Raw genomic sequence first — 101161 nt, 5'->3', positions numbered from 1 at the left:
CCACCCACCCCTTTTTTTAAAAGACCGAGTTTCGCTGTGTATTGTCCTAGAACTCACTATGTAGACTAGGATGGCCTCGAACTCACAGAAATCTACCTACCTCTGTTTCCAGAGTCCTGGAATTAAAGGCATGTGCCACCATGCCCATTGAGCAGCAGCCTTTTAACTGCTGAGCTATCTAGCTCTGTATAATTTTTCCTTTTATATGAATCTAACCCCAGGCTCTTAAAAAAAATACTGTATCTAAATATTGTAAACCTATAGAATTAGGTTCACTGTCTTATTTTATTTATTATTGTTTTGTTGGTACTGTTTTGAGACACAGTCTCACTGTGTAGACTTAGCAGGCCTGGAACTTACATTGTAGACCAGGCTGGCCTTGAACTTACGGAGCTCTGTCTAAGTGCTAGGAGTGCTGGGATCAAAGACGTATGACATTATGCCTGGCTTTTTTGTTGTTGTTTTTATGTTTGAAACAGAGGTCCCTCCCACCTCTGTAGCCCAGGCTGGACTGAAATCCATCACATTTCTGCCTCAGCCTCCCAAGTTCTAGAATTACAGGTGTGAGCCACTGTGACAACTTATTTTATATGTGTATTTTAGACAAGGTCTTTCAAGCCGTCCTTCCATCTCTGCCTCTCAAGCAGTTGGGATGACAGGTTATGTTGTGTTTTAAGTAAGTCAGCTGGCATTGCCATAATGATGTACCACAGATTTAGTGTCTTAATACACAAGGCTGTTATCTCAGGATTCTGGAGGAGAGACGTCTGGCATTCAGCATCACAGGGTAGTCTTTCCTGTCTCCTCACAGCTTTACATGGCTTGCTGGCGGACTGTTCCCCCGTGGCTTGCAGCTGCATGACTCTCTGCCGTTCCTATCACAGGGTGAGGACCTGGCAGGTTGACCACTAATGAGCACCACTCCCCCATGCTCCGGCTATGGAGGGAGGGAGGGTTCATTTCTCATTTGTCTCCTCTTCAGTGAGCTGCATCTGCCATCCCTAGTTTCCAGACAAGGCTCTGGACTGGGAGTTGGCATTTCAACCCGGCCATTTGAAGGGACCAACCCCTTTTTTTGGACTCTTCTGAGATGCTGCAGCGAACTTTGCTGCCCTGTCTTCCTGAGGCTCTAGCTGCAGCGTTCTCAGAAAGCGGAGTGTAGAGTCACCAGAAGCTTCAAGGCAATTTCTTACTTCTACTAGACTGGGTTCTATGACATTGTGGCCGCTCGCTACATAATTCGTCTCCGGGCATCAACCTTCTTGCCACTCAAGCTCCAAATACAAGCTACAGGTCTGGTCAGAGCTCTCCTGCATTTCCTGGATTGCAAGCCAGGACATTGTTTACTTCTGCTCCCACTGTACCCTATATATTTGCTCTGTTGTCCTCTGAATATACTAGCCCCAGCAGGTAGGACTGCTCTCAAGTTTCCTCTAGAGATCACTTTAGAATTTGACACCCGTGAACCACTAAGCCTATTAAGGTTTTGTTCACCTAAGGCCAGAACTCCTCCACCAGTCACACCTCCACCCAGGGCTCTTTCTGTCTGGTGGGTAGGACTTGAACCTCCATTTGATCCCAGCATTGCTAAGCCTTTCCCTTTGTTGCTTGGGGGATTCTGTACTATTTTGTGTGTTTGCTTTTTTCAAGTCAGGGTCTCACTGTATAGCTCTGTCTGGCCTGGAACATGATGTATAAACCAGGCTGTTCTTGGGCCCATAGAAACCAAACCCACTGGCCTCTGCTTCCCGAGTGTTGGGGGATTTTGTGCTGGTGACTCGCCCACTTCTAAGTAGCCTGCCTCTTTCCTTGCCAGCATACTTTAGAGCATTCCTTGTGCTTTTATAGAAGCCAATGAGATTGTCCTAATTTCTGGGGTAATCCATGTCTTTCATTTCTTCTTCCTATCCACAAGGTCTCACTGTGTATGTTCAAGTGTACTATATTTGGGGGGGGATAATTATTTTCAGATTATTTCCCTGATTTTTAATTTTTCATTCATTTAATTATTTTTTAGTGTGTGTGTGTGTGTGTGTGTGTGTGTAGTTGTGTGTGTAGTTGTGTGTGCATGAGTATGCCTTAGCACACCTACATAGGTCAGAGAACGACCTGTTGGAGTCAGTCTTCTTCCACCAAGTGTGTTCTGAGAATCCAACCCAGGCTCAGCAGCATGCGCCTTTATTTACTGAGCCATTTCATTGGCCCTCATTTCTTTTTTGCTTGTTTGTTTGTTTGTTTGTTTGTTTGTTTGTTTGTTTGAGACAGGGTCTTACAATGAGTCTACGTGGCCTGGCATTCTATATGTAGTCAGATTGGCTTTTTTTGTTTGTTTGTTTGGTTTGGTTTGGTTTGGTTTTCGAGACAGGGTTTCTCTGTGTAGCTTTGGTGCCTGTCCTGGATCTCACTCTGTAGACCAGGCTGGCCTCAAACTCACAGAGATCTGCCTGGCTCTGCCTCCCAAGTGTTGGGATTAAAGGTGTGCGCCACTGCCACCCAGCACCAGATTGGCTCTGAACTCATGGTGATCTTCCTGTTTCAGCCTCCAGGGTGGCATTACCTGTAATCCCCGAACCTGGAAGACAGAAGTAGGAGGATTATTTGAATTTCACCGTCATCTTGCTTTATATGCTGAATTCTAGGGCAGCTAGGGCCACATCAAAACTGTATTGATACCTCCCCCTCCCCCCTACCACCAAAAAAAACCTACAAACAGAAAACCTTGTGGTGTTTAGCTCTGTCTAATCAGCTGCTTTTATTTTTTCTGTTGACTCAGCTCCAGACAGTACTGACTGAGGGGATCAGGCTAGGAAAGAGGATACAGTTCCTCGATTCTGGCCTTCACAGCAGCAAGTGTGTTCTGGAGAGGGAAAGAGAAGAAAGAAGTAAGAGGAAGCTTAGATTTGGCTTAAAATGGTTAATCTCAGGCTGGAGAGATGGCTCTGTGGTTACGAGCACTGCTGCTCTTCTGGAGGACCAGGGTTCAATTCCCAGCATGTATATCATCACCATCTGTAACCCCAGTTCCCAGAGATCCCACACCCTTCCCAGGTGAATGTGGTACACAGACATACATGCAAGCAAAACACTCATACACATAAAATAATAACAGTTTTTAAAAAGTGGTTACTTGGGGGCTGGAGAGATGGCTCAGAGGTTAAGAGCTCTTCCAGAAGTCCTGAGTTCAATTCCCAGCAACCACATGGTGGCTCACAACCATCTATAACGAGAGCTGGTGCCCTCTTCTGGCCTGCAGTCATACATGCTGTATACATAATAAATAAATCTTTAAAAAAAAAAAAGTGGTTACTTTTGCCAGCCTGTACAATATTCATTCCTTGACACCGTTCAGCTAGGTTCCAAAAAGAGAAGGAGGTACTCTGTGGGGCATGGAAAGGGACCTGAGTCCTCATGAGCCAGTGGAGTGCAGTTCACACTGTGACACCCTGGAGTTTAGAATTTCTGCACTGATGGGGAGGCCACTTAAGAAAACTCAAGTCTCACTGGGCTTTAGAGCTGGATTTTAAAGAAGGACATGCCTGCTTCCCACTCCCCCAACTTGTAAAGGCGGGGTTAACCTCACTCACATTGCTGCTCATCCCTCTCCACCTCATAACTTCCAGGTGTAGGTGGGGTCCTTCTTGTTTGAGAGTGAAAACATAAAAGAAGCTAAAATTCTGGATTCTCAGGAATCCAGACAAATATGGAAATGGTTTATATCAATATTTTGTTGGGTTTTTGGGTTTTTTGTTTGTTTTGAGACAGGGTTTTCCTATGTAGCCATGGCTATCCTGGAACTCACTATGTAGACCACTGGCCTGGAACTCAAAGGGATTTACCTGTCTCTGCCTCCTGGGTGCTGGGATTAAAGGCATGCCCAATATGTCTAGGCCAAACATGAAAATTTTCTAAGAGAGGAAAAAAAAGAAAAAGAAAAAGAAAAAGAAAGAGAGAAGAGAGAGAGAGAGAGAGAGAGAGAGAGAGAGAGAGAGAGAGAGAGAGAGAGAGAGAGAGAGAGAGAGAGAGAGAGAGAGAAACTCCAGCCAGCCGCCACCTGCTTGATTTTGGGTTTTTTTCTGTATCTGTCTGAACTCAGGTGACCTGGTGATGTGAAGGGAATGCTCTATCAGCTGAGCTGTATCATCTCCCCCACTCCCTAGTTTAATAAGTGACGTTTCCAGGGTTGGGATTGGGGTAAAAAGAGGAAGAATCCTGCAAATTCAGAGACAGGTTCTGCGTTTGAAAGTCTGATGTTGTGTTCCTTAAGGTCTTTCTCCGCCCCCGCTTTCGTGTTGGTTTTTAGGACTATTGAACTACAGTACTTATTTTAAGGTTGTTTTGTGAACCCATCTTTAAAATTTTTATTATCTTTTTTTTCTATGAGACAAGGTCTCAATATGTCCCTCGGGCTGTCCTGCAACTCACTGTATAGACCAGACTGTCCTCGAACTCATAGATCCGCCTGCTTATGCCTCCCAAGTGCTGGGAATAAAGGCGTGCGCCACTACGTCCGGCTGAACTCATACATTTTTAACCAATGGCGAGTGCCTCTCTCTTGCATTTCGTTCTGGTCCAGCACACTCTCCCCTTTCCTCACCCCGAGCCTCCATACGGTTCCCACCCCCACCCCCGCCGCTCTCCTTAAGACCACTGCAGGCGAGGCCACTTTTGCTCTCTGGGCCTCTACGCGGTGCAGCTCCGGAGTCCCGGCCTCTGCGGAACCTCCTACATTGCTCAGTCCTCCAAGGTGTGGAGACTTCACTGTCCACCAACCGCACCACAGCGGCCCAAGAACTGAGCCACTAGGTACCATCCTGCACCCAATGGTCTCAGCCTTGGTCTGTAGTCAGCGACCTGAGCACCGCGCGTGCGCACTCCGCCTGTCTCCGGCGAGAGAAAGGGCTCGGACGCTCCGGGGTTCGCAAACGAAGGGCTCTAGAGCGCGAAAAATCTTCCGCGTGCAGCTCGCGGGCGCAGGCGCTTGCTACTGCCGCTTAGACAAGGCATTGCTCTGGAGCCACCAGCTGGCTGGTCGCCGCCCAGGGGTGGTCCCTGCGCGGCGGAAGGCGCGGCCCGGGCGCCCGCCCGATGGGGCGGGAGGGGCGGGTCGCTGCTGCGTCCCCGCCCTGCGCTAGGGCCGGGCCGGGAGGGTCCCGGGGCGTGCGGCCGGGCCGGCGGGTGAGGTTCTCCAGGCAGACGCAGCGCCATGCGCAGCCCCCCTGCCAGGGCGCTGCTGCTGATTACGCGCCGGGGCCCTGCCGTGCGTGCGTGGGCCCCGGCCGTCTCCTCTAGGACATGGCTGGCTTCTGAGTGGAACCCGCTCGTGCGCGCTTGGACGTCCCTAATCCATGAGCCGACCCCGGGCCTCCGCTTTCCCGCGCCCCTCTCCCGACTGCCCGGTGGCGTGGGGCGGTGGGCCACGTCCTCAGGGGCCCGCAGGTGCTGGATACTGGCAGGACCCCGCGGCTCACATCCCCTGTTCGCCAGGTTCCAGGGAGTCCCGGCAGCCGCCGCCAATGTGCGAGACCTTGGGAACGACTCGCGGCAGCGGCCCGCGGCGACCCGGGGCTCAGAAGTATGGAAGCTCCTGGGGCTGGTGCGCCCTGAGCGCGGGAGGCTGTCAGGTAGGAACCCTGGGGGACCAGTGGGCTGCGGTGGGCCCCGGCCTGACCTCGGCCTCGACAAGGGCGTTCAGATCTGCAGACACCTGTTGGAAGGCTATGGGTGCCTTTTCTTAACTGGCGGGCGCTCACCGAGTGAGGTCAGTAGAGCCGGTTACCAGAATTTTTAGATCGGCCCCCACCAGCTTGTTGGCAGCGTCTGCTTTGGGGCATTGTCTAAATAAACTGGAGTTTACTCCTTTAAGAAAAAAGTTTTTGCCAGAACCATGTCTACTTTGTATTATACGTTTATAATGTTTTTAAAAACATCACTAGGGCTACACAGTATCAAGCAACCAGCAATATTTCACATGAAGCCGAGCACTGTGAACCTCATGCTAGCTGTCACCTCCCTAATTGGTCAGTACCAGGCATTGGCCACAGCATAAAGAAACTAGACAGTAACTCCAACGAATCAATGAATGACTTTTTTAAAAGAAATCAGAATTGGCTGAGTCTAAATGAAAATATCCTGTAACTCCCCATTTTTAGCAGTCACTGGAGGGATGTTTGGAGCAAAGATCTACTGAGATCTAGAGAGTCCTGAGGGTTTTCTAGATCTACATTCCTTCTGTGACTATGGATTATGCCCTCCTTCTGTGGGATTGCCTTGGGAACAGACACATGGAGTCCTGCTCCTGCTGGGATTCCCTGCTTAGTGGGCAGGAAAATATTTGAATTAGGGATGAAATGGAGCTAGGCATGGGGGGTTTGCAAAGGGAAGGACCTTGTCCTACAACTCTTGAAACAGGCAGGACCCCAAGTTGTTTGCTGAGTCCCTTGCTGTACAAATTACTCTCTTTGGGAGAGATTGGGCTTGGAGAAGGGTGTTTATGGAGCAGGGGCACATGGATCTGCCATCTACAGAAGTTAGGAGGGTGTGGAGTCCTTAGGTATAAGAAGACACACTTTACTATGGTTGTTGTGGGTTTTAATGGAAAAAGTCCCTTTCTTCTTGGCTATTTTGTAAGCCTTTTTACCCCTGTGTTTTATTTATTTTTTAATGAACTGTTTATTTTTATTTTATGTGCCTTGGTGTTTTGCCTACATGTATGCCTCTGTGAGGATGTCGGATCCCCTGGAACTGGAGTTACAGACAGTTGTGAGCTGCCATGTGGGTGCTAGGAATTCAACCCAGGTCCTCTCAAAGAGCAGTTGGTACTCTTCTTAATCATCAAGCCATCTCTCCAGCCCCCTCCTCTGTGTTTTATTGAGGCAGGTTTAATGTAGTCCAGGCTGACCTCAAACTCACTATGTAGCTGAGGATGACCTTGAACTCCTGATCCTTTTGTCCATCTTCTGAGTGTGGGATTACAGGTGTGAGCCACCAAACTCAGGTTTAAAATATATTCTTGAGTGGGGGGTACAGAGCAGAGTGTGCATGGAGGAGCTTGGAGACCTGGGCAGCTGGGTGTGCCCAGACTATGAGGGGCTGGGGTAAGAACCTAGGTTTCTGCTTCTGAAACTTCAGATTTCAAAGTTTAGGGGAGTCAGGCTCTGCTGGTGCCACCTTCCCTATCTGCCCTTGTCTGTCATCTCTGACCTGTGACCTGACAGCATGCTGTGAAGTCTGCCTTAAAATAAGTCAGAAACTCGACCAACTTCCATCATCAGAGCAGTCAGTCTGCCTTACTGAAACATCAAACTATGATTTGGGAGTTAACCTTACTGCAGTTGGCATGGTAGTGGGCTTGTTTTTGAGTCAGGGGCCTGCTCTGTAGTCCAGGCAGGCCTCTAACTTGAGATCTCTTGCCTCAACTTCCCAAGTGCTAGGAATTCTTAAGGCTTCTAAGTAGATAGTAAACCTATTCTGTCTTCAGGGCTTCTGAAGAAGAACTCTTTATGTAGCCTGTGTTCTCTTGAGAAGTCATTATAGGTAAAGCCAGTCTGGTTGTCGGTGCTGGTGAATGTAAAAGGAAGTCGTGGTCACCGTTAATTTGTAATAGATCATGCTAAGCAAGAGTTGGCACATCTCTGAAATGCTGGGGGAACAGAGCTGTTGTGTAGGTTTGTGTCTGTCTGTCTGTCTGTCTGGTTTTTGAGACAGATATCACTTTGTAGCCAAAACTGACCACAAATACACAGCAATCTTCCTGCCTCAACTTCCCCAATGCTAAAATTATAAGCATGAGCTATCATACCTGTCATTATTTCATTAAAGAGTCCCGAAAGTGTGGGGGGAGGGGCTTAACGGTTAAGAGCACTGACTGATCTTCCAGAGGACCCAGGTTCAACTCCCAGCATCCTCATGGCAGCTAACAACTGTTGTCTGTAGTTCCAGGATCTGACACCCTCACACATGCATGCAGGCAAAACACCAACGCAAATAAAATGAAAATAAATAAATTTTAAAAAGCCTTAAAAAGCAGGTAATAAGAGAAGAAATTCTGATGTTAGATTCTCCACCCCCCTCCCTCTTGCTCTGTAGCCCTGGCTGCCTTGGAACTCACTCTGTAGACCAGGCTGGCCTTGAACTCAGAGATCTACCTGCCTCCGCCTCCTGGGTGCTGGAATTAAATGTGTGCACTACCACTGCCTGGCTTCTGATGTTAGTTTTCTCATTTTAGAGAAAGTTAACATCCCCTAAACTGCAGGGTGTGTTTCAGTAATAGCCCTTCCTTCCCCACTCTTCAGCAGTTTGTTCCCCAGAAGATTTTGATGTTGGAAAACAGGACCTCCTGTTTGAAATGTCTGCAGATGCTTGCCCAGAGCAGAAGTAGCATGATGACTCTTCCTCCAGGCAGCCAGCCCGCTCCTACAGGATTTTGGCTGTCTTGGTATCACTATGTCTGCAGTGCTACCCAGAGCCATTTTGCATTGATAAGTCTTTTTCTTATCACTTTGGCCACAAGGACCCTCAGAAGGTGCTGAGCCCGGCATCATCTGAATGTGCACAAAGCAGACAAGAGGTGCTTGTTCAGGCTTCCTGTGTGCTTAGCAGATAGGAGGCCAGGGCTCAGCTGTCCCAGTGAGCAGTGGACCCCAAGATGAGAAGATGCTTAGAGTGCCGGATCTTCTGACTCACAGAGCAGGCTCCCAGCTAGACTGTAGTTAGACTGTTGGATGGTACATTCTACTCTTTTCCCTTCGTGTTTCAGACAGTGCAGGGATGTAGGGTTAAGGCCTGCTGCTCTCTTGAATTACTGGTAAGGGCTGCGTTTCCCTGTGTAACAACCCTGTCCTGGCTGTCTTGAAACTCTCTTGGTACACCAGGCTGGCCTTGAACTCACAGAGATCCACCTGCCTCTGCCTCTCAAGTGCTGGGATGAAAGGTGTGTGTCACCACTGCCCGGCTTGATAATGACTGTTCTTGAAAGCTGATGCCTGCCTGGAACTGTGGCTGAGTTTGTGGCTGACTTCTGTAGATATGCCTGAGGGGTGACCGTAGTGAAATGCAGAGAGGAAAGGATGGAGACTGCCTACAGCTGCTGTTTCCTGAAGCCTAGGCAGAGCAGTGGTCCAGCAGGACCGGGCTGAGGGACAAGAGGAACGGCCTGAGATGTGGGGGCTACTCCGGGGATCCGAGTATCTCCTGAACCCCTGTTTCTTGCTCAACTTCATTCTAGGTTTTCAGCCCCCAATCTTCACTTCCTTCCCTCAGCTTACGGGAAGAAACTGCCCTCCACCCTGTTCCCTGTCACACCATCCCTGAAAATGTCTCCCTGACCCCCGCCAGATCCCAGCATGTCTGCAAACAGCTACCACTCCCCTGAGGAAGCTGCCTTTTTGCCTTTTTCCTTCCAGTCCCTGGTCTCTGGGACAGAACAGCTGAATTATCTCTGGACTGAACCACAGCAGAGGTCATTTCTGAACTGACAGCTGGATTGATAAAGGATGTAGCTGTGTGCTTGTTTACTAGCCGCTGGGCCCCATGCCAGATGCTTTCTCTCTGTGTGTAATCTCCTCAGGGCAGCTCGGTGAGAGGGTGTCGTTGTTGTTTTGCTGTTTATAGTAGGAAAAATTGAGGCAAAGAGGATTTGAATGGCTTGTGTTGGGTCAGACATGTTGGCGGCAGAGCCAGGGTTTTTTGCTGTTAGGCTCCCCTTTAGAACCAGCTTTCCTGACCCCCCTGAGCCTCTGACCTCCCACACCTATGTCGCAGACCTGAGACCATCTGCATTTACTGTCTCCGAGCCCTCTGAACGCCAGGACTCAGTAGAATGAGGATAAGGTCACATGTTGGAGAGCGTCAGTCAGGAAACAGCAGTAGAAGCCACTGGGGCTCATCAGGCCAGATGAGAGCAGTAGAAGCCGCACCGTGGTGGAGAGGGAATCCCAAGTCACAGAGTGAGGACCGGGATTTAGGGTGGAACATGATATTCCACAGCCCCATATGGAATCCACAGCCCCATATCCCAAGAATCAAGATGACCAAAATCCATTTTATTTATATTCAGATTCTTAGTTAGGGTTTTATTGCTGTGAAGAGACACTATGACCACAGCAACTCTTATAAAGGAAAACATTTAATTGGGGCTGGCGTACAGTTCAGAGGTGTAGTGCAGTATCATGGCGGGAAGCATGGTGCACATGAAGACATGGTGCTGGAGAGGCAGCTGAGAGTTCTACATCTGGATCTGCAGATATCAGGAAGAGAATATGAGCCGCTAGCCTGGCTTGAGCATCTGAGACCTCAAAGCCTGTTCCCAGAGACACATTTCCTCCAACAGGGCCACATGTGCTCCAGCAAGGCCACACCTCTTAATAGTGCCACTCCTTGTGAGCCTATGGGGGCCATTTTCTTTCAAACCACTACAGATTTTAATACAAAGGGGTACACAATAGTGAAATAAACCTGGGGTTGAGATATAATGTCTCAGTTGGCAGAGTGCTTGGCTGAGTACACACAAAGCCCTGGGTTTGATCCCAGCACTGCATAAAACCTGGCATGTTGGCACACACCTCTAATCCCAGCATTCTAGAGCAGGAGGCAGAACTATCGTCCTTGCCTGCATAGTTAGTTTGAGGATATCCTGGTCTACATGAGGCCCTGCATCAAAAATAAACCAGTAAATTTGGGACTGGAGAGAAGACTCAGTGGTTGAGAGTGTGTATCACCCTTCCAGAGGACCAAGGTTTATTTCCCAGCACCCATATAGGGCAGCTCACAACCACGTAAAACTCCAGCTCCTGGGGATCTGACAGCTCTGACCTCTGTAGGCACCCATACACACATGTATACACAGAATTAAAAATAAATACATTGGGCCCAGAGAGATGGCTCAGCACTGGTTGCTCTTACAGAGAACTAGGGTTTGATTCCTAGCATCCATATGTGGCTCTCAACCAGGGGATCTAACATACATGCATACAGGTAAAGCCTTCATACATATAAAGTAAAATGAATCAACCTTAAAAATGTTTTTAATAATAGAATAAATTGGAGCTGGAGAGATGGCTCAGTGGTTAAGAACATTGGCAGCTCTTTCAGAGGTCCTGAGTTCAATTCCCAGCAACCACATGGTGGCTCACAGCCATCTATAATGGGATCTGATGCCCTCTTCTGGCATGCAGGTGTACATGCAGATAGATCCCCATATACATAAAATTAATTTTAAAATCATTTTAGCCGGGCGGTGGTGGCGCACGCCTTCAATCCCAGCACTCGGGAGGCAGAGCCAGGCGGATCTCTGTGAGTTCGAGGCCAGCCTGGGCTACCAAGTGAGTTCCAGGAAAGGCGCAAAGCTACACAGAGAAACCCTGTCTCGAAAAACAAAAAAAAAAAAAAAAAAAAAGTTTTTAAAATCATTTTAAAAATAATAGTAGAATAAATTAATAAGTAGATGGAATATACTGGGATGATTTTGGATTTAGCTAAATAGCCCCACCCACCCACCCTTTTTTTTTTTTCGGACTCTATCTCACTGTGTAGCCCTGGCTGGCCTGGTTCTGGCTAGGGAGACCATGCTAGCCTTGAACTTGCAGATGTGCTTCAGCAAATCAGGTTATCCCCTCATCTTTGTATGGATGCCTCTACTGTGTAGGAACTCAGTTGGAACCAAAGATATCTCATCCACAAAGTGCAGATTCTTCGTGTCATTTAGAAAACTAGAGAAGCCTGGCATTCAGGAGTCAGAGGCAGGAAGATGACTGCAAGTTTGAGGCCAGCCTGCTCTGCATGTGTTCAGGAACGCCTGTAATCCTAGCACTCAGAGGCAGAGGCAGTAGGATCACTGCAAGTTCAAGCCTAACCTGATTTATATGAAGTTCCAGGCTAGCAAGACCTTGTCTCAAAACGACAAAGAAAAAAAAAATTTTAATTAAAAAAAAAAAAAAAAAAAAAAAAAAAAAAAAGGAAGGAAGGAAGGGCGAAAGGAAAGAAAAGAAAAACTAGAGGAGGAGAGTCTTTGGGAAGGGTTTTGCCCTGATCTTCAGTCATCAGGATGGCATCTCCCAGTTCATTAATTAGGGTTGAGCTATGTGGAACAGAGTCAGCCACTCTCCCTGCCCTGTCCATCCCTGGGAGCATGCTGCTTTACATCAAAAGGGAATTGCTTCTGGCCTGGTTCACATTATCCAGTTGGATTGAGATTATGAGTTGTGTTGGTTTGTTTTTGTTCTTAATATATGTAGCCTGAGATAGCCTCAAACTCTATAGGTAGCCGAGGATGACCTTACACTCCTCCCTCTCTCCTGGGTATGGGATGGGACTGCAGGTTTGCCAACACACCCAGCTCGTGATTGTGGGTTTTGTTGTTGTTTTTCTATTTTCTTTGAGATTTTTGTTTTTTGCGTTTGTTTTTCGAGACAGGATTTCTCTGTGAAACAGCCCTGGCTGTCCTAGAACTTGCTCTGTAGACCAGGCTGACCTCAACTCACAGAGATCCACCTTGTTATTCATTAAGCAGCGCTGTTTACTGTGTGGAAAAAAGCCAGGAGGTACAAGAAAGCCCACTATAAGAGTTTATTAAGGGAAAGGAACAGAAGAGGTGTGCAGAGGCCTATGGAATGACTGTGCACAAAGAGAGGGGAGGGGTAAGTGGATCCTGCTTTTAAAGATACATACACACACACACACACACACACACGAGTATATGGGTTTATGTAGCTATGCCACGCATGCGCATAGATTACATGATCACTCAGCGCACGGATTATGTAGGACGTAAGGCCCTAGGATGACTAAGCATCTTGCCTGGCTATTGGACAGGGCATGTGTGGTCATGTAGCTGGGAGAGTGGCAAGGAATTCTAACACGCCTCTGCCTCCCAGGTGCTGGGATTAACAGCATGGGAAACCACTGCCCAGCTTAAAAAATATTTTTTAAAAATTATTTATTTTTATTTTATGCATGTGCACATGTATGTATGTGCACCACATGCATGCCTGGTTTCTGCAGAGGTCAGAAGAGGGCATTAGATCTTCTGGAACTGGAGTTATGGATGGGTGTGAGTCACCATGTGGGTGCTAGGAAGTGGACAAGGATCCTCTGCAAGAGCAACAAGTGCTCCTGACTGCTGGGTCATCTCTCCAGCCCCTGATGCTTTCACTCTTGAGTATGAGTTTTGAAAGCTGGTGTGTGAACTCCCTGAGTGGCCAGGCCTGACCTTCCCTGTTGAGCTGGCACAGGACTTTGCTCTGGTAAGATACTTTCCTGCTTCCCTTGCCAAAGGCACCCTGCCCCTTCATTCATTCAGTAGGTATTGACTGAGTTCCTGCTGTGTGCTGTAGGTGAGGCTGGTGGACTGACTTACAGCAGCAAGCAAAGCAGACATAAACAGTAAGCCTGTGATAACATTTAGAATTCCAGAAGGGAAAGTGGGAGACAAAGGAAGGGCAGGAAGGCAGGAAGCAGTGTCGGATGTCTTCATTTTAAGTGAGGCTCCAGAGCTGGTGCGTTGAAAAGGCAATGCTAGGATGAAGATAACAAGGCCTCTTGCCTGCTGAAAAGCCCACTGCCCCCACACATATGCTGAGAGCTCTGCTTACTCCCTGGTTGTCTCAGTTAGGGTTTCTATTGCTGCAAAGAAAGACCGTGGCCAAGGCAACTCTTATAAAGGAAAACATTTAATTGGGGCTGGCTTACAGTTTCGGAGGTTTAGTCCTTTATTGTCCTGGTGGGGAGCATGGTGGCACATAGGCAGATGTGGTGCTGGAGAAGGAGCTGAGAATTCTACATCTGGATCTGCAGGCAGCAGGAAGAAGATGCCACACTGGGCGTGACTTGAACTTCCGAGACCTCAAAGCCCACCCACTAGTGACATACCACCTCCAACAAAGCCACATCTACTCCAACGAGGATGTACCTCCTAATAGTGCCACTCTCTATGGCCAAGCATTCAAATACATGAGTCTGTGTGAGCTATTCCTATTCACCACATTCCATTCCCTATGGCTTGTAGCCATAACATAATGCAGAAATGCAATCAGTCCTATTTCAAAAGTCCAAAGTTCAAAGTCTCTTCTGAGACTCATAGAGTCTCTTAACTGTGATCCCCTGTAAAATCAGAATGAAAAGCAAATCACATACTTCCAACATAAAATGGCACAGGATATACATTACCTTTCAAAAAGGGAGGGAAAGGAACATAGTAAAGAAATACTGGACCAAAGCAAGACTGAAAACCATCTGGGCAAACTCCAAAGTCTGTATCTCCACGTCTGATGTCAACATGCTCTTTAGATCTCCAACTCCTTTCAGCTTTGTTGACTGCAACAGTTCTCTTGGGCTGGTTCCACTCCCTGTTAGCAGCTTTCCTCAGCAGGTATTCTATGACTCTGGCATCTTCAACATCTTGAGGTCTCCGAGGCAATTCAGATTTCACCTTTATAGCTTCACACAATGGTCTCTCAGGGCCTCCATGAAGGGACGCCTCTGCCAGACACCTGGCCTCAGCAGCTTTCCTTAGTCAGGGAGGGAGATTCCATAATCCCTCTCTTCTGTCTTTGACTCTAAAGCCAGGACCACGTGGCCAAAGCTGCCAGGCTCTGCTGCTTGCTGGGGCTAGAATGTGCCCCCCTCGTTCAAATACATCTTCACCAGCTTTCTGTTTTCAATGGTTTTCTTCACTGCCTAAGCTTGACTGTCTTGGAACTTGCTCTGTAGACCTGACTGGCCTTGAATTTAGAGATCTGCCTACCTCTACCTCCTGCCTCCAGAGTGCTGGGATCAAAGAAAGCATGCACCACCACATCCGGCCCTACACTTTAATTCCTTTTCACAAGTTGGAAGCTTAGCTGGGTGGGATCTTTCCTTTATTCCATCTAACACCAGGCTTTTCTTTAATCTGTTTATCTCCTTGAACACAGGATTTAGCTCCACTCCACTTCCTGGTGCCCCCTTTCTCCTCAAATTGTCCATTTTGTAACTTCCTCAGCTTGTTCCTTTTCATCACAGATCTTCACAAGAGTGACCACTAATAACCAGACAATGGAGTCAGTACTCGGCTGTTTTGAAATGTCCTCTGCCAGTGCAATTAATCCAAAACTCTTCAATTTAGCCTCAGGCAGACTTTTTTGGCAAGGGTAAAAGGCAGCCACATTCTTCACCATAACATCACAAGAATAGTCTCTAGGCTGCATACTAACATTCTCCTCTGAAACCTTGTGCCAGACCTCCAGAGTTCAAATCACACCACTTGTCTTTCATGTTCCTACTAGGGTGGGCCATTAAGTTCCACTTGAAGCAATTAACTGAGCTAGGCATGGTGGCGCACGCCTTTAATCCCAGCACTCAGGAGGCAGAGGCAGGTGGATCTCTGTGAGTTTGAGGCCAACTTGGTCTACAAAGTGAGTTCCAGGACAGCCAGAGCTATTTCACAGAAAAACCCTGTCTCAAAAAACAAAAACAATCAAACAAACAAAAATATCAATCAACCAATTAAAAAAATCAATAAATAAAGCAATCAACTGCTTTTCTAATCCAAAGTACCAAAGTCCACATTCCTCCAAACAAATACATGATCAGGCCTATCACAGCAATACCCCAGTCCCTGGTACTAATGTCTGTCTTAATTAGTGTTTCTATTACTGTGAAGAGTCACCATGGCCATGGCAACTCTTATAAAAGAAAACATTTAATTGGGGCTGACTTATAATTTCAGAGGTTCAGTTTATTTATTATCATGGAAGGAAGTATGACATGCTGGCAGACATGGTGCTGGAGAAGAAGCTGAGAATTCTACATCTGGATCTGCAGGCAGCAAGCATGGCTTGAACTTCTGAGACCTCAGAACCTTCCCACCTAGTGATACACCACCTCCAACAAAGCCACATCTGCTCCAGTGAGGCCACACCTCCTAATAGTGCCACTCTCTGTGGCCAAGCATTCAAACACATGAGTCTATGGGGCCTTTCCTATTCAGACCACCACACTGGCCCATGCTCTCTCAAGCTTGTGTTAGAATGATCTCTTTATCTGAAGTGTGAACATTAGACCAAGGAGAAAGAAGTACCCATCCTCTGCAGATGGGGCTAGGGAACTCTTCATCAGTAGTCCTGCCATAAACCAGCAAGGCTCCAAAGAGGTGTGTTGTCCCAAACCAGGGAAGCCTGGAGGAACAGATCTACCCTACACCCAGGCACAGCACTGCTCTTAAAAGGAGCCTGGGATGCTCTTTCTTTTTTTCTTTTCTATTTTTAAAGATTTATTTATTTATTATGTTTACAGTGTTTTGTTTGCATGTATTCCTGCAAGCCAGAAGAGGGTACCAGATCTCATTACAGATGGTTGTGAGCCACCATGTGGTTGCTGGGAATTGAACTCAGGACCTCTGGAAGAACAGTCAGTGCTCTTAACCTTTGAGCCATCTCTCCAGCCCATGGGCTGCTGTTTCTTAATATTCTTCCAAAAATGTTCTGTACGGCCAGGTGGTGGTGGTGCATGCTTTCAATCCCAGCACTTGGGAGGCAGAGGCAGGTGGATCACTGAGTTTAAGGACAGACTGTTTTACAGAATGAGATCCAGGACAGACAAGGCTACACAGAGAAACCCTGTCTCAAACAAACAAAAAGTTCTGTACTCATATAAACTCTGAGGAGAGAGAAAATAGGAAAACACCCAAAAGATGCTAGTATTGTTTTTTAGATTGCTAGACTTGTTTTTTAACCAATTACTTGTCTTTGTCTGTGTGTCTGTCTGTCTTTCTCTGTGTTAACAGTACTGGGAATTGAACCTAGGGTTTCACACATGCTAGGCAAGTGCTCTAGCACTTAGCTACATCCAAAGTTCTCTTTATTTTGAGATAGTGTCTCACTAAGTTACCTAGACTGCTCTTAAACGCACTCTGTAGCTGAGGTTAGACTTGAACCTGTGATCCTCCTGGATATCAGCTCTGTGTCACCAGGCCCAGTTCCCACGGCACATCTTGCTGAACTGTAGGTACCCAAAGAGTTACCTCATTCCTTATACTAATGGATTAATATTTATAAATTCTTCATAGTAGGTTCAACTTACCCTGTTTAGGTGGGTGTTTAAGATACTGATTCTTTTGCTGATATAGTTAATGCTATAATTGCACATCCTTGGATTTATTTCTCCACACTTGATGTGGAAGTTTGTAAGTAAAATTCTCAGAAGTCCATTACAATTCAAAGGGATTATTCACCTAGGATCTCACTTGTAGCTGGTGTAAACTTGCTCCTCCATCAGTCAGTGTCTGTTCCCACCAATGAGAGTCTCCTTCCCACATCTTCACCAACATTGTGAGCATGTAATCTTTGCCAGGCTCATGAGTAAAAACTTGGCTGTCCTATACTTTTATATTCCTTTTTATATGAATGTGGTTGTCTGTGATGTGTGTTCTTTCCAACTGGATTTTCTTAGATTTTTGTTTGTTTGTTTGTTTGTACCAACTATGTAGTCCTGGCTGGCCTGAAACTTACTGTGTAGAATAGGCTGGCCTTGAACTCAGAGATCTGCCTCTGCCTCCCAAGTGCTGGGATTTCAGGCATTCATCACCACACCTGGCTAGAACTTCTTAATAAGCCTCTGTCCCTTTTATCTATTGTTTAGTTACATAGACAATTAATTTCCTGATTACTGTCATTTCATGTATTCCCCAGAGAAATAACACTAAGAAGGGACATACTACATTCAGAGTGGATCCCAGGAACTGTTCTCCAAAGCTTATGTAGAGAGCTTTCAAATACGAAGCACAGTCAAGAACATTAAGCCAGGCACAATGGTGTATACCTATAATCTCATCACTCAAGAAGCTAAGATATGTCACAAAAAGTTCAAAGCTAACCTGGGCTACATTGTGAGTTTGAAGTTAGCCTGGACTACAGAGTTAGACCTTATCTCAAAAAAGCATCCCCTCCCTCATACATAACAAAAGATAAAGTTTCCCTGGATAGTTTGACCATCCAGCTAAGGTGTAGTTAGATACCAAGGAGTAACAGCATGTAGCAGAAATGCACGAGAAGCAGGATCTGAAATGAGTACCGAGACCAGCAGACAGGAGGGGGCCAGTCAGATGTCCATGGTTAGCCTCAGGTTCTCCTAGCAAGGAAGGAATGCACAAACCATAACATCCTCTTGTCTAGCTGGGCACACACACACATCCCCTCACAGCCATGCTTCTTGTTCTTAACCTGAAGCCATCTGGTCCTTCCTTGAGTCAGGCCCATTGATGAAGGAGGAGAAAGCCCAGCCACTGAGGCTGCTGTAGGTCTGAGGCCCTTTGTGCTGGGCACCTGCCCTGTGCTGGGCACCTGCCCTGTGCTGGGCACCTGCCCTGTGCTGCGGCGTGAGTTCGGAGTGTTGCTCCTGTCTTCCAGCTGCTGTTGGGTTTCTCGCTGTGTCCAGTGTCATCACCATGTCTGCTCCTTTCTTCCTGGGGAAGATCATTGATGTTATTTACACCAACCCAAGCGGGGACTATGTCGACAGCCTGACTCACCTCTGTGCTGGCCTCACTTGTGTGTTCCTGTGTGGTGCTGCTGCGAACGCCGTTCGTGTCTACCTCATGCAGTCTTCAGGTCAGTGTCATTTGGTGGGGGTCATCTCAAAGATGACGAAGGACCTGGGGTAATATCAGGGCTTCGAGTGCCACTGCTCCAGGCCCCAGTCTCTGCCTGATGTTGCATTCCTTGGGGATAGATCCCACATCCCATCGAGATGACATTATGATCATCCAGTATATTAATTCTCTACTTTTGTGTGGTCAGGGTTGAACAGGTAGTAAAAGCAAGACCTGTCTGCTCATGCTGTGTAGCTACTGGGATGGGAACCTGAGTGCCATGTCTTTAGAAATGTCTCGTTAGCAGGCAGGGAACCGCCCCAGTGCTGGCAGCCCGGGACTGCATTCCATGACTGCGTTCTAGTAAGATGGGCTCTAGGCCTGGGTATGTGATGCTCCTCACACATCAAGGAACATTTTACCTTTTTTTAAAATTAAAATGTATTTTTATTGCTGTTATGGTGTATTTACATACATGTGCGGGCATGCATGCACATATGGTGAGGTCAGAGGAAAACGTTCTGGAGTCACTTCTCTCCTACCTCTGTGTGTGTTTGAGGGTTCCAGCTGATGACTCAGGTCGTCACGAGTGCATGGCAAGCACCTTTATCTGCTGAGTCATCTTGCCAACCCATGTTACCTTATCACGATCTCGACTCTCCTTGTATCCTCAGTCTGTAGTTACTAACAGGAAGTGAACATGCTGGCCTGTGTGAGTCCATGCCATGCCAGGACCCACTGAGCTGATGTGCTTACTCTACAAACTGGCTTTGACAACGGGCTGTAGACACGGGTTGTTTTTATATGGCTGCCCCGTGAGTGGCAGGTGGCTGCATTCACTGTTCGCTGCTCTGTTTGCTTTGCAGGTCAGAGCATCGTGAACAGGCTGCGCACCTCACTGTTCTCCTCTATCCTAAGGCAAGAGGTTGCTTTCTTTGATAAGACGCGCACAGGAGAATTGATTAACCGCCTCTCCTCAGATACTGCACTCCTGGGGCGCTCAGTGACGGAAAACCTCTCTGATGGACTGAGGGCTGGGGCCCAGGCTTCAGTTGGTGTTGGCATGATGGTACGTCAGCCTGTTCCTCTTGGTGCTTTCTGTCAGGGCTCTCGGGGCCAGGGCTTTTGAGCATGAGGGGCTTGAGATGTCCCTGTCATTTTGTAAGCATGTAGAAGCAAGAACATTGCCCCAGATTGGGGACATAGGGATTATCTCCCCTGGCCTGGCCTGTATCTCTCTTGAGTGAGTGTTAATCTGAGAATTTTTTTTTTTTCTGGAGATGTGTAAGACCAGGGTGTGAAGACAGCCAAGAAAGTCAGGCCAACGAGCCCCTTTGGGAACCAAGTATCAGGTTTAAGGGGTGTAGACCTCATTTTCTGTGCCCCTGCAGGGTGGCCCATGTTCCACAGCTGTCTTGCTCATCTCTGGTGGTTCAGACTCACTCTCCGGGTAGGGTTTGTGTTCCAACCAGCCCTGCTGGCCTAAGTAACTTTCCCAGTTCTGCAATGTGATAAGAGTTTTGGTGACTTCTCTAACTGGTTGATCTAGGTGGGAACAATTCTGGGCAGTCATGGCCTTAGGGTGATTACGGCCAAGTTTAGAACTCATGATGTGGTTTGACCGGTGTAGAGCAGAATAGGCCTCTCTGCGGAACCCTCATTCCATCCTGCCCCTCTGTCTGCTGTTGAAGATGTGGGCTGGCATATTAGAGCATGTTAGGATTGTCCAGAGGATATGCTGTTTCCATCTTTCCTACAGCTGTGGCAGCCACCGTTCTCCTTGGTAGTATGCACAACTTGAGTTTTTGCGCTTGTTTTGATTTTGAGGCAGGGTCTCACTGTGTAGACCTGGTTGGCCTGAAACTCACTATGTAGACAAGGTAGCCTCCAATCATAGAGATCACGTGCCTCTGCCTCCTCATGAGTGCTGGGATTTAAAGGCCTGTGCCAGCTTTGACGTTGGGTTTTGTAAGAATTAAAGATGCCAGGAAAATCCAACCCAATCAGGAGGCATGGCTTGGAGACAGTGTCTTCCCACCTACACACTGTAGGTCTGAGGATGCCTTGCCACTTCAAGGAGTACATGCTCTTGACTTTCGTTCTTGACAGTTTTTTGTGTCACCCAGTCTGGCCACCTTTGTTCTGAGTGTGGTACCTCCGATCTCCATCCTCGCCGTGATTTATGGACGATATCTACGGAAACTGTCCAAAGCCACACAGGACTCTTTGGCACAAGCCACACAGGTACTGACCTCCCATGTGTGCATTATCTGGGTGTGGGGCTCAGAGCCACAGGCAGAATGGATGGTGTGCAAGGTGTGTTCCGCACCAGCAACGGCACCAGGGAAAGAAAGTGCCTTCCTTTTCTCCCAGTAGACCTCAGTGAAATACAGATGTGGAATGCTCTCCTCCTGGCTCTCCTCCTGGCTTACTACCTACCCCAGAGTATGTCCAATTTGCTGTGTAGCCCAGGCTGGCCTGGAACTCGTTGTGTAGCCAAGGCTGGCCTCAGATTCATGGCAATCCTCCTGCCTCAGTTTTCCAAGTGCTAGGATTACAGTTGTGAGCCTCCATACCTTGCTTATATCAACTTCTCACAGTTTTCTATCACTGCTCCTGATAGGACAAAAAAAGGCTAAAATGACCAGCTGTGGTGGGACATAGCTGTAAGCCCAGCATTATGGAGCCTGAGGCAGGAGGATCATGAGTTTGAGACTAACCTAGGCTCCCTCTCTCTAGACCTTTTCTTAAAAAACAAAAATAAAAATAGAAACTAATATACTTTGGGAAAAATACCTAACTGGCACTATGTCCTTCATTAATTAGTAAAGTAGACTGTGTAGTACTGTTTTTTTTTTTCAAAAAAAGATTAATTTTATTTTTAGTTTTATATGTATGTATGTATGTATGTATGTATGTATGTATGTATGTATGTAAGTATGTATATATGTATACATAAATGCAGTTACTCTCAGAGGCCAGAAGAGGGCATTAGATCCCCTGGAGCTGGAGTTACAGACCATTGTATGGTACCTGATGTGGGTGCTAAATCAAACTTAGGTCTTCTAGAATAACATTACATGCTTTCAACAACCGAGCTATCTCTCCAGCCCAGCACTATCTTTTAAAGCCCCAAAATACTTGTATTTTCATGTTTCAAAAAGCGTGCTTTTTTATCATTGGAAATATGAAAATATTAAACAACATAAACATAGATAATACTGTTATCCACAATTCCAGATAATCCAAAACTCTTTGATAATTCGGAGTTAGTGTCATTAATGTTTTGTAGTTTAGTCTTTCCACTTGTCTTTCCTTCTGCTGCCCTATTACCTGTCTGTCTGTCTTTCTAAAGTGTGTGGGCACTGTGTGTGTATCTGTGTCTGTGGTGTGTGTGTGTGTGTGTGTGTGTGTGTGTGTGCACATGCATACACGCACATACACTCTGGCGCCAGAAGAGAGCATTTGACTCTCTGAAGCTGGGGTTGCAGGCCTTGTAAGCTACTCACTGAGGTTAATGTGCCCAGGCTCAGTTCCTCAGCAGGAACAGTAAGGACTCGTAATCACCTGCGGCATCTCTCCCGCCCTGCAATTTATATTTTCTGTCAGCAAGAGGGATTCTTGCACTTCGCCATGTGACCTTGCTTGGCTGTGCTCCACATGCAACTTCCTTTTTAATTTTGCTGTCGATTGCCATGTGACACTCTTCCCTTCGCCGTGAGTGTGTGTGTGTGTGTGTGTGTGTGTGTGTGTGTGTATGTGTGTGTGTGTGTGTGTGTGTGTGTGCATTTTGCCTGCATGTATGTCTGTGCACCACATGTGTGCTTGGTGTCTGTGGAAGTAAGAAGGCATCAGGTCTTCTAGAACTGGAGTTACAGATGGTTGTGAACTACCATGTGGGTGCTGGGAATCAAACCTAGGTCCTCTGCAAGAGCACCAAGTATTCTTGACTGTGAAGCCCTCTCTCCAGCCCCGTGCTATGTGTTTGAATCCTCTTAGCTCGCTGAGGAGCACATTGGAAACATAAGAACCATCCGAGCTTTCGGGAAGGAGACGATGGAAGTGGAGAAGTACACCAGCCACGTGGACCAGTTGCTGCTGCTAGCACGGAAGGAGGCCCTGGCCCGGGCGGGCTTCTTCGGAGCAGTAAGTAGATCGTTGTGGGCAGTGAGAGTGCAAGAGAGTTTCATTCTGTGGCTCTTGACAGTAGAAGTGATTTTTTTCTTTTTTCTGTTTTAAAGAAACATTTATAGTCATTATTTTATATAGATATAGATATGTAAATACAACATTGAGTTCAGCATTTTCCACTTAAATGTTTTTTTTTTAACATAAAAACAGGTTATAATTCCAAAGTCCAGAGTTACTTGAAACTGGAAAATACTTTCTCTGTAGAAAATAGTAAAAATGATAACATTTCCCAATAAGCCCTTTTAAGCCAAATATTAGCTGAATTATACATATAAATATTGATTAGATTCTGGGATATGGAAGGAACTTGTCTTCATCTGTTCAGAGAGCTATGTTTTACTTAAATTGTGTAAGTGAGATTCCTATTCATCTTCCCCTTCACTGTTTGATTTATAGTAGAAGTGATTTTATTTCAACCCTAAGAACAACTTGGACTTTAAGCTATTTTAAGGGAAGAAGAGGAGAACAAAAAAGTGGGATCAGAGAAAAGTAGTGGCCGGTTGTGGTGGCGCACACCAGTAGGATTTGCTGAAGTAGGCGGAAGCAGGAGGATCATGAGTTTGAGGCCAGCCTGGACTACACTTTTAAAAGAAAAAAGGGAGGAAGGAAGGGAGGGAGGGAGAGAGATAGAGAGAGAGAAAAGAAAGAAAGAAAGAAAGAAAGAAAGAAAGAAAGAAAGAAAGAAAGAAAGAAAGAAAGGAAGAAAGAAAGAAAGAAAGAAAAGTAGTGTGTATATGATCTGTTGCTCATCCCCAGTGTGTGGCTAGGCAGCTTTGAGAACCACTGGCACTGAGTAACTGTGCCGTGTGGACCTTAGGACTGTACCACAACATGTTTTCACAGGCTTCTGGGTCCTTCAGGTGTAATCTCACTTGGCTACTCCTGTTGAGGATTATATATCTCCAGTACATTCTAGAAGAAAGTATAAGAAACTGATCACAAAGTACCAAGACGCCCTGAATAGAAAACCAGCATATGTGCTGGGCATACTCAGGAGGCTGAGACAGGCAGATTGTTGTAAGTTTGAGGCCAGCCTGGTCTACACAGTGAGTTCTGGGTCAGCCAGGGCTGCATAGCGAGACTGTCAAACACAAACAAAGACCAGAAAAAAAGATAATTGAAACATGTCCATCTAAACTGGAAAGAACCTCTCCGAGGCTGTTTAATGGACTGAGAGGCAGAAGCTCCAAGAAGGCCTCTGTAGGGACCCAAAGCTCCCAGAGTGGAGAGCAGAGCTCAGAGGCAGGGCGACAGGTCCATGTGGAGGTCCATGTGGAGGCCATCTCCTCCGAGCTGTGAACACAGCACACTGATTCATCTTCAGGTAGGGAGGCCTGGTTGTTATTCTCACCTTTTACAAGCTGAGTAGGTTGGGGAAACAGCCTGAGGGGCAATAGCGTCTAAGCTTTTGAGGTGGGGACGCAAGTATTTTCTTCACTGTTGTATTTCAAACCTTTTTTGTGAGAAACGTTATATATTAAAGGGCTTAGTTTATACTTTTGTGTCCCAAGAGGCCTTGGGTCGTACTGACCTTTGTTTTCTCCCCCCTGTAGGCTGGGCTCTCAGGAAACCTGATTGTGCTGTCTGTCCTGTACAAGGGTGGCCTGCTGATGGGCAGCGCCCATATGACAGTGGGCGAACTCTCTTCCTTCCTCATGTACGCTTTCTGGGTTGGATTGAGCATCGGAGGTATATCACATGAACAGGCTTTGAGCGTACACACTGAAAACCAGGCCCCGCTGGACGGCCGTTCTCAGTGTGCCATTCCCTTAGCAAAAATGAAGTTCTGGGGGTGGGTGAGCGGGTTCCCGCTTGGGTCGGGGCTCTTGGTGTCCTTCCAGAGCTCAGGACCATGGGGAAGCTGTGTTTTCCAGCCTTTCCACGTTATGGAATGTGTCTCCCAGAACCCAGGGGAGAGGAGAGTGGCTGGCGGGAGCGGATGGAGACCCTGGGCCTGCTTAGTGAGAACTGCACCTCACACATTTTGCTGCCCCGAGTCTTAAACTCTCCATAGTTAGTCTCTCCTTCCTCTCCCTTCCTCAGAATTAGTAATACATTTTTGTCATTTTACTTTGTTCTCTGACAGTTTCAGACATGCCATGTACCTGGCCCACTGTGCCTCCCCAGCTCCCGATTTCTCCTCCTCCCATCGTCTCTCCAACTCTCTTCCCCACACTCAAGAATTTGTGTTCTGTTTTGTGTCCCATTGGGTTTAACCTGGACCGACAGCGGGACTCTGAATTGAGAACTGGGTTTGGGCTTGGTCGGTTCCCCGGTGGGTAACAGCTGGAGACAGTGACGCCCTCTTTCCCAGAGTCTGTGGGTAGCCAGAAGTTCAGCAGTGGGTGGTGGGACCCTGTAGGACCCTTTCTTGTCCATTGCAGGGCCAGACTCATTCAGGCCTAGCGTCTGATCAGCCACAGCTGCTGTGAGTTCACGATTGCTGTGACATGTCGTGCCTGGAAGGTGGCATTTCAGAGCCCTTCTTCCTCTCTCCTTGCTGTCCCGTGCTTTTGGCCCATTCTTTGGCAGATGTTCCTAAGCCTTAGAGGGGGTGATGTAAATGCCCTGTGTAGGCCCAGGCTCTCAACTGAATCTCTTGCTGATTTTTAGCATCCTGGCTGAATCTCTATTCACGGCTGTTCCCTACAAGGAAAGGGTTCTCTGAGAAAAGCTGACATTTGTATATTGGCATACATAAATATTTAAATAAATATTTAGTTTTTTTTTTTTAATTGAGAGTCTTACTGTATAGCACAAGCTGGCTTTGAAATCTGTCTTCCTGCCTCAGTCTTCCGAGTACTTGGATTATAAATGTTGGCCACCTTACTGAGCTTTGGATTTTTTTATTTTATTTTTTTGAGACAAAGTCTCTATGTAGTCTTTGCTATCCTGGAATTTGCTATGTAGACCAGACTGGCAGGGAACTCACAGAGGCCTTAGAATTCTTTTTAAAAAGCAACACTGTTGCAGTTACAGAGATTCCCCCCCCACCCCCACCCCCAGTTTCAGGATAGTCATTCTCTTCATCAGAGTGGTCCATTTGATACACAGTTGCTGAGTCTACATTGACACATTGTTGTTATCAAAGGTAACATTGGGCTTAGTTCTTGGTGATATATATATATACATTTATATGTATACATATACATACACACACATATATACAAACACACACACATATACACACACACACACACACACATATATATACAAACACACACACACATATATATATTTAAACACACACACATGCACATATTGTGTATTGTCCTGGATTTACCATTGGAAAATCACAAAGGAGTTGCCATTGCTGCCCTGTGTATTTCCACTTCTCCCTGTTAATTTTCTGCCCCTGGCATCCAGAGATCATTTTTTACTCTCTGTACAGCTTTGAAGTTTTCAAGCATCATGGGGTTGGAATCAGTAAAGCATTCAGCCTTTCCTGGCTGGTGCCTTTCACTTATTAATGCACAGTTCAGATTCTTCTGTCTCTCCTGGCCTAATAGCCCTTGTAGAGTCTTTGTTCTAGGAATTTCAGTTCACGGGGGAGTGGATTCCCCTGAGGCTCTTGCTGTGCTGTCTGAAGGTTGCGTTTCTTGCAGTACTATGACTTCTCACTGGTGATCAGTGTGGTCACATAAAGTTCCCCTTTTTTACTAGCAATCTGTGAAACCTGAGAAAGAGGAAATGTAGGAGGGCAAGGGTAAGAGGTGGGTGGGTGGAGCAGCTAGCGGCCTCAGCTCCTGTAGTGAAGGTAGCAGATTTCATGTGGAGAGCTGCAACTGCCAGGACTCCCCAGGACAGGAGGAGCCTGTGGCCTTTCTTGTCAGCTAATGATAGACTCTTCTTGTCCTCAGGTCTAAGTTCCTTCTACTCCGAGCTGATGAAAGGCCTAGGTGCTGGTGGGCGACTCTGGGAGCTGCTGGAGAGACAGCCACAACTGCCTTTTAATGGTGGGTCTGGGTGAGGGGGAATGGTCTTTGCTGGGGTTTTAAAAAGCATGCTTTGGACAGTTAGACCAGTATTCTGCCGTCCTCAGAGAATGGGCCACTGCCAGGAGGTGACCTCTGCCTCAGAGCAGGGAGAAGGTCAGGATCCCCATGGGACACTGGTGGGTACACTTCAGGGCATGTTCTGGAAATGGGCTGATGCCATGACATGCTTCTCATGCTCCTGCAGCCAGTCATTACCACCAAGATCAAGACAGCAGCAAGCAGGCATGGTGTGAATAGGAACACCCAGGTGGCTTTCTAGAATCTTCCTTAGTGATTCTGACATTTGCAAGAGGTTACAGGAAGAGGGAGGAGGAAGATGAACGAAAGGCCTTACATTTCTTGGCATTTGGGAATGCTGGTACTAAGTGTCAAGGACCGCCTTCTCCTTCCTTGTCATCAACTTCCTTTGAGCCGTGGGCCTAGACCACCTGGAGGAGATGTGGGAGGAGAGTGGCCATAAGTAGCAACACTCAGCCATCCGGGACACCTGCAGTTGCTAGGTGTTTGCCGTGCAGCGAGTTGGATGTTGGTATCGTCCAGTATGATAAGAGCTAGGGCATGAAGTCGTGATAAGTGAGATGTGTACTCACTCCTTATCAGGCCAATCCAGTGATAAGTGAGATGTGGCCTCCATATCAGGCCAGGGTCACACTGGGGCTAAGTAAACCTTTGACCCTCCTTAACCTCATGGCTATCATGCAAACCCTGTCATTGTGCTTTCCAAATGCTTGTTCAGGGTAGATGAAGAGCTCTACAGAGGAGCTACTTGAGTGCAGTGGCACTGAGAAAAGCCCCCGAGTGGAAACCAGACTGCCCCAAGGGCGGGTCTTCACATGGCACTTAACTTGAGCAGGCTATTGTGTACAGCCCTAAAATCCTCCTAAGAAAAGGTGGCACACAAGACTGTATGCATGTTGTCCTGTGCATGATAAGCCCAGCACACAGGCCTGCTCCTCCAGGGTGAACTGCGTTGGGAAAGGACATCTATTTCTGTTCACTTCAGACAGGCACGGGAACCCCAGTCTGCCATCAGCTCCATTTCTGCTTTAGCTTTCTGTATCCTCGTGTGTTTCAGAGGGGACTGTGTTAGACGAGAAAGGCTTCCAGGGTGCCCTGGAGTTCAGAAATGTGCACTTCACGTACCCTGCTCGCCCAGAAATGGCCGTTTTCCAGGATTTCAGCCTTTCCATCCCATCTGGATCTGTCACAGCACTGGTTGGCCCTAGTGGTTCTGGAAAATCAACAGTGGTCTCACTCCTGCTGCGGCTGTATGACCCTGTTTCTGGTAGGTGACTAATGATACTGTGGGCCAAGGCATCCCTGAGCTGTTTGTGTACTCTTCTGTAGCCTGCTCCCACCCCATGCCCAGGAGAGGTCACACCTGGAGGAGACTTGTAGTGTAGTGCTCTAGTTTCCACTTAAAACACTTCCCTACATTCCTACTGTTGGATGCAGGTCAGTGTCTTAGTTAGAGTTTCTGTTGCTGCAACAAAACACCATGACCAAAAAGCAAGTTGGGGTGAAAAGGGTTTATTTGACTTACACTTCAGCATTGCTGTCCATCATCAAAGAAAGTCAGGACAAGAACTCAAACAGGGCAGGAACCTGGAGGCAGGAGCTGATCCAGAGACCATGGAGGAGTGCTGCTTACTGGCTTGCTCCTCATGGCTTGTTCAGCCTGCTTTTTTACAGAACCACAGGACTACCAGCCTGGGGATGGCACCACCCACAGTGGGCTAGTCCCTCCCCCAACAATCGCTAAATAAGAAAATGTCTTACAGCTACATGTTCTGGAGGGCTTTTCTCAATTGAGGTTCCTTTCAGATAACTCTAGCTTGTGTCAAGTTGACGTTAGACTAGCCAGCACAGTCAGCAAATGCCCCCTAGTGCCAGCAGCCAAGGGTGCTGTGGAGTGTCCCATACCCACCCTGGAACACTGCTCTGCCACGTGCTGAGGTACCAAGCATCTTCTGATGCTTCTGCCTCCAGACTGTTCCTAGGCTGGTTTTTTTGTTGGTTTGTTTGGTTTTAATTTTGGTTGGGTTTTTAAAGGCAGGGTTGGCCTTGAACTCACTATGTGGATGAGGCTAACCTAAACTTGTGGCAATCCTCCTGCCTCTGCCTCCTGAGTGCTAGGATTCCAAGCCTGCACCACCACACCCACTTCCTTAGTTGTCTTATACACAGTTAATCTGGTGACCAGGGGTCCACTTCCATGTGGTGGTGATGCCGCCGCTAAAAGAGTTCTGAACTGGTAGGAATTTTTCCTGTAGACCAGGCTGGCCTCGAACTCAGAGAGATCTGCTTGTGCCTGCTTCTGAGTGCTGGGATTAGAGCATGCACCACCACTACCCAGCTACCTTTTCTTTTGAAACAGGTTCTCACTAAGTTTTGCAGACTGACTTTACACTTGTGAGCCTTCTGCCTCTGCTTTCTGAGTAGCTGGGATTAAAGGCCTGGATCTACTATGGGTTTTGTTTTGTAATCTGTCATGCACTTGATTGAATGCACGTCTTCACGTCTATGGCAAGCACTCGACTTCCTGAGCCATCTCCCCAGCCCAGATATTTTCTTAATAGACTTTTCCGGTTTGAGTTTGTGCTTTCCTCTTTCTTTTCTTGACATAGGGTCTTATTGTGTAGCTCTAGCTGGCCTGGAACTCACAGAGATCCGCCTGCATCTCTCTCCCAAGTGCTGGGATCAAAGGCGTGCACCACCATATTCAACTACGTTTTCAATTGGATTATACCCCCTTTTAAGAGCAAAAGTGTGTTGTTTTATATCTTTATCCCTTTTCCTGCCTAGAGTAGATGATGTGTGCATGAGCTTTAATTTTTGGATTTGGAAAACAAGTCTGACACTGTCTCATTCACTCATAGGACATATGTATATATGCCCTGCATAATCTTAGATGAGGTGGCAAGATAGACTCTAGTTTAAACTTGCAGACACTTACAGAACTCCACCCTGAGCCAGGCCTTCATGGTCTATCCTGATACTGGCATGATTAGGAGACTGTCGAGTCAGGAGGCTGCCATCTGCACTGCTAGCCAGTGGGTGCTGTGTACTCCCCTGTCTCACACAGTTCTCTTTGGAGCCAAGGCTCTGCATAAGACATCAGATTCATGGAACACCAACATTACCAGGTACCCCAGCTTCCAGCAACCTACAGACTCAGGAAGGTGGGCTGGTTGGGCTTGCTGTCCGCTAGGGAGGTCCTAGCCTCAGACCTTCCAAAAGACCCCTCATGCTCTGAAAGTCCAAACCTTGTTGGTTTTAGGTTCCATGTAGACACTGGGGAAGTAAGTTTTTTTCAGTGGTTGGGATGAAACCCAGGCTCTTGCATATGCTAGGCACATACTTCACCACTAGCCACATTCCAAGTCCCGAGTACATGTTTAGTCTTTGAAAATTGCCTGTGCTTTGGGGATATGGATCAATTGGTAGACTGCTTGTTTAGCATGTGTAAAAATCTGGATTTGATCACCAGTACAGCATTAAGGGGAGAGGGGTCAAATCGCTATTTGGCACACTTCTATAATCCCAGGTAGGAAAAGTAGGATCAGAAGTTTAAGATCGTCCTTGGCTACATAGTGAGTTTGAAGTTAATTAGGCTAGGATAGATCCTATCTAAGAAAGGGAGGGACGGGGAGAGGGGAAATGCCTGGAATTGTCCACTGGGTCCTTTGGTGTTCACTTAGGTTATCAGCCCTGACCTGTGGTGACCTCTTGCCCCTCAACAGGAACAGTCAGTCTTGATGGCCACGACATTCGTCAACTAAACCCCGTCTGGCTGAGATCCAAGATTGGGACAGTCAGTCAGGTAAGAAGTCAGGCTTCCCTTTCATCTCCCTTTGTTGAAACTGCTTTTCCCTTTCTTCTCGTTCTTTTCTTTTCTTTCCTCAAGACAAGGTTTCTCTGTGTAACAGTCCTGGCTCCTGGCTATCTTGGAACTCTGTAGACCAGGCTGGCCTCGAACTCAGAGATCAGCCTGCCTCTGCCTCCCGAGTGCTGGGATTAAAGGCGTGCGCCACCACTGCCCTGCTCCTCTGCTTTTTCTCTTGTTTGATTACATGATCTCATGTTTCTCAGGAGAGGGACAGAGGCTTACAGATGGACGACACCCATTCCACACACAAACTGCTGACTACAACTCACTCTGTAGCCCAGGCTGGCCTCGAACTCACAGAGATCCACCTGCCTCTGCCTCCCAAGTGCTGGGATTAAAAGCGTGTGCACCACCCCCTGGCTAGTGCTGACTTTTTATTGAGAGCTGAGACTGGTGCTTCTTTGCAGTGTAGAGAGTCTAGAGCAAGGATTGTCACAGAAGCTCTCGCTGTCCTTCCCAATTCCCGTGCACGGGCCTGGGAACCAAGCATGGTTCCTCTTCTTGAAGCTGCCTGCTCGAGGCTGCGTGGAGCAGCAAAACTGTCAGAGCCAGTTTCTCTTACCATTGTGCCCCTGTAGTCACACTCACACCTCCAATTACTGCACTCGGATGGGGGACCCCTTCTGTACTAGAATGGATGGATGGTGTAGCTATGGGTACTGACTAGACCTTAGCAGTGTGTGTCATGAGGGCAGAGGAGAGACTGGAGGCCGGTGTGCTTCACGGGGCTCTGTCAGCATGCTGTGGTGGGGTCTGGTTGCCTGTCAGAAGGCAATGGATGGACATGGGCCCTTTGTCTGTAATGGAAGGTAGGCAGTTGGATTTGAGTCTTCCAGGCCTTACTAGCCCTAAGGGAGGGGCTGATATTGACAAGGTTGACATAGGCCAGCAATTGTGGGCACCCATCTTGGGGTCTCCTTCCCACAGGGTGGTGAAGACAACAGATCAGGTTGGTCTTATTCACAGTAAACTGGTACTTTTTTTTAATGCATTATTTGTTTGTTTTGTGTATATGTGTGTACACGTGCCATGGTCAGATAACAGCTTAGAGGATTTGGTTCTCTTCTTTCGCTGTGTGAGTTCTGGGGATGAACTTATTGAACTCAGGTTGTCAGGCTTCACAACAAGCATTGTTACCCCCGGAGACATTTTGCTGGCCCCTAAACTGGAACTTTTAAAATTGTCTGTGTGAGGTTGTAGAAGAGCAGGTCCTCCAGGCAGAGCCCTGTTCTGGGAGTGTGTGGCACTCCTGGCTGAGGCCTGTCCTCAACTCCTTGGTACCCACGGTACCTTGCTGAAGTTGGCTGGAATTTCTGACAAATGTGCTGCTGTATTTCCAATTCCAGGAGCCGGTCCTGTTCTCCTGCTCTGTGGCAGAAAACATTGCCTATGGTGCTGACAACCCATCCTCAGTCACAGCCCAGGAGGTGGAGAGGGCGGCAGAAGTGGCCAATGCCGCAGAATTCATCCGGAGCTTCCCTCAGGGCTTCAGCACTGTGGTCGGCGAGAAGGGCATCCTCCTATCTGGTATGTGGTACTCAGATTTTATTTGTCGGCTTCATCCTGTCACGTGTATAACTGACTGCCCTGCTGTGTAGTGAAGCACTCACTCCAGGAAATCTTCACATGGTTCCCAGTGCACTGTCATTTATAGATGAGGTTTTCATCCTCTCTGAAGGGAAGTGTTTCCTTCACTTGCTACCCAGAACTTTCCTCAGGACTGTTGAGTAGTACCCAGTGAAAACAAGCCTCTGTTTCCATCCGAGAAGAGGTGTGCTCTGAAGCCTGAGGCTATGGGGAACTAAAGAGAAGGAGATGGGACTAGGTGGTAGATGATGACCTGCCCAAGGAAAAGAGGAGTATCCCAAAGAAGCCCAGTGATGAAAGTTGTCTTAGTTACTGTTCTGTTTCTGTAAAGAGATGCCATTACCAAGGCAGTTTTTATTTTTTTTTTTAAAAAAAAGCATTTAATTAGGGACTTACTTACAGTTTCAGAGGGCAATCCATTATCATCATGGTGGAGAACATGGCAACAGACAGGCAGGCAGTCAGGCATGGTGCTATGGAAGTAGCTGAGAACTTTACATCCTGATCAGAAGCAGGGAGAGAGTGAGAGAGAGAGAGAGAGAGAGAGAGAGAGAAAGAGAGAGAGAGAGAGAGAGAGAGAGAGAGAGAGAGCGAGCAGGATGGACTGGTGTGGCTTTTGAAACCTCAAAACCTACCCCCAGCAACATTCTTCCAGCAAGGACACACTTCCTCCAACAAGGCCACACCTCTTAATCCTTCTAATCCTCTTCAAACAGTGCCACTCCCTGGCAATGAAGCATTCAAATATATGAGCCAATGAGGGCCATTTTTATTCATATCGCCACAAAAGTGTTCTTATTTTCCGGTGTGTACCAGGGGCCAATGAATTTTCTAGAAAGGACAAAGAGGGAACTCTTTAATGGACCATCTATCATCTCTGTCAAATATAATGTCCTTTTATTTTTTTGTGTAGTGACAGAGATGGAGCCCTGGGCCTCAAGCATTCTAGGCAAGCATTCAGCCATGGAGCTACACTCCTAGCCTGTGCTTATTGCCTTAAAGAACCCTTGAAAAATGTAAAGCACATCCTTCACTTGAGGGCTTTGTGACAAGACTGTGATCTTTATGTGGCCTTTGGGCCCAAACATGTTGAAAGACTTTATCTCTGGGGGGCAGAGTTGGCCATTCCGGGACATCTTCAAGGCCAGCAGACAACTGCACACTGTGGGTACCACATTTTGGGGGGAAAGGAAAGCTTGTTCTGACTTGCTGTAGAATGTGAAGTAGGACCTGTAGCGGAGCTAAAGGGAAGCACATTTTTAGTTAGACACAAACTTTTTTTTTTTTTTTTCAGTGCAAAGGCTAGAGGTTCTGAGCTCCCATCCTCTAAGGTGTCTGATGGCTAGACCACGCAGTTAGATCACAGAGGATAGATGAAACAAAAGGATGGTGATTATTTTGCATGATTAAAAGAAAAGCTAGTAGGGAGATGGTTTTGGTGTTTTGGATGGACATCACAGGAGATTCATCATAGTGTGGGGTTCATCTTTCAGAGCAAGCCCCCTGTTCCCTTGGAATGATTTCTGCATGTTCTTACATCTTAACAGGATTCTCATGCTTCAGCTTGCAGTCAAGGAAGCTACAGGTCCTTCAGTCTTTTTGTTTTTTTGAGGCACAGTTTCACTGTGTAGTCCAGGTTGGCTTAGAATGTTTAATCTTCCTGTCTCCCCCCTCCAAAGTGCTAGAACTATAGGTGTATACCACTGCACCCAAATGCCTTTGCAGTTTGAAAGGAATAGACAATTATAGGTTTTCAGTATATTAGTTGGTGTTGAAGATAATATTCCAAGAGGCTATTAGCTGCTGCTCCAGGATCCCACCCCAGGATGCTCCAAAGACCATTCTGGGGCACTCAGCTAACTACTTCAGAGGGCCAGGCAGGCAATGGCTCCATGTGAGTATGGCACCTCAGCATCTGTTGAATATGATGCACACCTGGATGAAGTGACATGCTACCTAGCATCACCATGAATGAAGATGTTCCATCCATAGTCAACTTGAAAGGAGTACTGTTAGCACCTGAAGTAGAATTGGGTTTCATTAGACAACCCACATAAGGACGTGTGAGCCTCTGGGAGTTCTGGCTGCTGGAAGATGGAGTCCTTGAGGGAAAGAGCCAAATGCAAGGCAGATTGCTTGCTTCAAGCCTGCATCTTAACACTCCACCTGTTCCCTGGCTTCAAAGGGAATTTGGGCTTAAAAGAAAAGGGGCTTCCCTAATTTGTAACCTCCAGCTTCATGTCCACATGGAACTGCTGTGGGACAAGGAGGCAGAATACCACAGGAAGGGAAGAACTGAAGGCTGTGTGCCAACACAGAGCGATGGAGATGTGCACCCAGCATTGCTGGTTCTTTTTGCTTCCAAGGAGTTTGAAATTCCCCCAGTGTGCTGGCCATCATGTTAGGAGGAATGTGTGAGTGAAGGCCGGAAGTGAAGACCCTCATATCAGTGTAGGCGTAAGCCTGCTCCATTGCCAGCTGTGAGACGTTTCACACTGTGCCTCAGGCTTCTTGTGGGGTGTGTAGTTGTTTTATTGTTGTTCTGTTTTTTGAGACAGGATCTCACTATGCAGCCTTGGCTGGCCCAAAACTCACCATGTAGACCAGGCGGGCCTTGAACATGCAGATGCAGAGGTCTACCTGCCTCTGCCTTCTGAGTGCTAGAATTAAAGGTTTGTGCCACCATGCCTAAACTGAGTTGTGCCTCAGTTTTTATCTGTAAAAAAATGAAAGTAATTATAGGATCTGCCTCCAAGAACGATTGTTATAGATTAACATGCCAGATGCACTTAGCTAATGTCTTCTGTGAAGCAAATCCTCGGTATATATTAACTATGGTAATTGCTCATTTTTTTCTATTTAATAAGACAGTATGTATAAAAGATAAACTTCTGTTGTACTGCCCATCAGTTGTGGTTAAATGGAAGAAGTTATCTTCAAATTGTCACTTGTCTCATCAGACAAGAATTTGTTAAGAACTTTTGTTAAGCTTACCTCTACCGTTTGTTTCTGTCAGGTGGGCAGAAACAAAGGATCGCCATAGCCAGGGCCCTGCTGAAGGTAAGGAAGCTGACTGTTGATGACTTCACCAGTTTCTACTTTTTTGGGGGGGGGGGGAATATATTTGTGTGTGTGTGTGTGTGTGTGTGTGTGTGTGTGTGTGTGTGTGTGTGTATGCATGTATATCATATATGGCTGACAGTCTGGTAAAAAAGGTAAATTGGGAGTTCTACTGAGGGCCCATTGTTCAAGCATTTGTCATATTTGGGAAATTTCTCAAGAGTCCAGTGTTAAAGGAGTATCAGCATGGGGAAAAGCTTAATATATGAACATTTATCTAGAAGAATCAATTGACTAGTGACTGATTATTAACAAAATGTCAGAGTGGTGCCAATATGTATGTCTAAACTTTACTCAGTTGTTCTGCTGAGGAAAAGATTGGAAGCCTCAGCTTGGCGGTGGCGGTGCACGCCTTTAATCCCAGCATGAGGGAGGCAGAGGCAGGCGGATCTCTGTGAGTTCGAGGCCAGCCTGGGCTACCAAGTGAGTTACAGGAAAGGCATAAAGCTACACAGAGAAACCCTGTCTCAAAAAACCAAAAAAAAAAAAAAAAGAAAGAAAGAAAAAGAAAAAGATTGGAAGCCTCAGGCAGACAGACTCCAGCCAGGAGCAGGAAGAACCTCTCGGTGGGGAGCCAGACATTCTTCTGTAAAGGAAGCGTGTATGTCTGTGCACCACACCTGTGCCTGGTGCCTAAGGAAGCCAGTAGAAAGCATCAGATTCTCTGGGGCTGGAGTTACAGAAGCTGCCATATGGGTGCTGGGAAATGAACCCGGCTCCTTTGGAAGAACAACAGAACTTAACCACTGAGCCATATCTCCATCCCCTCCTTCTGTCTTTTAAAACTGTAACAGTTAACTTTAAATGTTTTTATTTTATTTATTTATCTTGGGGTCAGGGATACACAGAAGGTCAGCGAACAACTTGTGAGAGTCAGTTCTCCCTAATGATGTGGGATCTGGAAATCAAATTCAGGTTGTCAGGCTCGGTGGTTAAGTGCCTTTACTTGTTGAGCCTTCTCGCCAGCCCATGTCATTCCTTCGTACTGCTCAGAGCTATGCTTGCTAATACATCACTTTCCTTCTTCCTTCTTCAGAATCCCAAAATTCTTCTCCTTGATGAAGCAACCAGGTGAGAGTATGTCTGTGACGTCAGTAATCATGTTAGAGTTGTCTAATATGTGTATCCATGTTGAAGGGTGTCTCAGTGACATGTGTGTCAATAGTGTGTGCAGCCGTGTATGCAACTCTGACATCTCTGCTTCCTCTTGTGTGTGACCTTGTCTGTTCCAGTGCACTGGATGCTGAAAATGAGCATCTGGTACAGGAGGCCCTCGACCGGCTGATGGAAGGAAGAACAGTGTTGATCATAGCTCACCGCCTGTCCACCATTAAGAATGCCAATTTTGTTGCTGTCCTTGACCAAGGAAAAATCAGTGAACATGGAACACACGAAGAGCTGCTTTTGAAGCCCAATGGGCTTTACAGAAAACTAATGAACAAGCAGAGTTTTATGTCAGTATAATGGATCAGTTTCTGGAGCCGTCAAAGTACGCAGCCTGTAATCCCAGCTATTGGGAAGCTGGAGCAGAAGGATTGTGAAGACTTCCTCATGTACATAGCAAGACCCTCTCTGAAAACAAACAAAAACAAAACAGTAGCTCCTGAGAGACTTTAAAACCATCGGAGAAAAACAGATCTTAAGAGACTGTGTGAAACCTGTGGATCGTACTTCAGTTATTTGAAACATGCCTATTTTCACAGAGAATGTAAAACCCTGTGTTTAGATGTGTCTGTCCTCTCAGATCTTCTTCGTCGCTTTCTAAACTTGGGGAACGCTGAAGTTGCTGCAGGGTCGGAACGTTTAGCTCAGCACAGCCCCTCACGTCCTTTGCTGCCAGAGTCAGGCCGTGACGTCAGGTGAGAGCTCTAAAAAGGGAATTCTAAACTAAAGGCCTGACTACTTTAAGCCAGGTTGCCAGTCACTGAGGCACCTCGCTGGGGCCACTGAGGGAAAGCTTGCTGTGTCTGTCCCCACATCTCAGGGGTCGGAGCTCTGGAACACGATAGGCTGCGATGGTCAGGGCAGGCGGCGCACAGCACCAGGGTGTGTGAGAGCCTGATGCGTTTTGCCACAGGAGGAAGTCCCAGTCTGTAAACAGAAACACGTCTATTTTTTTATTCACTTCCTTGTTTTCTGACTCCTTTTGAAAAGCAAGGTACAGATGACCAGGTATTAGCAACAAAAGTGAATGGAAATCAATTTTACATTTGTTGGAGCATGTATTTTGGAGAAAAAAAATCAATACCTGTTTAAAATATGTAATTCTCAGATATATTAATTATAGTTTTATACTTTACATTTTCACTAATAAGGCTGAATCTGAGTAATTTTCAGCCTTGAATATGGTGGCTCTTTGGCCTCAGCAGCAGAAGCATGATGACAGAAGGAACATTGTCTTTTTTTTTTTTTTTTTTTTTTTTGGAAAGTGTTGCAATAAGATACATATTGTCCTGCTGCTGTGGTAAATGTGGCTACCCTGCCAAGCGCAAGAGAAGGTATAACTGGAGTGCCGAGGGTGAGATGCAACGCTTCTGAGACCGGGCAGATGAGGCACCAAAACATTGTTTATCATCCATTCAGACAGGGATTCTGTGAAGGAACGATCTAAAGCCAAGAGGTTGCTGTTGCAGCATCCAGTTCATCTTGAAGATTGCAACAGTCAGTCATGAAACAATTGTTCTGGTTTAAAAAGAAAAAACCAAGCATAGCGACTCATACCCCTAACCCCAGCACCTGGGAGTTCAAACCCTGCATTACAATAGTGAGTGTGAGACCAGCCAGGACATGAGACCTAGTCTTCAAATGTCTTCAAAGACATTGGAAGAGTTTGAAAGCCCTACCCTATGGAATACGTGGAACCTTAACATGGCACTGCCCTATACAAGGAGATGAGTAGTCTTTTTTCCTATGCTTGCAGTTTTAGTCACCTACAGTGTCTCCATTCTTACAGATTCGCCACATTTTTTTTTTGGTATTAGTGCTATTAGTTGGATGTTGCCTCAAGAAAATGTGCTTTTTTATGCTGGTGATGTAGAGCCCGAGGCATAACTACCCTGAGAGTTAAATGGATACACCTGCCGTGCCCACTTGCCTCTGGCCAAGAGGAAGAAACCTCTTCATGGAAGCACAGAATGTCACAGTGTGTGGTACTTGAGTAAGACAGGCTCTCTGGATGAGTGTAGTGGTCTCTGAGTTAGTGAACAGCACATTTGTGACAATCATCTCCACTGTCCACGTTTATTCAACTTGAAGGGGGGTTCTCAGAAGACAAAACAGCCGCCAGGTTGGTGGGAAACCCCTTTGCTCCATGGATGTATTTAAAAAACTGAATTGAGTCATCACACTTTATTTCTTAATATGTTTGTCTTTAACATTTTATATCAGATTAAAATTTATAGCGAATTTAATCTGTCTGTCTGTCACAGTGCTGAGACTGAGCCAAAGGCCCCACACATGCCAAGCATTTTCCCACTGAGTTATATCCACATCCTCAGCCTCGTGTCTATCACTTCTTTTAAAATTTTGTACATATTCAGTTTCTTCATAGAATTCGCTATGGAGACTCAAAGAATGTTTTAATCTAACATGCCAAACACAGAGTAGTGACTACAAGTTCCATGCCTTTCTTTCCTCATCAGAGACTCTTAGTGTCTTCATTTGTTTGCTATTTATTAGCATTCTGTCCAGCTACTCCAGTTCCATTACTAAATATTCCCTGCCCTGCCACAAGACCAGTGCTGAGGCCATGAGAAGGGACTCAGCAGTTTCTGCCCTCTAGTGTAGGAGGGGAGAGGCAGGCAAAAATGAGTTTTACAAAAATCTGGCAAAGTACCGTGGCCAGCAAGGTGTTTGGGGGCCGTTTGGTTGCCAGTGTGTGTACACGTGACATGTGGTGCTGACGGTCCCATGAGGCAGACAGACACTTAGGTGCCATTCCCCCAAGATCTGCCACTTGTCTTAGTTTCTCATTGCTCTAATAAAATACTGTGACAAAGGCAACTTAAGGGAGAGACGTTCCCTTGCTGTTCCTGAGGGATTCAGTCCATCGTGGCTGGGAAACCATTACAGCAGGTCAGGGGGCCAACCTCAGAGAAGGTTGTACTCAGAGAAGCCAGAAGAGGGCCTTCATTGGACTCTGGAGTTAGTTACAGGTGATTTGTGTATGGGTGCTGGGAACTGAACTTGCTCTGCAAAGGTAGTATATATTCTTAACCACCGAGCCATCTCTCCAGTCCCCCACACTTTGGCTTTGTTTGTTTGAGATATTTATTTGTTTGTTTGTTTTGAGACACAGTCTCACTATGTAGCTTTGGCTATCTTAGAACTCACTATGTAGACCAGGCTGAACTCACAGAGATCCGCCTGCCTTTGCCTCCCAAGTGCTGGGATTAAAGGTGTGTGCCACTACACCCAGCAATGATTTTCTTGAAGAGTATAATTTTTCCTTCAGCTTGCTTACCTTTCTGGGCATTTTTTTTTCTTATCCATAAATGTAATCATACCTATATTACCTAATCCTCACTACTCCAGCATCTCCACACAGGGAATGTTCCAGCTCACAGGTGCTGGCAAGTCATTCCAGCTCCACACAAGGGGTGGTTAGCAAACTTGACCTTCTGATCCACTTAACAACTTTCCGTCCACAGTGGTCTCTCCAGTAATTACGTTTTTTGGTTTTTCTGTTTTTTGAGACAAGGTCTCATGTAGCCCAAGGTGGCTTTGAACAATCCTGGTCCTTCAGGTACAAGAACAAAGCTGACCCCACCAAACCTCTTCAGACACCACCACCTCTACCTCCTACTGCTTCACACCCCTCCCAGTAAAACAGAAACAAAAGGGAAATGTTTGGGGCTTTGTACGACTCAAAGGCAGCTACAGAACAGGATAAACCTGTTACTTTCTCTCAGCTGGGAAAAGATACAAGATAACTGGCAGCAGTACAAATGTGACCTGGGGGGGGGGTATGAACAACTGGCACTCTGTCCCCACCTCAAATTCACTGCCCAGTGTTTACTTAACCATCCCCCTATTTCAGCAAAGATGCTGTGAAAGTCTACCGTGTGTTTGTTACAGTGGACACAAAGGTAACAAAGTCACCCCCTCAAAGATATTTAGAAATAGCTGGCTGCAGTAGGGCACCCCTTTAATCCTAGCACTTGGGAGACAGAGGCAGGTGGATCTTTGTGAGTCAGTGTCTCAAAACACCGCTCCCCCCCCCCCAAAGAAAGGCATTTAGAAGCAGCTACTTGGATCAGGTGTGGTGGCACACACTCGTAATCTCTGCAGGACCAGGAGTTATTCAAAGCCACCTTGGGCTACACGAGACTTTGTCTCGGCTACCAAAACTACCAAAAAACGAAATTATTCAAGAGGCCACTGTGGACACAAAGGTGTTAGGAAGATCAGAAGTATATATTATCTGTTCGCGCGGGCAGGGAGGAGGAAGGTCATCCCTGATCTGAGGAAGGTTTCGAGAGATGATGGCAACGCTAAATTCGATGCGGGTGGACGCCTGCCAGGAAGGGCAGGCAATCCAGGAAAAAGAAACTTGCGCAATGGCATCGGAGACTTTAATTCGTAGACTGTGGAGCCCAAGTGGGAAGCGGTGAAAAAGGGAAAGGCCACCGGAAGTTAAGTCACAGGAGTTCAGCAAGTAACCCCTGGGTGGTTATCAGCCCTGGATCTTTACGAACTCTAGTGCAGCCTCGAGCTTCCGTTAGTTCACTGGCTGAGAGTGTGGGGAGCAGAGTGGGAAAGAAGACACACCCCCTACATGCACCGCGATCCTCCAAAACAGACGCAGGAGACTAACGTAGAGCTGTGTGCACGCCTGCCCATAGGACTTCTACAAGGCTCTGGAACTTCAGGGGTGGGGGAAATGAGAGTCTCTGGAGACGAGGGGAGAGGGGCAGAACGAAACAGCCCTCTTCGTGCCTCGGGCAGTAGGCCAAGCCCATCAAACTGCAAAATGCGACTGGGAAGCAAGAGCAGGGGTCCAGGGGGAAGCCCGGACATTAGGACGAAGGCCAAGCCTGCGACCGATCTTGGGGTGGGAAAAGCTCTACTGAGTGCTTGAGGGAAACTGCGCGCTACAGAATCGTCACCGCACACCGAGACACTAACTAGCACGGTGACTTCTCCAGCTCCGCCCGCGGACGCCTCCTTCCCCAGTCCGCGCTCCCGCGGAGGGTCAGCTCCAGCCTGTGCACTGGAGAACGGGGCTTCTTCTCTCGCTCTATGTCCCCGGGGGCTCTGGACTCCGAACCGCTCCAGGTGACGGCCGTGTCCAAGCCACACCACGAGCCAAGTGCTTCGGACTCCAGATCTCTTGCCTCCGGTACTGGATGTGACATCAACACGTCTTTCCAGTTCCGACCCCGCCTTGCAGCTCGGCACCAACCTTTGCCATCATCGCCCCGCGCCTTCCCTTCCCTAGTTGTACATCATCGCCAAGCGTCCCGCCCCACAACGTCATCAGTAGGCGCCATCCCGCCCCTTTAGTGTTCAAGCTCCCGGCGCGCGAGGTTCCCTTTTTTTTCCTCTCACGAGTGGAGCTTTCTCTACGTTCCCCGAAGACATGTTTCCATCCGTCTCCTCTCCGCGGACCCCGGGGCCGGGGACCCGAAGGGGTCCGCTAGTCGGAATCGGGCCGGCGTCCACGCCTAGGGCGAGCAGAAGGGGTCTGTCTCTCGGGTCTGCAGTTAGCTCGCCCGTGCTGTTCTCTCCGGTGGGCCGGCGCAGCTCGGTGAGCTCCAGGTAAGTGGGGGTTCGGCGACCAGCAGGCTCAGCTCCAAAGCGGGCAGGTGAACCGGGCCGCGGGGGAAAGCTGCCGCCCAGTTGGAAAGTAGTCACTCTTGCATATTATTGCCTCCCTTCCACGGTGGTCGTCCGTTTGCACTCCCTTGGCTTAACTTTTCATTAATTCATGAATTCACTCAGTCTTCGCGCTACAGAAAAGAATGGAAGCACCTTGTGAGTATCAAAGCAATGCTTTTGTAAGACAGGAACATACTTCAGATATTGCAAAGATTAAAACAAAAGTGGTTTCTTTATTATAGTGACACAGACAGGAAAGGAAATCAGGTCAGTTTCAGGGAGCTGTTTGTTTAAAGTGGTGATTTGTCGCTGTGACATTTGTCACGAGTGATTAATTTTGGTTTGATCTAATCTTTTGGTGATCTAGTGTAGAACTGCAGCTCAGAACTGTCCTGCCCACTTTGAAACAGGTCATGCTATGTACCCAAGGCTGGCTTTTGCTCAGTCCTCTCTCTCCACTTTTCAATTAAATTATGGCAAGCTAGTGCTATCATAATTTCATTTAACAGTTCCATCTTTATGTCAGGATCTCAGCATCCTTACCAAAGTCATAAGAATCAATATACAGTTGTCCATACAGATCTGACTCATGATGAAAGCCTACAAATCCTGGCAAAATGGTTTTTCAGTGCCTGACAACTGTCATTACTATGTACTGATTGGCAGTTAAAGGACTTTGGGCCACAAAATGTGACACTGTAACTAGGTTACATAAAACACTCTCTCTCTCTCTCTCTCTCTCTCTCTCTCTCTCTCTCTCTCTCTCTCTCTCTCTCTCTCTCTCTGTTGGTGTCGTGCCCAATCCACATGTCTGGTAGAATTGTTACCCTCTTCCTCATAATACAGAAATCCAGAATCAAGTAACCTTTGTTCCAGAGGAATTTATTCTATTTCTCTTTTAAAAGTGAATTTCTGGAATGGAAAGACGGCTCTGAGGTTAAGAGCACCTGCTGCTCTTCAGGAGGATCTGAGCTCACTTTCCATCCTATAACTCCAGCTCCAAGGATTCCAATGTCTCTGGCTTCAAGACACCTGTGCTTAGGTGTATGAATACACACAATCAAAAGTAAAATAAATTGGGGGCTGGAGAGATGGCTCAGCGGTTAAGAGCACTGACTACTCTTCCAGAGGACCCAGGTTCAATTCCCAGCACCCACATGGCAACTCACGACTGTCTGTAACTCCCGTTCCAGGGGCTCCAACACTGTCACACAGGCAAAACACCAGTACACATAAAATAAAAATTTAAAAAAAAAATTAAAAAAACTAAAATAAATTTTAGGTGAATTCCTTCTGCATGAAAACAAGAAATACTGAGTCTGATTGAAACTTAATGGTTAGAAATTTATAAATCAACATCACAGAGATCTGCCTGCCTCTGCCTCCTCTCCATGCCTGGCTTTGACTTTCATCTTTTAAAAAGAGTTCTTAACAGTACTGATCTTAGAAGTAGACATATGCTCCTAATTACTGAGCTTATGGTCAAAAGCCAGGCATGTTGCTTATTTTTTTGTCAACAAAAACTAGAATCATCTGAGAAGAGGGGAGCTCAATTAAGAAAATGCCTATGGGTTTTTTTTCTTGATGTAGAAGGGTCCAGCCCACTCTGGGTAGAGTCATCCCTAGGCAGGTGGCCCTGGAGCAGATAAGAAAGCAAAATGCAGTAAGCAGCATTTGTCCATTTTTCCTGCTTCAGTTCCTGCCTCCAGGTTCCTGCCCTGTGTTAGTTACAGCCCTGACTTCTCTTGGTGATGGACTGTTAACCTGGAAGTATAAGATGAAATAAACTCCTCCCCAAGTTGTTTTTGGTCATGGTCTGTATCACATCAATGGAAAGCAAACTAAGACACCAGGTTTCCCTAAGTTCTGTTGAAAAAAATGTGGTTAATTACATAGTGCACACAAGCTAGTATCTTTCACCGTTATACCTCATCAGAGATCTCTTATGTGTAGATTCATAAAGGCTAAGATAGTGGGAAATTTCAGATTACAAGTAATATTACATGGTCTCTTTGCTTTAGAGGAACACCCACACGGATATTTCCTCACCATTCCATATCAGAGTCTGTGAACTACGATGTGAGAATGTTTGGATCGTCTCTTCCTGTTAAAATCATGGAAGCTCTGACGCTGGCTGAGGGTAGGTGTCATCTTTTCTTTTCTTCTTTCTTTTTAAATTTATTTATTTATTTATTTATTATTTTAACTTATTTTATGTACGTTGGTGTTTCTGCCATGGGTGTCAGGTCCCCTGGAACTGGAATCACAGACAGCTTTGAGCTGCCATGTGGGTGCTAGTAATTGAACTCCAGTCCTCTGGAAGAGTAATCAGTGCTCCCAACCACCGAGACCTCCCTCCAGCCCAGGTGTCATTTTTTCATTTGCCCCTGACGTCAATCAATAACCAGGTTGAATGCAATGACATTTTGGCGTCTGCCAAAGAAGTAGGCAGCCTGTTGATTTTCACTATCATTGAGACATAGGTTTGTGAAGCTGAGTAAATTATTCTAATATCATATCAAGTCATTAGTGAGTCAAAGTACTATGTGTGTAAATTTCAGTCCTCTTCAGATATCCCCAACTTTTGAGTTGATTGGATATATGAAATTTAGCTTTAAAACAATCCAAAATGCAGTAACTTGCACTGCTGGGTGAAATAATGTTTTAAGGTCAAGTTCTGCCTCCAGTTCTGCGTGCTGGGTGGTGTCCCAAGTTCATGTGACAAGCTCACGGGCTTGTATGCGGTGCCCTTTAAAGACTGCTGGTGTAAAGATGGCGCAGGAGTTGGGGGCACCAGTGACACAGGACGAGGCAGCAGTGAGAGTGAGGGGGGGTGACAGGGAAGTGCAGACAAGAGGCCTTCACCCCTACCCAGGTCACTTTATTACAGGCCAGCTCTGGACCTGCAGTTTTCCAAAGCAATGTTTGCCCAACTGCAGTTGTGACTGAAATCCTGACAAGTGTGGAAGGGAGGTCACATGTTAGTGCATCTCAGCACTCACTGATTTTCATTCATTCATTTGTTTGTTGGTTGGTTGGTTTTTCGAGACAGGGTTTCTCTGTGTAGTTTTGGTGCCTGTCCTGGGTCTCACTCTGTAGACCAGGCTGGCCTTGAACTCACAGAGATCCACCTGTCTCTGCCTCCTGAGTGCTGGGATTAAAGGCGTGCATTGCCACCGCCCAGCAATTAGGTGCAGACTTAAAGAACTGTCCTTCGTTATAAAATAACCACATCTGATGTGAGGTCAGACCTTCAAGGCTTGAGGGCTGAGAACTCTGCCAAGCAGGGTGCTCCAGTCGAGCAGAAAGCTGTGCATAGCTTGAGTGTGATTCCACGTTTTAGCATGTTCATTTCCAGTGCTGTGTGTTTTGCACCGCTGCCCTGTCTATACGCAAAGAGCAAAGCTCAAATCAATTAAGATTCTCAAGACTGTGAACACATTTGTGGACGCTTACCACCAGTGCTTAGAAATAGGAGTACGTTGACTTAGTTTTCCCTTAATAAACAATGCTCTTTGCGTTTCCTTACGATGAAATGATTTACTATATCTTTAAGGAGCTCTAGTTGAAAATCATATTCTTTTGAAGGAATGTGGGGTTTTTTCTTTGAAAATAGTAGTTAATGAATGGGAGGGTTATTGTTTACTTTATCAAATTATAAGTAATTCTTGCAGAAGTTAAATTGTTTTTGATTTTTTAGGGTAGGGTGGGATAGAGGTAGATCAGACTGGCCTCAGACTCAGAGATCCATCTGTCTCTGCTTCCTGAGTGCTGGAATTAAAGGCATTTGCCACCATGCCTAGCTAAGATTGTCTTTATAACAAAAATGAAAGTGTATTAAACATAAACCCAAATAGTTTTTGCCTTTGGATATGTTTCTAAAGGTGATTATTAAAGCTAAATAAATCTCGTTTTGGGTATGGATCATTCCTAAATACTTGGAAATTGTTATGTGACTTGCTTTTTAAAGTTAATTTTATGTTATTAGTATTGATGATAATTTTATGTGTGTGTGCCTAAGTATATATGTGCACCATGTGTATGCATGAGCCTGTGGGTGTCAGAAGGGTGAATCAGATCCTGGAGTTCTGTATAGGTGGTTATGTGTTGCCGAGTGGGTGCTGGTAACCACACCCAGGTCCTCTGCTTGAGCAGTAAGTCCCTTGAACCACTGAGACATCTCGCCAGCCTTGAGTTAATGTTTGTGTGCTTCCGTGACCTGTTTTGATGACAGCTATGGGAGAAAAGATATTGATATAAGGAGACCGGACAGCTCCTCATAGTCTCTGTGTGAGATTAATTGTATGTCTTATTTTCCCTCAGCTGACGACCAGCTATCTGTCCACATAGATGAAGGTGGGTGGGCTTGCCTGGTGTGCAAAGAGAAACTCCTCGTTTGGAAGATTACTGTGTCACCTGTCACTAAGGTAACGGCTCTTTAGATAACAAGTGGGGGAAAGGGGCCCCAACTGGTTCTTTATTTTTGCCTTTATTCTTTAAAGTTCATGAAGGAAGCTGGTCAGTCTGTGTAAGCATTAGGAATTCATGATATGAAATAATGAATGTAAATTTATAGTTTGTTTGTTGGAGGAAAACAAAACAAAACTCCTCTTTTAATAATTTACTTTTCTTGATGTCTTTAGTTTCTTCCTTCTCAAAAGATTCACTGTAGCCAAAATAAATGAGCATGAGCTTGAGATGTTACTGCCTTCATGGGCTCTGGATCGTGTGTCCTTTTCCCTCCTGCTCTCTGTACTTGGTTTTCCACACTGTGTTCTCTCGGATCTGCAAGCTGCCCTGATGTGATCAGCCTTATCCTTCTTGCAGTTGAGGTTTTTCTGGAGGACCAGCTCCATCCACCCACCACAGCATCCTGCACCTTGTCTTGTACCGCACTTAATGCATCTTAATGAAAGTCCAACAGGGTTTCAGAGCCTTCATCATGTGTGAGGGAATACTTTCAGCCTTGGAAGCCTCATGGGGGGGGGGGGAGTGGTGTGTGTATGTGCGTGCCCATATTCTCACACACTGAGAATGTAGATTCCTATCCCGTGAGTTACTCTGACCATCCATCTCTCTCCCGGGGTAACTCTCCTCTTTGCCTCTAAAGACCCTGGAAAGGGTTGTAGAGATGCTCAGTGGTTTAGACTACTTGTTGCTCTTCCAGAGAACCCTAGTTCAGTTCTCAGCAGCCACCTGGTGGCTCACAAATATTTATAAGTCTAGTTCCAAAGGTATCCAATGCCTTCTTCTGGCCTCTATAGGCACCAGACATATCTGTGGTGAACATACACATATGTAAGCAAAACACTCATGCATATAAAATAAATTTTAAAAAATTAAACAAAACAGCCCAATGTGGTGGTGCATGCCTTTAGTTCCAGACTCGAGAGGCAGAGACAGGTCAGGTGGATCTTTATGAGTTCAAGGCCAGCCTGGTCTACATATTGAGTTTCAGGACTCCTAGGGCTATATATATATATATATATAGACCCTGTCTCAAAAGAAAAAAAAAAAAGAAAGAAAGAAAAGATAATCCTGGAAAATCAGCACAATATGTTCTCCCTCCAAGCTCTTGTTGTCTCTTCCTGCTTCAGACTCCAAAATGATTAGCAGGTGGGAGGAAGTGGGGCCAGCCATTAGCTAACATCAACTTTGGATAGGAATGGCTTAAGGTATAGGGAAGGAATTAAAATGTTGCCCTTCCATGTAGAATAAATATAGACCTTGCAGCCCCAATCCTTAGCCAGTCTTAAGAATCTCCAGCATTGATGAGGGGACCAGACTCAACCAACAGGTTCCTTCCCTGCACAGAGAGCCCTTCTGTCTTCCTTATCGTTTCAACCATTCAGTTTTAAAGCAAAATCTATATTATTTGCACTTAATAAAATTAGAAGCTTTGAGAATGTTCAGGGACCACAGTGCTGGGCAGTTTGCCTAAGCTGCCCACATACTAAGAACTGAGCATGCTTTTTCCTAAGTTGGAGTCGGGTGTGCGCTTTGTAGGTTAACCTTGAGCTGACAGCTCCTAACAGTGGGACCATCAATGAAGTCTGTAATATTCTCTCAGCAGCCTCTTTTCAAGCACGTCTTCCAGCTACTGTCACTACCTTGTAGGTCATGGTTCCATTGGAGCTCAGGGCTTCCTCCTCCCTAACGCTTGGTGTCTCCAGACTTGCTGTCCTCCCTCAGATGATTAGAAAGGATGTGTATGGTTAGAAGTAGCAGTGAGGGAAAATTCTTAATGTACTGAGTTAGCAGAATGAGTTGAATGTTCAGCTGCAAGCCTAAGAAATAGTTTCAAGGAAACTTGGTTTAATTTCTCTTTGGCCATAATAATTTTACATGTCAATTAAATTATACCTCAGCTGAGAAAATTTTGCAGGATACCTGGTCACTTCTCCTAACACAGTGGTTCTCAACTTGTGGCTTGCGTCCCCACAGGGCTCACATATCTGATATCCTGCTTATCAGCTATTTACATTACGATTTTTTTTTTTTTTTTTTTTTTTTTTTTTTTTTTTTTGGTTTTTCGAGACAGGGTTTCTCTGTGTAGCTTTGCGCCTTTCCTGGAACTCGCTTTGGAGACCAGGCTGGCCTCGAACTCACAGAGATCCGCCTGCCTCTGCCTCCCGAGTGCTGGGACTAAAGGCGTGCGCCACCACCGCCCGGCTACATTACGATTTTTAACAGTAACAAAATTACAGTTATGAAGTAGCAATGAAATAATTTTATGATTAGGGATCACCACAGCATGAGGAACTGTGTTAAAGGGTCGCAGCATTAGGAAGGTTGAGAACTACTGCTAACCTAGTATGAACACACAGACTAGTTCATACAGAAGTCCATTTTAGCATTTGTGTATTCCTGCCTTTGTGTCTCTTAAGATTCTCTGTTGTACCTGATCAAAAAGAGCTGTGAAAAGAAAGGATATTGTAAAATACTATTCCAGCCATGAATTCATATGAAATATACAGAAGAAACAAAGAGGTCAGAATAAACAAACTGGGTTGAAGGTGAAGTTTTTTTTTTCTGTTTGCGTTTGTCTTGCAGTTATCTGTTTGCAAAGAACTCCAGCTGCCCCCTAGTGATTTCCACTGGAGCGCTGACCTGGTGGCACTCTCTTATGCTGCAACCTCAGGTGAAGTACATTCCGTTCAGGTAGGTGATTTAAAAGCTGATTGAAGGGGCTGGGGAGATGGCTCAGTGGTTAAGAGCCTGTATAACTCATGCAGAGGACATGGGTTCGGTTCCCAGCTCCCTCTTTAGGTGATTCATTACTCTATGTAACTCCAGTTCTAGGAGATCTGACAATCCTTTCTGACCTCTGCAGCTACCTGCAAGCAGGTGGTGAACATACAGACAAGCAAACGTACACACGTACATGTAAATTTTTTAAATCTTTTTTTAATAAAGCTGATTGAGAGCCTGGTGTGGTGGTGCACACCTTTAAACCCCACACTGGGGAGCCAGAGACAGGTGGATCTCTGTGAGGTCAAAGTTAGCCTGGTCTATATCAAATTCCAGGCCAACAGGAGCTTTGATGAGACCTTGTCTCAAGCAATACCTTTTCTAAAATAAGAAAATGAAACAAGGTACAGACTGAGGACTTACATCCAGAATACAGAAAAGTCACAAAGCAAAGTTTGATGAGAAAACAAGCAATTCAATTTAAGAACAGACAGATGGCCCAGAGGTTCAGAACAGCAGAGGACCCCAGTTTAATTCCCAGCAGCCATGTGGCTCACAATAATCTGTAACTCCAGTTCCAGGGATTCATCATTTTGATCCCCAAGACCAAATTCAGAGTTTGGAGTTGGGGGGTGGGGTGGGCTCCTTTTAGTCCACAGTTAGGGGGCAGGGTAAGGGGGTCATATGCCTTCTGACTTCCACAGGCACCAGACATGTACATGATGCATATATGTACATGCAGGCAACACTCATACACATAAAATATATAAATGAAAGAAGAACAAAACAGGGCGAGGTCTTCATTAGACATTTACTTTACCGGAGAGTGGGTGTAGCAGACAAGCACATGAAGAGCTGTGTAGCATCATTGCCGTTGGAACAGTACAGACACCACACCCGTGACCACTGCTGTACAGCTGATAGAATGGCTGATGAGCCTGACACTGCTGGATGAGACAGGATGTGGAGCAGCTGGAACTCCTGGGTGGGATGTAAAACTGCATACTCTTGGTTCCCAGTTTCTTAAAAAGTGAGAGTACACATGCCCTGTGACCTAACAGTCCATTCCTGGCCATTTCTCTTTAAAAAAATGAGAAATATATACGTATTATTAAGTTTCTTAAGGCATTTTTGTATATAACCTAGCTTGTTTGTTTCAAGACAGGCTCTCATCTTTGTGGCTCTGGCTGTCCTGGAACTCACTGTGTGGACCAGGCTGGCCTTGAACTCATGGAGAGCCACATGCCTCTGCCTCCCAGGTGCTGAGATTAAAGGCGTGTGCCTCTACTATAGGATCTATAACCTAGCTTTAATTGGCTCTCCTCCACCTGCCTGCTCCTTATCCCTGCTTCACCCCTCCCACCTCAGATCACGTGTTCTACTACCAGCCCCATCCCCCTTAGCGCCTCTTTTATTCTTCCCCACTTTAGTTTCCTGGTCTCTATACAACTCACTGCCACATGAGTAAAAATATGTAAGAAGGAAAAGCTAAGATTCACATGTGAGTGTTTCACATACAGTGTCTATCTTCCTGAGCCTGGGCATCTCATTTAATGGAATATTTTCCAGCTCTGTCCATCTACCTGCAAATTTCATAATTTCATTTGAGAAATGAAAACACAAAAAGTCACTTGGGTTATAACAGTTTTATTGGCAGTTTTATTTTATTTGGAAACAACCAGCGGGTCCTTTAGCAGACAACATGTGCAGTGACCCAGAGAAACCTCCGGGAAGCTAGGGTAGAGAAGCAGGGTTGGAATTTAGTCTGTTCTACTGTGTGACATTCTCAAAGTGCCAGATCTGCAGCGATGGACGGTTGCCAGGGTAAAGCAGGGAAGGCATGACCATCAGGGGTCAGCGTTAGGAGTTTTGGGATGACAGAACTGTTCTGTACCCTTAGGGTGGGCGATTACACCATCTACACATGTTGAAATTCACAAACCTGAACAGAAAGGTGAAGGCGGTTTTACTGTTGCATAATCTTAAAAGTAAAGAATTTTGATGGGCATGATTGTACACACCTTTAATCCCAGTACTTGAAATGCAGAGGTAGTCAGATCTCTATGAGTTCAAGGCCAGCCAGTGCTACATAGTGAGACCGTGTAGCTAGAGTTTTCCTGTCTTGCCCACAGTCAGGACAAATCTCTGTCACCTGCCAGTCCCACAGCCGCTCAGACCCAACCAAGTAAACACAGAGACTTTGTTGCTGGAGGGCTTCTCTCCAGGTTCCCCAAGCCCCGCAGTCCCACAATCCACTTATAAAATAATCACTCAGACGCTTATATCACTTATAAACTGTATGGCCGTGGCAGGCTTCTTACTAACTGTTCTTATAGCTTAAATTAATCCATTTCCACAAATCTATACCTTGCCACGTGGCTGGTGGCTTACCGGCATCTCCACATGCTGCTGGTCATGGCGGCATCTGGCAGTCAGTCCTTCTGCCTTCCTGTCCTTTTATTTCTCCTGTTAGTCCCGTCTATCCTTCCTGCCTAGCCACAGCCGATCAGGTTTTATTTATTGATCAATCAGAACAACTTGACATACAGACCATCCCCCAGCACAGCCAAGTGCAGACCATCTCAGACACCTGCACTCAGGCCCATGGTCCTAATCATCCTCTATGCGGACCTGCTGGGTAACGCCACAAAGAACCCAAGAAGGGCTCCCACAGGACATACAGAACATCCCACAGCAAGACCGTCTCTAAAATAAATGAATATGTAAAATAATAATAAAATTATAATAAAAATTAGAAAGTCTTGTTTTCATCAGTATCATGATGTCATAGGCACCTGGGTTTGAGGCCGTCTTCCATTGTTGCTGATGACTGTGGTTTTGTTTTAAGGCTGTTGCTGTCATGGTTGCTACCAAAGAGGGGTCCATCCGCTACTGGCCCAGCCTCGCCAGGGAAGACACCTACTCAGAGACCTGTGTGGATCTGGGAGGCGAGAAGATGTGTAGGTTCCTGACAGCAGTGCAGGTGTGTGTGAGGAGAGCTGTAGTGTGGACTGGTGGGGAGATCTGAGGCTGGATGTGGATCCTGAACAGCTACAGGGACCTGGGAGGCGTAAAAGAAAGGCAAGGAAGAGAAGAGGGTGAGGGCTGTGGTGTGAGCTGGAGCAGGGGGGCCTTTCAGTGGGGCAGTAGGATATTGGTTCATTCCCTTTAAGTATTTTACGAAAGTAGCTGTTACAAACTCTTGGACAAGCCGGGGGCACACCTTTAATCCCAGCACATGGGAAGCCGAGGCAGGCAGTTCTCATAGAGAACTCATCTCTGTGAGTTCAAGGCCAGCCTGGTCTACAGAGCTAGTTCCAGAACAGCCAGAGCTACACAGAGAAACTCAGTCTCAGAAAACAAACAAACAAACTCTTAGACAAGCTAAGCCTGGTGGTACATAACTTTAATCCTAGCACTCAGGAGGCAGAGGCAGGCAGATCTCTGTGAGTTCGAGGACAGCCTGGGCTACATATAGAAACCCTGTTTCAAAAAAAAAAAACAAACAATCAAACAAATAAATAACTAAAAAGAAGGAAACTAACTCTTAGACATGGGAGGATACTTGTTGGTGTCTACTCTGCAGTTATGGAAGAAATCTGGGACTGGCTGGAGTTAGGATTTGGTCAGCAGAGTGCTTGTCCAACATGCACGGGGCCCTTGATTCCATCTCCAGCATTGCTTAAACCAGATGTAATAGTGCATGCCTATGAGTCCCGCAGTCAGGAGAACAGGGAATTCAGGGCAATCCTTGGCTACATAGTGAGTTCAAGGCCGCCTTGGAATGAATGCATGAGGCTGCCCAAAGAAGAGAGAGAGAGAGAGAGAGAGAGAGAGAGAGAGAGAGAGAGAGAGAGAGAGAGAGAGAGAGAAGGAAAGAAAGAAAGAAAAGGAAATCTGACATCTGTTAAACCTATAAATGGTAAACCCTTAATTTAAAATTCAGATTTTAAAAAGTGAACTTTTTTTGTTGTAAGAATATTTCTGCATATTAGTGAAAGGATTTTAATGGAATAATATACCTTTTTAAAATTCTCTCAGGTATATTTAAGATAGGGGTAAGTTTTGTCAAAAAAAATTTTTCTTTTTTCAATTGAGACAAAATCTTGCTGTAGCCCAGGCTGGCATTAATGGTAATCCTCCTGCCTCAGTTTCTCAAGTGCTGGGATTTCAGGCATGCACCACCACACCAGGCCTTGTCACAGGTTTTTTGGTAGTTCTTGGTCCTAAGATTCTATGTATTCTGAGTTTATCTTGTTCTGTTTGTTCACAGGGAGGAAGTTTCATCCTGTCCTCTGTGGGGAGCCAGCTAATTCGATTGATTCCTGAAAGCTCAGGGAAGATTCACCAGCACGTCCTGCCCCAGGGCCAAGGCATGCTTTCAGGGATTGGCCGAAAGGTTTCTTCCCTTTTTGGGATTCTGTCCCCTACTAGTGACCTCATGGTATGTTTACAAAGAGCTGTTTACACTGAATTGAAAGTTTCCTGGGACAGTGTTACTGGTTCATATGAATATAAGCTATTGTGTTCTGGGTTTGCTTTTTAATTTTGTGTGTATGAGTATTTGCCTGCATGTATTTCTATGTATCTTATGGTTGCCTAGTGCCTGCCGAGGCCAGAAGAGAGCATCAAATCCCCTCGAGCTGCCTTGTGGGTGTTGGGAATCGAACCTGGGTCCTCTTGAAGAACACTTAAGTGTTGTTGACCACTGAGCCACATCTCCAGTCCTACTATGGAAGTTTTTTTTTTTATGAGTTTTTAAGGTTGAATTTGGCCTGAAGTGTGTCTTCTCCCACACCTCCAGTTCTGTGTGGATGACTCAGGATTACCCTCCTGACTTGTCTGGGAGGAAGAGGGCATAGGCCTAGGTCTGCCAGCTGCTTCGGTTCTCTTGTGAAGCAGGGCCCTTTCTCTCCATTGTGCGGAAGCTCAGCTCCTCAACATACTGCTTGTTCCTCACCTCAAGTGACTGTGGCACTTGTTCCCTTGAATGTCCTTTAAACCTCAACAGCATGTTTAGACACAAATTTTTCATCTTTTGACATGTCTGTTTCTGTTAATGGCACTGTCCCTTTTCTCAAGTGACCTGGGTGGGCTTCAAACCATGGTGATAGTCACTGCGCTTCCCTCTCTGTCGTACATCCAGTGGTTCCCCAGCTGCTTCTGGGTGCATTTCATCCCATGGTCTGTCTCTCTGTCTCTGTCAAAGCCCTGGACCGCCTCATTGTTGGCCCTTCTTGCCCTGTAACAGGAGAAATGGGATCGCTGGGGGTTTAAACTAAAAACCACTGTGTACATTCAACTTACACACATCCATTTCGTACAAAAGCGTCTACTCATCATACAAATAATGCCCATGTCTGATGCGTGTCCTTCCTGCCAGGCTCCCTTCAAGTGCTAGACTCAAAAGCTATGAACATCTCCTTGTCTCACCAGGTTTATAGACACACACTCAAGACTCTGCTGTGGTTTCTTTAAAGAGTTCTTACATATAGTTTCAATTTGATAAGACACTGGTTCTCTGAGGACTCTGTAACTTTCCCATCTTCCAATTCTGCTCTTTCCAGCTCTGCTCTTCCCAAGCCTTTCCTTTGGAGATTTGGCCTTGCTTTCAAGGTCTGTTTCAGAGTTACTCCTTCCTACAGAGCCTGGGGGAGATTTATAGTCAGAAAGCTGTGAAGCACATGAAGTTGGAGTCAATCTCAGCATGACCCCTTCTCTCTGCACAGCTGGCCAGTGTTCTGTGGGACAGAGGAAGATCGAGTTTCTACACCCTGACAAGTTCAAACATCTGTAAATGGGAACTGGATGATTCTTCAGAAAAACAGGCTCACAGTTGGGATATGCACAGAGCCCTGAAGGAAAGCATTACTGATGCTATTTGGGTGAGGAACAGTAATGGCTATTTCTGGCTTGATTTATGGTGTGTAACTGTGTTCATTCCTTCTTTGTTTTCTTTGAGACAGGGATTCACTCTGTAGCCCAGGCTGGTTGTAAACTCAAATTTTAAGTCCTTCTGCCTCAGTCTCCCAAGTGCTGGGATTATAGGTAAGCATCGCCATGGCCATCCCATCTGCCTCATTGAAACACATTTCCATGTAATAAGTAGTGCATATATATATGTGTGTGTGTGTGTGTGTGTGTATACACACACACACACACCTATGCAGTAGGAGTATAATCATGTGCCGCCATACCCAGCTGACCTAATTTTTTTTAAGACAGGGTTGCCAGGCGGTGGTGGCATATGCCTTTAATCCCAGCACTTGGGAGGCAGAAGCAGGCGATCTCTGAGTTCGAGGCCAGCCTGGTCTATAGAGTGAGTTCCAGGACAGACTCCAAAAGCTACACAGAGAAACCCTGTCTCGAAAAAGACCAAAAAAAAAAAAAAAAAAAAAAGACATGATTTCACTAGACTAGACAGCCCTGCTTGTCTTGGAACTTACTATATAGACCTGGTTGGCCTCGATACCAGAGAGATGGATGCAGCACTTTTCCAGGTGCTCGGTGCTCAGTGAGTGGAAAGAAAGACACAGTAATTACTGGGAGCTTGCTTACACTTTGCTATTTCCATTTAGGGATCTGAAAGTAACTACGAAGCTATTAAAGAAGGGGTCAACATTCAGTATTTGGACTTGAAGCAAAACTGGTAAGCAGCTAACTTGTCCTAAAGAAGTTGGATGACGAGTTGACATCTTTGTGGTGACCTGTGTCCTGCTGCCTGCTCTGCTGGCACTGCTCTTCTCTGCTCTTCTCACTGTCTGCTAAGCCTCTGGGTGGTCTGCTGTTCCTTACATAGTGATGCTGGTTCATGTGGGAAATTGAAACATTCCTCAGCTGTAAATGGTGTGTTCCTGTCCCCGTTAGACCTGAAGCTTCTTGGCTTGCACGGCTGGACCAGCTCTGTCTTTATTCCATCTTAAGGCCAACACCCCCGCCTTTCTGTTGCCAGGGGAGTCCAGAACAGTAGTCTCCCTGCTCTCCACTGGAGACCTCGGGTTCTCATCACTGTCACTGAAGGAGCTCTCGTATCCTGTAGTCAGTGGCTAAGCTGTAAGGAGGCTGTGTCCCTCCAGTGCAAGCCAGACTCGGCATGGCTTATGCTTGGAGTGAGTTTCCTCTTAGCAGGTCTCAGGCAGGCCTTGGCAGCTCGGTTTGTGGCCTCAGCACTCAGGAAGGCTGAGGCAGGAGGTTCCTGGCCAGCCTGAGCTATATACAAGACCCTATTGCAAACAAACAAAATTGAAGACTTTTTTGTTGCCTTTTTTGAGACAGGGTCTCACTATATATAGCCTTGGCTGGCATGGAGCTTACTATGTATACTAGGCTGGCCTCAATTTCAGAGCTGCCTACCTCTGCCTTCCAGAGTGCTGGAATTAAAGGTGTGTGCCACCACACCTGGCACTTAAAGACTTCATGTTTCAGAGTCGTGTTTACTGTGTCCTGGTGTGGTATGGCACAGTTGTCATGCGTGTTTCTCACATGGATGTGTGGTTGTCTCACTGGCACTATTGAGACTGTCAGCATGTTTCTCAGCAGTATTTGAAGACCCTGTAAAAGCTACCAAGGAGGTAAAATGACAGTGTCTCCTTGATTTCTACAAGCATTTTTATTAAAGACCATACTTGTTTTCATTTATCTGACTTTTGGATTTAGGGTGTGGCCCTCTGGGCTTGCCGTAACCTTTTTAGGTTGAGGATGTGGAATAAAGCATGTTTAGGAGTTGCTGCTCTGAGACTCCACTCTTCTGTGACATGAGTCCTTGAGAAACTGGAAAGCACTCTCGTTCTCTGTCTTCTTGATGACTGTTCTCTCTGTCATCAGTTCTCATTAACTGGAATGCATGCGGTTTCTTCTGGGTGAGAACATCATGTCTCCTTTGTCGTCATTGACTCTTACTAATAATTTGCTGTTTTTTTTTCATAGCCACAATCTGAGCTTACATGTTCAAGTGAGCAGACTTAGGAATTTTTATTGGATTATTAAAAGCTTTCTTCATTTTAGATATAAACTTAGGGTTGTTTTGTTTTGTGACAGTCTTTCTTTTAGTGTGTTAGCCTTAGGCTTGGGATCCTGCTGACTCAGTCCCCAGAGTGCTGGAATTACAGGCATGTGCGATCACGCCTGACTGAGATTTTCCATTTCAGTTTATTAATGTGTAGATTCTCCTTTATTTTACTTTTTTAAAAAAAATTTTATTTCATGTGCATTGGTGTTTTGTCTGCATGTATGTCTGTGTAAGGGTGTCATGGCAGCCATGAGCTGCCATGTGGGTGCTGGGAATTGAACCAGGGTCCTCTAGAAGAGAAATCAGTGCTCTCAACTGCTGAACCATCTCTCTAGCCCCAATGTGTAAATTCTTACATAAACTATTTGTCAAAGTTTTACTGATCTGTAAAATTGTGATTATGTACCTTTGTACATACTGTTGTCACTACCTAAAATAACTTCATTGATTTTTTTGAGGGGGGAGTTGTTTTGAGACAAGCTTACTGTATAACTGTGTGGCCTGGGAACTCACAGAGATCTGTCTGCCTCTGCTTCCCAAGTGTGGTTGTTTTTTTTTTTTAATGATTTACATTCTTTCTCCCCCCCCCCCCCCTCTCTCTCTCTCTCTCTCTCTCTCTCTCTCTCTCTCTCTCGTGTGTGTGTGTGTGTGTGTGTGTGTGTGTGTGTGTGTGTGTGTGTACATGCAGAGGCCTGAAAACAGCATCTGATCCCTTGGAGCTGGAGTTTTATGATTGGGATCCTCCTGGTTTGGGTGCCACGAACTGATCTCAGGCCTCCTGAAGAGTAAAAAGTGCTCATAGCAGTTGAACTGTCTCCGTAGCCCTGTGTTTTGTTTAGGAATTTGGGTTAAAAAAAAAAAAAAGTTGTCAAGGAATAATGGCCCTAGAACGACTTTTTAAAGACCCTATTAGATGAGTTTCCACACTTGGTAGCATGGTGATACACTCTTTAGTGACCCCTTCTTCCTTTTTTTGTGGGGGCAGGGTGGAGATAGGGTTTCTCTGTAGCTTTTGGAGCCTGTCCTGGAACTCACTCTGTAGACCAGGCTGGCCTCAAACTCACAGAGATCCACCTATCTCTGCCTCCCATGTGCTGGGATTAAAGGCGTGAGTCACCACCGCTGCTAGTGACCCCTTCTTACAGCCCTGACATAGGCATGACCCACTGTGCCAGCTGCGTGGTATAGAGAGGACACCACCATGGCTTTCTCCTCTGAGACGTGCTGCCATTTGAGCTAGACTTCCTGAATTCCTTTGTTGTCTGAGTGGCAGAGGGAGAACTAAGGGAGGAGCTGTCACCTGGGTCCTCGTTCCAGTGCTTAGAAATGGCTGCCCAGAGGAGGTGCTTGCTGCCCCATAGATTTCAGATCCTGGAATGAAAGTTGCTCATAGTGCTACCTTGGAAGAATTTGTATTAGAGAACATTTAATTCTTTTGTTGCACAACAACATAGGTTAAGAACATAGAAGCTTTTACAAGCAAAAAATAAGTTTTCACATAAACAGCAGCTTGGATTTCTAGAACTGAGAGTTCAAACTGAAAGCAAAGTGGTTTTGTTTTTGTTTTTGTTTTCTCTGAACAAAGGTAAATTGTGAAGAACACACTATTAATCAATCCTGTGACTTACCTCTGAAGTGCTTTAGGTGACTGTTTCAGGCTGTGCAGCCCAGAGTAACAAGGGTACCACCTCAGCAGTGCTAAGTGAACATGGGTGCCCGTATCACAGCCTTAGATCCAGGCCTGGGTTCTACTTTGCCTGAGGAATGGACTGTTCTAATTCCCAGATTCATGTGGTGATCCTTTAAAAAATGTCTACAGTCAGGTTGGTTGTGCTATAATTCACATGTTGTGATATTGATCCATTTTGGTATTGGAGTTATGAGGTTTTGCTTGCTTGCTTGAGACAGACTTTCATGTAGCCCAGGCTGGCCTCGAACTCCAGGTCCTCCTGCCACCATGCCCCAAGTAATAGGATTACAGGTGTGTGCCACCATCCATGCCTGGTTTTAATTCTGTGAGTCTTGCTAAGTGCATAGAGGCATCTTTTTTTGTTGTTTGTTTTTGTTTTGTTGTTGTTTTGAGATAGAATTTCTTTGTGTAACCTTGGCTATCCTAACTAACTCTGTAGACCAGACTAGCTTCGAACTCACAGACATTCACCTGCCTCTGCCTCCCAAATTCTGGGACTAAAGGCATGTACAACCGCTGCCTGGCAGCGTCTAGTCCTCTTGACCATAGTCATGACATAGGACAGAGCTGGGGGTGTTGCTCAGTGGTAGAGCAGTATCTACATATAGGCAGGTTTTGAACCTCAATAAGGGGCTGGGGGAGAAGGTAGGGAAAGAGATCACCCTTCCTCCAAAATTCCTTTGTGCCCCTGAAAGTCATTGATCTGTTCTGTCTTCAAAGTTTGTCTTTTTCAGAATAGTGTGTAAATGAATCGTGCACTGTAAACACAGCTTTGATGTGGTGGATGTAAAACTGATTCAGAAAGTTCTTTGTTTTCATTGCTAAATAATATTCAAGAGAATATATATATATATATATATTCTATCTATCTATATATATATATATATATATAGAGAGAGAGAGAGAGAGAGAGAGAGAGAGACCAGGATTTATCTACTCGTCAGTTGAAGACATTGGGTTGTTTCAGGTTAGCTACTGTAACAAAGCCAGTGTAAACATTTTCATGAAGGCAATTATGAGAATATTTTTTTTTTCTCCCTTGGGTATTTATGTAGGTGCAGGACTCTAGCATGTATGGTGAATGTATTTAATTTTGTAGGAATCTGGCATACTGCTTACAAGAAGCCTGCAGGGTGTGGTGGCACCTGCCTTTGGAGCTCTGTGAATCCCACAACAGCCAGGGCTATAGAGTGAAACACCAACAAAACACACACACAAGAAGCCTACCTTTTCCCCCTCTTATCTAGTGATGGCCTCCTGGTTTTGGCAGCAGCGTGGCACCTGGGAGACAGTCCCTGCCTCATCTATTACTCGCTGATAACTGTGGAAGACAATGGTAACCAAATGTCAGATACCGTCACCGTGGAAGTTACTCAGTACAACCCACCTTTCCAGGTAAGTAAAATCCCACGGAAGCCACAACATCAGCTCTCCACAACATCATAACTCCTTTATGACCATTGGTGTCTTTTAAGGTGTCATTTGCAGGATTTGGAAATACTTTCAGATTTTACAAAAAAAAAAAACTTTTTTGTTTTTCCATCTCATTCTTGAAAGATGACAATGAAGGTAGCCAGCGGCCAGTCCTCTGACTCTTCTACTGTAGGGGCTCTTTGTTGAGTAGAAAGGAAGTTTGATGGTGAGGTGCATGGTGAAATACTTGGATTCAGATTTTGGTGTGTGTGTGTGTGTGTGTGTGTGTGCGTGGTATTTGAGATAGGGTCACTCTATGTAGCCCAGTCTGATTTGGTGTGTGTGTGTGTGTGTGTGTGTGTGTGTGTATGTGTGTGTATGTGTGGTATTTGAGATAGGGTCACTCTGTGTAGCCCAGTCTGACTATGTAGTCAAGATCTTTCTGTCTCTTGTCTCCCAAGTTGTTGATATTATAGGTGTGTGCCACCCTATCTTCCTGGGGTTTAATTTTGAGACTTCTATATTATGGAAGAATTCCATGTGCCTAGGGAGTGGCTCTGTTCACATGGTCTACAAAGTAAGTCACCAGGAGATAGTCGCACTAGTGCTGAGTGTGTAAACAGCGACTAGACACGTTATCTAATAACTGGTAGTTAGCAGGGAAGCTATGGCAGCTGTGCCACATACACCTTAACCTTGTGTAGCATTTAATTCTCTTAAATCTTTATTATTTATTTGAGACAGAGTCTCACTATGTAGCTCTGGCTCACCCTGGAATTCACAGAGTGCTGCTTGCCTCTACCTCCCAAGTGCTGGTGTTAAAGGTGTGTGTAACCATGCCTAACCCTTATTTATTTGCTTTTTCATTTATTTGGCGGGGGGCAGTATTTGCACGTGCGTACAGATGCTTGTAGAAGACAGAGGCATTCTATGTGCCTCTGGAGCTGAAGTCACAGTTGATTGTGAGCCTCCCAACATGGATGCAGGGAATTAAACTTGGGTCCTCTGCCAGAGCATCAGCTTTCTTAACCACGGAGCCGTTTCTCCCGCTACTGAATCTTTATTCTTAATACACTTGCTTATCTGAATCCCGTAAGAAAACCTGCTGATGGGGTTGGGGAGTTAGCTCAGTGGTAGAGCGCTTGCCTAACAAGCACAAGGCCCCGAATTTGGTCCTCAGCTCAAAAAAAAAAAAAAAAAGAAAAGAAAAAGAAAAAAAAAAAGAAAGAAAGAAAACCTGTTGTTCTTTTATTTCTAACAAGAATAAACCTCACCATGTGTTTCAATTTAGTATAATTGGAAATCATAACTCATTTAAATTTTTTTAGAAAGTGCAAAAGAAGATAAAGAAAATTTGAGAATGAAAAACATTCTGCAGTCTCACTTTAATGAAATGCTTTAAAAATTAGTTTAGGGGACTAGAGAGATGACTTAGTGATCAGGAGCATCTGTTGCTGCTCTTGCAGAGGACCCAGATTTGGTTCCCAGGTGGCTTATATCTACCTGTCACTCCAGCTCAATGGGATTCAAAGCGTCTATCCTCTGTAGGCACCTGCGTTTGTGTGCACATACCCACTACAGGCACACACACACACACATACACATTAAAAATAATTTTTATAAAATTTTAATACTTCTTTAGTAATAGTTGGTGATTGTTAGTATTTCCTAATTTTGTGTCTAGTGAGTTCTTATTGTATTTCTTACTCTGATTTTATATGTGAACAAATAAATTCAATTGTCTTGTATATGAGTTTGTTTGGAGGCCTCAAGCTTGCTAAATGTAGGCTTGTATGTGATACTGGATGGTAAAGTAAAAGCCATGTGGGTGCAGTGGCATACCCTTTTCTGGAGGTGCACACCTTTTTATAGGTAGAGATGAGCAGACCTGTGAGTTTAAGGTCAGCCTAGGGAGTTCCAGGACAACCAAGGTACATAGCAAGACTGTGTAAGAAAAAGAAGGCAGCCGGGCAGTGGTGGCACACGCCTTTAATTCCAGCACTCGGGAGGCAGAGGCAGGTGGATCTCTGTGAGTTCGAGCCTGGGCTATAGGGTGAGTTCCAGGACAGGCTCCAAAGCTACACAGAGAAACCTTGTCTCGAAAACCGCCCCCCCCCCCCAAAAAAAAAGGAAGAAAAAAGAAAAAGAAGCCAGAACCATAATATTTTCTTTTGTATCTACCAGTTTAAAAATAGATAATATAACAAATTAGAGCTTTTTGTTTCTTATTTGTTACAAGCTTCTAGTTATAATCTTTTTGTTTGCTTGCTTGATTTTTTTTCAAGACAAGGTTTTTCTGGGTAGCCCTGGCTGTCCTGGAACTTACTCTGTAGACCAATCTGGCCTCAAACTCAGAGGTCTGCCTGCCTCTGCCTCTGCCTCTGCCTCCCAAGATCTGGGATTAAAGATGTTTAATCCTACTACTACTACGGGCTTACAATCTTAACTACATGTGTTTTAGAATTTTGCTAATTGCAGTTCAACAAATAATTCCTATAAGACAAATGTCTTAGTTCGTTTGGGCTGTTGCAGCAAAATACCTAAGGTTGGATAATTTATAAGCTATAGGAAGTCCTGGAGGTTAGAGGTCTAAGATAAAGGTTCCAGTAGATGTGGTGGCCTATTCCTCATCCTTAGCACCTTCTTGTTGGTGTCCTCACATAGAGGTGAACACGCCTGCTCAGCAGAGCCTTCCTAGAGACTCCACATGTTAACACAGTTAGCAGTCAGCATCTAAATTCTTGAGGGACACAAATGTCCATGCCACAGCAATGACTGTACACCTCTCCTGTGAGTGAGTCATCTTCTGCAGTGTGTTACTTTCACAAGGGAAATCAGTGAACGAGAATTCTTAACCTTTTTGTGGAATGGTGTCAGACAAACGTGGTTGCAAACCTCACACATAGTTTTGTCTTAATTCTTACTAACGATAATCCTAAATGTACCTTTCAGTCTGAAGACCTGATTACATGTCGATTGATGGTGCCAAACTTTTCAAGCCAGATGACCTATCTCTATATGGAGAATGCCATTTTCGTGTGCTCCACGGGAACTGGGAAGTTTTCTCTTCCTCAGGAGAAGATTGTCTTTGATACACAAGGTACATGGGTGGCTGCTTTAGATGAAAAGATGGTTCTTTCTCCATTGAATTGTATTTTCACCTTCGTAAAACTTCAGTTCATCATATGCATGTGGCATCTTTGTGGAGTCTCTCGTTCTCCCTGTATGTGTCTGTCCATCCCCAATATTACACAGTCTTCAGTAAGTAATTCTTAAACTCACGCACTTCGGCCAGCTCGTTAGCCGTTCTTGGCCGTTTCTCTTCTTTTACTGCATGTTTTGCCTCTGGTTTGCTACCTGCCGGGTAGAAATATTAGTACTGTTTGCAGCAGCTGTATTCACAGCTGTGCTGAATACCCAAGAGTGGGTAGAACTTACACAAGCTGTTATCTTTACAGGCAAAATTAGTACAAAAATTTTTTTTTTCCTCAGAAGAGACAAGAAAGTAAGAATTAACACAAAGACGTACATGCTCGTATTGGTTTGTGAGAATGGCTCACTCTGAATTAACACTCCATAATCTAATTTGTCCAGACCCCTGGCAGGAGGAATCCTGGGGAGCTGGCCTAAAACGCAGACCAGACAAGTAGATACTGACCAGGTATAGCCCTACTATGACTGTACGGAGGACAGGGCCTGGGCAAGGCCACAGAGGGAGCCCGGGTGGTGGTCCACACAGGGGGACAGTATTGTGGGCTGTTCCTAAGGCACAGAGCAGGCTGGCTACTGCCTGGATTGGCCCAATAGAAAAAGACCATCAGGCAAGGAAGCCAGAGGATACCATAGGGCAGAGATGCTGCCATGCTGAGTTTTACAGAATGAAGAATTTGGAGGGACTGAGGAGGGCTTTGCTCACTCCTCTCTTGCAGGAACAAGTTTTGTCGTTTTTGTTTTTTGGATGGTTTTGTTTGTTGTTTGGTTTTGGGTTTTTTTAGATTTTTATTTATGAGGGACAGGGACGCCAGTGGAGACCAGAAGAGGGTGTAGTCTCCTGGAGCTAGAGACACAGGAAGCTGTGAGCCTCTCGGTGAGGTCACTAAGACTTGCAGAAGCAGCGAGTGCTTCAGTTGTGGAGTCATCTCTGCAGCCCAGCTGTTCCTGTCTTTAATGTGCAAAGACGGTCTGCTTCATTGAGTAGCAACAGGGTCTTGAGATTTTTTTGGAATTTAAAAGCTGAGGCCAAAGTAGAGCATAGACTCCGGGGGCTGAGGCGGGTGATGGCATAAGCTTCCCAACCTGAACCAGTCTAGTCAAAGAAAGTAAAATAAATTGCATTATATTAAATACATTTATGCTGTAACGGTTTTATTTTAGGTGTCATAAAAGAGGAGGGACACAGGTCATCGGGATAGTTGGGGTAAGAGATATGAGGAATTGTTCTGTGCATCTTTGTGTATTTTTTTTCTCAGGAGATGGCATTTTGGGCGCGGGCTCCTGTGGCGGTGTTCCGATCCTTTTCTCTAGGAACAGTGGTCTGGTGTCTGTCACTCCAAGGGAAAGTGTGTCCCTATTAGCAGAGGACCTGGAAGAGTCTTTGGCCTCTTCAGTTGGTGGACGGGGCAGTGAGGTAAGGTGGTCCACAGACCACTTAGCGTTTGCTTTATCAGCATTTCACACCAGAAGAAAAGGCAGGCAACGTAGAAAGGCTGGGGTGAAGTCAGTTCTTGTTCTCTTGCTCTCATATCTAGGTCCTCTTTCTCAGGACCTCGTAGGCCTCAGTCATTTCTTCTGCTTTGTCCTCGGCATTTCTGAATGTGTGTGTCGCTGTTTCCAAGTCACCAGTTTGAAAACAAGGTCTTGGAACAGCGTCCGCTTCCTCCTCTCCTTTACCTTCCCTGGGTGTGCGCTGGCAGGATGGGTGTTGGAATGGTTCGCTGAGCCCAGGACAGCACAGTGACAGTCCACCCACTGTCCAGCAGCTTTGGGAAGGTGCTTGTTGGCGTAGTTTTTCCTGTGGTCCCCTTGGGAAGTGACGAGGCTTATCCTGCAGTTTGTCTCACTGTCCAGACCCTGAGGACCTGTCCCCACCGGTGCTCGGCAGACCTGTATGCCACCTTACCTGGGCTCTGGGGGTCAAACCCAGGTCGCCAAACCTGCGCAGCAAGTGTCTTTATTCACTGAGCCATCTCAGTGACTGCAGCAGATGAAGTCTGAGAGGCTTAATGAGATTAAACATAAATAAATAAGAAATCAACTTTCACCAGGTGTGAAAGTTTAGTTCCAGCACTTGAGAGGCAGAGTTTGTGGCCAGCCTGGTCTACAAAGTGAGTTCCAGGATGGCCAGGGCTGTATGCAGAGAAATCCTGTCTCAAAAAACAAACAAACAAAAACCAACTTTCTATTATCTTGAAACCTGAGGTAACTTTATCTGTAAGTTTGGGGTTTTTAAACAGAAAAAAATATTTCAGTCACAGAAGGCTAAAAAGAATATTGTTTAGGGATTTTTTTTTTCATTTAAATAGTATATGAAATATATAGATAATTTTCTTCAGACAAACTGGTTTTTTTGTTTTTTGTTTTTTTGAGACAGGGTTTCTCTGTGTAGCTTTGGAGCCTGTCCTGGATCTTGCTCTGTAACCAGGCTGGCCTCGAACTCACAGAGATCCACCTAGCTCTGCCTCCCAAGTGCTGGGATTAAAGGCGTGCGCCACCACCGCCCGAAGAAACATTATTTTGATGCTAACACAACCAGTTGTGTTTATCTTCCAACAAACTCCAAAGCTGGTAACAAAAATGTTTTCAAAGAATATTTTCATATTTGCTAAAATATAAATGTCTTCTTCCACTGAAATGCATGACAAGTGCACATATTTGAGTTGGTTTACCATAAGACACTGGCTTGTCTGATGTCTGTAATCGTCATACATAGACTTTTTTCTTTTGAGACAGAGTTTTGCTGTGTAGCTCAGGCTGGTCTTGAATTCACGATCCTCTTGCCTCAGTCTCCAAAGCACTGGAATAACAGACATGTGCTGCCATGTGTAGACTTTGTGTAGACATTTTCATAATTAAAAATTGAAGTGAAAGAAGCCGGTTGGAATCCCAGCTCTTGAGAGGCAGAGGCAGGTGGATCTCTGTGAGTTAGAGGTCACTCTGATCTACATAAAGAGTTCCAGACCAGCCAAGGCTACCTAGTGAGACCCTGTCTCAAAGAACGGGAGAGACGGTGCTGGAGAGAAGGCTAAACAATCAAGAGCATTTGTTGCTCTTGAGGAGGGCCTGGGTTCAATTCCCAGCCCCCACATAGTGGCTCACAACCATCTGTTACTCCAGTTCCAGGAGATCCTGTGTCCTCTTCTGGCCTGTGGGTACATCAGGCCAAACACATGTGTACACACGTGTACATATATGCGTGCAGTCAAACACTCACACATAAATAAAAGCAAAAATTTTAAACAAAAAAACTTGCTTTGGCAGTTTCTGTAGCATGTAACGTGTTGGGACTGCTGTTTGTGATCACGTGGTTATAGTAGTACTGCTGCCTGTTCCTGAATTTGTTTTGTACTGTTCCGTTTCTTCTTAGTTTGCTTTAGTCCTGCTTCACTCTGTCATTCCCCATTCGCTCAATGCATATTGTGAAAGTATAGGGACAGTTGAGACAGTTCCACTGGCCGTGATGAAAAGGCCCTGGGTTACCTGCCTTTTCTGTAGGGCTTTGATTGATCGTTAGCAAACAGATGGGGGTGGGGGTGGCTGTTCTATCACAGGACCTTCCTTCAACGAGTACAAACATTTCTGTGCCTTCACCTGCAAGCAAGAGCTTGGTTTTTGTTTTGTTTTCTAGAGTATGGTTTTTGAGACCACAACAAAAAATGAAACTGTAGCCCATGAAGATAAGACAAAACTACTTAAAGCTGCATTCCTACAGTACTGCAGGTAGAGCACATTTTTGTTGGTTTTTTAAGATAGGGGTGTGTGTGTGTGTGTGTGTGTGTGTGTGTTCGTTCATTGAATCCAGAGAAGGACATCAGATCCCCTAGAGCTGGAGATACAGGCAATTGTGAGGCACCTGGAATGGGTGATGGGAACCAAACCCAGGTCCTCTGCAAGAACAGCAGCTGCTCCTAAACAGCTTCTCTCCGCCCCCACTGTTGTTGTTTTAATGGTTCTGGCTGTGTAACAAGGCTGGTCCTCCTATCTTGCCTCTCTCATGCTGGGATTATAGGCATGCCCATTATGCTCAACTGGCACAGCACATTTTGTAAATCACAGTTTACTTTATGTATGGGACCCATTTTACTGATGCTTACTGTGCCCTGGTGGGTAGTGAGAGCTAGTGTGGTAGTGTGCCATTTCAAGGAACTCTTTCTGAGTGCTAGGGTTTTACCCGGGATTATCTGAATGTGGCATCTGTAAGAGGCCCCACCCCACATAGATTGAGAGCATCAGATCTAAATCCAGCCTCCATGGGAAGCAGTGACCCTTAAATTTGGCAGCCCTAAGGACGGCAGATAAAATCTCGCATAAAACATCACAGCAGATGAGTTGCAGATGGAGTTATGTGGGTGTTATGAAAAGGTAGCCCCTACCCATTAGTTGAGATTTAGTCATCACAGCGCCAGTGGTTCTTAAGCCAAGAATCGCTGTGGCCAGACTCCAGTTTCGTGCCCGGGCTCCTCACATTTCTAGGACCTTGGCTGGCTACTTCTTTGCTTCCTGTGGCTTCTGATCTCTGTGTTGACGTTTGAGACAGTTGACCATTTGGGGGCATCTGATGACTTGCAAGCTATTGAGCAGTACCCCTGGCCTCTTCTCACTAGAAGCCAATGGCCCTTCCCCTACTTGTTATAACCACATTGTCTCCAAACATTGTCAAATGCCTCTGAGTCAAACTTAATAGATAAAACTTTCAAGCACTGTCTATTTTTTTAACTTCATATTGTTTGGTTTTTATTTTACTCTACTCAAAAAAATGTAAATACAAATGTTTTGTTCATGAGAGTTAAGGAAACAGCTTCTGTAATTATTGGTCAGGTCTTGTACAAGTATTCCTACAACCTGTTGTAAGACTGATTCCAGCTTCAGCCTGGCTGTTCAAACTGCAAGATCATTTCAGCCATTTTTGTCTTGACCATGTATCTTTACCTTTAGCAGATGAGTCATCTGTCCAAAGAGCCTCTGGAACTTAACTGCACACCATCCTGTCCACTCCACTCTCTCACTGGCTATCTGGGCTTGTTTGGGGGATGCAGGATTTCTAATACTAGAGTATGCTTGGGATACAACACCCTTAGAACCATGAGGTCTAGGTATTATGGACATGTATCTACAGCAGGGGTGTCATGGGCACAGACAGGTTCACATTTCAGTTTATGATCAGCATGTTTGATGCCTATTGCATACTTTCCTTCATCAGCAGAGTTGTTTCTCATTTAAATAGACACTTGGGAAAATCATGGCCAAGCCTTGCTGAGTCTGCCTCTTCCCAGAGCTGTGAGGCTTTGGGCAAGATAGTTCCTGATTCTGGCACTGTTTCTTCCCTTGTGTGTGGTTGAGAAGAGTGAAGGATCAATAGTTTGCCTAGCACATCTTGGTTTTGAAGAAATGATTTTTTAGCATTTGCTGCCTCTACTGCCAAGTTCTTAGGTCCTGACCTGACATTCCATTCAGTGGTACAGGGTGGCTGCTCATTCACTGAAGTACAGTATTCGATTCTAAGCTTGTCAGTCTAAGACTGCCTTGCTAATGATCTGCTGCACTCCCTGTCCTGTCCAGATGGGGGCACCACTAAACCGGAATGCCTTACGACCTTGTTTATTGTATGATTGGTTCAATCTGACTAGAAAGATTGGCACTTCTCTTCAGTGACAATTCTGTTAAGTGTACATGATAATAGACCCAGCAACTGTAGTCTTTATTTTGATTTCTTGTGGCTACCAAAACAAGTTACCACCAACTCTGGCTTTGGGACTCATATCCACCATTACAGGGTGAGGAGGGCTGTGCATCCTCTGGAGGCTCTAGGGAACACTTTCATGCCTCTCCTTCCTGTTCGCACTGACAGCCATGGGCTTGTTGGTGTTGTTACCTTTTCTGCATCTCCACTGCCGCACAGCCTCTTCCCAGGGTTTGTACAGTCCTTAACCACAGTCTGGGGGCTGTGGGTTTCATCTGTTTCGTTCCTTCTCAATGTAGGGCTACGTTTACCTTCCTGTTGGCCTTATTGGTGTCTGGTTATTTTCTCGTGTCTGCCCAGTTTAGAAGAGTCCTCTGTTTAGGGCTCACTGTCCCTCAGGCTGTTGCTCTGGAACTTTTCCCCCAGACTCCCTTTCCTAGAAGACCTGTTTTTCATGTCCAATATGGCTTCCTTGCTGACCAGCAGAGCATGCTCTGAGTGGCTGATACCCACATCATTCTGCTTGGCCTCTTCCTGCAGAGAGTTTCCCGTGCCCTCTGATGGCTTTGGTGTCCTTCCTTGTGCTTGGTGCTGTGTTAGTTACTTTTCTCATTGCTGTGACCAAATATCTGACGAGAAACAGCTTTTGCATCCCAGGGGAGGCATGGCGGCAGGACAGCAGCTGGTCACATTGCATCTGCAGTCAGGAAGCAGTACAGTGAATGGGCTTACACACTTCCATTCCGATTCCGCCGTTTATTCAGCCTGGCAATCGGATGAACCTTTACCTCAAACTAGAACAATCCAGGGATGTGTCTTAAGGTGATTCTAGAGCCTGTCAAGTTAGCAATACGCTCCATCACCGTTGCTGTCCCGAGTCCTTGCCTGTGCGTGCCGCTGCTGTTCTGTGCTCTGACTCCTGGCGCTGTGACTTTTTAAAGCCTAGGGCTGGTTTCAGTCTTAGCCATTGTCGAGTGCCTGGCCCGCCAGAAATAGTCAGAGTATTGCATTGCTGAAGCCATAGCCACACAGAAACTTTCTTCTGTGTAAGGAGGTAAGTCTTGTTAGCAGTCCTTTGGACTAAAGCTATACGTGTGGTTTGTAACCTCACAGTTAACTTTTCTGTGCTGAGTTTGAGAATGTTGACCTCCGTTGTACCTTTGTGTTCCCATTTTACTGCAGGAAAGATTTGGGCCGTGCTCAGATGATGGCTGATGAGCTGTTTTCCTCTCACTCTGACTTGGATTCGGACTCGGAGTTAGACAAGGCTGTGACTCAGATCAGCATGGACCTGGTGGACGACTACCCGGCCTCCGACCCACGGTGGGCAGAGTCAGTCCCCCAGGGTAAGCCGACTGATTCATTACAATGGAGGAATTCATACAGAGCAGATGGGAATACTTGTTTCTGCGTTCAGTGATCACTCACTCAGCACATTTTGAAAAGGGCCCTGGAACAGATGGCCCTGTTTGTCAGTTAGAGAGAGTAGAGCCTGAGAGGACATTGAAACAAGTCCTTGTGATTTTCAGCATTTTATTTCTAAAAGAACCCGCTGGGCAGTGGTGGCACACGCCTTTAATCCCAGTACTTGGGAGGCAGAGGCAGGCGGATCTCTGTGAGTTCGAGGCCAGCCTGGTCTATAGAGCGAGATCCAGGACAGGCACCAAAACTACACAGAGAGACCCTGTCTCGAAAAACCAGGAAAAAAAAAAGAACTTGGTGTTCGTGTTGGTCAGGGTTCTCTAGAGGAACAGAACTGGTAGAATGAGTGTGTGTGTGTGTGTGTGTGTGTGTGTGTGTGTGTGTGTGTGTGTGTGTGTGTGTGTGTGTGTGTGTGTACAAACACTACCCCCTTGGGCTACTCTGCATTCCGAGTTACCAGAAAGTGTCTCAGCTACAAGTCTCTGCACAAAGGTCCCGCTTCAGGAAGGTCAGCTGAGCCTTACAGACAGTTGTTCCCTTGCTGTCTTCTTGGAGCCAAATCATACAGTGGCAAAACCAGGGGATCCTTTTGTTTTAAGTAAGTAACCTACTAGGATGTCCTCGGAATTTAAAAACTCTTTTGAGGCAAGGTCTCATTTGGTAGTCTAGGATGTCCTGGTACTTACTCTGTAGCCCAGGTTATCCTTGAACTCAGCAGTCTCCTGCCTCAGCTTACCAAGAGGTGAGATTACAAATGTGAGCCACCACTGAGTTGTCTGTCCCGTTCTAAAACTCTTGGGGTGCTTAACTAAGTTTTTTAAGGATTGGTGCTCCTCTCCCTCTAGATCCTCTTAACTTGTTACTTTCTAGCAGCTTCTGTTCTAAACTGGCTTTGTGTGTATTCCTTGCTGCTGTGTTCTGACAGAGGCCCCTGGGCTCAGCAATACGTCACTGATCATTCTGCACCAGCTGGAGGACAAGATGAAAGCCCACTGCCTCTTGGTGGACTTCCTTCACCAAGTAAGCATCAGCACTGGGCTAAGGGGTGGGCCTGGCATTCTAGCCCGGTGAGATACCCCTGCCCTCTGGGTATGTCCTTGGAGGGACCTGGATTGTATACTGATGCAGCAGTAAACAGTTCCAGGGCCCTGGCACACATGTGGATGTCAAAGGACAACTTTCGAGAGTCCTTTCTTCCTAGAGATCCAACCCAGGTGTCAGTTTTGGTGGCTCGTGCATTTCCCAATGAGATGTCTCACCAGCCTGAATCCAGCATTTTGTACAAACAATTTCATACAGATGTTCTTTATGCTTTTGTGTAGAAACTAGATTTTTGTGTTTTTGTACATTGGTTCTATATTGTTGGGAGGACCTTGGCATTGACCAGATGGAAGGGCTTGGGGAGGGGGCCAGAGTCACACTGCAAAGCTGTGTGCTGAGAGCTAGTGACAGACGTGGATACACTGCTTATCAGAAGCCACAGACAACCAGGGTGTGGGCACACAGCAAGGTGGAGGCCAACCGCTCTAGCTTTCTGTGCAGACCCGATTCTGTGGTGCCTTTTGTGTCTGCGTTTCCTTTTCTGTGGCTTGAAGGGGAGTTTTGTTTTGTTTTTTTTTTTCAAAAACAGGGTTTCGCTGTATAAATCTGTCTGGCCTAGAATTCACTGTGTAGATCAGGCTAGCCTCAAACAGAGATCCAAAAGAGTGAGCCATCATGCCCAGCTCATCTCCATAGCTTTGTCACTGAGCAGGACACATATACAACCAAGTGCTCGAAAGAAGTACTTTTGTATTTGCAGCCACCCTCTCCTGAATGGAGAAGGAAGCCATGCTAGACTGTGGCTGTGGTCCTGGTGTGTGGCTGGATGATCTTAGTGCACAGCTGCAGCCGCACTCAAAGTGCTCCCCTGAGCACTCCCTGGTGACCTGTGAGAGAAGAGGAGATTTTGAATTTAAATCATGGAACTGTAACTTTTTCTGTGAGAATAAGCAGGGCTGGGCAGTGGTGGCCTACGCACGCCTTTAATCCCAGCACTCGGGAGGCAGAGGCAGATGAACCTCTATGAGTTCTACAGAGATATTTCCAGGACAGCCATGGCTACACAAAGAAACCCTGTCTCAAAAAACAAAACAAAACAAAATTCAAGTTTCCATTTCCCAAAGGTCTGTGATCCAGGATGGGTCACTGGTACAAATCAGAAAAGCCATTTGATCATTATGATATCTAAACAGTGCTTTGAAAACTGTAATAGCCATGGATAGTAACGGTGAGGTGACTGACAAGAACCTCTGCGTTTCCCTGCGTGGGTGCTGTGTGAGCACACCTTGTACACATTGGCAACAGTGGCAGCCAGAGGGGCCTGTGGCAGGGAAGCCCCTAGGAGGATGTGGCCACATTTTCTATGAGTACTTTCTATGAACACGTGCTTGTTTTGTTTGTTTGTTTGTTTGTTTGTTTGTTTGTTTTTGTGAGGTCGGCTTGTTTAGACGTCTGAGCTCTTATCCAATCAGAGGGACGCCCATGGCTACCCGACTGCTGCTCTGTGAACATGCAGAAAAGCTGTCAGCTGCCATCACACTCAAAAACCACCACTCTCGGCTGCCTGACCTGGTGAATGCAGCTATCCTGCTCGCCCTGAACAAGAGGGAGTGTGAGGTCCCATCCAGCCTGACTCCTGCCGATGTCTTCTTTCGAGAGGTCAGATACACCCTCGTTCTTGTCGTCCTGTATCTTCGTCACACTGTGCCGTGTGTGGACATCCCTGGCAGGGCAGAGTGTTAAAGGACCTCACTGAAATGTTGACTTGGGCTCCCTGCTTTATGAATCCTATTACTCAGTGTCTCTTGTTTACTGTTTGCCCTGTAAGAGGGGCATATGGTTGACTGAGAAAGAGATTCCCCCTTTCCCTTGTCTCTCCAGCTCCCGTGTGACCAGCACAGGAAGCTGTTCTTGTTCAGTAGGCTCCCGGACCTCTAGCTTGCTGCTGGGGTGAAGAGTTGGGGCACTGAGCAGGTAGAAGGTCAGAGTAGCTGCTCTCCAGCATGGTGGCATTTCCCCTTTGTCAAAGACCAGCTTCTTTAAAAAAGAAAACATTATTTGTTTTTACTCATTTGTGTGTGTGTGTGTGTGTGTGTGTGTGTGTGTGTGTGTGTGTGTATGGGCATGCAAGTGTGCACATGCAACACATAATGGCATATATGTGGAGGTTAGAGGACAACTTAAGGCGTTCTCTCCTTCCACCATGCGGGTCCCAGGGATCAAATTTGCCATATGGCATGGCAGGAGGCACCTTTACCTGCTGAGTCATCTCACTGGCCCAAGGCCAAGCTTCTGTGCAGCTGACTCCCTATGTCTCAGCGACCATCCCCTCCCCTCATCCCTCCTCTGGAGCACTACTTTTCTCCTGTCCACTTGCTAGTAGCAACATCATATTCCTAAAGGGTGCTATTTTTTAAGACGAGATGGTTGCTCGGCTCAGCTGTAGAGAGAGGGTTCTGCTTTGGTAGCCCTTATAGAAAGTAAAAGAACAATAGGCTTGCTCCTGGAGGTGCAGCCCCCACCTTGCCATTGACTCACTGTGGGAAGAGGCCCGGGACCATTCAAGGCTTCATAAAAGTAGTATTAGCTAGCCAAGTGGTGGTGGCGCACGCCTTTAATCCCAGCACTCAGGAGGCAGAGGTAGGCAGATCTCTGAGTTTGAGGCCAGCCTGATCTACAAAAGCAGTTTCAGGACAGCCAGGACTGTTACCCAGAGAAACCTTGTCCTGGGGGCGTGGGGGGAAGTGGTACCAACTACTCAGAGATAGGCTGTGTTGGGACAGCATAGGAGCTGTGTTTGCTACCATTGAAGACTGGGGGTAAGAGCATGTAGCCTTTCGTTTGCTTTTTTTTTTTTTTTTTGGTTTTTTTTGGTTTTTCGAGACAGGGTTTCTCTGTGTAGCTTTGCGCCTTTCCTGGAACTCACTTGGTAGCCCAGGCTGGCCTCGAACTCACAGAGATCCGCCTGGCTCTGCCTCCGAGTGCTGGGATTAAAGGCGTGCGCCACCACCGCCCGGCACTTTTTTTTTTTGTTGTTTTTTTTGTTTGTTTGTTTGTTTGCTTGCTTTTGTTAGATAGTCATCCTTGATGTATGCTGAGAACTTGTTTCAGATCCCCCGCCCTATAGACCCCCTAAATCTAAAAGTCCTGTAAATAAAATGGTGTAAGATACAAGCTACACACATCTTCTAGTGTACTATAAATCATCTCTAGGTTCCTTTTATTACCTAAAAGGACAATAACTGTTTGTAAAAAGTTGAAGACTTTTGGTCTTACATCTGCTTTCATCATAAAATCAATATATTAATGTCTGGTGAGTGATGGGAAGACACAGCTTACCAGATGGGATCCATTATCTCTAAGAGTCTGATGACTGTGACTCTGTCTGCCCTCAGGTGTCCCAGGTGGACACTATCTGCGAGTGCCTGCTGGAGCATGAGGAACAAGTCCTGCGTGATGTTGCGTTGGACTCTCAGGAGTGGGCAGAGGTGGCGATCCATGTCAATACAGTCCTCAAGGTACCACACCACAACAGTGATGTCAACAAACAACAGTCCAATATAGGGAGGGACAAGAAAGTGGTTATCTTATTATGCCTGCTCCGTGTTCCCTGATCTAGTGAGGTTACAGCTGTTTGTCAAGTTCGAAAAGCTAGAACAGCTTATATTTTTATGAACTGATGAAATTTCTGAGTATTTCCTTTGTGCATACTAATGAGTTTCTGTAATCTTTTTCTGTTTGGTAAAGTTTTTCTTTGAGGAAACTTTTCTCTCTTATATTTTTGCAGATATTGGTGTTAATGTAGCTATCAAAATCCATTCATTTCTCTAGCATTGAAGTCATGTTTCAGCCTCAGCCTTCTAGTTCCCTGGGGTAAACACATACCACCACATCTGCCTTCTATTCTTTAATTACTCAAAATTTGTTTCTTAAATTATTACCTAAGGGGTTTCATTCAGTTTTACCTATTAGACTTTATAGTGCTCTTTTTTTTTTTTTTTTGGTTATCATAGTTTTCCAAAACGAAGTTAAATTATGGAATAAAACAAATTTTTGAAGGCAGAACCTTCAAGTGCTGAATGTTTTTCTTATTGGTAGGCTGGTATTGCAAGTCTTCCTTAGACACAGCATCCCACAGAAAGAAATTAACTGAATTATGGCATTAACAACAGCCTATTGCTTCCCATGTGTGATGATGCATTTCATTTTCCCAGGACATGCTGCAGGCTGCCACTCATTATCGCCTAAACAGAAGCTCCATGTACAGTCGGGAAGAACCACTAGGGCAGGAACCAGAGTATGTGCCGTGGACAGGTACCGTGCTGGAGTGTTGACAGCTGTTCGGAGCATGTTCCTATTGGTCTGGCATGTGAGATGTTGTCTTAGTCCCTAGGGACAGTCAAGTGACATCTCTAGACTCACTAAGTTTATTGATCCCACCCTGTTATTTCTTTATCTGAGTGGATTTATGATGCATCTGTTAGGTTTTAGTACCAAGTCCTTCATAGAAACAGATGCTGGCTTTGGAGAAATAGGCTGTATGTTATATTCATATCACAGAGTAAGTAGAATAGCATTAAAAGAATTGAGTAGGAAGAAGAATCACATGGACCTGTGATAAGGAAATCTCCACTGAGAAGAAAGATAGGGTTCAACCAGGGCATGAACAGGCATCACCTGAACACTGCTTTGTTTTCCCAGAATAGTGAGGTAACCTGATTTTTTTAGGCAGTTGGTCTTTTCCCTTTCCATCATGGAACTCTTTCTTAGGAAGTTACTTTGTGGACTTTACAGCTACAAGTGGTCCGTCCGGTATCCGCACAGCAATCATGCGCCAGCATGGGATCATCCTGCAGATGGTGTACCCTCAAGCTGATAGCAACCTCCGGAGCATTGTAATGGAGCAGCTGGTGGCACTGATTGACTGCTTTCTGGACAGTTACGTTTCCCAGCTGAAGTCTTTAGAGAAATCCAGTGACCAAGAAAGATACAGCAATCTGGAAGTGGAATACCTGCAGAAGAGATCGGACCTCCTCTCTCCGCTTCGTGAGTGTCTGGATTGGAAATGGCTGTGGGCTGCAAGACAGGTGGAGGTCGGAGAACTCACCCAGTGCAGTCCATGCAGAGTTATCTACCTGAGAACAGAGACAAAGCCAGGCACACTCGGATAGCTTCCTGTATTCACGATATCCAGCTTTTTAAAATTACTTATTCTGGTACAAATACCATAGGAGGTTCAATTGACTGGGAAAAAAAATCAGGAAGTTAAGCTGTGGAGATGCCCTTGGTCATTGAGTTCAGCATGCTGAGCTTGGTGGCATTTCCCAGCACTTGAGAGGCCGAGTCAAAACAAACAAACTCAGCCCCTCAGGCCTTCACATGAGCAACTGGTTTTAGAACAGAGCCTAGCAGTGGTTGGTGAAGGGCACAGGTGGCCCAATGTGGCTGCTGAGCAGAAAGCAGTTTTCTTTCATGTCCAGAGTCCGGAAAGTTTGTTCTAGTGAGTGATGGGAATCTCACCTGGGGAGGTAATGCTGGATCCAGGGCTGTGTTTCCCTCTTCGGAAAGTTCAGATGGATCAGTAATGGACATAGTTTGTTATATCATTTGTTCTTTCTCCTGAAGTCACACTAGGCCAGTATCCATGGGCAGCTTCTCTGGCAGAGAAATACTGCGACTTTGATATCCTGGTACAGATGTGTGAACAGACAGACAACCAGGCCCGACTCCAGCGCTACATGACCCAGTTCGCTGACCAGGTAATCACACTGGTGTATGTGTCAGGGTGCTTGTAAACATACCACACTGTCTGAGGTTTCCTTTCCAGAATGCTGTTTTGGTTTTGAGGTGAAGAATGATTTAGATGGGAAGATGGCAGATTTGCACGTTACATTGTCTTTCGAGCAGACACTTCCTTATGTAAATAGATTATATTCATTAGTTTTCTGTTGCTGTGATAAAACGCCGTTGCCAAGGCAATGTATAGAAGAGTTTGTTTCAAGGTTTCAGAGGGTTATAGTCTGTGATGGTAGAGCAAATGTATGGCCATAGAAAGCTGGGGTCTCACATCTTGAACCACAAGCAAAGAGAATAGAAATGTATGAGTCTTTAAATTCTCAAAGCCCACCCCCAGTGACATATTTCCTTTAGCAAGGCCATACCTCCTAGACCTACCCAAACAGTGCACTGACTGTGGACCAACCGTCCAAATGTCCAAACGTAAGGAACATCTCATTCAAACTACCACATAGACACTCAGAGGTTTCCTGGCCTTTGAGAAATGTTAAACTTTTACTTTTGGGGGTTTGTTTTGTTTTTAAGACATAATCTCACTCTGTGGACCAGGCTGTCCTGGAACTCAAGATTCTAGCTCAACCTCCCAAATGCTCGAGTTACAGGCATCAGCTAGCAGGTCAGGCTAACTTTGAATTCTATTCTCTCCCTAACGTGTAAGACCTCTTAGGAGCAGGAACATGAGTGAGACTTGAAACAGGTGTCCTCACAAGCAAGCGAGAGCTTGCCTGTAGAGAGCCCAGGGCGCTCCTCCAGGCTCTGCTGTGAGCAGCTGTGAGGCCAGCTTCCTGTTCTTAGACCAAGTACCTGTTTCGATGCTGCAGGGTGATCTAGACTGTTCTGTGTTTAGCCAGTTTACCCCATGAGTTAACCTTGGAGCGAAGTAGTAGTTCACCTACAGCAAAGGAATTTTGTTAAAATCCGGAACACCACTACAGATTCCTCTGCTGAGCACATGGTCTTAAGCACACCATGTTGCTGAATAGTCTACAGTTGTATTTGTGTTGACATTGTCATTACCAAGTCTGTGTGACAGGGCCTGTGTGTTAGGCATAGTGCAATATGTGTTGTATAGCAGTGCCGAATGCTTTTGAAGGTCATGGCTGTTTAAAAATTCTTTTTATGGATTTTTGTTGACATTTTCTATAGTTTTGCACTTTTTTCTTTTTCTTTTTTCTTTCTTTCTTTCTATTTTTGGAAACAGGGTTTCTCTGTGTAGCCTTGGCTGCCATGGAACTCGCTCTATAGACCAGGCTGGCCTTGAACTCAGAGATCTGCCTGCTTTTATCTCCGAAGTGTTGGGATTAAAGTCATGTGCCACCACCGCTTGGTTTTGTCCTTTGTGACATCACAGTCTGGTCATTCTCCGATTGGCTTCAGCTGCCTGCTTTTTACATTGCCAATGAGGCTTTTCTGCTTTGTACATCATGTAATATTTTAGTTGAGTTTTAGATGTATTTGAAAAGACTAGAAAGAGATGCTCTTTTTGTCCTGGGCAAGTCTTCCTCATTACTGCAGAATTCCTAAACTAGGAGACCAAAGGACTGTTTACTGCTGCTTTCCAGTCATTCTTCCCAGCATCCCAACACTTGGTGCATGCCATATGGGGACCACCAGACCCGGTGACATTTGGGCTTCTTTGGATTGCATTTTGGCAACTGGCTCATTTGGTTATCTGTATAGGACTCCACCTTAGGGTGACATTCTAGGGTGTCACCTCTTGGTGCTGTTGATAGAACTCCATGTGATGACTGAGATATTTGTGTTATCCAAAAAGGGAACCACTGGTTGTAAGTGGCTGTCAATGGCTTGAGGTAGGTATGACCAGTGTGCCTGAGGAAAACAGGTTTGGTTTTGTTTTCCTAGATAGGATCTCTTTCCTGTCTGACCTGGAATTCCTTTTGTAGACTAAGCCTGCCATTCCCTCTGAAGTGCTGGGGTAAAGCCACTGTGCCCAGCTGAAAACAGGTTTTAATGTAATTAAGTTCTAAAAGCGACATTTGGCAGTCAGCTCTCATGAAGGCCAGTGTGTGCCAGTCGACCGTTATTAACACTGATGCCAATGGGAATTTTTCTTCCTTTCTTGCTTAATTTCTTTTATGTTTATGAGTGTTGTGCCTGCACGCAAATATGTGTACAACATATGCATTCCTGGTACCTGAGGAGGTCAGAAGAGGATATCAGATCCCCCGGAACTGTAGTTATTGGTGGTTGTGAGCTATCATGTGATTCTGAGAACCAAATCCAGGTCTTCTGCAAGAGCAACAAGTGCTCTTCACTGCTGAATCATCTTTCTAGGCCTCATACCGTTGCTTCTTAGGATCCCTGCTGAGCCAGTCGAGGTTTGTCAAGAGAGATGGCTGAATTCAGGAGTAAGAATGCATTGTCCATGTGGGATAGACACTAACTGTATGGAACACATGTTTTGTTTTGTTTTGCTTTTTAATCAAATGTATGTGGATGTTTGCCTGCATGTATGTCTATATACCACATGCCTGCCCAGTGCTAAAGGAAGCCAGAAGAGGATGTTGGGTCACCAGGATTTGGAGTTGTGAGCCGCTGTGTGGGAGCTGGAAATTGGACCTGGTTCCTCTGTAAGAGCAGCCAGTGATTTAAATGCTGAGCCACCTCTCCAGCCCCAACACGGGTCTTCTTAGAATACAGGAATTACTTGCTAAAAGATTCTATTCGGGGAACTGCAAGGTGGCTTAGTGCCAGGCCTGCTGACCTGAGTTAGAGCTCCAGAACCTCCATGGTAGGAGAACAGACATTCCTCAGGTTGTCCTCTGACCTCCACAGGTACACCATGGCACATACAAGGGCACACACATACACAAATAACAAATGTAAAATAAAAATGTGAAGATTTCTCCCAGGAGGTCTTTGAGAGGGACTTACTTAGTGTTTTATATTTTAAAGCTGTCTTACTAACTTGATACATTCTTACTGTATTCTTTGTAGAATTTTTCAGACTTTCTCTTTCGTTGGTACCTGGAAAAAGGAAAGCGGGGCAAACTATTATCTCAGCCCATTTCTCAACATGGACAGTTGGCAAATTTTTTGCAAGCCCATGAGCATCTCAGCTGGTTACATGAAATTAATAGTCAAGAATTAGAAAAGGTAAGACGGTTTGGTTATGAGAAGCAGCTGGTTATGCAGTTTAAGTATTTTTAATTAATCTGAGTCTTAGTAATTAAAGTGTTGTTTATATCCATGCAGCCTGGATTTTTTCTTTTCTCGCTGGAGACAGGGCCTCACTTTGTAGCTCTAGCTGACCTGGCGTTCACTATATAGACCAGTCACAGGGATCTACTTGTTTCTACCTGCTGAGTGCTGGGATTAAAAATATATGCCACCATATCTGACTTAAAATCCTCTTACATCATTTTGCGTGTGTGCATATGCATGAGCACTGGGTAGGGGTGGGGAGAGGTCAGAAGACAACTTGAGGAAGTTAGTTCTTTCCCAAAGACTCTAGGGATTAAACTCAGATGGTGAGGCGAGGTGCCAAGTGTGTTTATCTGATAAGCCATCTCAGACTCTCAAATATAAGTTCTTATGGTATAGATATGTTAACTAGCTTTATTTAACCTTTCTTATTGTATGTATCTATTTAAACTTCATCTTGCATTCTATGAATATATAGATATAGTTAAGATGTGCCAACATACCATTTTTTTTATTAAAACAAGCTATTAATGGATTGTTAACACATGTACTTCCTGTCCAAATTTACTTTCTGATGCAGTGATAAACACTGTGACCAAGAACAGCTTCGGGAAGGAAGGGTTTATTTGGCTTACACATCCCAGAATCACAGTGATCATTGAAGGAAGTTGAGACAGAAACTCAAACAGAAGCAGAGGCAGGAACCGTAGAGGAAAGTTGTTTACTGGCTTCTCTTCAGGCTCCCATTCAGCTACCTTGTTTATATAGCCCAAGCCCATCTGGCCAGCATAGTACTGCCCACAATGGGCCCTCCTACATCAATTAGCAGTAGAGAAAATATCCCCAACAGACATGCCCACAGGCCATTCTGAGAGAGGTAATCTCTCAGTTAAGATTCCTTCTTCCCAGCTACATCTAGGTTTGTGTCAAGTTGACAAAAATCTCACCAGCATACCTCCTATATTCTCACATCGTTGCAATGGTATTGTCTTACTTCTCATACTTCAAATGTAGGTCACTGTACTTGGTCTATTACAGTTTTTAACATTACAGATATTTTATTAATTTTACATAAAAGTCATTGGTCTTTTTTTTTTTTTTTTGAAGTTTATTTATTTATTATGTATACAGTAGTCTGTCCACACGTATGCCTGCAGACCAGAAGAGGGCACCAAATCTCATTATAGATGGTTGTGAGCCACCGTGTGTTTGCTGGGAATTGAACTCAGGACCTCTGGAAGAACAACCAGCAGCCAGTGCTCTTAACCTCTGAGCCATGTCTCCAGCCCCGGATTTTTTTATTAATGACTTGTAATGAAAATTCAAATCATGGGATCTAGGAAGGTGGCTCAGTCAGTAAAGTGCTTGCTACACAAATGTAAGGACCTGAGTTAGGATCCTGAGAACCCATGTGAAGAGCCAGGCCTGCAGCGCACACATATAATCTCATACTGGAAAGACAGAGACAGGCAGATCCCAGGAGCTCACTGGACAGCCAGCCTTACCTAGTTTATGAGCTCCACGTTCAGTGAGAGATCCTGCCTCATAAGAGAAATCAGAGAGCAACTGATAGACACCGAACATTTCTGGCCTGCATATACCATATGTGCATGTGCAAAACAGGAACACATATGTGCAAAACTCACCTTACGAGTGAAAACGGTGCAAACTAAAGTTGTGCTAATGACAGAGTGCTAAGTGAATACACAGATGTTATGGAGTGGGTATTTTTAATTCTCCCTTTCCAGTGCTTGCCAGTGTTCGCTTGAGAGTTCGACATGTATTGCTTAGTGCTTTGGCACTGATCCCAGGTAGGTTTACTGCTTACCAGCATGTCTTCTTTCAGACCTCTTTGAGAAGAAATGGGTTTGGTATTTGCTGAGCTCCTCCAAGAGCCTCTTGTGATTTTCTTGTTTTGTTTATTGCAGGCTCATATGACACTGCTCGGTTTGGCAAACACAGAAACTCGTTACTTTGCAAAGAAAAAAACCCTTCTTGGCCTGAGTAAACTGGCTGCATTAGCTTCAGACCTTTCAGAGGACACGCTGCAAGAGAAAATTGAAGGTAAGAAGGAGTCAGAATGAGAAGGCACATGAGTCAGTTGCACTATGACTACCTGTAGGCATTCCACACCTGTAGGAATGCTGTTGCTTGTTTTACTCAACGTCCATACTTCATCATTCAGACATGTGCTTGGAATCATCAATACCATTATTATCCTGCTGGGTAGGAAACAAGGATCCCTGGGGCTTGCTGGCCAACCAGTCTAGCCAAATGAGGGAGCTCCAATTTTTTTAAGAGACCCTATCTAAAAAAACGAAGGCATAGCAATTGCAGAAGACATCCAGTGTCAACCTCTGGCTTCTACACATACAAAAGCTAAGCCGTTGAGTTGAGGGCTTGAGGAAAAGATAATCCTGTGTTTCAGTGTCCGTACACGGACCTCTCCGATAAGACAAGCCCATGTTCCACACTTCGGAAGTGCTGTGACATGGTCACGTATGTCATCCCACGTATCCATTTGCCAGGGCTTAGTCTGCACCTGCATCTCACCACGAGGGAATACGGCATTGTACACTTGGTTAGCCTGGACTCGTCATAGTAATGTGAAGACAAAAGAGCAAACTGTTTTAGATGAAAGGAGCCATGGCACTTGGTCACCAAATTAACACCTTTGATTGGTCATCCTTCAACCAAACAACTGTGATGAATATTTTGGGAACAACTAGGAAAATTTGAACTATTTTTTTTTTCTTGAAATAGGGTTTCACTATGAAGCCCAGGTTGGCCTTGAACTTATAGCCCTCTCACATCAGTCTCCTGAATGCTATGAATGAGCACATTTAATATTAGATTATATTACCATAAGCTTCTTAACTTCTGTAGACTTAATACTGCTTGTGATTAGATGTCCTTATTCTGTTATTGTAGCTGTAAATTTCTCTGAACCTGCTGCCTTGCCCATCAGTCCAGATGAATCTCCCCCACCCACTGGTCCCTCAGCCGTTATAAAATAATTACTCAGAGGCTTATATTAATTACAAACTGTATGGCCTATGGTTTCAGCTTCTTGCTAGCCAGCTCTTTCATCTTAAATTAACGATTCCTATTAATATATATGTTGCCACGTGGCCATGACATTACCAGTCTGCTGGCATCTTGTTGCTCCTTTGGCAGTGGCTGGCATCTCTCCTGCATCTGCCCTTCTTCCCTCTCTATCTCTGCTTGGATTTTCAGCCTGGCTGTAAGCTTTCTTGCCATAGGCCAAAACAGCTTTATTTATTATCCAATGGGAACCACACATACTCACAGCATACAGAAAGATATCCCACAGCAGGTTTATTTGTTTTTGTTATTGTTTGTTTGTTTTTTCCCAAGGCAGGGTTCTCTGTGTTGCCCTGGCTCTCCAGGAACTCACTCTGTAGACCAGGCTGGCCTCAAACTCAAGAGATTCACCTGCCTCTGACTCCTGAATGCTAGGATTAAAGGTGTGCCCTTTTGCTTAGAAATACATACTGAAGATACTGAAGTACTTAGAATTTCAATGCCATGATGCCTGCAGCATCCCTGTGATAGCAAAGGGGTGGGTGGACAAGGAAAGCCAGGCATGGTGGCATACACCTGTGATTACTGCACCTTGGAGGCTACAGCAGAAGAGCTGGACTTTTAAAGCCACTCTCCACTCTTGGCCACATAGTAAACTGAAGGCCTGGGGTATATGAGACCTGTCTCAAAAAAAAAAAAAAAAAAAAAAACAAAAACTGAAAGAGCTAGATGTGGTTGTTCACGCCTTTAATCCTAGCACTCAAGAAGTAGAAGATGGCAGATCTGGGTCTCAAAATTAAATAAAATTTGGTTCTATGAGTAATTCCTATGGGAAATTTTAAATTATGGGGAAAGAGGGCTTGTGTTGGATTGGAGGTTCCACCTCCCGAAGTAACTACTGTGATTTTGGTTGTGTTTTGCCCACTGGCAATTTGTGGAACACTACTGCTGTGTGAGTAGAAATGCTGTGCTCTTCGGCCTTTGTCTATTGTGATTGCTGTGGTGGACAGACAGTAGTCCATCTCTCTTCTCCAGCAGCCCAGTGCACGGGGCAGAGAATCTGTAACACGCAGAAGCCTGGCACTTCATCCCAGGTATTCTTATCCATTAATACATGAGTGCACATAGAAAAAAACCCAGGTTTTGTTTTTCTTCTGCTGTATTGTGGTTTCTGAGTGATACTGCCATGCTCTTCCACTGAGATGCTCTGAAGTGGGCCTGCAGCTGGGCCTCCGACCTCCAGAAGTACCTAAGTAGCTTTCTCTCCGCATCCGTTTTCTGCTAGTGTGGTCATGTATAGACCTTGGATCAAACAGAAAATACGTTGTTAGCAGTGAAGAATAAACAAAGACATAACATCTGGAGACTCTGGGGTAGCAATGAATTGCCTTTAGAGTTGTTTGTTTTTAATTTGCATTTGATAGATGATAGCAGAAATGAAAATCTCATCATTGTCTGTTGTTGACCACCAGCAATGGCTGAGCAAGAGCGCTTCCTACTACACCAGGAGACCCTGCCAGAGCAGCTTCTGACCGAGAGACAGCTGAGTCTTAGTGCGATGCCTGTGTTGACTGCACCCCAGCTCATCAGTGTAAGTGTTGTATATGTCACGGCCTTGTCCTGTTTCCACACTCAACAAGCCTGAGCTTTCTAGGCCATACTGTGGAGCTTCCAACAGGATCTTTTTCCCTCCTCCCACCTGCCAGAGACCTTTCCCCTAGAAAAGCTATTAGGAGCAGGCAGAATTAGCGGGATGCAGCTCCCCAGGCTCTCCAGGTGCTCATTCATGGGGGTCTAGTAGGAATCATGGTAGTTTGCTTTCTCAGAATAGGAGTGTGTGCTGTGAGGTAACTATCCCCCTAGATGTTACTCGGCAGACTCTCGTTAGCAAAGATACACAGGCTTCCGGTACCACCTTCACCTGTTTCCTGGCAACCAAATAATCCAAGGCAAGACCAGAACATCTAGGTTGCAGCAGATGAGCATCTGGTGTTGTGTGCACAGACTTCCTCCTCCTCTCGGGCGTCTCACCGAGTGTGCTCTAATTGTAGTTAAAGGAAACAAGCAGTCCAGAGTCTTGAGTGTAGGCCACTGTGGACAGCTGAGCTTCCGAATAGTGCTCTCTGCTGGGAGAGCATTTACTTGAGAGATCTAAAATGTAGGCTGTAAGTACCAGTATTTTATTTGTCACTGAGAAGGAAAGTGTGGTGCCAGTCTTGCTCAGACACATCATCTATTTAAATGCTACTCTCCGGTTTCAAAAGTGGAGACAAAGGGATTTTACAAAGTATTAGGTTTAAGCCTGTGTGACAATGAAAACTAGGAGATAGGTTATTTATGAAAGATTTTTTTTATATTGTTAAAGGATTATATGCTGTTCTTAAATGAAATTTGTCCTATTACATATAGTTGTTAGCAGAGGAAGATAGGAAAAATTCATATTGATTAAAAGATGGCAGGATTTTGGGGAACGTGTACAGTTATCTAGCATCTAACTCACCAGGGAGACTGGATCACACAGGAAGTGTTGGTTTACTTCTTTACAGTGTTGAGCGTTGGAACCCAGGGCCTCAATGCTAGGCAGGTACTGACCACTAAGCCCAGGGGTATGCTAGGTTGTAGTTTTTAAAGCCATTTGAAAGAGTAGCATTCCAAAAGCCATGCACTGAGTCCCCTGTGAACCCAAGAACAAGAATTTATGTCAAAGATTATACATGAAAGCCTGATAAAAAGCTTGCAGTATCTTCTTAATCTCAGAATATACATTTTCTGGGTTTTTTTTTTTTTTTTAAAAGAACTGCTGGGCAGAGGTGGCTCACGCCTTTAATCCCAGCACTCGGGAGGCAGAGCCAGGCAGATCTCTGTGAGTTCAAGGCCAGCCTGGTCTCCAAAGTGAGTTCCAGGAAAGGCGCAAAGCTACACAGAGAAACCCTGTCTTGAAAAACCAAAAAAAAAAAAACATATGTCCCATTATAGAAATTAATTTCTGGTTTAGAATATGCATTGTTAGACAATTTACTGTACCCAGAATATAGTTCCCAAATGTGACATTGTTCTTGGCTACAAAAATAGGCGCAGATTATATGAAAGAAATCAGTTACTTATTTTCTTTCTCAACTTTCTTGGGTAATTTTCTACCTGGGGACTTGTTGCAGCTGTACATCTGTGAGGAGAACAGAAGAGCCAATGAGTACGATTTTAAGAAAGCCTTGGACTTGTTGGAATATATTGATGAGGTAAGAAATCACTCTGTCTAGGGGGCATGGTGGCTGGCCTCCCAGGGCATCCTGCACACATACAGTGCACTTAACATACATACAAGCAAAATATTCATATACATAAAAATTTTACAGCTGGTGGTGGTGGTGGTTATTAATTAATGCAGAACAACAGTGCTAACTATGGGTTAATATAATTAAATTGAAATGTACATTTTAGTGTTAAAGCCTAGCTTTAATGGGGTTGTTCTGTTTTCTGTGAAGGAGGAAGACGTGAGCATCGATGAGCTGAAGCTGGAGATCCTGTGCAGAGCACTGCAGAGAGATGAGTAAGTCCTTGTTTGGGTGCCAGGGCCATGGGCCGGAACTGCTCCCGCCAGAACTGGAACTTGGTGCACAAGATGGGCTTATATGCTTCCGGTGTTTCAGCATGCTTTGAGCATAGTAGTAGTTTCATTGGTAATCTTACTCTTTTGTTTTGTTTTGTTTTTTGAAGCCCTGTATAGCCCTGGCTGTCCTGGATCTTGTTCTGTAGACCAGGCTGGCTTCAAACTCACAGAGATCCGCCTGCCTCTGCCTCCCGAGTGCTGGGATTAAAGGTGTACACCACCACTCGGCTCTTTTTTTTTTTTTTTTTTTTAATTATTTAGTTTATGAGTGTTTTGCTGATTGTGTGTGTCTGTGCAACACGTGCATGCTTCCCACAGAGGTCAGAAGGTGTTCATCCCCTCCAAATTAGAATTACAGACAATTGGGAGCCACGATATAGGTATAATTTTGATGAGAACTCCCTGTCCTTGTTTAAAATTTTTTAAAACCGTGTGTGTGTGTGTGTGTGTGTGTGTGTGTGTGTGTGTGTGTGTGTGTGTGTGTGTGTGTGTGTACACGCTCACAGGCCACACCACACATGTAGAGGTCAGGGAATCACTTTCTGGAATGAGTTTTCTCCTTCCACCCACCTTGACCAGGTGTCAAACTTGGGTCGTCAGACTTGCAGGGCAAGTCTGTTTGCCCACTGAACTCTCTTGCCAGCCTCTGTTCTGGCTTCTAATCGAGTTTAGGTTGCCTGTGGCTTGTGTACCTTTAGCACTGGAAAGCAATGCTGTGTGTTCATGTCCACTGGAAAGAAAGCCACTCTTCTTCACCTTGTTGGGGTGAGTTCATGTCAAGAAAGACAGAATTTGCTGAAAATTGTTTCTACTACTGTGCTCAGAAAGACAGGCAGCATTTTAGGATGCTGACTAGATTTGTTACTTGAAGCACTTTCTTCAGAAAGATGCCTCACGCTGTATGATGATACACACCTGTAATTCTAGCACCTGAGAGGTGAGGCATGAGGATCAAGAGATTAGGGCCAGCCTGCACTACATAGCAAAATGCTGTGCCCCCCCCACCCCCATCCCCAAAAAAAGCCTTTTTAAACTTGTGTGATGTGGTGGTTGTGATGGCATCTGCTGCCAGTGTAGTTAAGTCAAAACAGATTGGGATGTGTCCCACATTTAGAATCCATTATTTTGATAACTTGAAGCAGGATCACAGAACTTGACACTCTATCCCACGGCCATCAGGAGAAAGCCACAGTAGCAAGCAAAAACCATTTGTCTCAGCTGCCACGATGATTCAGTTTCTCTTGTCATTTTCTTTTCTAGCTGGTCTGGTTCAGATGGTAAAGATGATCCAATCGAAGTATCTAAAGACAGTGTATTTGTGAAGATCTTGCAGAAACTTATAAAAGACGGTAAGTGGTTTATTAACTGTTAGAAATTAAATGTTGCAGCCAGAAGTGGTGGCGCACGCCTTTAATCCCAGCACTCGGGAGGCAGAGGCAGGCGGATCTCTTTGAGTTCGAGGCCAGCCTGGTCTACAGAGTGAGTTCCAGGACAGCCAGGGCTATTACACAGAGAAACCCTATCTTGAAAAACAAAAATAACAAAAACAAAAAGAAGAAGAAAGAAAGAAATGGAATGTTGCTCCTGGTTTTGGATACGTACCATGGGAATTGGGTGTTGCCAGCGTGACATGGCACAGAAGGTCAGATGGAACGAGACCACGTACAGGGTGGAGCTTGTTCTCAGTGAGGCTGCTTTTCTACTCTCCCGCACTGGGGGACCAGGGTAAGGTGCAGGTCTCCAGCGATGACACAGACTCTGGTTGTAACAGCAAAAGTCCCCCGTCAGGCAGCTCACAACTGCCTGTAACTCCAGTTCCTTAGAAAACAGAACCCTCTCTTGCCTCCACAGTCACCTGCACACACATGGCACAAACACATACACATGAAATAAAATCAAAGGCTGCTGAGCATCTCAGCAGGTAAAGACACTTAGACCAAGCCTGAGGTCCTGAATTCAGTCACCATGAGCCATATGGTGAAAGGCGCAGTCAGCTCCCCAAAGTTGTCATTGGACCTTCACACATACACACACACTGAGAAGTGTGACAGTGCTGGAGAGTTGGTTCATCAGCTAAGAACATCTGTTCAGTTCCAGCACCCACATGGTGACTTGCAACTGTCTGTAACTCCAGTCCCAGGGAATCTGAGTCCTTTTCACCCGTGCAGGCATCAGGCACACATGTGGTATACATCCGTACTCGCCAGCAAAACACTCATACACATAAAACAATAAAATAAATAAACATAAATAGATATTTTTAAAGAAAATGTATTAAATTACAAATTGGGACTGGAGAGCTGGCTAAAACAGTTAAGAGCACTTGCTGTTCTTCCAGAGGAGCTGAGTTTGATTCCAAGCACCCACATAGTGGCTCACAACTATCCGTAATTCCATTTCTAGGGAATAGGACACCTGGCCTCTGAGGACACAGGACACACGTGCACACACAGACATGCAAGCAAAATATTCACATATAAAATCTTTTAAAAAGTGAAATTTCAAGATATTTATATACACATCCATTTTAGACATTAAGACTAACATTCAATTTAGAAATAAAAATAACAATATGTTTTATGCCTATGTTCTGTGAGAGAAATACCATTTGTGACTCACACCTTTAATCCCAGCATTCAGGAAGCAGAGGCAGGCAGATTTCTGAGTTCGAGGCCATCCTGGTCTACAAAGTGAGTTCCAGACAGCTAGGACTGTTACACAGAGAAACCCTGTCTCAGAAAACCAAAACAACAACAAAAAATTCCATTTGCTGAAAAGGGCTCAAATATGGTACTCTTTGGGAAAGATGAATCTATCTCAAAAGGAGACTTCTGCCTTTCATATACTGGGAGCTTAAGACATGAAGAATGTCGGAAAAGACACAAAGGACAGTACAGTTCATACACAGAAACAGGTCTGATTCTTAAGAATTATTAGATAAAATACTTGGTGGTAGTGCATGCCTTTAATCCCAGCACTTGGGAGGCAGGGGCAGGTGGATCTCTTGAGTTGACACCCAGCCTGGTCTTCAGAGCAAGTTCCAGGACAGCCAGGACTACACAGAGAAACCCTGTTTTGACAAAAAACAAACACAAATCTGTTAGATCAAAACACAGGATGCCAGGTCCAGGTAGTGTGAAGACCAGCTAACCTACCTCTAGCAGATCCTTTCATATTTAGAGATGCTATATTTGAGGAACATACAATGACATGTATCCTAAGTCCAGTGATCCTACAGAATGAATAAGAGTTGTATTCATTGGTGTGGCATTCACATGACTCCAACATTTGCTATGCATATGCATGCAAGATATATCATTTAATCTACATAAAACATGCCTGCCCCTACCTGGCACAAAGTAGACCTTTGTTTTTTGATGTTGCAGAATTATTCAACTAATCATTATAACAAATAGAAAAAGATGGTGCTGACTGCTTCAAGAATATTTTTACTGGACAAGTGACTCCTCTCAAGGATATCTTCCTTAAAACTAGAGAACCTGTTAGTAATATAACAGATTATATGCTCTTATTCATGCAAAATTTTTGACCCATTTTCTTTGTCAAATGGGGTTACATGCTCTGTTGTAATTGCTGTGGCTCAATAGTCCATTGATTGGTGCTTCCTGGCTTTCCTGACCCCACTATCCTTCTAGTCTCTGACTTGAGTTGAAATGCTACAGTATGTGTGATTTCATTTCTTTGGGACAGAGTCTTGCTGTGCTGCCCAGACTGGACTTGGGCTTTCAGGTTCAAGGGACCCTCCTCCCTCAGCACGCTAAGTGCTGGAAGGATGCACCCAGGTTAAACTGTGACACCTTTACTGTATCGTGGCCAGCTCTGTGGCAGTATTTCTGCTACATTGTTCCCCAAATAGGACAACACAGAAATAACTATTAGTTGAAAACTTCCACATTGAAGGAATGTCTTTTGGCTTTTTGAGAGTTTTTCTCTGTAGCCCTGACTGTCCTGGAACTAGAACTCGCTCTGTAGACCAGGCTGTTCTCAAACTCAGATCTGCCTGCCTCTGTCTCCAGTGCTGAGTGCTGGGATTAAAGGCGTCTTAAATGGTAGAAAATGAAAGGTGCAGACTCCACTGCAGACCTCACCTGGAGTGGCTGCTTGACCAGTGAGGGCCTGCAGGTGGCTCTGAAGAGGCTGTTGTCAGAGGGAGGGCACTGGGACTGGGAGGAGGCTCCAGTGTGGGGCCTGTGAGCTCAGTGACCACCACCAGCCTCTCATCCACTGGGGAGTCTCTGAAATCGTAAGTGACTGTGTCTCTTGTTTGCAGGCATCCAGCTCAGCGAATACTTGCCAGAGGTGAAGGACATACTTGAAGCAGCGCAGCTGGGAAGCCTGAAGTCCAACCCTTACTTTGAGTTTGTTCTAAAAGCAAATTATGAGTATTATGTCCAAGGACAGATGTGACCTTTGTAGAAATGGTTGTTCTAAAATTTGTATAAATATTTGCTTATAAAAAAATTTGAGGCTGAAAAAACTAGGTTTTAATCAACTTGAAGTTTATATAGTTTCATCTGTGGCAGCCGGGTTTTTTCATGCTTTATTTGGGAGCTAGAATATAAAGTGGGAGCATAATCCTAATTTTCTTTCAGTTGTAACATATTTTCTTCTTATTTTCCACGTGAAGTCACCATTGTTTGTGTTACTGCCCTTTCTCCAGCCTCCCTTGGTCCAGTGAGGCATGCAGTTCTCTCTGGCACTGCCCCCTTGTGCACATCATGCCTGTTTTGAGGATTGTAAGATTGAGTCAAGTTTGGTGACATGCACCTATAATCCCAGCACTAGAACCTGAGACAGGAAGATACTGAGTTCAAAACCACTCTGGCAAACAAAGCAAGATCTTGTCTTAAAAAACAAAACATTGCCTCCCTCACCTCTAATTGGTTAACCAATACCAGCCCTTAAATAATATACATATAAATAATATTTTATGGACTGAGCAGGTTGTGTTTATATATTTAGGTCAACAATTAAAAGAGGCCATAAATTTAAGAGCAGTGGAGCAGGGAATAATATGAGGTATTGGAGGGGACATGGGAAGGGGAAAACAATTTAATTATATTTTAATTTCAAAAAATTAAGGAAAACCATGTTTTTCAAGATTGCCCTAGCCGGGCAGTGATGGCATACACCTTTAATCCCAGCACTCCGGAGGCAGAGGCAGGTGGATCTCTGTGAGTTCGAGGCCATTCTGGTCTACAGAGTGAGTTCCAGGAAAGGCGCAAAGCTACACAGAGAAACCCTGTCTTGGCGGGGGAAAAGAAAGGAGATTGCCCTAATCAGTCTCTGGAGTCACTGTGACTCTGGGTATGGTACACTGAGAAGTCTCTGGTATACCTATATCTCTTTAGGTCAGAGCCAGAAGGAAGTACCTACTTAGCAAAATGAATGTCAGATTTTACTGAGTTAATATATGACTGAGAAACCAAAACAGTGGGTCTTAACTCATGAGAGTTGACAGCTGATAACTCATTGGAAATGAACCTCACTTTTTGCACTGATTAAAACAAACAAACAACAAAACATTTTAGAGGTCTCATTATGAAGCTCTAGATGATCTGGAATTCACAATTCACTGATGTAGACCAGGCTGGCCTCAGACTCACACAGATCACCTCCTAAGTCCTGGGATTAAAGTTTACCACACCCATCAATAATGGATGAATCTTTTTTTTTTTTTTTTTTTTTTTTTTTTTTTTTTGGTTTTTCGAGACAAGGTTTCTCTGTGTAGCTTTGCGCCTTTCCTGGAACTCGCTTTGGAGACCAGGCTGGCCTCGAACTCACAGAGATCCGCCTGCCTCTGCCTCCCGAGTGCTGGGATTAAAGGCGTGCGCCACCACCGCCCGGCCTAATAATGGATGAATCTTAATGAAAGTGTTTTAGTGAGTAAGATGTTTGTGTGGCTTTCTGAGCTATCAGTAAATTGTCACTGCTACCAAATATGGTACTTGCATTGACTGTAATCTCAGTATTGACTCAGTGAGCCTGAGTCAATGGTTTCATGATGGTTCCTAGTTTCACCATAGTTGGTCCTTTCACAAACACTGCAATGCTGAGGCCAGTCTGCCCATAGATGTTTTATAAGCCCCAGTAAGGGGCCTAGGCAGCCTCTATGAGGCATAGAGGCAGAGATTTCGTTGTTTCATTCTCTTAACTGGATGTTGTGGGAAGGGCCAGAAATCTTCAAGACGGATTCATGGCGTCTTAGGCTTTCATGGTCCCATATTCCTGAGTATTTCCAGGCTAACTACAGTTTGACTACGGCCTCCCCCACTCCCATTCTGTCCTCAGAATGACTATATATTCATGTATAAAAAGTCCACATATGACATAGTGGCACATGTCTTTAATCCTAGCACTTGGGAGGCAGAGCTAGGTGGATCTGAATTTGAGACCATCCTAGTGTACATAGAGAACTCCAAGCCAGCCACTGCTGTATAGTGAGATTCCATCTCAAAAAAATGACAAGAACCTACACATTGATGCAATATGTACTGAAAAGTATATGTGTGTGTACATATATATTGTATGTGTATATACATTATGCGTGTATATGCCATACAATATGGGTATGTGTATATCTTTTACAACATATACATGTATGTATGTATGTATGTATGTATGTATGTATTATATAATATATACATATATGCACACACACACACATATATATGTGTATGTATATATATATATATAAACAAGCTTCTTTTGTATGCAGCTCTGACTGGCCTCAAACTCTTAGTCCTCCTGCCTCAGCCTCCCAAGTTCTAGGACTACAAGTGTACACCACTATCCCTGGCTAGAACATTTTTTTAAGGCATGTGGAGAAAATATACACAAGTAACTGTTTAACCTGGAAGCCTTGGGTTCCTGTTTTGGAATGGGCCTTGGACGGCATTAGACCACCTTTTGTTTTATATGAGGTATGGTGAGTACTTTGCACACTTTGACTCTGTTCTCAGTCAAAGTCTTTTTCCTCACCTGCTAGGATGGCAGGTCCATGTACAGATGTACCATGGCCTTAATTAAAACAAGGGGTGTTTTGTCCATAGGAGTCTGTTTCTGGGGCCAGTGTACGGTTCAGCAGGTAAGCTCAGCAAGCCTGGCAGCCTGAATTCAATCCCCAGAATCTACATGAGGGTGGAAGGAGAGAACCAACTCCAGAGCTGTCCTCTGACCTCCTGCCTCCCTGGGGCTCTGTGGGTCCAGAGCTGCTACAGGCTTAGAAGGGTAGAGTTGACCTGTGCCACTGCCCGTTGCAGTGTTAACCTGTTAACTGCCCTGTTTGCCTCTGAGTAGGGTGTGAGAAGTGAAGGGGCAAAGTAGAAAGAAAAGAAGTGTGAACATACTAGCTCTGCCCACAAGCATTTGCGAGGCCAGCAGGAAGATGGTGAGCTCGAGTCTAGCCAGGATCCCAGAGAAAGAGACCTTGTCAGGAAAGGAAAAGACAGTGCTGCTGAGGTTAGAGAGTGCACCTGCCCCGCTCACCTGCTTGCTGCTGTACCAGGGGTGGTGAAACAGGTCTCCTGGAGTTCGAAGACACTTGTTCAAGGTCAACTTTGGATGTGCTGAATGTCATGCTGAGCTGAGAAAACTTTGTAGTGGGATGAGCTAGAGTCACGGTGAGCAGGCTTGCTGCAGTCTGAGGCAGTCCTTCCAGCCCAGCCCCTGTGATGTCCAGGGAGGGCATCAGCACATTTCTCCCTGCACTCACGGCCCCAATAAATGAGTCCCCAAAGCTGCACGTAGCATGCATTTGCTGCTCCTTAGTTCTGCTGTCCCAGCACAGGGTAAAGACAAAGCCACGGAGCTAATAATGGCCCCATTAGGCTGTGCAGCCCACAGGTTAGGAAGAGCTGTGTGGGAGTCTGGAGGAGCCTCAGCAGAGGATCTGCACCTGTCCCAGCTGCCGAGTTCCACTCCAAATGTGAACAACTATTTTGGGAACGCTTAAGCCATCAGAAAAGTGAATGGCTCCATGGTGGCTTGGCTCTGATGCACCCCTCAAAGTATGTCGTCTGGTTGACCACAGAACACTGTCTTGGGCTTTCTTGTCCTCCCTACCCAAATTGAGAAAGGCGCCAAGAGACAAACGACCTCTGTTCACCCCTACTCCACCTTCCATAAGTAGCTCCTAGAAACCCAAAGGATCCCCATCTATCACTGGTATAAATAGGCCTGGCAGGTGGTGGCTCCAAGGTGGATGGGAAGCAGCCGGGCTGACAGGCATCATCCTCTAAATATAAAGATGAATCTGCCCGGGAGAAGCCACTCCACTCTGGGCTCCAGTGTAAGGTCTTGGTGCTCCTTAGAAGGGACTTCCCTCACCACCTCTCTGCCTCAGCCCCCTCCAGGCTCCAATAGTTCCACTGTGACCCTTTCAGACCCAGGGGAGGGACACAGTGCCACCAAAGGGGAAGGGGTATCATTGGCTCAGCCCAGCCAACTAACTGAAAGTCAGTTCTGGAGTTAGGGACACACACACATACACACACACACACACACACACACACACACACACACACACACACACACACCTCTGTTCTTCCCAAGTGTGCACTGCAGAACGTAGGGGGCAGCTCTCATGCCCTGGTCTCACATGCCGTGTGTCAGGACCACAACAGCCCCCATGGTTCCTCACCGCCGCCGCCTCCTCTCTCCAACAGTTGTCTGCCCTGTGACAGCTGCATGTCCTACACTGACTGACAGCCTGCACGGAGTGGGGGGTGGGGTGGGGTGGGGTGGGGTCAGATCTCTGGATTGTAGGGGGGGGGGGCGGTTTAAAGTGGGAAAGAAAATGAAGTTCAAGTGTGCGGCTTATTTTCCATCCCTACCTGGGGCCTGTGACCCCTCCCAGCTCACCTGATCCCAGGGCTTGGGCTTAAGCACCAGGGCTTGGTAGCCTGAGTTAACCCATAAATGGGGTGTAATGTGTGAGGTCAGGAATCAGGTACCTTCTCAGCGGCTCATGTGCCCAGGGTGGGCAGAGCTGGGGAGACCTTTGAAACAGGTAGAGTTTGGGAAGTGCAGACCAGTCATCTGCAAAAACAGTGACCTTTGGCCCAGCCCATCCCTGCAGTGAGCATTGGAGCCAGTTGGGAGGGGCAGACAGCTGAGGATACTCTCCATATATGGCCCGGTCCGGTCCTAGCTACCTGGGCCAGGGCCAGTCCTCTCCTTCTTTGGTCAGTGCAGAAGACCCGGGCGGGGACCCAGGCTGAGAACCAGCCGAAGGAAGGGACTCTAGTGCCCGACACCCAAATATGGCTTGGGAAGGGCAGCAACATTCCTTCGGGGCGGTGTAGGGAGAGCTCCCAGGGACTATATAAAACCTGAGCTAGGGGACAGGCAGTCACAGGACGTGAAGCCTCACATCCCACCCTCGGCAGGCATCCAGGGCCAGAGTCAGAGCAGCAGGTAGGGTGGAGGTGGGGAGGGTGGCCTGGAGGACCCAGCAGATCAAGCTGTTTAGCCTTGGGCCTGTGTCTAGCATCACACTCTGCCCTAGAGGCAGACGGTTTAAAGAGGAAACTTGGCTCTGGAAATTTCTCCAAACTCATCTCCAGACCATTTGAGCTGCTGACTTGGCATTTAGGATATGTCTGAAGCTCTGATATCTACCCATTACCACCTCCACATCCCTCCCTCCCCCCTCCCTGAGGACTAAATCCAGGGCCTCCTGCAAGTGAGCAAGCCAGTGCTCTGCTACTGAGCCACGTGCCAGCCTTGGCTGCTTGAGATTTCTCTCCCTGAAATATCCTTTTTTCCTTCCCTCCTTTTATCCCTCCTTCCTCCTTACTCTTTCTCTGCTGGGACCAAATCTGGGTTCGTAGAGCTACACCCCAGGCCCTGGGAGACCGATTTGGAGATGTGTTTGGAGAGATTCAGCATTGTCTTACCCTTGGCTCAACTCCCTCTGAGTCTGAGGCTTTTCTAAAGTCAGCAAGGCCTAGGAAAGCTAATCTTCTCTGGACTAGGAGACAGGTGGAAGTGTCCTTTCTGAGTCTGGAATATTGTGGGTGTTCAAACAGGCAACTTCTCCATAGTTGGGACAGTATTGCGCTTCTTTGGGCAGCGTCCTCCACCCTCTCACAGGACAGGCAGGTGGGCAGTGTGGGCCTTAATGTCTCCTTCACAGGTGACATTGGGAAGTAGAGAGGATAGCATTAGTGCCAGCTGTGGGGTGAAGGTAGCGGGCCCCAGGTCTCCAGAGGATGACCCCCGCATACCTCGTTGGAGGACTTAGTGTGGTCCACAGACGGTGCTTCCCTTAGCAAAAGCACAGCCTTGGGCTGGGATGGCATCCTCTGGCCCTCTGCAAGGGGCTGGGGGAAAGGAATCTCTGGATCTCCAAAGGGAAGGTTGGTTGGGCAGACATCACCCTAACTAACCCCCACCACACACACACTAATGCTTGTCAACACCACTATGGCCTCGTCCTTGCAGAAACAAGACACCATGTGCGACGAAGACGAGACCACCGCCCTCGTGTGTGACAACGGCTCTGGCCTGGTGAAAGCCGGCTTTGCCGGGGATGACGCCCCCAGGGCTGTGTTCCCATCTATTGTGGGCCGCCCCCGACACCAGGTCAGTCTGCTGCCGGGGAAGGGCAGCTTCGCTGAGTACGGGCCCGTGTTTCCCTCCATCTGTGGTAACAAGTGTCTGATGTCTCCACCTACAGGGTGTCATGGTGGGTATGGGTCAGAAGGACTCCTACGTGGGCGATGAGGCCCAGAGCAAGCGAGGTATCCTGACCCTGAAGTACCCCATCGAGCATGGCATCATCACCAACTGGGACGACATGGAGAAGATCTGGCACCACACCTTCTACAATGAGCTTCGTGTGGCCCCTGAGGAGCACCCGACCCTGCTCACTGAGGCCCCCTTGAACCCCAAAGCTAACCGCGAGAAGATGACCCAAATCATGTTTGAGACCTTCAACGTGCCTGCCATGTATGTGGCCATTCAGGCGGTGCTGTCCCTTTATGCCTCTGGCCGTACCACCGGTAAGTGACCACATATGGCCCACTCTGGGCCAGGTAGTTTTCTCCCAACATGATGTCGTCCTAGTTCTGTGCCCTGCGCCATACCCATCCAATCCCTGATGTCCACTTTCCTATCCCAGTGCTGTCCCCGCTGTCCCTGCTGGTCCCCTCCGCTTATGCACGCCCCTCCCCCTCGCAGGCATCGTGTTGGATTCTGGGGACGGTGTCACCCACAACGTGCCCATCTATGAGGGCTATGCCCTGCCACACGCCATCATGCGTCTGGACCTGGCCGGGCGTGATCTCACTGACTACCTGATGAAGATCCTCACCGAGCGTGGCTATTCCTTCGTGACCACAGGTGCGTGCTTCCAACGCCCGCCCGCTTAGGGCAGGCCACAGAGGGCGAGCATGCGCCCCAGGCCTTGCCCTGAAACTTCCCTACTCCTTCTGCCCCTGCAGCTGAGCGTGAGATCGTGCGCGACATCAAAGAGAAGCTGTGCTATGTGGCCCTGGACTTCGAGAATGAGATGGCCACCGCTGCCTCCTCCTCCTCCCTGGAGAAGAGCTACGAGCTGCCTGACGGGCAGGTCATCACCATCGGCAATGAGCGCTTCCGTTGCCCGGAGACGCTTTTCCAGCCCTCCTTCATCGGTGAGCCATCCGCTAGGCTGGTATAGGCTGGTGTACCGGGATCTGTCTCCCCTCCCCCCTCCTCACGCCTCAGAGTACCGGTGCCCTTAGTCCCTTGACGCTGTGGTCGCTCACACTGCCTCTTCCTGGGCACCAGGTATGGAATCTGCGGGGATCCATGAGACCACCTACAACAGCATCATGAAGTGCGACATTGACATCAGGAAGGACCTGTACGCCAACAACGTCATGTCAGGGGGCACCACCATGTACCCTGGTATCGCTGACCGCATGCAGAAGGAAATCACAGCTCTGGCTCCCAGCACCATGAAGATCAAGGTGGATGACGTGACTGGTGTGGGCGGAGACACAGGGGCGGGGGGACACGCAGGCACCTGACACTCTTGTCTTACAGATCATCGCGCCCCCTGAGCGGAAGTACTCAGTGTGGATCGGTGGCTCCATCTTGGCCTCGCTGTCCACCTTCCAGCAGATGTGGATCACCAAGCAGGAGTACGACGAGGCCGGCCCCTCCATTGTGCACCGCAAATGCTTCTAGACGCACCCTCATCTGCGTCCACTCTCTCTCCTCAGGACCGCAATCGTGCTGTGCTTGCAGGGTGGTCCCATCCATCCTCCGCCATGGCTCCATCGCCACCACTGCAGCCAGCACCTGTTTTTGTCCTGTACAGAGATTGACTCGTTTTACCTCATTTTGTTATTTTTCAAACAAAGCCCTGTGGAAGGAAATGGAAAACTTGAAGCATTAAAGCCAGCCATTTTGTTTTGCTGCAATAAAGTGTGTGTTGTCTTTATTTCCCCGGGATAGGGGGTACCACTTTTCGCGGAGCTCCAAGTGGGTGCTGCTCCTTAGGAAACAAAGTTAGGAAGTTAGATCTTCTCACCCAAACCCCACGGTTTCCACTTCTGGATCGTAGCCCCTCCCCCTATAGGGAGTTGGAGAGGCTTGCCTGGTTCCTGGCGGCTGCTGGCTGAGGCATCTTCTTCCCCCTTCACAAAAGCTGCGGCTACCGCCCGCTGAGTCAGCGGGCGCTGACCGTGGTGCTGGCCGGAGTTCCTCTCAAATCTGCCTCAAGCCAGGGCTGGAAATCAGATCCTCAAATCTAACCAAAAACTTGTATTCTGCATGTAATAAAAACTCTTAACAGTCACCGACTCTTCCAAACTTGGAAGTCCTTTGCTCTCTTCCCATTAAATGCTGGTGGCTCGGAGAAGCGCTCTTTTTTTTTTTTTTTTTTTTGGTTTTTCGAGATAGGGTTTGTCTGTGTACCTTTGGAGCCTTTCCTGGAACTCACTTGGTAGCCCAGGCGGGCCTTGAACTCACAAAGACCCGCCTGCCTCTGCCTCCCAAGTGCTGGGATTAAAGAAGCGCTCTGCTTGTAGGGCTGTGGAGAAGCTACCAGGGAGGGAGGGCAGGGAAGGATTTGGAGTTTGCAGAAAGGAGGCAGCTATGGAAGGCAGCTGGCGAAGTCCAAGGCTGGCAGCCAGGCTCACAGGAGAAAACATAAGCACAAGAATTGGTTACCACTCACCATTTTTAAAAATCTAACCCAGTGCCTTGAGCATCCTATGATAGCACTGTATCACGAAGCTACATCCCAGCCAACATCAAATGTGAAACAAACCATGACAGTTTGAAATCCTACAGGAGATGAACAATACCTGCTTTTTGTCTATGTCTTAGACAGGCTCTCGTTTGCAGTGGAGACTGGCCTTGAACTCCCAGTCATCCTCTTGCCTCAGTCTCTCTATTGCTGGCATTGCACCAGTATCAATCACCAGACCCAACTTGCTGTTAGAAGTAGCTTTCTATTCCTAGTCAATATTTCTAGAGCAGTGGTCCAAATAAAACAGATGCCAACTCAAGGAAGGAAACAAACTCACTTAGAAGCATGTTTACAGATAGAGTTGCTTATGTGGCTGGGGCCTTATTTCCTCCTTTCTTTCCTATTGACAAGCTCCAGGAGTTTCCAACCCCTGCCCACCCCCCCCCAGGATACTGATCAGAAGAACTGGCTTCTAAATAAAGCTTCAGACTTTATTACAATGAGCACAAGGTACTAG

At 46.0% G+C, this 101161-nt stretch overlaps 3 protein-coding genes across 3 annotated transcripts; all 3 read left to right on the top strand.

Annotated features, from left to right (window-relative positions):
- Nucleotides 1–5100: 5100 nt before the first annotated feature.
- On the top strand, nucleotides 5101–38754 carry Abcb10 (ATP binding cassette subfamily B member 10). The gene is made up of 13 exons (XM_042277842.2): nucleotides 5101–5621; nucleotides 18378–18578; nucleotides 19426–19628; nucleotides 20669–20803; nucleotides 22559–22705; nucleotides 24304–24439; nucleotides 26611–26706; nucleotides 27824–28033; nucleotides 30492–30571; nucleotides 31984–32164; nucleotides 35241–35284; nucleotides 36381–36415; nucleotides 36577–38754. Exons 1-13 carry the CDS (start codon nucleotides 5204–5206, stop codon nucleotides 36806–36808), a joined length of 2118 nt encoding a protein of 705 aa, XP_042133776.2. The 5' UTR covers nucleotides 5101–5203; the 3' UTR covers nucleotides 36809–38754.
- Nucleotides 38755–41807: 3053 nt separating this feature from the next.
- Nucleotides 41808–91950, top strand: Nup133 (nucleoporin 133). The gene is made up of 26 exons (XM_076572314.1): nucleotides 41808–42103; nucleotides 44185–44303; nucleotides 46487–46590; nucleotides 49217–49324; nucleotides 52203–52337; nucleotides 53628–53798; nucleotides 55084–55239; nucleotides 55933–56003; nucleotides 60300–60447; nucleotides 63418–63565; nucleotides 64935–65092; nucleotides 67310–67401; nucleotides 70544–70707; nucleotides 71709–71803; nucleotides 73259–73483; nucleotides 75220–75342; nucleotides 76039–76138; nucleotides 76619–76870; nucleotides 77450–77583; nucleotides 80579–80737; nucleotides 82714–82849; nucleotides 85303–85421; nucleotides 86986–87066; nucleotides 87313–87377; nucleotides 88698–88786; nucleotides 91729–91950. Exons 1-26 carry the CDS (start codon nucleotides 41925–41927, stop codon nucleotides 91863–91865), a joined length of 3468 nt encoding a protein of 1155 aa, XP_076428429.1. The 5' UTR covers nucleotides 41808–41924; the 3' UTR covers nucleotides 91866–91950.
- Nucleotides 91951–96733: 4783 nt separating this feature from the next.
- Nucleotides 96734–99875, top strand: Acta1 (actin alpha 1, skeletal muscle). The gene is made up of 7 exons (XM_006990937.3): nucleotides 96734–96875; nucleotides 97905–98045; nucleotides 98140–98464; nucleotides 98643–98804; nucleotides 98906–99097; nucleotides 99234–99415; nucleotides 99492–99875. Exons 2-7 carry the CDS (start codon nucleotides 97917–97919, stop codon nucleotides 99633–99635), a joined length of 1134 nt encoding a protein of 377 aa, XP_006990999.1. The 5' UTR covers nucleotides 96734–96875; nucleotides 97905–97916; the 3' UTR covers nucleotides 99636–99875.
- The last annotated feature ends 1286 nt before the right edge of the window (nucleotides 99876–101161 follow it).

The sequence above is a fragment of the Peromyscus maniculatus genome, chromosome 5 (genome assembly GCF_049852395.1).
Source record: "Peromyscus maniculatus bairdii isolate BWxNUB_F1_BW_parent chromosome 5, HU_Pman_BW_mat_3.1, whole genome shotgun sequence".
In the NCBI taxonomy this organism is placed as follows: domain Eukaryota; kingdom Metazoa; phylum Chordata; class Mammalia; order Rodentia; family Cricetidae; genus Peromyscus; species Peromyscus maniculatus.
This window is presented reverse-complemented; position numbering and strand designations above follow the sequence as displayed.

Bases quoted from the DNA above. Each gene is read 5' to 3' on its own strand.
- Abcb10 (XM_042277842.2), top strand. From the start codon at position 5,204: ATGCGCAGCCCCCCTGCCAGGGCGCTGCTGCTGATTACGCGCCGGGGC. The intron at 28,034-30,491 runs GTAGGTGACTAA...GCCCCTCAACAG, and splicing joins GCTGTATGACCCTGTTTCTG to GAACAGTCAGTCTTGATGGC. The intron at 30,572-31,983 runs GTAAGAAGTCAG...TTCCAATTCCAG, and splicing joins AGATTGGGACAGTCAGTCAG to GAGCCGGTCCTGTTCTCCTG.
- Nup133 (XM_076572314.1), top strand. From the start codon at position 41,925: ATGTTTCCATCCGTCTCCTCTCCGCGGACCCCGGGGCCGGGGACCCGA. The intron at 52,338-53,627 runs GTGTGTGTGAGG...GTTTGTTCACAG, and splicing joins GGTTCCTGACAGCAGTGCAG to GGAGGAAGTTTCATCCTGTC. The intron at 55,240-55,932 runs GTGAGGAACAGT...ATTTCCATTTAG, and splicing joins GCATTACTGATGCTATTTGG to GGATCTGAAAGTAACTACGA.
- Acta1 (XM_006990937.3), top strand. From the start codon at position 97,917: ATGTGCGACGAAGACGAGACCACCGCCCTCGTGTGTGACAACGGCTCT. The intron at 98,805-98,905 runs GTGCGTGCTTCC...CTGCCCCTGCAG, and splicing joins CTATTCCTTCGTGACCACAG to CTGAGCGTGAGATCGTGCGC. The intron at 99,416-99,491 runs GTGGATGACGTG...CTTGTCTTACAG, and splicing joins CCAGCACCATGAAGATCAAG to ATCATCGCGCCCCCTGAGCG.